This window comes from Onychomys torridus, chromosome 7 (genome assembly GCF_903995425.1).
Source record: "Onychomys torridus chromosome 7, mOncTor1.1, whole genome shotgun sequence".
Classification (NCBI taxonomy): Eukaryota; Metazoa; Chordata; class Mammalia; order Rodentia; family Cricetidae; genus Onychomys; species Onychomys torridus.
The window spans coordinates 54620702-54764880 of NC_050449.1; positions in this window are offsets into that span (position 1 = coordinate 54620702).

Below are 144179 nucleotides of genomic sequence, written 5' to 3' on the forward strand. Positions count from 1 at the left end.
TAGATGTTAAATGGAATAAAGGGAGTGGTGACCTCAGGGCAAGATCCCACCCAGCTAAGGTTTCAAATTGTGACAAGGGATTAAAGATCAGAACCAAGTGTGGTGGTACACACCTGTAATCTCAACACTCCAGAGGCAGAGGCAGGAGGATCTCTGAGTTCAAGGCCAGCTTGGTCTATAGATAGAATTCTAGGACATACAAGCTTAGTGAAGGAAATCATTGAAAACAGAAAGCTGGTCAAGATGTAATAGCAAAGGGGGACATGTTCCAGATTCCATTAAGCAGCAGAACTTGGCAGCTTCAGCCACGTTGTTCTGGCTTTAGAGTCAAGGATAGAAGAAAGGGGTGATAGAATCTTTCTCTGTGACTAAGGAAAGCCACTGAAGCCAGGCATGGGTCAAGGGTGTCCCTGCATAGAGGCCTAGAGAGGCCATTGCATGAAGCTGTGAAGTTGAAGCCTGGATTGCCTTGGAGATCCCAAAATGTAGGAGATGCCAGGGCTATGGGATATCTGCTGAGGAGAGCTGCTAAAACAGAGTGGAACCAGCTCGAGAGAAAGAAGTGTGTTGCAGTCAACAAAGCTGAAAGGAGCTGGAGATCTGAAGAGGATCAGACACAGAGATGCAGTTTGGAGTTTGTCCAGCTGGTTTTCAGTCTTGCTTTGGTCCAGTATTTTCTCACTATGCTCCCTTCCCTATGTTTAGGAATGGTAATATATATCCTGTGCCATTATATATTGGAAGCATGTGATCTGTTTTTTTATTTTGATTTTACAGGGGATTACAGTTAAGAGATTACATGAATCTCAGAAGAAACCTTGAACTCTAGACTTTTAAACATTGTTAAGACTGTGATAGAGTATGAGGACTTTTAAAGTTGGACTTAAAAGCATTTTGCATTATGTTATGGCTACAAGCCTATGGGGGCCAGGGAGTGGAATGTGGTGGTTTGAATAGGTATGGCCTCCACAGAGTCATGTGTTTGAATGTTTGTTCCATAGAGAGTGTCAGTTTTAGGAAGTGTAGCCTTGTTGAAGTATGTCACTATGGGGGCAGGTTTGGGGGTTTCATATATGTTCAAACCATGCCCAGTGTGGGACACAGTCTTCTTCTGCTTCCTGTGATCAAGATGTAGAACTCTCAGCTCCTTCCCCAGCACCATGTCTGCCTGCACACTGCCATGAAGATAATGGACGAAACCTCTAAAACTATAAGCCAGCCCCAATTAAATGTTTTCCTTTATAAGAGTTGCCCTGGTTATGGTGTCTCTTCACAGCAGTAGAAACCCTAAGACGTCAACTATACATGAAACTCTAAGACACCAGCTATGCTCAGGAGTGCAATTTTTTATCCTGTTCATGCCCACATATACTAGTATACCCCAACATGTGCTCTTTCGCTCCCACACTCTTGTTGAGCACAAATGTGCTCATCTCTGGGCTCTTTAATCTTGCACCAGTCTCTGGTTGCTCCCTGTGATGGCCTACTCTACAGCTGCCAGGGACTAGGGAATGGAAGCAGCTCCTATGCCTCTTGCTTTCTTCCCTGGATTTGAATTCCCACAATTCCCAGGGAGAACACTGCCATCTCTACCACCTGTCTGCAGACATTTTCCTCTTACCTTTAGGTTTTTATTGGATTTGGAGGCCAGCCATAGGGAGCAAAGACCGGGGGAGGGTGGAGGGGAACTGTGGAGGTGGACCCTGGTATTTGGGGCTGTTCAGCAGGCTGTGTCTCCCACACTGGCTCTGATTCCAGCTCTGCCCAGAAGCATTCTGGTTGGAGACAGACTATTGGTATTGATTATGGCAAGATAGTGTGTGGTTGGGAGCTTCTCAGAGCCAACCCATCTGTTGTTGTTTTGAGACAGGGGACTTACTATGTAGCTCTGACCGGGCTGGAATTTGATAGGTAGAGCAGGCCGGCATTGAACTCACAAAGATCTGTCTGCCTCTGCCTCTTTAGTGCTGGGATTAAAGGCGTGCGCCACCACGCCCAGCCCCCAACTGGCCTATTAAGCAATCATTTCTAGAGCCGATGACATAAGTCCCCGGGCATCGGTTTGTCCTAATGGGCTTGGTATTACTCATGTGCTAATTGATTGGGCACGCAGGGAAGAAAAACTAAATTCACTTGCGAGGCGATTTTATGGCAGAACTCATCACAGGGGTAATTTGCTGAAAATGTTCGGTCTGCTCTGGTTATGTAAGATGGCCCCTGCTCCTGGGTTTTATCTCAGGCTGGCTGAGCAGGCTTGCTGGAGGTAGACTCCCTGAGGACCTCAGAGGCCCTGCCTCATCCTGCCTGCCTCCTGCCTTGCCTGCCAGGCAGTTGCCCTTGGGAGTGCTGACAATTAGTGCCTTATGCACAACTTTCTCGCCTCAGGGGCGGCTTTCAAAATATCTCAGCTTCTCCTGTGAAAAAACCGCCTCTGTCTAAGGGCAAAACAGTTATTTTCGGATCAGCCATCTAGTGTTACAAAGCTCTTGCTCAGAGAGGAAAAGGAGAAAAGCGGAGGGTGTGTGTGTGTGTGTGTGTGTGTGTGTGTGTGTGTGTGTGTGTGTGTACATGTGGTGTGCATGTGTGTATGTATGTGTGTATGTGTGCACATGTGCATGCACCCACGTGTGTGTGTGTGTGTGTGTGTGTGTGTGTGTGTGTGTGTGTGTGTGTGTGTGTTTAAGACACAGAATATTTTGCTTGGAATAGGGAGAGGTGGGGAGGCTGAAAGAGGCTGGAGAGCTTCCTTCCTTCCTTCCCACTCTTCTCTCTTACTCCCTCCTCCATCCTATCCTCCTCCCTCCTCCCTCTTCTCTCCTCCATCCTATCTTCATCCCTCCTCCCTCCTTTCTCTTTCCCTCCTCCCTCCACCCCACCTCCTCTTCCCCTCCCACTCCACTCCCCACCCCATCTCTCCCCCTTCTCCTGCTCCTCCTCCTCCTTTCCATCTTTCCCCTCCCTTCTCTCCTTCCTCCCTCTCTGATCTGATTCCTTCCCTTCTCTCTTGTCTCCTTTTCTCCCTTCTCCCTGCCACCCCCTGCACCCCCCTCTAGGCTCCCTGTCTTACTGGTGACTCTAGAAGAGTCTGAAGCCTCAGTTGGCCTTTGTTCTCTGCATTGGCAATGCCATTCTATGCCCCACTGTCACCCAGGGGAACTGGATGAGTCTCATCAACCATCAAGGACCCCAAGTCCCCAGGACTCTTTTCAGATGAGTGTATCTGGGTGGGCTCCCCAGGCCCTGACTGCTGCTGGCCTGGTTTAACCATCTCTTAGGATGGTCATCTCTCAGGGCTCCATCTCCTGAGGCCCTTGGTCACGGACAGGCCTCTTCAGCCCTGGGGGATGGTGTGAGGATGGGTGTCCTGTGTTTTCTGCAGCTAGATGGGGAGGTGGGAGGTGAGAAGCAGCCGCAGCTTTGGGAGTGAGGACCAGGTTGGGCCTATGCGGGACTGTAGGAAGGGATCTGTGGGGACCGCTGCCTGACTGGCAATTGGTAGCCTCAGTGAGCAAGACCCAACCTGCTTCTGGGGTTGGGCACTGTCCTGGAGGCTCTGCTGGGAGCAAGAGGAGATGACAGGGGACAAGGCACACCCTAGGGACCAGGAAGGGAATATGGGGGCAGGAGCAGAGGATACTATATTGTACCCAAGTGTTCCCATCCCTGCTTATCCTGCGCTGATGAATAGGACCTGGAGATTTACATGGGAGGCAAGAAGAGGAGAAAACAAGGAATGGGCTTCACTGGGCAGCAGAAGGGGGCCTCTTGCAGGGGTGCCCATGAGGACTCGAGGAAGCCTCTGTGCCCCTAGGAAAATCCTTTGCTCTCCCCCACCAGCCTGAAATTCTCCCTCTCCAATAAACCACATGGGTCTAGAAGGTGAGCACTCCTAGGAATGGATAGAACCTGAACCTTAGTTCTATCCATTGACACATTCAGGGATTTTCTAAGCAGCAACAGAAGACAGGTGCTCCCAAGGAGGGCAGGTTGGGAAGCAGAGATGGGGCAAAAGCTTGAGCCTAGAGGCTAGACTGGGCCGTTCTTAGCATCTTAGCTATGCTGTGTCCCCTTTGGGGAAAATGAGTTATAAAAACACCTACTTAAACTGAGGTTTCTGGGGACTTAGCCCCGAGTCCCAAGGGTGGCTGGGAAGAAGTGCTGAACAGATGCAAGTTGTTAAAAGCTGGGGACCAGGGAGACAGGATGCTGTCTAGCGACACAAGTCAACCACTGGGTTAATTTCAATGGCAACCTGGCTTCAGGGAGCCCAGCCACACAGCTAGATAAGCAGACAAGCGAACAGGCATTAGCTTCCCGGAGTCAGTTCAGCTCCTGCAGGAGGGGAGGCAATGGGTCATGTCAGGGTAGGGCAGAGAGCAGAGCAGGAGAAAGAAGAAAGGAGAAGCTAATGTTGGGGGTGGGGAGAGAGTCCTGGGGCTTCTCGACTGCTGCTCAGCCTTTAAGGCTCCAGCAGGCACATCCCATCTGTAGCCTGCAGGCTGGATGTACCCCAGGGAAGTCTGTGAATGCTGCCCAACACAAAGTAGTGAAGTCACTTAACACACCATGTTTGCAATTTGCTTTTGTAACTTGATGGCCTGGTCCTCAAGCATGGGCTTTGTGCTTGGTGCTCAGAAGTTGGACACCACCTCCCACCCCCAGGAAGGGTCTGCCAGCGGATCTAGGCAGAAAGAACAATAGAGGAAAGCCTGTGGGACTGAATTCAGTTAGTGGGCTGTGTGTGGTCAGACGGTCTTCTCTCTTAAACGTTTAAGAAGCGGTAACTGTGTGTTTGGAGACAGGGGTCTAATGCAGCCCAGGCTGACTTTGAACTTCTGGTTCTCCTCTACCTCCAGGGGGCTGGGACAGCAAGTGTGTGCCAGCTTGCTTTCCAGTGGAAACTCCCTCTGCCCAGACACAAGTCCTGCGAGCATGGGGATTTTCTTCTTTCCATCACTATAGACCCAAATAAACACTTTGTGAACGAACATGTCAATACAGTAAGTGTGAGACCCACAGGGTGGTCTCAGTGGTTCTGTGGCTGCTGTAGAGGGTCTGCCAAGGGTACCTTCTACTTGTAGGAACCTGGTCCCTGCCTGGGGGGTGAGGCCCAGCACTCACTCAGGTGATGGGCAGGCAGGTGCCCCAGCTGGACTTCCCTCCTCTCCTCTGGCTATAGGTGAAGAGCTCACTTATGTCACCCATGGTGCCTGTCTTGGGTCCCTTGCCCACCCAGCTCTCTGAAAGCCAAACTCCTCTCTAGCAGAAAGGTCTCCTTTCCAACCTGCCCTTGGGAGTAGAAGGTGTGATTTCCGAGGGGCGCCTGTCTGCAGCTCACCTTGGGCACTTCACCTTCCTAAGAGGAGGACTCCCTACCTCTCCCTCACTACCAGGTGATGGAATACCCCTTACACAGCAGCTCACGCCCCCTGGGCTGTTTTCTGGGGTGAGAGGCCTCACGCAGGGCTGCGGGCCACCTGATTTAGAGCTCCAGCAGAGCACTGTGTAAACTGTTTATTCAATCTCTCTGTTTGCGTGCTTTCCTGGTGCCCCTTCAGGACCTCCCTGCTTCAGGGAGAGTTTCTGGGGCTAGTAGGTCAGTCCTGCTGCAGTCACTGGGCTGTTCCCACCGTGGGCATTTCAAGGATTAAAACCTGGATTGGAATCTGCCTTGAAGCCTGGATCACCACAATAACTCAGGGGAAGCTGGCCAAGGGACCTAGGAGCTGTGTGTGTGTGTGTGTGTGTGTGTGTGTGTGTGTGTGTGTGTGTGTGTCTGCATGTGTGTGTGTATAAGTACAGGCGTGGAGGTCAGGAGGCCAATATCAGGTATCTTTCTTAATTGCCCTGTCTCTCATTTTTAAACATGGTCTCCTAGTAAACCCAGAGTCCACTGACTGGATAGACTGTCTGGCCAGGGAAGTTCTGGAATTCGACTGTCTCCATTCCCCCTCCACATCCCAGTACTTGGTTTATAGGATGTGCTCTGCCATGCCTAGCCTTTATGTGGGTGCTGGTGATCTGAACTCTGGCCCTCCTCTGTGGCGGAAACTTTACCGACTAAGCCATCCTGTCCCCGAGTCCTAGCCTGTGCTCAGATTCCAACAGCTACATCCACCCTGCTTGGGACCCTCTGTACCTGTTAGGTCCCCGCCTTCCTGCCACTTTCTGCCATTCAAACTATCCTGGCATTCGGTCCCTCTTCTAAGGGCATCCACTTGTGGTGGACTTTGTAAACAGTCATCTCTATGGCAATGTGGAGAGCATTAATGGCCCTGCAGGCAGGAGCTGGCAAGCTCCATGATCACCACACAAGCAGCCCCAGCCCTCTGGTCTCGATTTCAAGAAGAGCCTACCTCTGACCTGGAGGACGGGAGGGGAGCCCTGCTTAGGAGCTCAGGATTGAGCCACAGACCTGATCTATTCTCCGTAGCTGTATGGCCTTGGACAGGTCTCCTTCCCTCTCAGGCCTTGAGTCGCTAAGAGATACCTGGCTGGGGAAGGCAGCCCTTGGCCCCTCTGGGCAGCTTCTCATTCACAGGAGGTGGGTCCATCCCTTCTGCCCTGATGGATTAAGACCCCAAGTCTTAACGGATTGACCAACTTCCCAAACATCCTTTACCTCAAAGGGGGCGATGCTGAGACTGTGGCTGCCTGTGGGTGAGGCCGATGGCCTAAGTGTGCAGAGAGGGCCCTGTGGGCCCCAGCGTGAGCTCAGGGGATGGAGGGAGGCCAAAGGAGACACAAATCTGGGGCAAGCCAGGACTTGGCAGCTCTGGGGGTGGCACCCAGAAGGGTCTTGGAACCCTGCCCAGGGAGTGGGCACAACTGCTCAGGCCCATTCCATCCCAGCCCCCTGAGAACCTGCTAGGATATTTTTTCTCACTCTTGCTGCCAATCTGAGCCGCTGCGCTCTGTTCCTCATAGGCAACATGCTCCGCCATGCCTCTGTAGGCTGGGACACTGCCCTCTCTCACCAGCTGTGAGAACTCTTGCAGAGCCTCCTACAGAAGGAAGGAAGGAAGGAACGTAACTCTCTGTGTCCTGGTGTGGCTGGACTTGTCTGCCTGGGAGCTCCCAGGCCAAGTGGTCTCTCTGCTCACATCTATCTCTAACTGTCTCTGATGAGTGTTTTACCACCCAACACTGGAATTTAGCTGATATGATGCTTAAAGATGCTGAGGGTGGCCTATCTGCAGTTGCAGGAACCCCGAAGCTTTACTGGGCATCTCAGAGGCTCTGGCATGCAAAGCAGGGACAGTGGCCTACAAGGTAGTCTGGGTGGCTGTTACAGGTGGTGATGACTGGCAGGTCGAAGATCCTTTTGCCATCACAACAGGACTGGGGCAGGAGCCTTCAGCCTTCTGCCGGGTAACAATAAGAAACAACCACACTGTGGTGGGGCAAAGGGTCATTCGATGTTCCTGCAATCAGGTCTGTTCTACCAAGGCCTCTTCCCAGGTGGGACTTTTGTTGCAGGTTAATTAAATACAAACTACAACAACAACCAAACCAGAAAGCTGGATCTGGGGCTGGGGAGATAGCTCTGTGGGTGAAAACACTCGCCTCTCAGGTGTAAAGACCTGAGTTTAGGTCCCCAGAGCCCACATAAAGCTGGATGCCATAGCACATGAGTGTCTGCAGTCCTAGCTCCCATGGTGAGGTGGGGAGCAGAAAGAGGAAAATCCCCATAAGCTCTGTGGGCCGGCTACATTGGTGTATGCAAGAGCAAACACAGAAGTGTCTAGTACAAGCTGGAAGGTGAGGACCAATTTGGATGTTGTCCTCTGACCTCAACATGCGTGCTGTGATGTACACACACCAAAGTGGATGACACCTGAGGAACCACACTTGACATTGACCTCTGACCTCCACACTCAAGCTGTAGGTGGGTGCAGCAGAACTCACATGAATATGTACATGCAACACACACACTAACGCACAAAGCTGGATCTGGTGGTGCCTACCTGAAGCTCCAGCACCTAAGAAAGGATGGCGCCAGCTTGGGGCACATGTTGAGATCCCATCTCAAAATAAAAAAAAAAAAAAAAAAAAGAGGAAAGGAAAGAAAGATGAGCTTCTTCAGAGAGTTCCAGGGTTTTTTGTTTGTTTGTTTGTTTGTGTGTGTGTGTGTGTGTGTGTGTGTGTGTTTAAGATAATGTGTTTATGTTGAAATGGTGTATAGTAGGATGTGTTCACCCTCCTCGGTGACTTCAGTCACCTTTTTTGTTAGTTTGTTTTCTTCCTGAGGTGAAAAGAAAACTCTTAAAGTATATACCACCATGGTGGCATTCTGAAGAAGCATGCTGTATTGCATGCATTTTGGTGGTTAGACAGGGCCACACAACACCATACACAGGGTGAAACATTACATTCCTCAGACATCTGTTTGCGGTTCTGGGTATTTGCTTAATCCTCTGTCCATATCCCAGCATTCCAAGCTGCCTCTTTTGTCAATGGCTGCCTGGTAGTACCTTGTGTGTGTGTGTGTGTGTGTGTGTGTGTGTGTGTGTGTGTGTGTGTGTGCACATGGGCATGCACATGTGATGTGTATGTGTTCGGGGCTGACAGTGAATGTCTCAATAACTTTCCATTGTATATATATTTTTTTGCTTGTTTATTTTACATTCCACCTTGTGTGAGACAGTCTCTGATTTGCCAGGATAGCTGGCCTCTGTACTCCCTGGCAGTACTGGCATTATAGACCAAGGCAGGATATGCCCAGATATTTTTATGTGGATTCTGGGGATTTGAACTTAGGTCCTCACAATTGTACAGCAAGTGCTTTTACCAGCAAACCTCTCCCCAACCTTGAAATATTTTTAAATGGACTTTGTAATGGTCACAAGATTCCTTGAATATCCCTTGAATTATACTCCTTGAAAGGTTGGTTGTACAATATATAAACTGTATTTAATAGATAAAAACAAAATGGGCAGCAGAATGTGATGGCACATTGGTAATCCTAGCTACTCAGGAGGCAGATGCAGGAGTTCAGGCCAGCCCATCCTATAGAGTAAAACTATGTCTTTTCAAAATGTTTTCAATTTTTGTTTGTGTGTTTGTTTGGTTGTTTTCATACATACAGGGTTTCTCTACATACCCCTGGTTGTTCTGGAACTCACTCTGTAGACCACGCTGGCTTCAGATTCACAGCGATGGGCCTGCCTCTCCCTCCCAAGTGCTGGAATTAAAGGTACGAGCCATATCTTAAAAACAAGACATAAACAAGCAAGAATTGCCCCGGGGCTGCGGCGACCTCTAGCCAGGCCTCTGACAGCTGGCTCCTTCCTTCTGCTCAAAGGCGGCCCTGGAGCCGGCCCTTTCACGCAGGTCCATACTCTATTACTCTTTTGTCACTCACCTGGCTACCCAGCTTCCTTGGGTGCAACTGCTTCTATCCAGAGCTTCTCCCCATTTGTCTGGCTTGCCTAGTCTCCATTGTTCATTCAACAGCTACCTCCTCCCTCTATCCGGGCTAGAGCAGGAGGCACGGCTGTTCAGGGCCAAGAGCAGGCTGCTAGGCAGGTAGCCTCTGCCTGGGCTGTGGGCACTCACACCACCTGTCTCCATTCTTAGCTGTAGCTGGGTGGTGGTGGCACACGCCTTTAATCTCAGCACTCGGGAGGCAGAGGCAGGCGGATCTCTGTGAGTTCAAGGCCAGCCTGGGCTACAGAGAGAGATCCAGGACAGGCACCAAAACTACACAGAGAAACCCTGTCTCGAAACAAACAAACAAACAAACCAAACAACAGCAAAACCCAGCTGCACCCATTCTTGGCTGTACAAACTTCACCAAGTACTTATCTAGAATATGGCTCTGAGATACAGGTTCCAAGACTTGATTCTACTACTTCCTTGTTGGGTGGGCTGAATGACTACCTTTTCTTGTCCCTAGCTCATGTACTAAGTCCTAGCCCCACTATGTGGGAATGTGACTGTATTTGGAGATGTGAGTTGGTTCTTGTGTCCCACCTTGTTGAGGCAGAGTCTCTCTTGTAGTTTCTGCTCTGTATACTCCAGGACAGAGCTGCTGGGATTGCAGAAGCAAGTCACTGCATCTGGCATTCATTCATTTACCCATTCACTCATTCTTTTTGTTTGTTTTCTTGGGCACAGATTCTCTCTGTAGCCCTGGCTGTCCTGGAACTCACCATGTAGACCAGGCTGGCCTCAAGCTTACCAAGATCTGCCTACCTCTGCCTCCTGAGTGCTGGGGTTAAAGGCTGCCTTGCATCACGTTTTTACATGGACTCTGGGTACAGAACTCAGTGTTTTTTTACCCATGTTGTTGGCCTTGTCCAGACAATCCTGATAGAGTTACTGACAGTCTTCTTAGTGGGAAAGACAGAGATCAAGGGCCAAGGGGAGACATGATGTGTATGAGGTCAGGATTTTCCAAGAATAACCTTGCCAGTGTAACGCCTTGACAGGTAGCTTCACGCCAATGAAAGGCCTCTTGTTAATTAAAAGAGGCAAGAAAAGGTCAAATACCAGGCAGGCTGCCATAATGTGGGAGTTGCCTACTCCTGGTGTTTCCCCACTAGGCCCTCACCATGGGAACCCTTCACCTCAGGCTCCATCTGGCTCTGAGTAGACCCGATGATAGCTCTACAGGGAGTGAGTGATACAGGGGGAGCAAGGCGGTGATGATAGGGATCCCTGGTCCTTAAAAATCCTTTACAGGCCTCTGCACTGCCATTTCCAACACTCTTAAGTTCTAATTAGAGGCCAGGCTTGCCGTGCACATGCCAAGGAGAGAGACCCACCCACCAGGTCATGGGGGAGCATCAGGGCCTTGGGTGGGGGAGATGGAAGAGGCTGAAAACACTGACCTCCTCTTGGGCTACCGTAAAGTGGGCAGGGCTCTGGAGTAAGCTCCGCAAGGAAAGGAATCTGCCCTAGATGCCCTGTGCCTGTCCAGCCCCTCTGCACTGGCTGGATCTAGCCGCCACAGCAGTGCCCTCCATCTCCTCCAAGTTCGGCTAAGTTCTCATTATTTAAAAACCAATGGAAATAAGCACATTCCTCCCCAAAACACAGACAAAACAAAAACCATAATAACCAAGCAAACAACCCTTGTTCAGTGGCCCTCTGCTCACCCCTCCTCAGCCCAGCATCTGCCAACAGCGACACAGCAAGTATGTACTGACATCCTGCAGATCTGACACCAAGCCTCGTTGTTTTGTCCCTGTCAAGCTGTGCCCATGGGAGACTGAATCGCCTTTTCTGAGTCTCGTACTGTGCCTTTGACAGAAGGCATCCCTACCATGACCTGCCTGGGTGTTTTCTTAGAGGAGGCATGGCAGCCCACCAACGAGCTACCTGGGTGATGTCCGGCCCCCACCACACATGGCAATTATTCTCACCCACTCCCGTCTCTCCTTTCTCTCTTTGTTCTTCCTCTCTGCCTTGGCCCTGCCCCACCCCTTACTGTCCAGCCATCTTGGACACACAGGATACTTGCTAGATGATTGGCACATGATTGCCAACACCAGGGCAGGGGAGCATGGGGGTGGGGGGCATGTAGACACATCTCCTGTCTAGTTCACTGTGGTTCAATTCTTCTTCCTGGGAAAAATCAGTGATAGTCTTCCTCTGACTCCGACTGGAATCCAGTAGGGAAAACCCTGTTCTCTCCTCCATGATGCTCACTGGCAGGCAGAGGGCCTCTCAGACACTCCCGCTCCTCTCCCACATGCTCGCTCGCTCTCCTACTGAATAATGAAGATGCCCTCAGATCCTAGCTAGCTCCCTCCCTCCTGGCTCCCGGCCTCTGATATATTTGATCCCAGATAGCATAATTTTTCACTTAAATGTGAATGTATTTGTGAATTGATAGAAAATAGTTCTCACTCGGGTGATATAATACAGGGCTGCCCCCATCCTGGCTGCTATTTTGATTGTGACTTAAATGGATGAGGCCATCAATAATTATTTTATTGAACAGGCACATAAAAAATGATGCTGGGCTGAAGTAATTTCCCAGGCGAAGACAAGCTAATGCATTGGGGCGTAGGCTACCTTTGCAGCCCTGAGCCTGCTGCAGAGTGCTGGTGTGTGTGTGGGGAGGATCCCTCCTTACCCACCGCTCCCTTCCCTAGGGGAGGACTGCCCTGCAGAGTGGCTGTGGGTGACCTGAACGCTGCTGTGAGCTCTTCCTGGGTCATTTTGCTTTTTGCCCTGTAACCTGGGGACTCTGCAGGAGGAGAGGACCTCTCAGACAGGCTGAGGGCTGCATGGATGCTCCAGCTCCTCCAGCTAGCGCCTGGTGGGGTGGGGGGAAGCTTGTAGCGAGTTCCTAACAGCCTGGTAGCAGAGCCATCTCAGAAGCCTTTGCAGTCATACCCCTGTGCCCCCAAGTTGTGGTTTTGGGGGGAATAACGCTGTGGTACTCAGTCACTCTTGGTCCTTAGGAGTCTGGCACCCCCAAACATATCCTCTGAAGGGGCAAGCACAGAGTAGAGCTGTCCAAGGGGACACTAAAAGCACTCCCAACCCCCCAAATAAGGCCCTTGAACAGCGGCTTGACGGTAAGTTTGTGCTCACTGTCAATTGGTAAGCATCTGCCCACCGGAGCCTGGTTAGAGTGCTAGGCAGGGCAGGGCACGACCTATCAACCACAGTCCAGCTGCGGAGACACACCGCGGTCTGGTTCACAGTTCCCCAAACTCTAGCCTTTTATGTCTCACCATGCTTTCAAGCTTACTGACATGCCATGTTTTAGTTCCTTGGGCCAGCATGTTAATGTTGTCCTATCTGTGGCAATAAATTCACTAAACGGTCATCTGATACATTCTCTCTGTCTCTGTGGGTCTGTTTCTCTCTGTCTCTCTGTCTCTTTTTTAGATGGAGCCTCATGTAGCATAAACTAGCCTCAAATTCCCTATGTAACCAAGGACAGCCTGAGCTTCTCATCTTCCTGCCTCCATCTGCTAAGTGCTGGGATCACAAGAGGCTCCCTACCTGGTCTATGCAGTGCTGGGGCTCAAACCCAGGGCTTTGTGAACACTAGACAAGCATTCGACCGACTGAGCTGGATCCACACTCCCTCCCCTACCCCATCTTTGTCAATGTATAGTCCAAGTCTGGCTCCAGAAACCTAATCCCCTTTGCCTGGGTCAGCTCAGGGCTAGGATTATAAGCATAGACCACCACCATGCTTGCCTGCCTCACTTTACTTTCCTAATGCTCATCAAAAATAAAAGCCTGACTGAAGTAAAACATCTGCACCTAGATAACAAGAGGCATCTGGCAAGCACGGTGGAGGGGGCACCCAGAGAGGCTTATCTCCAGGGGGGGCAGAGGGGGGCCAGGAGGGGATGGATCATCTCATCTTGACCATCACCCATTCCCCTGCTAGCTTGGACTGCGTCAGCAGAGTAGGGTCACAAAGGTCTGCAGGAGTCTGTGTATCCCAGGGCAGGGGCATCTGGAGATCCTCTGCACACAACCTCCTTTTTCCTTGGGGCTTCAGCTGGCTTTTCTTAAACTACTACTACCTGAAGCCACCCACTGCCACCCCATACAGAAGGCACCCATGTCCTGCTTCAGGTCAGATTCTAGAAGCCAAGCATACAGGCTTTCCTTCGTGTTTGGAGCTTAGATGGCTCATCTTTTTAGGGAAATGGCCGGAGGATCATGACCTGGAAAGAAGGAATCCAAGGGTCACAGATCCCTGGAAAGCCCATGCCCTGGACTCTGAGTCCCTGCCCCCTCGAAGTGTTTATTTCGAATGGAGAGCTGGGCAGGCTTCCTTGGACTTCCTCTGTGTCAGAGGCCACCCCTGAGGAAGCAGGGTAGTCTATTCTTGGACCCCAAAGCTGAGCTCAAGAGCTGTCCTGGCCAAGAGACTGTCCATCTGCTTGAGGGTTGTCAGACTCACATGCCCTCCGCAATGTCCCCAGAGACCAAGTGTACTGGTTATTCTTATGTCAATTTGACACAAGGTGGAGTCCTTAGAGAGGAGGAAGCCTCCACTAAGAAAATACCCCCATTAGATCTGGCTGTAGGCAAGCCTGTGGGGCATTTTCTTAATTAATGATTGATGGGGGATGGCCCAGCCCATGGTGAGTGGTGCCATTCCTGGGCTGGTGGTCCTGGGTTCTATAATAAAGCAGGCTGAAGGTTGGGGATTTAGCCCAGTAGTAGAGCACTTGCCTAGCAAGCACAAGGCCCTGGGTTCGATCCTCAGCTCCAAAAACAAAAACAGCAGGCTGAGCAATCCATGAGAAGTAAGCCAGTAAGCAGTACCAGGGAGACTTGAACTAAGAGACTAAGGGATCTGCCTGAAGCCATTTGGTCTTTCCTGGATATGAATCAGACTCCAGGACCTGTGGGGTTAGGTGGGCAAGACAGAAGGAGGGGGCCAAGTTTGCACCCACAGAAAGGCAGGATCCCTTCTAAAGGGATGGCCTGGATGAAAGGGAGAACTGACTGAGCTACAGATCTCACTTCTTGGGGGGCAGACTCAGCCAGCTTGTGGCCCTGGCCTGGACAGACCATGCAGACATTTCATAGGTTGCTTTCTTGTCAGCTGCAGTGTAGGTCCCTGTCCCTGGGCATTTGACATCTTCTTTCTTCTCAAATACAAACCCTTGTCAATAGAGGAGGTAGCCTTCCACCTGTGTTGTCTGAATTTGTTCACTGGTTCTAGCAAATCTCCAGAAACCCGAGGTTGACCTCTATCTGAACTGATTGACAGAACACACAGCTGGACCTCTACAGAGTCTTAGAAGAGCAAGCAGAGGGGCAGGGGAGAATTTGCACATGGAACCCACTCCCCAGCCGTGCTGGCACTTGCTGAGGACCACACCTGGAGCACTGCTGCCTGCAGTGAATGAGGAGGACTGTGGACTGACTGGAGGATGGCTCAGTCCATAAAGAGCTCACCTTGCAAGCACTAAGCTAATCCTCAGAGCCTGTGTCTAAATCGAAGCACAGTGGCTTGGTGGCTTATGCTTGCAATCCCAATGCTGGGAAGCAGAGATGGGAGAATTCCCCAAGGCTCCCAGGCCAGCCAGCCTCCCCTAATGGGTGAGCTCCAGACCAAGGAGAGACCTCGTCATGAAACAGAAGGCAGGTGGTTCCTAAGGAACAATACTCGATGTCCTGTGGCCTCCACATGTTCAGATATGTGCAGGCATGTGTGTGCATGTGGAAGCAGGCTTTGATTCCTCACTGGAGACCTCAGGCAGACGGGGAAGGTGATCCCTGCAGGCACGCACACACGTGCACACCCCTTGTGCATAGGGCTGGGATGCCTGTGCCCTGGTGTGATGAATAACATTCATTTAGGCGGTGTGGAAAGCACAGCTCTACAGATCTAGTGGGGGTTTTATTAACTGTTTTGCTGTCACACTTTCAAAATCAATCACACCATGCTGCCCTCTGGAGACTCACTGGGGTTTCAGGCCTGGCTTCCTGGTCTAAATGTGGCCCAGGCTTGGCCGGGCCAGCAAGGCTGGGGGTCTGGCATGGGGGCGGTGGAAGCACAAGGGTGACTGGGTTCTTTTTTGCCCCCCTCATGAACAGCCTGCTCTGTGTACTCCTCCGCCCCACACCCACCCCTAAGCCTCAAACTCTCAAACTGCACACTCCACGCCAGAGCTCACTACGTGTTTCTTGATTCTTGAGCCAGGCTCCAGTGTGAATGTCTCTTGGGACTCACTTACCAACCAATAAAGCAGGTGGGGCCAGGGAAAGACCCTCAGCAGGCTGGTGTGAAGCGGAAGGGCGTTTATAATTTCCAAAACCTTTAAGGGAAAACAAGCTGTCCAAAGCTTTCAAGCTGACGCAGGTCAATATTTCAGTTGGTCAGGCTCCTGGTCTGACACAGACAGGCCCAGGTGTGGGGAGCTGGCTCCAGAGTCCAGGGAAACAGGGGGGTCTCTGTGTTGAGTGGACCACCCCGCGGAGCCCTGTTCTGGGTAACAGCAGGCTGTGGGTCCTCAAACTGCCCTGGCATGGTTGCAGGAGACAATCTGGCTGTTGGCCTCCTAGATCCCACAGGAGTGGGCCTGGAATTCCTGGCTCTTCAGAGAACAGAGCTCTGTGACTTTCTGGAGGGCCCCCATGGTGACGCTGACTTGAAGGGAGCCCTCAGCAGAGGGTTAGAGAAGGATCTTGCCAAAAACAGTGAGTGAATAAGAAAATCAGGATGAAAACCCAGGGTTTCTGAGGCTTCCTGTCCTTCTGTGGGTCTAACCCAGGTGTCTGCTGCTTTGTGTCTCTGAATGTGTCATGGCAAGAGCCCTGCTGGTTTGGAAGCCACATCTACTCCAGCCCCAGAACTTGGATTCACCCTTGTTCTTATGCAGGCTCTGTGCTAGCCAATTTATGTCAACTTGACATAAGCTAGACTCAGCGGAGAGGTGGGACCCTCAACTGAGAAAATGCCTCTGTAAGATCTGGCTGTAGGCAAACATATAAGACATTTTCTTAATGACAGAAATGTTTGCACAATGTCCTATTATGGGTGGGGCCACGTCCCAGGCTGGTGGTCCTGGGCTCTATAAGAAAGCAGGCTGAGCAAGTCACAGGGATCAAGCCAGTAAGCAGCACCCCTTCATGGCCTCTGAGTCAGCTCCTGCCTCCAGGTTCCTGTTCCGTCTTCCTTCAGTGATGAATGGTAATATCGGAGTGTAAGCTGAATAAACTCTTTGCTCCCTAGGTTATTTTGGGTCATGGTGTTTTATCACAGCAATAGTAATGCTAACTAAGATTGGTCTTCCCTTCCCTGATCCTCCTACACCCCAGCCTCACACTCAGACCTCCCCCCCCCTTCCGAGGACTGGACAGCTCACCTTCTGCTCAAACATAAACACGTGTCACTATAGGCTGAGGATTTCTGCCTGTTTCCGGATTTGCCCCACAGCTCTGGTGGAAGTGGAGCTATGGCGAGGTCTTCCTAATGCAGGGCTCACTCTCAACGCCATCAGAATCAATCTCCCTCCCCCATTCCCTTTTCTCTCCCCCTTCCCTCTTTGAACTCCATCCGCATTTGCCTCTACTTACCTACCTGGCCATAGGGAAGCCCTTGACCAAAAGTAGAATGGTCCCAATCTTCTTTTTTAATGATTCCTTTTATGTTTGAGATTAAATATAATTACATCACTTCCCTCTTCCCTCTCCTCCCTCCTTCTCATATACCCTCCCGGCTCTTTCAAATTCGAGGCCTCTTTTTTCATTAGTTGTATGCATATGTGTTATTAGTTGTTGTTATATGTGTATATGTATATACATATGTATTCCTAAATCCATAAATGTATGTTTTCAGGGCTGAACTTTTGGTATTGGATAACAAGTTGGTGTGTTTTTACCTAGGTAAGACTATTTCTTCCAATTTTCTTTTTTAATTGAAGAGGGGCTGAGTGGAATATTAGTCAGCTGTAAAAGGGAATAAAATACCAGTCCATGTTGCAACATGTATGAATCTCAAAAATGTGAGTGCATGAAAGAAGCCATGCACCAGAGGTCACATGCTACACAGCATTCCATCTGAATGAAAGGTCCGAGTTAGGAAACTTCATCAAGACATAGAGCAATGCTGGTAGCAGGGCCGAGGGGACAGAGAATGGGGAGGATTGGGTGTGAAGAGAATTTTCTGGAACTAGATGGAAATGGTTGCACAATATCCCGAACATTCTCAATGGCATGGGAGGCTGAGTTTAAAACCTGATCATTTTATAAGATGTGAATTGCACCTCCAGCATACAGTACTGATGCCCCTGCACCTTGGATGCCATTGAGGCCTGGAAATACCAAAGTTCTAGTAGTTCATATGCTCCGGGGTGAAGCCAGCAGTGCTGGCCCTGGCCTCAGAAGGCTCTGGCCAATGTGCTTGTGACTTGGGGCTTGAGACCTTCTCTGGTCCTTGTGGTCACATGTTCAGACAGCTGACTGAGGGGGACAGAGCAGGGGGAGGGGTCAAGGATGGGGAGGGACCAGGAGCAGGGCAAGGACTGAGGCCATCTGGGCTCATTGGGCTCTGGTCTGCACAAGAATACAACAGCTCCATGCCCCATCGTGGCCTCACAGCTCTGCAGAGGCCAGAAGGATAATGGGGCAAGCGGACAGCCCGTGGCCACTCAGTAAGAATGAACTTGTCTGCTGGAGGGCTATGCTTTCAGCCCCACAGGGACAGGCAGGGTCACAGTGGCCTGAGAAGGGCAGGGGTGTGCCTGCCTCTGATTCCCTCGTGCTGGGAAGCCTTGCAGCAGGGTGCTACTGAGCAGAGCAGTAATGGCACATGCCTAACGGGTGACAAAAATGATGTCCGCAGCTCTGTGGAGAGAGCCTCATGGAAGCCAGGAAGAAGAGACAAGGTGACACAGCCTTGGGTCCTGTTGTGTCTGCTGCCTCTGAGGCTGTGAAGGTGAGGTATGGGTGGTGATTTGAGGCATTGATGGATGGCTGGGGAACAAGCCCTGCTCTACCACTTACTTGCTGTGGGACAGCCAGCAAGTCACTTGACCTCTCTGTGACCCTGCTTCCTCCTCTATGAGTTTGAGGAAGTAGGCGTCACTCCTTGGGAAGACGGTCAATCTCAGACCTGTCAGGACAGTGGCAGGACACTGTAAGTACTTAATGTGTGTTGGCCGTTGTTACCACTCTGTGGTCATTTCCTGTAGGGTAGGTGGGCTAAGGAAGGGTTCTGGGCCTGGAGTCCTCCCCAGTAGAATGAAGATCTGCCAGCAGCTCCTGATAATCCCTCCAGCTTAACCCACAGAGGGCCAGATCACGAGAGGAAAGCAAAGGACGAACCCCTAGATGTGCCCAGAGGGACCCCAGGGGCGGCTGCTGTCAGTCTCTCCCATCCCCCGGCAGGAGGACACTGTCCGTTTCACAGATTGGGACCACCGTTTCTGCCTTTTGCTTTAGTCTATTATTCTTTTTAACTTATTGGATAAATACACTGGAGGGTAAATTAATATTTTGTAAAAATTTTAATTTGGGAGCTGACAAGATGGTACAGTAGGTAAAGGCATTTGATGAGCAAGGTTGGTGACTTAGTGGAAGTCCTTGGAACCCACATTAAGGTAGCTAGGGAGAATGACAAGGTTGTCCTCTGTCCTCCACACATGTACCATGGTCCACCTGCCACCCATCCATCTCTCTCTCTCTCTCTCTCTCTCTCTCTCTCTCTCTCTCTCACACACACACACACACACACACACACACACACACGTTTATGTATATATACATGTACATTTGTATAATATAAATTTCAAATATTTAATCTGGCCGGCTGAGGGGATGCTGCGGTCATTAAAGAATGAATACAGCACAAGAACTTGAGTTTGAACCCCCAAACCCGTGAACGTAATCTGGGCAACTTACAGTTCCAACTGGGGGAAACAGGGCGGGGGGGGGGGGGGCGAGCAGATCCATCCAAAGGGTCCTCTGACTGGCCAACCCAGGCTATTTGGTAAGTTCCAGGCCAATGAGAGAGAGAGACTGTCTTTAAAACCAACGTGGATAACACCCAAGGAATGACAGCCAAGGTGGGCGTCTAGCTTGCACATGCTCGTGTACACATGTGCACCTGCACACACGTGTATGAAGGCCTATGCGCAGACATGTTACTGTTTTCAATGTCATGTACATTTCTTTTCTTTCTTTTCCTTGATCTCTGTTGCATGTACTTTTGGAAGCAGAGCTTCCTGAGTTGCTTTCAAATATAAGTGGGCTTTGGAAATAGTGAAATAAAAACCAGGTCCGAGACAAGGCAGTGCCAGTGAAACGTTGTCCTTCCTTGGTCCACAATCAATGGCACTGATACAGAGTTTTCTGGGGTTGCTCGCTGGGAACCAGCAGCTGACCTCTTGGTCTGTCCTTCACGGTCAGTTGAAGAAGCAATGTTGTCACATGCTGTGGGGTCATACATGTACACAGGTGTGTGCGAGAGAGCAGATGACCGGGCAGGAGCACGAGGAGTTCAAGGCCAGCTGTCCTGGCTGGTTCTATTTGTCAACTTGACATCAGCTAGAGTCTCCTGGGAAGAGGGATGCTCAACTGAGACAATGTCTACAACAGACTGGCCTGTAGGCAAAGCTATAGGGCATTATTATTATTGTTATTATTATTATTCATGTGGGATGCCTCAACTCACTGTGTGTGGTGTCACTCCTGGGAAGGTGGTCTTGGGTTCTGTAAAAAAGCAGGCTAAGCGAGCCATGGGTACCAAGCCGATAAGCAGCATCCCTCCATGGTCTCTGCTTCAGCTCCTGTCTCTAGTTTCAAATCTTGACTCCCTGCATGATTACTTATAAGCCATAGATTAAATAAACCCTTTCCTCTCCATGCTGTTTTTAGTCAGGGTGTTTATCATAGTAATAGAAAGCAAACTCAGATACCAACCTTGGCTACACAAGAAGTTGGAAGCCAGCCAGGCTACATGAATCTTTATCTCAAAAATGTCAGGTGGAGAGTGATTGAGCCTTTGTCAACTTTTGCCCTACTCATGCTCAAGTGTGTGCATGCACACACGTGCACGCGTGCATGCACGCACGCATAAACACACACACACACACACACACACAAAGAGAGAGACAGAGAGAGAGAGAGAGAGAGAGAGAGAGAGAGAGAGAACAGGATGAATACGAAAATGAAGACAAAGAAGGACAATATAAAATGAGGCCCATAGTCCCAGCAGGGCTGAAATCAACATACCTTGCTTAGACTTCAGCCCACCATTCTGGGTGTACTCCCAAATCTGAACCAGTTAGGGCAAAAGACAGAAGGGTAAGCAGAGGATAGACTCCCATGGAAGCTGTTCCATGAACATTTGGTACTTGCATAGCTCAGTGGCCCAACCAGGACAAAGTAAGGGCTAGGCCAACTTCAACCTAAAGCTCATTGGCCATGTCTCCTTGCCCCTGAGCACATGTGTCTTTGTGGGCCAGCTGCTCCTTCTGGTAAGTGCAAATGTAGTGTGTGTGTGTGTGTGTGTGTGTGTGTGTGTGTGTGTTTGAGGGAGAGGGAGAGGGAGAGGGAGAGGGAGAGGGAGAGGGAGAGAGAGAGAGAGAGAGAGAGAGAGAGAGAGAGGAGGTAGCAACAAGTGTTCCAATGTCAGGCGCTACCTCCCCTTACCTTACAAAGACCTTGTCCTGTCTCATTGGTCTGTGGCAGAGCCAGCACAGGACCAAAGTTCTCCACCACCCTCCTAGAATGGAGACTTCCATAACCCTGGCTGGCCTGCACTAGAGTGATGTCCAAAAAGGAGATAGAGGGACCTGGATGGAAAGGGAGTTGGCTCTGGTTTAGGTTCAAAGACTTGACAGCCCAAGTACAGGATAAGGGAGGCTGGCACACAGGTGGGCTGTTTAAGAAGTGTGTGTGTGTGTGTGTGTGTGTGTGTGTGTGTGTGTGTGTGTTAGCAGCAAGATCAACAGAGGCCATATGACCCAGCTGCTAAACCAAAACGGCCCGTGTTTCAGTGGCTTAGCCAGAGCTGGCGCCTCCAGAGTCAGCGAGTGACAGCCTTGTTTAGGCCTGTGCTGTTTGGCCGCTATCCAGCATTTTCGTTTATTTCTAGGTGTCACAGATTAAAAAGCACATCAAGGTTTGAAGTGTGTAGGGAGGAGAACAGCAGAACTGCAGAAAGCCTGGGGGAGCCTGCCGGAGACCCTGTTAGAGTGGTAAAGACCTTTGCCTGGAAAAAGAGGGCAAGTGTAGGAGACGTGAACGGCATCTTGGGTTTATATGGGGGTGCTGTCGTGAGATAAAGGCTTATTCAGTGGCCACAGTGGGTAAGGCTGAGACTCAGCACTGAGGGGTGGAGCTTCTTAGAACAGGGGTCAGAATCATACAAGAACAGAGGTGTGTGTGTGTGTGGTATGCCCTAATGTCTCCCAGAGATTCAGAGCTATATCCTAGTGCATGTCGGATGTACATGCACATGATTTATAGATATAGGTATCGATAGATACACTCCATGGACAAATCTAAAACCACAAAAGGGCTTGTCTTTGCCCAAGTCCCTTGATGAAGAGTGCTGAGCTGGTTACAGTGAAGTGTAGCTGATGACCAGGGCACCAGTCCCCAAGAAGCCTGACTAACAGCCTTTTCCAGAATCACCGGTACAGTGGACAACCAGTCAGGCCTGCCCTTTCAACAGTGGACTAGAAATGGTCTATGTGTGGGCAGGGCACACCGTGCTCAGAGTGTCCTCTGGGATGCTGGGAGGAAGCAAAGTGGTACCTCTGTGAAACAGACTTGAGCACACAAAACCTGTTAGTGCTTGAAGATGGCCTGTGACAGGCAGACTAGGACCAGAAAGGCTCTGCCATCTGCTGTCCACCTCCCAGGGCCAATCAGAGATATCATTTTTTTCTTTTTTGTAAAGTCTTCAAGAGCAATTCTGTAGAGGGTGAACTTGTGTACCTATCAACATATGATGTGCAATTTATATATACCACAGGATTATTTTCATAGACATGAAAGTCTTCTGTGCCACAGGCCCTGTTTAACACAATGTGTCTCCATACACAAAGTGCTGGAGTGTGTTTGAATGGCTTCATGGTGCTCTGTCCTTTTGATGCCTGTAATTTGTTAAAGTGTCCTCTTAATGGACATTAGGATGTCTCTAGTCTCCTGGAACTGTAATAATGGTGGCAGTGAATATTCTTATGCATAAGTCATTTTGCAGCCCCAGGAGTTGATCAGCTAGGCTAAATAACATGGGACAGAGAGCTGGGCAGAAGGGGCTGTGCACTTCTGTGTGTTATGATGAGGGTTGCCATGCTGTCTTCCAGGGCTTCTGGCCCACACTTCTCCTCACAGGGATGCCAGAGCTGCCTGCCTCCTCTGTCCTCACCAGCATAGCACTGGCACCTTTCTGATGTTTGCTAATGCAAAAGTGGAGTATGATATTTCTGCTTGTTTAAATGTCATTTTATGTGTATGTGTGGGTGTACTCAGCCTTCATAAGCAATGTGATTCAAAGCCTTGCTCAGCCATTATATGATGTCTCACGGGACTTGTTTATACCCCCCAAAATGCCCAGGCCCCAACTTCTCAGAAAGCTAGGCACTGGCTTTGTTTTTCCCCATTTTTCCCATTGTGGTTGGCTGTAATGATGATAGATGGGGTTGGGCATCTCTCTCTCTCTCTCTCTCTCTCTCTCTCTCTCTCTCTCTCTCTCTCTCTCACACACACACACACACACACACACACACACACACACACACACACACACTTCCTCTTCAGGTTCCCATCATTGTTCAGAGCCTGAAGTAAAATTGTTGTCAGTATGAATGCCCAGGTCAAAGCTGATGATGACAACGAAGTTGGTCTGAGTTCTAAGTATGGGCAACTCTGTGCAAAGGACCCTGGGAAGACGACCCTGTGTCACTGTCCATTACAGACAATGTCATGGAGGTGTGTTACCATCACCTCTAGTAAAGCAGCATGTGCTTGTGTACAGTGGTTGTGTGCATGTGTACAATGGTGTTCGTGTGTATACATGGTGTGCATGCATGTGTGTGCACATGTGAGTGGAGGCCTGAGGTTAATGGCAGGTGTCCTCCTTGGTTGCTCTTCTCCTTATGTTCAAAGCAGTGTCTTTCATTGAACAGAGAGCTCAGGGACTCAGCCAGTCCAGCCAGCCACCTTGTGCTGGGATCTTCTGTCTCTGCCTCCTCAGAGTTAGAATTACAAGCAGCCACCATGTTCACAAGGCTTTCACATGAGTGCTGAGGATCTGAGCTTTCCCAGGAAGCCCTATATCTAAGGAGTACCCCCAACCCGACCCATCACCTCTATTTTCCAAAAGAAACTGCCGCAGAGAGAAACCCAATCCTTTGAGGCCTTTTGCCACTGAGTGGTGGAGGCTTGAACTCTGGTGTTAGAGCTCACACTGGATCATCCCACATACCTGACCAGATGGATGAGCCAGGTGCCCCATCTAGCAGATGTCACACATATACTAGTGCGCTGGAATTGCCAGGTGGTGGACAGTGACAGTGACACCAGCCCAGAGGCTTTCATCCAGCACTGCAGAGTGGCCCCTGGGGCTTAGTAGCCAAGAACTAGGGACCTTGGGTCTTGTCTTCTGGCCCTTCCCTTGCTCACTTAAAGCTGAGGCCAGAGAGCATCCCAGTTTGCGGAGTTGACAGTTGCTTTGGGCAAGCTGCAAGCAAACAGCTGTGACGCCAGTCCCCAAAGCTCCCCCTTACTTCTTACCTGTGTCAACATTTTTATTTTTTTAAAGCAATACAGCCAAGGTGGGGGCTGGGAGTGGGCAATGGGGAGGGAGGGAGCCAGGGCCCTTATCAGCTCTGGGGTCCTTGCATATGTAACACTGTCGTATAATTAACAGTGAAGATCATTTACATTGTCGCTTAGCTAATTTTCATAATGTTTTCTTTATTATCAGAGGAAGAAATTAACCCAAGAATTTATTTACATAGCAGCCTCAAACAGTAACAGCTTGCTAATTGCCTGTTAGGTGATTAATAAGCTTACAGCAGATGCTAATGCGTCGTGGGCTCCCGTTTCAAAGGTGCTCTTCCTGCACGCCTGTGTTTTTGGCAGCTTAATTAGTGCAATAATTATGTACTTGTTGCTCCTTCTTTCGAGCAAATACTGTCAAATGCTTAAAAGATTAAAGTGAATTATATCCTGAGAACTCACATGCTGGAGGATGCCCATCCGTACTAACTTCTCTGCTAGTGCAAAAAGAGACAAGAATAAATAAGAGTGGTGGGTGTCTGACGCGGTGCAATGAACTGTAGACCCAGCGGGGGCCTGGTCCTGACTTTTTCCCTTGCTAATGGGAAGAACTAGAATCCTGTCTCAGTTCCCCATCCATGTAAGTGCTGACAACCTATCGGCATGAAATGAGGGAGGGGAAATGGGAATCTGAGAGGTTCAAATAATTCATCATTCACTGTAATGGAGATCTCATTTGGTTGTTTCTTTAAAAGAGTTTTTAAAATTTGTATATGTGTATGTGCATGCATGTGTATGTGAGTGTGTTCACACATGTGTGTGCAGGTGCCGGCAGAGGCCAGAAGAGGGCTTTGGGTCCTGTGGGGCTGCAATTACAGGCATTGTGGGCCACCGAGGATGGATCTGAACTCGGATCATGATTGAGAAGCAAGCACTCTTAACTGCTGAGTGATCTCTCCAGCCCCCTCACTTCACACTTGATTAGAAGAAATCAATTGTCAAGAGATGTAACTGAGATGGCCAGAGAAATTTAATCCTGGGTTGAGTAGCAGATGATACTCAGAAGTCATGATTTTGTGAGGTGTGATGGTGATGTAATGGTTATGGGGAAGGAAATGCTTTCTGCTGGACATAAACACTGAAGAGTTCAGGCCTGATGCTGAAGCTGAGGCTAAGGCTGATGGCTGCCATTGACCCTAAAATTTCTAGCCTTCTCCTATAATTGGATGATCCACAGGTTGAAAACTAGAAAGAGTAGATGCCTTGAAGCTGGATGAAGGGGCTGGGAATGTGGTGCTCTGTAGAAGATTACTTGCCTGGCATGCAAGGAGCCCTAGTTCAATCCCTGGCTGTGATGGTTAACTAATAGGCCTCAGCTATGAGGCAAGGTGTTGTAGATTATGCTCATTATTAATAATAAAACTGATTGGCCAATAGCTGGGCAGGAAGAGATTGGGTGTGAGAGCCAGACTAGAAGAATTCTGGGAAGAGGAAGGGCGGAGTCAGAGAGTATCCAGCAAATTCAGAGGAGCAAGGTGAGAATTCTGTACTAAACATAGATAAGAATTATGGGTTAATTTAAATGTAAGAATTAGCTAGTAACAAGCCTGAACTATTGACTGCGCATTTATAAGTAATATTAAGCCTCTGAGTAGGTTATTTGAAATGTCGAGACAAAAAAAAATCCATTTAAAGCAAGGCTCTAGCACGCCCATGAGAGATTTTTCTTAATTATGTTAATTTAGGTGGGAAGACACAGGCTAAACATGGGCAACACCTCTACCTGAAGCCCAGATATAAGGAGGTCTGAAGGAAAATCTTTTGTCTGCTTGCTCTGATTTCTTGTTCATAGGGCCATAGACCAGTGGTTCTCTCTTTCCCTCCCTCCTTCCCTCCTTCCTTCTCTCCCTCCTTCTCTCTTTCTGGTGTAAGATGGATACATGACTGTGTACAAGCATACATGTGTACATGTTTTTACACTGATTAAACTGATTCTCCAATGAGCCCCAGGGATCCTCCTGTGTCCACTTCCCCATTGCTAGAATTACAGATGTGCATTAGAACATCTGATTTTTTTTTTCTTTTATGTCAGTGCTGGGATTGAACACACCCTGTGTGAGGTCAGCCAGCACTTTAGTGACTAAGTTGTCTCCCCAGCACCTCCATAACAGTTAATTTTTATAGAAAGCCTACCACAGGCCAGTAGATGAGGGAAGGCAGCCTATTTGGTTATAGCAGGAGCAGGTCCCTGTTGTAGGCGCTCACAGGAATGCACAGCAGTAAAGGCTGGTCCTCATAAGAGCAGCACAGGACACCTTCCGAGCCTTCCTTTCTCTGCTCATGACATGGGATGAGCATTGAGTGTGGACACCAAGGGGAGCATGAGCATGTGTATAGCAGTTCTTGCCCTACAACAGCGGTCCTCAAACTTCTGGCCAACAGACGTGCCTGGAAGGTGTGTTAAAATGCTGATATCCTCCAAGCTTCCATTGGAGGAGGGGGACTGAGAGTATGATCTTCCAACAAGTTTTCTCAAGATGAGGATTGGACAGAGCCACTCTTCAGGATCTGACATGGGCAGGTACAGCAGAGGCCAGGTGCAAGCTTGTGAGACTTTGGCTTCTTGGTGTCTACTTTCCTTTCATACTCTGGTGTCTTTAAAAAACAAACAAACAAACAAAAAGTAACCTTTTTTTCTGGTTCATTGGGAATTTCCCATCATGCACCCCAATCCCACTCATTTCCCAGTCCTTCCATGTCCACCCTCACCCTTGTAACCTCCTCCTCAAAATAAAATAAGAAAATAAAAATTAAGATAAAAAAAAAAAAAAAAGCTGGGTGGTGGTGGCACACGCCTTTAATCCCAGCACTTGGGAGGCAGAGGCAGGTGGATCTCTGTGAGGTCTACAAAGCGAGATTCAGAACATCCAGGGCTACACAGAGAAACCGTCTCAAAATCCAAACCAAATCAACCAACTAACCAAACAACCAAACAAACCAAGGACAAAACCCACCCCACCCCCCAACTCAGCATTCTCTCACATGAGTCACAGTTGTCTCTGTTCTTATACTGCCCCACTCCTCCATCTTCCCTGACTCTCCATCACTGATGTATTTGTCATTGTGGCACTGGGTACTACAGTGTGTCACGCAGTATATCCTTTTGCTCAACCAGCTTTCATTGTGGTGAGTTGTTGTTTGGTCTGGTTCAGAGCTTCTGGCTTCTGCTACACTGTTGATACACTGTGCCCTTGCCGAGAATCCTCGCAAATATCCTGCTGTTGTCCAGAGTCATAGAAATCCTGTGGCCATGATTCCATAGGACTGTGCCCACAACGCCATCAGGGCCAGCTCTCCCATACCACCCCAGCGAGAGGTGGGACCAGCTTACCCGCACCCACACCACCACCTACACCCCTGTGCAACAGCTGGTGAGGGGCTGGACTACCTCTCCCACATGTGGTGGCTGCCGAGGGGTACAGCTAGCATTCCAGCAGCTGGAAAGGTTCAGGGCCAACTCTCCATGCGCAGGTCACTGCTGGCGCCACTATCCAGTAAGGAGTGGGATCAGCAAGGGCATGTCCAGCTCAGCATGGTGCTTGGACATCAACATATCCTCATGAGGCAGCCCAGACCATGGACAACCACATGGCTTTTTGTTGAAACACAGGCCTTAGATGTCAACACAGACCCTGGCTGCAATAGGACTGTAGACCCAGACATGTCCCAGCAGCAGTATTAGCCTAGATGTCACCATGGTCTCAAGTGGCAGCCCAGACCATGGACATCCACTTGGCTTTTGGTGGTATCTTGGGCCATGAACATCAACACAAACCTCTTGGTGGCAGCCCGAGCCCAGACATCACAACAGCCTCAGCTGATTGCTCCAGCTTCTAGTATCTGCCTGTTCCTTATCACCTCTCTCCACAGGGCACAAACCACTCCACTTCACTTTCCCATCTCTCCACTATGTACTCCATCTTTCCCATCTGTCCATCACATGTTCACTCATCATAGTGGCTCCCACTGCAGGGCCTCAGGGGTGGACACTGGGTGTCTTCCGGCCATGCCCCAGGCTGTGGGACCCCGGGGTGGGTGCTTGGGTCTCTGGTGTCCTTTTGAGGCACTACTTCTCCATCACTCTCGGCCTCAGCTCCCATCTGGTTGTGGTGTAATGTGGTCGTGTGTCCTAAAGGCATCTGTGATGGTTTAAATAAGAATTGTCCCCATAGGCTCAGATATTTGAACACTTGGTCCCCAAGTGTTGGTGGTGCCATTTGGAGATATTATGGAACCTTGAAGACATAGAGCCTTGCCGGAGGAAGTACCTCACTGAGGGGCAGACTTTGAGTGTTTCTAGGCTGCCTTGCTTCCTGCTTGCTCTCTCTGGGCTTCCTGCATGTGGTTTATATATGATACCTCAGATTTCTGCTTCTGCTCACATGCTATCAACAGACTCTATTACTCTGGAACGGTAAGCCAAAATAAACTCTTCCCTCTGTAAGTCATTTTCCCCAGTGGCATTTCAGCATGTACAACAGGAAATTAGCCAATGCATCATCCAATCAGGAATGCTTTTAGGCATCCATCTAATCACATGGCTTTCACTATCCAATCATGTTAAATCCTAGGACCTTAAAAGGAATAAGTAGGAAGCCACATGACTTCATGAGTTCTGGTTCGCATCATCTCACCTCAGTCAGTGTTTATGGAGCCTCTGATTCTGAAGCTAGTAGGAGAAAAGTGGAAGAGAAGGCACTCTTCAAGGCTCCTGGATGTAGCCATGTCTGAGCCCAACACCGTCCTTATTGAAAGTTCCGTGTACCAATACTTTACCTCTTTCTGCCTTGGCCACAGTTTGGAGGAGGATCTTCTCATACATGACAGCGAGTTTCCTACAACACTCATTGCTCCAGGAAATGTGAGGTGGTGGTACCTTGTAGGTCAGGGAGCTTAACAGATAGATGTCTGTGAGGATGTTATTAGCAAAGCCACATTGACAAGAAAGAGGGAAGGACAGAGGTCACAGCACAGATGAGAAAGCCTGGTTCCTGGTACCCTAGAGAAGCCTCCAGAAGTGATGAGTCCAATAGGAAGAAGGACATCTCACCATTCCAAGCAGAAAGCCCTTTGCCTTTCATGGTCCCCTTTCCCAGAAGAGGTTACCCCAGTGCTAGAGGTCCCGAGAGTCTGCTGGCCCCATGAATGCAGACTTCCTGCCCAGACGGTGCTGCCGGGATGAGGTCATGACTAGGGAGAGTCTTCCACACTGCTTCTAAGCGCTGCTTTCAGTAGCAATTGCTGTGTTGCTTAATCTCAGAATTATCTGATTGTCACAGTTGAGTTTTCCACATTAGGCAGAGAGCCAGCAAGTCACTTAACCTATAATTGCCCTTTAATGAAGCCCATCTTCAAAACTGAATTGTCAAAGGGAAACTTGTAAACATACAGTGAGGTCCAAGACCAAGCTGGCCCCAGACGTCGCAGCCAGGCCCTTGACTCCTCTCTGGCGTCGGCCACATTTGTCTGAGTTATTGAGGCTTTAGCTCTAGCTGCCACCCACAGTAAAGAGGAGCCTGGTGTGCATAGCTTTCCCAGAAGCAGGTCAAGCCTTTTAAAAGCAAGCTAAGGGTGCTTGGCTTGGGTACACACAGTTCCCTTTGCCAAGTGTCCTCTCCTTCCCTGCCGTGGGCTACAAGGTAAAGCCAGCTTCATGACTTGCACTTGGTGAAACCTATGTGACCTCTATCTTCAGTGAGGTCCTGTGGTGGTGGGTGGTCCACAATATATAAAGAGTAGGCGATGGAGGCTGGTGTTGAGGAAGATGGATTCACGATAACAGCTTTGTGCTGAGTGTTTATGGAGCAGTGTGCCTGTGTTCTGTAACATTCCCTCTGTATGAGTATGTTTGTGTGCATGTGTGTATACATATATGCAGAAACCTGTACATGTGTATGCCCATGTGTGTGAAGGTCAGAGGTCAGTTTTAGGGATCGTTTCTCAGGAATCATCTACCTTGCTTTTTGAGGCATTGGCTTGGAATTCACCATTAGGCTAGTCTAGCTGGCCAATGAGTCTCAGGAATCCACCGGTCTGAGCTTCTGCAGGGCTGAGATTACGAGCAACATCTCCACACCCAGCTTTTAAAAAGGGATTTGTTATTTTTAGTTTGTGTACATGAATGTGTACCTGCACATATGTTTGAGCACCACATGAGTGCTTGGTGCCCATGGAGGCCAGAAGGGGGTATTAGCTTCCCTGGAAACTGGAGTTACAGATGATTATGAACTGCCATGTGAAGGCTGGGAATGGAATCCGGTCCTCTGCAAGAACAGGTGCTCTTAACACAGACAGCTCTGCAGATCTTCTTTCTTTCTTTCCTTCCTTCCTTCCTTCCTTCGTTCCTTTCTTTTTTCTTTTAATATGGCTTCTGGGGATTGAACTCAGGACATTATGCTTGAAAGGCAAGCACTTTACTGGCTGGGCCATCTCTCCAGCCCCATCTCATTACATCTTACTTAGCATGCTGGAGTTAAAGTGTGGCAGTCACCATGAGGCTGTTTTGCAGGACCTTTAGGTCCATCCAGAACACATCAGGACCACTCACTTGGTACCAGGAATCTTGTTAGGCACTTTGCAAACTCTCACATAGCCATGAGAACAGCTCCAAGAGTTCAGTCCTGCCTGGCCTTACTTTGACTGTGAGGGATGCCAGGCTCAGAGAGGTTGAGTGACTAGCCTGTTGCTCTGCAGCTTGTGATGTGGAAAAGCAAGATTTGAACTTTGATTGATCAGACATTCAGGCCACTCCGTGCCTCTGAGACTTCCTGGTAGCTTCCATCTCAGCATCATGCCGGCCCCTAGCCAATGAAAAGTGCAGACAAAGAAGTTGTGGCATCATGATCTTGGATTTGTTTCCAACCAACAGCAGAATGTAGTGGTAAGTAGGAAAGACCAGGGAAGAAACTGCTCAGGAAACAGCAGGTGTCTCGGCTGGGGGATGGGCTTGCACAAGGTCATTATATGGTTTTGTCTAATTCTATATATATTTGGAAGATTTTTTTTTTTACCAAAAGTTTTTTAAAAAGTAAGACTTTCTAGAGAAGTAGTGACCTTTTTTAGTACCCCAGGCCACCCATACCCATCTTACACTGCCCTCAACACCTTTCCAGTTGTCTGCATCCCTTCAAAATGTCAGGCTCCATGAGTATAAAAACAGTGTCTCTCTGGTTCACCTAATGAATGTTTCCATGAACACATGGAAAACAGTCTAGTATACAATGGGCACTTAATAAATGCTTGTTGAATGAATGAAAAATCTAAACACGCAGGCCCTAAAGGCTGATCCAGTTTGGATAAGCACAGAGGTTATAGATTGGGCAAGCTTGGCTGGAGACCGGCTTGGCCAGAGGCCTGAGCAGCAAGAAGCCAAGGTCAGAGTTATAAGGAGAGAAAGGCACAGCCAAGGCTGAAACCACAGCCGGCCATGCCTAATGTACAGCTTGGGCAAGCTGATGTGGCCATTTTTCAATAACTCCTGGTTTGCAGACACAGCCCTGACAACACATATTTTTATTACCATGGCGGGGTCACTCTCATGCTGTAGCTGTGGAGAGCAAGGCTTCTGTCTCTGCTTCTGTCTCAGCTCATTAACTGGAGAGTTGGCCAGTTGCACCCTGCAGACGTGGCTAGAAGATGTCGACACATTTTTGAAGACTTGAAACAAACAAGTAAGCAAAAAAAAAGTCTATTGAGGGGACAGCCTGGAGTTCCAGTTGGGAACATAGATGCTAATACGGAAGGGAGGGAGGGAGGGAGGGAGGGAGGGAGGGAGGGAGGGAGGGTCCCTGCCTGTGTCCTAAGGGCTTGCAGGCTGTGTGGTGTCTGGTCTCCCACCAGCTTTCTGATCAAAAGCAACTGTGGTGCTAGCTAAGAGTGAGGCTAATGGAGGCATACAAGCCCGAGGATGCCTTCGAAGGCCTTTCTGCACAATAGGACCCTTTCCATTAAAGCTCAGGAAACCCAGGCATGACAGCAGCTACCATGATCTAAACCTTTGATTTGAAGCCTTTAAGAGTTAAAAAAAAGGGGGGGGGGGCTTCCCATTAGCTTCCAACAGCAACTGGAGAGAGGGGTGGAGCCTCAGACCCAAGCTGAGGGAAGTGATGTTAATGTGCCCAACACTATGGAGTAGGGCAAGAGGGTCCCCTCTCATCTGGGAGTGTGGTCCTTCCCAGAGTCCCTGGGCTTAGACCAAGTCTGGTACATGACTTTACTCACTCCCCAGCTCCTGTGGCCTGCCTTGGCACCTGTCACCAGGGTCCCTCAAATCCAGGTGCTGGGAACAGCCATGACTACCATTATCTGCTGGAAACATCAAGGACTCCCTCCTTCCCAGGTTCCTGCTCTCTCTTGATGAATTCTTCTGGAATATTAATCAGCCCGCAAGGGCTGGAGCAACAGATTTCTCTTCGGAGAGAAGGCAAAATGAACATAAATATGTCTGGGCTAATGATTCCCTTTGTCATAACACTCCTCATTTCTCCAAGGGCTTCCGCTTCCGCCAGCTTGTTTGAAACAAGCCTTGACCTTGAGAGCTGCCTGCTGTGATTAAGATCACCCTTCTTTCTAACAGGAAGAAAGGTGTGGCCTTCTGCATCTGGCCGAAATTCTTGCTTCCTACCCTTTCCCCTTCCTTGGGATTGAGTGTCTTGGAAATGGTGTTTTGGGGGAACTCTTGCCCCAATTTTTAAGAGATGGATCCATTACAGGGTAGTAAATGCCCTGCATGCTTACACAGCCTCTGCCTTCTTTTGCTCTTCATTCTGGGTCTGAAAATGTAACTAGTCCCCCTCCCCGACTTCTTGTTTACAGGATCCTGTCTCTGTGGTGAAACACTCCACCAAAAGCCTCTCAGGAGAGGAATGCGTTTGTGTCCTCTCACAGGTTGAAGTCCACCAGTGAGTGACGTCAGGGCAGAACTGTGAAGCCAAAACCATGGAGGAACACTGCTTCCTGGCCCCCTCAGGGGAATAGGTGTGAACCAACAATCATATTTTACATTTGCCTGTGGATGCACATGCACGGGTGTTCACATGGATATGTGCGCATGCAGGTGCACGTGTATGTCCGCCCATGTGGAGGCCAGGGGACAACACTGGGTGTTGTTCCTCAGATGCCACCCCCACCTTTAGTGAGAGAGTGTCTCTCACTGGAACTTTCCCAGTGTGCTATGGTGGCTGCCAGGAAGCTTGGGGATCCTTTATCTCTCCCTCCCAGTGCTGACTTTATAAGACATCGCAAGACTGTTAACCCATCCAGCCTTTTCTCTCCCATCTTTCACTAGTTATTTGAGAATTCTGTATGATGTGTTTTGAACACCTCTCTCCCTTCCCCTTCTTCCAGTCTCATCCCTCCTTCCCTACCCACCCAACTTTGTTTTGCTTTTTTTAAAACCCATCAATTAGAGTTTCTGCTGCCCATATATTCTTAGACATGTGGCCTTCAGTGGAATGTGGTTAACCCAACCAGGGACTGCACCCTTAAAGAAAACCGACTTTCTGTATCCCAGCAGCTGTCAGTTGTCAAGAGCTCTGTGGACAGGGGTGGCCCTTCATGGCCACCTCCCCTCTCTGTGCTCGAATTTGGTCTGGCTTAAGCTTGTGCAGGTTTTGTGCGTACTGTCGCGACTTGTGATTTTCTGGCCTGCTGTGTCCGGAGAAACTTGAGGTCGTCGACTGCCTCTGGCTCTTCCATTCACTGCATCTTCTTGTGTGGGGGAGGAGAGGTGGGGCATAGATGTTCAGGGCAGAGCATTCTGCGGTGTCCTACTCTCTGTGCCTTGACTAGTGGCGGCTCTCTGTGTCGCTCACCATCTCCTGCACAAGAAGTGTCTTTGCTTAGGTTGACAGCTTCTCTAAATGTGAGCTCTGAGGATCACACTAGAAAGTGAGCCATCTCTCTAGCACCCTGAGTTTCTTGGAAATGGAAACATTTGCCTGTTTACAATCTAGCAACTCCATTGGCTGCTATGTACCCGGGACGTGAAAATCAATGTCCGTGCAGGCAACTCACAGACGGCCATGGTGGCTTTACTTACAATTGTCAATACTTGGGAACAACCACAGTGCTGGTGAACAGAGGGGCTCTCGATAGGTAAGGTCACAGGCTGGTGCAGCACTCCTCTGTGGAGTGTCGAGAACAGCGTACACAGAACAGATGAGCCTCACAGGTGTGTCGAGTAGAAAGAGCAGTACAGAAAACAAACACAATATGCTTCCTTCCGTGTGTACGGGATTCAGGGCGAGTCTAGTGAGAGAAATCACAAGGACGGTTGTTTCTGGATAGGAATGACCAGAAGCCGTATATGCATAGTACACACACACACACACACACACACACACACACACACACACACACACCCCTTTTCTGGGGCACCGGGAAGGGCCTGTGTGTTGGTTGAGGTTGCGTGGCTATACTGCCTATCAGAAGAAAGATGTACAATTTTCTTGTGTGTAAATTTTGTCTCAATTAAAACAAAACAAAAACAACAACAACAAGCCAGGCGGTGGTGGCGCATGCCTTTAATCCCAGCACTCGGGAAACAGAGGCAGGCAGATCTCTGTGAGTTCGAGGCCAGCCTGGTCTCCAAAGCCAGTTCCAGGAAAGGCGCAAAGCTACACAGAGAAACCCTGTCTTGAAAAACAACAACAACAACAACAACAACAACAACAACAACAAAACAAAACAGAGGCTGGGCATGGCAGCACACAGTTTTAATCTTAGCACTTGGAAGGCAAAGGCAGGTGGGTCTCTATGAGTTCCAGGCCAGCCAGGTCTATATAGTGAGATCTTGTCTTAAAAAGAGAAGAAGAGGAGGAGGAAAAGAGGAAGAAGAAGAAATTAAAAGCAGGGAGCTGGTACTGGCAAGATGGTAAAGACTGCAACTTATCCTCTGACGTTTACATGGGTGCTGTGGCACACATGGGTCCATGTGTGTACACACACAGAAATAATTAATTAATTAATTAATCAATTAATTAAAAGAGAACATTAAGGAAGTAAAAAGAAATCCCAAGGAGCTTGTCATTGCAGGGCATGGAGCAAGGTCTATGTCACATGGGGCTGTGTCCAGTCCTCGCCTTTCTCTGCCTCAGCGACTACAGAGTACATGAAGGCCTGCAGAGCCTGAAGGCCTGGCCTTCCTAACTGCTTCAGCAAATAGCTTCCACGTAAGGAGCATCTATAAATTACCCTCGAAGTCTTGTGAGCCCTGTTGCACTCTGCTCTTCTCTGAGTCTCTGTGTTTTATTTTAAGTCTCCCTTTCCATGGCTGTGGCCATCAGGAAAAATAAGCGTTCCCCTAGGTGACGTGTGACCCAAGTCAGAGGGTAAGCTGTCTGGCCAACTTGGGCAGTTGACAGAGGAAGGTGTCCTAGAGGTCTGCACCACCAGCTGGATCTGAAAGGACCAAGGCTTTCCTGCAGTTTCCTGGCCAAGGCAGGGAGACCAGACAACCTGGAAAAGATCAGTTTCCCAGAGACATTCCTCCAGAGTCCAGGTCAGTCCTTCAGGGAACCCATGCTCTTCCCCAGTGCCAGCATCACATTTGTGCTGACTCCCTTGGAATTTCCAGCTATTGGGAGCCAGATGGATGAGGTACCCACAGGGCAAAGAGGAGAAGGACCAAGGAGATGGATCAAGACAGAAGAAGTGAAATGGAAGGGGAGAGGTGGGGTGGTGGTGCTGAGGAGGACGAGGAAAAGAAAGGGCAGACTGGTAAATTAACAATCTGATGGAATAGCAATTTCATCCCCTTGCAGAGGGTCTGAAGCTGTTCACACTGCCTACATTGGACACTGTGGGTAAACTGGCTGGGGGATCAGTGTTGGAGGCATGAATCTGGGTCAGGAGAGCACCAGATGGGGTTTGTAGCTTCTGGCACAGAGAGTGACAGAGACAGTTTATTAGGAAAGAAAGCACTTCTGTGCGAAGTTAGAACTCAACAGCAGGCATCACGGTCCTTTATGGGTCATTCCCATAGTACCCACCTTCTCCCACATTAGTTTATCTCGGGTTTTTCTTGCTCATGTGCTGTCCTTTACACATAGGCCTGGCTGGGAGGGGTTCCAGACTTTCTGCCAGCCTGCTTCTTTCATGTGCTGCTGGTCTGCCCTCTCTGTCTACTCTACTGCTGTATCAAGACCCTCTTTAATAGAGGACGGAGCAGAGACTAGGGATTGGGCACTCGCTCAAGTTCACTTAGCTAGTCAAAGAACAGAGTGGGACCCCGCCCACCTTCCAGCCTGCCACCGAGTGTTTACGTGGGACATCATTCAGCACAGCCCCAGAGCCCCAGGGAATGCTGTCTGTGGGGCATCCTAAAACCCACTGGTGAGGAAGCTGGGCTTCCCACCCCTACCTTTTTAGGAAATGTAGATCTGCAGGAAACACTTGGCTTTGATGGGAAGGCGAAAAGCTGGTCTACTAATTAGAGGTCATTCTTACTTTTTTATTTTTATTTAGCTTTAAAAACAGAGTAGACGTATCTAATTCCATTTGACCACAGTTGCCGGGCATTTGCATGAAGTTCAAGGCACTGAGAGCTGAGTCTGTTGGACACTGAGCCATCCTTGGATTTTCTCGGCATTGTTTTCTTTCTCTCTGGTTTTGTTTTGATCTTGCTGCTGTTCTTGTTGCTTTAAAAATACACACACTCTGGAGTCAGATACTTTGACTTCTTTGATGCTTGGGAAGCCAACCATGTGCTCCTAAAGTTAGACAGAATGGAGTTGACCTTGGCAGGAACCAGACCACAGTCTCAGCAGTCTTTGGCCATCGGCCTGGCCCGAGGCCTGTGCGGTCAACAGCATGTCATTAAGTTCTCCAGAGAAAAGGAGAGCCCAGAGACCTGCTGCTTCTGCCGCTGTTGGCATCCTGCCTCCGTGCAGTTAGGACCAAGTAAGTGCTCAAGGGAGCTGAGGCTGTCCTGCTGTGGCTTGCTGTTAGGGCCCCCAGAAGGCCTCCCAAGTTTCCAAGAGATGCCTCCCCTCTAGCAACTACACTGTAAAGACCCCTGCCAGTGAATTCCACCAGCTACCTTAGGGAGGCAGAGAGGCAGGAGGATCCCTGAGGCTCACTGGCCTGGCCTAATTAGTGAGTTCCAGGCCAATGAAAGACCCTGCATCAAGGGAGTTGGCTAGCATCCCTGAGATGATGTCTGAAGTTGCCCTTCAGCATCCAAGTGCATGCACACAGGTGTACCCACTCATACTCACACATGTGTGCATTAAATTGAAAAAAGACTCCTGACCTAAGTCCATCCAGTCACAATGCCCCATTTTACCCAACCTTGGTGATTGGGGCTATCAGGGACACATGACCATAGCCAGGCCAATCACAAGCATTCTTTCCTTTGGCTCTGAGTTTTTAAATTGTTAATTGATGCCTGACAGGACTTCCATTCTGTCTGTGAAATGGAAGCAATCTAAAGAGTTAGGCAGTGTTCAAACTCTTGTGCTACAACTTGAGTTCCTAGATACAGCAGTGCTTGAAGGCAGCTTACTTCTATTGGCTACAGTGGTGATGGTATAACCATTTTGGATTGTATTACTGTGAGATGTAACCAACAGATAGATGCAAGCCAAGAGTGTGTCTCACTCAACCTTGAGTTTCAAGCACCTGCAACAAGGCAGGCTCATTAAATGGATGTTTAGACCTCCTTAGAAAGGAGAAATGGAGTCAGGGTAGATGAGGAACGGGACATGTTGAATACCTGCCAGGCCCAACAAAGCTAGACATTACTTATTCAGTGAAATATTCCATCCCAACATTGTGGTATCTGGACAATTACCTTGATTGGGAAGATGGGTAAAGGGAGGTACCAGGGAAGCTGATGGGGTGAGCCTGCAGGCTCTGACACTTTAGAATTTGGACATATGTATCTCCTCCCCAAGGTGACCTGCTTCCTAGTGCCAGGTCATCTGGGGAAAGCCTGTACCAGTTATCAGAGGAAAGAGGTCTACCGCCATACTTCTCAGACTCCATAGTCCCTGGCTACTCCACACAGCTTTCCCCAAATTCCACCCGACATTTCAGTCGCTCGGTGAAGGTCAGGCCGAAGTGAACCTTTTCTGGGCAGAACTGTGGACTCTGGAAACCAGGAGTGGCATGATGTCTTGTGCAGATGAAGGAAGAAGAGACAGCCCTAGGTGGCCCAAAGGTTGATATGAGCCGAGGGTCTGCATCTTCACTGGACCTTAAATGACCCTGAGTGACAGAAGGGGAGAGGCTCAGAAATCATTTGCCAGATGGAACAAATAGCTGGTATGCGTGCAACCATGACCCACCTTGCTAACCAATCACGACTGCCTTTCCTGCAGTCCAGGTCATCATCCATTCCTTCCCACATGTCGCTGAGGCAGCCTCTGTAGCAGCGGGGTGATGGGTACAAAGCAAACTCACTTGCCCTAACGCCTGGTCCAAGACCCTTAATTTTGCAGCTGTGAAAATGGTGGTCTAGAGACATAAAAGGACTCATCTAAGGTCACACAGCCTCGCTGGGAATTGAACCAGAGCTCTTGATATCACTGAGTCTGCCACCCTTTCTTCCATATGTACCGACTGGGTCATGTTAGTACATGGCAAGATGCCAGCTGAGTTCAAGAGTTCAAGCCATCTGTGTACTTAACTGGAAAACAAATCAGTCATAGTGATAGAGCTTCATGCTGTGGAAAGAACACTGAGATAGAATGTTATATAATAAGCTGTGTGATCTCAGGCATATCGATTAACCTCTCTGGGTTTGTTTCCTTATCTGCCAGTTGTGCATGCTGGTTGCTGGTGTGTGTGTGTGTGTGTGTGTGTGTGTGTGTGTGTGTGTGTGTCCATGTTGGGTACCTTTCACTGATCTCTCTGCACCTTTCTGTTTGAAACAGGTTCTCTCTCTCACTGAGCCTGAATCTCATTGCTTTGACTAGGCTGCTGGCCAGTGAACTTGTGGGCTCTGCATGTCAGCCCCTCTGGCAACCAGATTACAGACACATACTGCCAAGCCTGGTACTTTACATGGGTTCTGAGGATCCAAACGCAAGCCCTCACCCTTTCACCAACTAAGCTGTCTCTCCAGGCCCCTCTAAGACACCTTTGAATGCTAATAACTCGTGAGTTTATGTACCCAGTATTGTATCCCCAAAAATTCAAAGCTATAAAGAAATAGAAGAAACAACCATTTAATACAAGGAGCAACAAAAATATTCGGTACAGTCCTTAATTTATATAATTATAGGCCAGGTATGCTTCTGATCAGGCTCTCCTGCTGGGCACAAGTTCTGAATGGGAGAGAGGACGCCTCCTGGGAAACAACACTGAATCTGTCTTGAAGGAGGCAGGTGGGAGAGGGTGCCACTGGACTACAAGCAACAGAAGGCAAGGAAGAAAAGGTGAGGGGCAGGGGCATGTTAGGAACAGGCCAGCCTGACTGGAGCAGAGTCCCAGGTGAGCTACAGAGGAGCCAGAGATCAGCTGGGGGGCTGACCTGGCCCTCAGATGGAATCAGTGGGAGGCCTTGCTCTGGGGAGGAGTGCAGAAGAACCTCTTGCTCCCGGCAACTCTCCACACTCAAGATTTCCGAGAGGCAGAGAGTGGTAAACAGATGCAGAAGCTTTGGAATGCTCTCATGTTTCTTCAGTCCAATCAGTGCTTCTTGGAGAGTCTCCGTGTTTGGGGAAAAGGAGAGAGTCAAGTCCCACCGACTTCATTGAGTCAGTGAATATATTCACTGACACAACCCGAAAGCTGAGGATTGCCTCAAACTACAGTGGCATGCAAGGGGCTCAAAATGGCCTGGTGGAGAGTTTGGCCCCTCTCTGTTCTCACTTCAGTGCAGCCCCCTTCCCAAACTTCCTTTCCCCAATCAGGACTGGGATGGGATGCTGCCCAAGCAGCTCCTAACTAGACTCGCTACTTAAGGCCAAGGGAATGAGAGCTCTGTACTGTGTGCTCCAGCAGCGGGCCGGGGAGACGCTCTGCTCATTGGCTCAGATCGATCACGTTCTCATCTCTGAACCATCACCAAGGCCTGACCTACATAAGATACTCTGGTTGGCCAGGCCTGGACTATGTGCCCATCTTTAAAACCAGAAAATGGGTCCTACCCTGAAAGGAACCACGGAAACAGACACAGGACAGGGACGATGGTTACCAGTTGCTTAGTTACCCCATCCCCCCCCCCCCCCCCCCCACACCCCCTCATGAGCAGATAAGGAAACAGGTTCACACCGGTTGACATCTTTTCTAAGATTTCACCAGAATGGAAATAGGAAATGTCTTCTAGGCAGGTGCAGTGGGCGATCTCAATCATCACTGAGATGGAATTTAGAATCACCATGGAAACAAACCTCTGAGGATAGCTGTCGGGGAGTTTCTCAGTTCAAGGAGGAAGACACACTCTGAATGTAGTTGGCACCATCCCTGTGGGCTAGGACCCTGGACTGAATGAGAAGGAGAAAAGGGAGCTAAGCGTTCATCTTCCTCTGGCTGCTGACTGGGGATGCTATGTGGCCCGCTGCCTCAAGCTCCGCGCAGTGCCTTCCCATCCACGACAGACTGTGAGCCGCAGCGAACTTTCCCTTCCTTACATGGCTTTTTCAGGTATCCTGTCACGGACAGCCACATGGAGAGTAAGAAGCAAGCACAGGGCTTCCTCATCTTGTGCTGGACATTGTGAAACCCTGACGCAAAGCCACCGAATCCCCCCACGCCCCTCCCAAGAGCTCTGAAGCCTGGGGTGCAGGGGACTGGACAGACAGCCTCAGGGAAGTTCTCATCTTTCTTCAATTAATACTTCTTGGAGAGTCTCAGCAGCAGGGCAGGAATTTGTTAAATTACATAAACATCATTGTGACCCGTAAAATTCAATGAATCTCGGCCTGTTTACCCGCGGCTGGCTTTAATGTTTGCACAGTGTAATTTAATGTGTCAATTTGCTCTCAAATAAAAAACATCTGGCCCTCTGACATGCCAAAGAAACTGGAGAGCTGATGTTCAAAATCAGTGCAGAGCTCCAATCAGAGACGCTGCTATGGAGGGAAAGGAAGGCAGGAGGGTGGGGAAGGGAAGCCTGTGTCATCCCCATCCACTCCTGGCCTCCTGACAAGCCCCTGTTTGCAAGTCTGGAAGATGCAGTAGATTTCATCCTAATTAGAATTAAGAAAAGCCAGGAAGAACACATACCATCTTTAACTGGCACCCGTTGTGCAATTAAATTTCCTGCGGCTGTCCCTGCCAATATTGACGTTCATATGATTGGATTTTTAACAATCTTATTATTTTGTAATTGAGAGGAGCAGGAAGAAATGACACTTTTTCTGAAGTGATGAGCTTTGCAGCTGAAGCACCGATCCCAGCAGCAGCAGCAGCAGCAGCAGCAGCAGCAGTGTCTGCCCGGCCTGAACTCTTCCTCTCTTCCCTGTAGTTCCCAGGTTGGAGCCTGAGGAGGGGATGAGGAGGGGCCTCTGAGCCGGGGCTTTCCTGGTGAGGTCATACCTTCCACACAACTTGGTTCTGCTCCTCCAGATCCCACACTGCTCATGCTACAGGCAGAGACAGGCTTGCCAAGGTAGGGTTGAACTGGAAGCCTGACCTACATAGACCAGCACAGGGAACTAAGTCTTCTGAGAGACAGGTGTGGCGCAAGACCTTGGAAGGCGCTCCTCCAGGAGCTGAGGACTGCTGGATTCTGCCCATGAGCCCTTCCCTGGGAAATGACATTCGAGGGACATCCCCTCCACTTCCATCTTCTACAGTGCCCCTTTTTCCCCCAGTATCTCAGGGAAACTGGGAGGGATGATTTCCACTCCCCTATTTCTCACCCCTATAAACACTTGAGACATCCTGAAAAAAAAAAAAAGGCCCGGCATGGAGCCCTGGCAGACACCCTACTGGAAAGAGCCCGAGTCTGCTTTCCTGGCTGTGGAAGGACGAGGTCACCGTGAGTTCAGCCCTGTCTGAACTGAGCAGAAGGCAAGTCTTCCTTAAGGGAGCCCTCAAGGACTGCTTGGTCTAAGCAGCAGGCCGACTTCCCTGTCAGAAGGGATTAGGCAGGCTGCTCTGTAAACACTGAAGATCCTCCTGCCCCCTCTAGGACAGCCAAGCCTCTTCCTTCAGATCCTCAGAGACTGGACTCAGTCAAGTTCCCGACATTTCAGCAAGGCTGGAGGAGTCGCATGTTTTCCGTGATTGAACCCTCAGTAATTACACGTTTTCCTAAGTGATTGCTGTTTTCCAAACCCAAACCCAAACCTTTTGGGGGGAGGGGAGTAGGAAAATGAATTGTCTGTCCAACATGTGTGGAAGGGAAGGGAAGGCAAGGCAGACCTTTGGAGAGGCTGAGAGCAGGGAGTTGTCTGTGTTTGTGCATTGTGGAGGCAAGAGGTTGAGATCAGCTGTTTGTCTCAGTCCTTTACACTGTATTTTTAATTATTTTATTATCATTCTGGTGTTCTTTTTGTTGTTTGTTTGGTTTTTTTTTGTTTTGTTTTTTATATAGGGTCTCGTTCTGCAGACTAGGCTGGCTTTGAACTTGTAGAGACCCATCTGCCTCTGCCTCTGCCTCCTGAGTGCCGGGATCAAAAATGTGTACCATCACATCACACCTGGCCTCCAGCTTAGTTTTTGAGGCAGGGTCTCTCTGAACCTGGAAATCACTGGCTTGGCTAGACTGGCTGATCAGCCAGCCCTAGGGATCCTCCTACTCTGTGTCTCTGTGGCTGGGATAATCGGTGCATCACTGTGCCTGGCTTGTTATGTGGACGCTGGGGATCTGAACTCAGGTCCTTATGTCTGCATGGTAAGCATTTGCCCACTTGAGTCATTAGCTGTTGCTCTGGAGGTGGAGAAAAGCCCACCCTAGTCAGAGCTTTAGGTTGGCCTCCTGAGACTGCTAGAGAGCCATTCTGAGTAACCCATTTCTCCATTCAACAGTTTCTGGAGCTTTCGCCGGGGGCCAGACACTGGGCTAGCCACTAAGGGCAGAACTGAGAAACGCACGAATCTAGTTGGAAGTTACCATCATGCAGGCTGCTGCTTGTAACAGAACATACTGAAAAACTGTCACTCCATCCTAAAGGTAGAGAGGGAAACAAGAAAATAACCGGAAGCTTTGGAGAGGACAAGGCAAGCTTCATAGAGGTATCTTGGGGTCTCAAGGGATGAAGAGGAGTTAGCTAGCCTCACAGACTCACAACAGAAACCCTGGCATGCTGCCAAGGGCCCCACACCAGTTCAGTGTCTGAAAGTTACCATATCCCTGTGAGGTAACATTTGTCTTCAAGCAACGGAGCTAGAATGCAAATAGAACGTTCTGGCCTGAGAAAGAGCATGTGGGAAAAAGACATATATCACTGAGGACACAGAAAGAGTTCTCTAGGGAGAGGTGTCAGGGGAGTGGGTGAGGAGCTAGTATGGAACAAACCAGAGATACTTCACTAAAAGAAGCCTGTAGAGCCAGAAGCAATGACTCAGACTTCCGGAGGACCCAAGGTCAGTTCCCAGCACCCTTATCAGGTAACTCATAACTCCAGCTCCAGGGAACTCTGGTGCCTCTGTGATCTGCACTCATGCTCATATGCATATACCCCTATACACACAAATTAAAATGGAAATATTTTCTTTTTCTTTCTTTCTTTTTTGGTTTTTTTGAGACAGGGTTTCTCTGTGCAGCTCTGGCTTTCCTGGATCTCACTCTGTAGCCCAGGCTGGCTTCAAACTCATAGAGATCTGCCTGCCTCTGCCTCTCAAGTGCTGGGATTAAAGGCGTGCACTACCAAAGCCCGACAAAAATAATTTTTTAGAAACTAAATTAAAGCATGATGTACTCTTCAGAGAATGTAAAGAGTCCCCTCCCATTTCCCACCCCACCCTGTATTATCATCTCCCCATGCTACCCTACAACAGGTCACGGGTCACCCACATGATTCACCTGTAGGACCTCCTGATCCCTAGGTAGAGAACTAGCCAGACTAAGGGTGTCACCTTCCTGCAGGAAGCAGAGTTTTCCCTGCAATTCCCATCCCCTCTCTTCACTGCCAAAACCCCTGGAGAGAATACTGAAGCTCCTACAGCTGGACCTTCTCCTTGTGGGGGAGGGGCTCTGCTCTGACATCTGTGGCCACAGAGAGGAAGTGAGGAAGTGTCCTGGACTTGCCTGCTTGGCTTCTGCTTTCTCAAATGACTATTTGTATCTCTTCCTCCTCCTCAACAGTCCTTACACACACACACACACACACACACACACAGAGAGAGAGAGAGAGAGAGAACAGCTTGTGTCCACCCCAAACACAGATGACAAGGAGTCTTGGAAAGGCAGCCTAAGGAAACACTGAACCAGCTCTTTCCTGAACAGGCCTGTCATTGTGACCCTTGTAAGCCAAGAGCTCACTTTATAACTTGGGAATGTACAAATATTTACAGTTGTGGGGAAGGGAGCCAACATCTGTTAGAGGGTCCCAGAATTGGCAGGGAACTGAGGTCTGCCTAGCCAGCCTCACCCGCACCATTAGAATGCCCTCACAGAATCCACTGTACATGGTCACCCGCCCCTAGGTTTGGGTCTCTAGGACCTCACATAAGGTACCTCCTTCCCCACAATAACCTTGGAAAGGCTTGGCCTCACCCTTCTTTCCCTCTGCCTCCTATCATTCTTGGGCTCCTTCCCTCAGGGTCATCTTCCCTTGACATGCCTAGTTGGCCAGTGTCCATCTCAAACTATGACTTGCAAATCTGTCCCCATGGTACAGCTGATCGACTTCTGCTCTGACCCCTGTGCCCATAATCCCTTGTCTCTGAGACCCGGCTTGCTCTCCATGCAGAGTAAAGAGGTAAGAGGGAGGAATAGAGTTGTCTTGAGTGCCTACCACACTCAGCACTATTCTAGCTAGTTCTCTCTGAAAACAATGGGGTTCAGAACAGCCCCAGAGAGAGGCCACTCTTCTTACTTCATTGTGGGAACTTGGTCTTCTGACATAGAACTGAGAATAAGGAAATCAAAGGAGTCTTCAGAGCATCTGGGCAGAAGGTAGAGGGTCTTGGTTCCAATGACTCCGTGGTCTGTCTCTACTGACTTGATGTCAGGGGAACTGATTTCAAAGCCAGTTCCTGTGTAATTAACTTCTCTAAGCCTAAGATGACTAGCCTGTCCCAGTTTGCCTAGTCTTAAACTGTGTGTATGTGTGGTATGTGGTGTGTGTGTGTGTGTGTGTGTGTGTGTGTGTGTGTGTGTGTGGTGTGGTGTAGGTAGAGGACATCCTCAGATGTCATTTCTCAGGTGCCATTCACCTTGCTTTTTGAGTCAGGGTCTTTTGCTGGCCTGGAACTAACCAAGTAGGCTAGGCTGGCTGCCCAGCAGGCCTAAGGGATCTTCTGGCCTCCACTTCCCCAGTGCCAGGGTTACAGGCACGTGTGGTTATGGCACACAGGGAACTGAACTCGGATCCCACTTGTGTAGTAAGCACTTCAGGATTGAGTCAGCTCCTCAACCCCCACACCATCTTTTTATTTTGTTTTATTTTTTGTTTTACTCAACGGTAAGTCCTGTATCTTCAGAGACAACTTGGTTCTGGACAAATGGATCTAGTTGGTCACCTTTTAAAACTAGTTTCCTCATTATGAAATGAGGATAATAGTGGAGTTTCTGTGAAGTTTCACTGAGACGGTATCTGTTCAGAACCTTCCATGATCCTGGCATATACATACATACACATGTACATACATATGTCTACATATGTCTGAGGCACCTGGCTTACTTTTTATTGAATTGAAAACCTAGTTAATTGTAGCATGTTAGAAAGATGCAGGGGGCTGGGAAGTGGGCTTGAGCGGTTTAAGTGGGTAATAATTTTAAAGACTTCTAAAACATTGACAGATACCCAACAGAGGGTCTCTAGGGTGAGTGCCCATTGAAGTTCAGTTAGGCATGGTAACTGCACTCCTGGGCGTGAGACTTCCTGTGGCACAGGAAGTGCTCATCCTATGCACCCTTACAACTGAGGAAATGGGGCAGGAGAAATCCCTCTCTGAGCAGAGCCAGTAGAAATGACTTAGAACCCTGGTCTTAGAGTTAGCATCTGACCACCCTGTGGCATTGGCTTTTGCCCAGGAGACAGGACAAAGGCACACAGATGAGAGGGTCCCATGAGAACCCGAGTCTGCAGTTCACCCGCTGTGACTGCAGACACATTGTTTTCACAGTTCCGGTCCAGTCTCTGCATCAGTAAAATGGGGAAGAGAAAGCAGACAAGGTGTCTAACGGAAAGACAGCAAGGAGGTCAAGAGCATGGCTCCAGCACCCGCTAGACCAGTGACCTCAGGGGCTGTTGCATGACCTTGTAGGGTGATGATGGTGTGAACTAAGGTGCTTCTTGGTGCGTGCTAAATTCTTAGTGAACGTTGCTCATATTGTTGTTCCCCTACCCTCTGGGCCTGACATGGTGGTAAACCATGCCATCCCTCTCTTTCTGCGTCACCAAGGGATGGTGCATTATCAGCATTTATTGGGGTATTTGGTCGGGTTTCTCTTCCCTCCCCAGCCTGCCCTATCACTCAGCTGGCTCATGTTGAACTTGAGGCAGACTTTAAACCCTCTTGATCTTTTTTATGTGAGCTGTAGGAGAGCCAGGCCTCCCTTGTACTGCCCTTGTGCAATTTCGTTTTGGAAACCGTGTTCAAGACGTTAGATTTATTGATGCCGAGTTTCATCTGCTTGCTTTTGACCCAGCATTCTCCACTGTCGAGATCATCTCGGACTCTAAATCTGTCAGCTTCTCCAGCTTTGAGTCATCTGCAAATTTGATGCATATGTGCCCCACATCTTCATCCAAACTCTCAGCTTGAAACGACTATTTTATAGATAAAAATAGACAGAGATACAGACCATTCTTCAGATCAGAGGGACCTGTGTGCAAGGCTGGGAATGGCGGTCTTACCATAAGGGAAGCACTTGTGACCCAAGATCAGATTTAAGCCTTTTCCATACATATGCCACTTACACACGCTTATATTTTCTCCCCTGATTCCAGAAGGTTCTAAGTGATGACAAGGAGAGTTCACTTCAAGGCCACCTGTGACCATTTCCAACTTCTAACCCTGAGTCCACCATCACGGTTGGAGTCTGTTGGCAGCAGAGGCAACCCCCAAGGCCAGGGCCTGTCCTTCTATGATCCTATTGGTTTTCTAGCCAAAGATACCTGCTACTTGTCCAAGAACTGAGTCTTTACTGGCCCAGGAAAGCACAAGCTGAGATGATTTAACTTGCTGCCTATTCAGGGGCCCAGGGAGTCTGAGCCACACTAGGACAGAACTGTGTTGGATCTTCTGCCTGGAGCTGCCCACGGTTGGAAGCACAGCCAGTCCAGGTCCTAAGGGCATCTTGTGGTAAGGTACAGGATGGTCAGCATGACTCACTGACAAGAATGCAAGTCAGCATATGGAAAAGAGTTCTGGCAATATGGTGGGGGGAAGGCTAAGGGGGAAAAGATTCTATATGGAATTTCTACAGAAAATGGTTTTAAAAATGCATTAATAGGAACAAAGTTCTATGTCTCCAGACAATGTGGCAACTCTCTCTGGCTCAGTAGACCCTGAATATGGGCTTTTCAAAGCCTTATGCTTACCCTCAGCCTCCATACAGTGGCAGACAGCTTATCAGATGTCCCCTATCCAAGGACATCCTTGTGGCCCTTGGTGGCATGAATTGCTTTTCTTTCTTGTGAGTAGGTGTGTAGACTATGTTCGAGGATATATGCGTTCACATGTGTGGGGGCTGTGTGGGGGCTGTGTTTGTGGAGGTTAGAGGTTGGTCTCTCCAGTCTTCTGCATGTTGCTCTGCTCCTTATTCGTTGATAAGGGCTACCAATACAGCTAGTCACGCTAGACAGTGTGTCCCAGGGCTCCCGTGTCTGCCTTCCAAACACTGGAATTACAAGAGTCCACCATGCCCATCCAGCATTTACATGGGTTCCAGGGACATGAACTCTGGTCCTCACACTGGCACGTGCTCTAACTGCTGAGCGATCTCCCTGGCCTATGGACCTCCTCCTCCCTTCGTGCGGAGGATGATGATGACGGAGAGGATGGTGGCGTTGGTGAGCACAGTTACCCATGACTGATTGCTTTGAGTCAGGCTTGTGCTGGACCTTCTCAACAAACTCTCTCCCATCCCTTGAGAAGCAGGTGTTTTGTTATTCCCATGTTACTGAGGAGTAAACTGAAGCCCACCGAGATTAAAGATCTTGCCTGTGACCCTGAGAAGACAGACCTAGAATTGGAATCCCCATCTCTGTCCATGACAGCACAGCTCTACCTCTTCAGTTACCTCCTGGTTACTTTCTCTGGACTCAAGCAGCCTCTTAGGGGAAGATGGGAAGCTGACATCCACAAGACCCCATGTGTCACTGAGCCATGTGCTATGTGAGCCAGAAGTCCAGGCTCACTGGGCATGGGGCAGAGTAGATCTGGTGACCTAGCCTTTTGGTGCATATGGTAGAGGTAGCACTCTCCTTTGCCCTGGATAATGGTCCTCTAATTAGGAGCAAGCCCTGGTAGGAAGAAGAAGTGGGTGGTGGTACTAAGGAGAGGCCCCAGTCACATGTGCTCTGTACAGAGAGAGCTGGGTCCCCAGGACTCCCAGTTTCTTAGTTCTATGCATTTGGGCAGCCAGTTCCCTATTTATGAATGAGGATTGTTCAGCATGCTGTATGTGTGTGGGTACATGTACCTACCTGAATAAGGAGGCCGGACATTGATGTCAGGTACCGTCTACAATCGCTCTCCACCTTCATTTTTGGGATAGAGTCTCTCACTATGTCTAGAGCACACTGATTTGGCTTGAATGGCTGGCCAGAGAGCCCAGGGATCCTCCTGCCTCTGCTGGGATTCCGGGTGTATGCTGACAAACCTTGCCTTTTTAATGTGGATTCTGGGGGATCAAGCTCTAGTCCTCATACTTGTGTGGTAAGTGTTTTATCAACCAAGCCATTTCCATGGACTCAGTATGGTTCTTTAAAAAAAAATAGATGTATTCATTTTATCTTATGTACAAGTGCATTGTCCGAGTGTGTGTCTGTGCACTGTGTTTGTGTCTGGTGCACAGTGAGTTCTGAAGAGATGCTGGATCCCATGGAACTGGAGTTACAGGTGGTTGTGAGCTACCATGTAGGTGCTGGAAACTGAACCTGGGTCCTCTACAAAAGCAGTAAATGCTCTTAATTGCTGGGACATCTCTCAAGGGCCCAGCTCAGCTCGAGTATGTATCTTTTTTTTTCCAGAGCTGAGGACCGAACCCAGGGCCTTGACGCTTGCTAGGCAAGCGCTCTGCCACTGAGCTAAATCCCCAACCCCGAATATGTATCTTATATGTCACCCCAAAGCTCATGTGGTAAAGGCTTAGGCCCCATGCCATAGCATTTGGAGGTGACTGGATCACAAGGGCTTTGAACTGTTAATGGGTTCTTAGCTTAGTGGATTTTAGGGAAGGAGCTTTGCTATGTAAATGTAAGCATGTTTTCTGCTGTATGGCTGCTACAGGTTGGCAGCTTTCCTTCACCCCTGGAAACCCGTCATGATGCTCTGTTTTACCACAGACCCACAACTACATTACCAAGTGAACAAGAGCTGAGCCCTGTGAGATTGAGAGCCCAAATCTTTCCTCTTCTTCATCGATTTCTTGGAGGTGTTTTGTCTCAGTAACGGAAACATGACCAACACACAGAGGGACAACTGTGCCTCACTGAAACACCCGGAGTTAAGGACGAAACTCCACTAAGCCATTGTAGGCACTAACTGGCTTCTGCTCTTTCCAGAGTTACCGGTCTCACCCCATCACTTGATGCCTGCCACTCATCCCCTGTCCCAGGAACTGCCCCTCCTATGTGGAGACATGACTGTCCTGCTTCTAGCCTAGAAAAATGATTTGTCCAGGAGGTATTGAACTGACTCAGGCCTTGGGTATCCAATGCCACAGTGTCTCCCTGGCCCTGCACATTGCCACTGTGGGTCTCACCAGATGTACGTCACCATCAAGCCCCTTGACAACCTTCAGGCTCTGGCTGAATAGGGGGCTGAGGAGGGTATGGCTCTTCATCTGTAGCAATCGTCCAGATATCTAAGTTGCTGGTTTATCCTAGTGAGCTATGATTGTCACCTTGACACAGCCTAGACTCTGGACCCCAGAGTCATCTGAGAGGAAAGCCTAGACTGAGGAACTGCCGAGATCAGATTGTCCTTTGGACATGCCTGTGGGGGATGGTCTTGCATATTAATTTTTGTACAAGGGCCCAGACTACTGTGGACAGCACCGTTCCTGGGCATGTGGTCCTGGGCTATATGAGAAAGCTAGCTATGTATGAGCCTGTGGGCAAGCTGGAAAGCAGGTCTCCTCCACAGTTTATGCTTCATTTTCCTGCCTTGAGTTCCTGCTCTGACTTCCCTCAGTGCATAAATAAAGAAATCCCTTCTTCCCTAAGTGGCTTTTAGTCACCTATTTGTCCCAGTAAAGCAAGAAATCTACAATATTATTCTGAAGTCCTCACTTTGGTCAAAGGTTGCCCTTTGGCTCACCAGGGACCCCTGAGATGGTTTAGAAAAACAAACAGCCAACCCTGGGGTTCCCAGGACTGGAAACACCAGAAGCCCTTCAAATAGGCTTAGAAGGATCTCTGCATTGGAGGGTCTATGGTCCCCATGTCTCCTTCAGGAGCATTCTTAAGGGAGATGGGATTGTGGGCTTCCTCCCAGCAGGATGTCTAGGCCAGGACCACCTTTTCCTTGTGTTCTTCCTTGCTTCCTTCTGGCTGCATCTGTCAGAGCCTGACAGCTAGACTAAGCATTACTGTTCCCTACACCCAGCCTGTGCTATGCTCGGGGCAACTCACGGACAGCCTGTGGAGAGAGAGCTGACATTTGTCTTAATTGGAGTTACCCATGTAAGTCCCGCTGTCCCCTCCCTGAGCTCTCAGCCTTTGATGGGTGAGGGGCTGAGAGCAGAGGGAGGCCCCTCATCTCTCCGGAGATGTGTATTATTAGTGCAAGTGCTGGAAGGGGATGTTCTGACTCATCAGCAGGGAGAGTGAGCTGGAGGCGGATTTGAAAAAGAAGAGAAAGAAAAAGAGCCGATACGGTGACTATTGGGGAAGCAGAGCTCTTGGGGCTGCTCCTCCAACCTCAGGGCAAATGCTGTCCCGGTCTTGCCCATGAGTCTTTCTACCCCACAGGTCTTCAAACTCAGCTGTCAATGGAGTCGTCCAGAGAAGTATTTTTAAATGACTGATATCTAGTCCCTACCACTAGAGACCTTTATTTCATTGGCTCAGGGAGTAGCCTATGGACAGTGAAGTGGTAGAGTCTCCCAGTGGGTCTCAAGTTCAGCAGGACTAGAGAACTGCTGCTTCAGGCCTGCCAACACCAGGACTCTGTGATTGACACAGGACCATCCACCGACCCGTGGGACACCCTCTGCAGCCTCAGGGTAACTCGGCAACTTTTATAGTTCTACCAGCCCTGGTGTACCTGCACCAATGGAGGAAAGCAAGCAGCACCCCCACCAACACACACACACACACACACACACACACACACACACACACACACACACACACCATCCCAGCCAGTGATTGTGGGTTGGTTAGAGAAGACACACACATGGAGTCCATTCTCATTTCTTTACACTTTAGTCTCAAGTGAGCAAGAATGTGGGGGTGCTAAACAGCCACTAGCTGGTCCACTCAGTCACTCAAGCAGCATTTATGGGCACCTGTTATGGGCAGAGCTGTGGGAGACTCGATGGGTCTGTGAGATGGCCTCTGCTCTTCTCTTAGCAGTACCTGGGAGGACAGAGTTCGTGAGACCAGAAACAGCGAAACCTGTGCAGTAGGGAAATTAAAGGTCACAGAAGTGTGTCCCATAATAGGGAGGTGTCAGGCAGTGTCCCAGTCTACTTAGGAATGTCCTGTCACCAGATGTTGACAACAGCCCTACAGAAGATGAGGTATCATTCCCAATCTGCATGTGAGAAAACCCAGACCTCCAAGCAAGCACTGTTAGGGTGTTGAAAGCCTGCCTCCAAAAGTGGAGTAAGAACAGCTGAGCATGGGGCAGGGGGTCCTGTTAGAGGAGTCTGCGAGACACTTTGGAGGTCCTAGGAGATCACTACATAAGCCCACCACCACTGGATATGTCACCTCCTTGGCTTTCTATTGCTGTGACAAAACACTCAGATGAGCAAGGGCTTATTTTATGTTACACGTTCTAGTCCATGTGGAGGGACGTCAGGATGGAAACTCGGCAGGACAGGAATCTGAAGCAGGAATCGTGGAGGTTCACTGCCTACTGGCTCACTCCCTGGCTCATGTTCAGCTAGCTTTCTTCAAGTTTTAGTTGTGAGCTTTACCCTCAATTACTGGGCTGTCTCTCCATCCCATTGGTGGCCTTTTTTATACAGCCTAAGTCTACCTGCCCAGGCTGGACCTACCCACACTAGGTTGGACCTCCAACGTCAATTAGCAATCAAGAAAATGCCTCGCAGAGAAGCCAACAAGCAACCCAATGGAGACAGTTCTTCAACCAAGGATCTTTCTTTCCAGCTTGGGGACAAGTTGACATCCAAGATTAACCATTAGCACATGACTCTCAGAGGAGGAAACCCAGTAGGGAGCATGTTTCAGGAAAGGTTGGGGTGTGTGAAGCATAAACAGAGGTCCTGATGATTCTGAAGCCAGAGAGCTGGAATGCCGGGAAAGGCTTGGCAGGAAAGTTGAAAGGGGCTTTTCAAGGATGTGAAGTTCAAAGTATGTAGGGCATGGACAGTGCCGTGGCAACTTGTCCTTCAGCGCTATTAGGCCCAAGAACTCCTGCCTTGAGTGGGTAGGTCCTAGCTGAGGTGATGGCTGACTGCAGACTCTGTTGACATATGGCTTGATTGAAGGCCAACATACAAACCACTCAGATGCTCCCTTGGGCAGGCAGGTGAAATGAGTGAGGGCCTGCAGCTCTTTCTGATGTTCACTTTTTACTAGTGGTATATAGTAGTCCTAGTTTGCACACCTGCCATTGGTGGAGAACAAGGGCCCAGGTATTTTTTGCTCTGTCTTGAAAGAGATATGAATGTCTACACTCGGGGAAATATGATCTTAAGAAATCTGAATATCGGTTGGTATGGGGCAGCAGTAATGGTGGTAAGGGAGAAGATGGTGGTAATTATGATAGTGCTGGTAGAGGAGTTGATAGAAGTGGCAATGGTTGTCATGATGTGGAGATGGGGTGAGGGTGATAATGGTGATGATAATTTAATGGCATTAATGACACCAGTGAGGGTGGTCATGGTTGTGGTGTCAATGATAGCATTGAAGATGATTGTGGTATTGTTGGTGATGATGTTGGTGGTGATGATTGTGGTGATGATGGCATTGATGTAGTGATGGGTGGTAATGATGATAATTATGATGGAAATGAAGGTGTTGATGGTGGTGGTGATGACTATAATAATGATGATGGGGCTGATGGTGATTGTTATGGTAGAGGTTGTACATGAATGACTGATAATTGAATGACTGCTATCACTTTTCTTGCCTCTGATTAACATTTTTATCTCCTCATGGCCATCCTCTCCCTATCCTTCAGGCCTATCACACTATACATTCCCACACCAAAACCTACTTTTCTGGCTGCCAAGCCATGCTTCTTCCTGTATTTCCTAGTCTGGGGAATAACTCCATTAGCTAGCCAGCCCTCAGGCTATATACCCAAAGGGAGTCTAGACATCTTAGCCTTTCTCAGTACCACACTCACTTTATTGCCAAGCTCAAACACATGTTGAAGCTCACAGGCTCATCCTCACCAACCCTTCTCTGACCTGACTGGGGACCCCATCACTTTTCCCTGGGACAGAGAGAATGGCATCCTGATGGACAACTCAAGGTTTCATTGGCCTTTGACCAGGTCACCCTTCATCTTACCACAGAAGCAACCTTTCCATAGGCATATCCTGCCTCGCCATACCCACATTACACCCCATTGGTAGATAAGAGTCAAAGTGCATGGCTGGCGGGTGCTGGCGGGTGCAAACAGGTGCAGGCAGGTGCAGGCGGGTGCAGGCTTGCCCTAGGCAGCTTCCAAGCTCCAGCCCTGGAGCTTCAGCTCCATCAGCTTCAGGCAACTGCTGCTTTTCCTTCTTCATCCTTGATCCTCTCTGTCTTAAACACCCTCCTCCCCTCTTCTGGCTGCCGCCATCCTATCCAGCTCCCACAAAGCCTTCCTGTCCTTCCAGCCTGCTGGACCAGATTGATGTCTCTCCCAAGCTCTTGGGTGCTGTCTTCGGTTTTTATCTGTCTCATCTGCTGTGACATGAACTTTTCCTGAGGAAGAGACATGCCTTTTCCACCTCTGAATCTTGTGGACCTAGCCCAGTCTTTGGTGCTCCCTGAGCTGCAGACTAGTGATGGTGATCCCAGACACCTCATGGTGCCTCAAACTATGCAGAAGGCTGCATCTCCCTGCCATGACCTTCGATCCTCCTTACTCTCTGCAAGGTGCAGCCAACACTTGCATTTTTTTTTTCTGGTGCAAATATTTTGATCCCACAAACAAGGTGAAATTCCAAGGTCTTGTTCCAAAATGCTCCAGAGGATCCTGGCCAAGTCAGTCTAAGTTTCAAGTGTGGTGAGTTCATTGCGGGAACCATATATTGCTTTTGAAACAGGACTTATCTCCTCTGCCTTATCTGAGAGCTGCTGAGGCTGAGAAGTGACTCCTGCCAGCTGTTAGCACAGGATGCTTGCATCTGGGGAGGGATCAAGGGCTTTGTGTTTCTAGGTGAAGACAAAGAGTGAAGACAAGTATCTAGAAGGTACAAAGCCACAAGGATCAGGAATACGAGAGAAAATGTGTCACAGCATTGGAGATAGCAAACAGATGAGTGGCTATCAACTCAGTGGGAGAAATAAGAAGGACCCTTAAGTTGGCATCAGGAAACTCTGAAAGACAACTTGAAGGAAACTGTAGAATCCTCCAAAGCTTCAGGAGCTGACAGCAGCATGTGCTTGCGGAAGGAGGTGAAGAGATAGGTCAAAAACAAGGGTAACTAAGTAAGAGCAGTTCACTGAGAGGCAATTAAAACTCTAGCTGCCTGCCTTCCCTTCCTACTGCAGGCAAGCACTCACCTCCACATGGCCGGAACCTGAAGAGGAAATGCAATCCATGTTCTGAGATGAGGTGCATAAGGCAGAGCTGAGGGTGGAGGTCAGCACCGACAGCAGAGGAAACAAAGGATGATACGTACTTCCGGCTGAGATCCTCTAGCCCTCTTCAAGCTTATTCCTGGCTGTACACTGGATACCTGTTCTCTGGGGGAAATCGGCAGTAACATCTACCATGCTCAAGTGTTTACTCCTGCACGTTTTTGTCTGAAAGTGTCTGAAGAATATATATATCAATGACAATGAGAGAGAGGATTAAGAAAAATAAAGGCATAGAGCAACCCCACCTGGCTCAATCCCAGGACTAAGGATTGAGGGGAGGATTGGATGGCTGTGAGTGTGAGGCCAGCCTGGGCTACGAAGTGAGTTCTAGGCTAGCCAGAACTACATAGTATGACCCTGCCTCAAAAAAAAAAAAAAAGAAGAAGAAGAAGAAAAGGGAGGAAGAGAGGAAAGAAGAGGGAGGGAGGCAAAGAGGGAGGGTGGAAGAAAGAAAGAAAAAAGGAAAAAGAAAGAAGTAAAGCAGATACAATAGGAGTCTCCAAATCTGTGAAATAATAATTACAGGAGAACCCAGTATGGCAGTCAGGACGGAGGCAGACACTGCCATCAGTCTCAAGGACAGAAAAATCCCAAAGTTCCACGAGGCACAAGTGCGTATAAATGAAACCTACGTACAGCATGCTGGGTGCGCACTGATAGGGCTGAGAGCAGTCAGGTAACAGCCAGCCGTTCTCAATGGAGAATTAATGACGTAATAGAACACTAGGAAACAACAAGGAAAAGAGAAGGGAAGATCCACTCCCAAAACAGCAGGGTATGCAGGAAAGGGATCAGGAATTCAAGATCCCTCTGAATCGGCTGTGATGATCACGACCGAGGGTTACTACTGCCTCTCGGTTAAGCAAATGATCTACTGTATGTTCGTCTTGGGAGGGTGGAGGCTGGGGCATGCATGTGTGAACTAAATATGTTGGAGTGAGAGAGAGGGAGCTAAAATCCACTTCCCTGCTGTAGAATGTCAACAAGCATTGTCTCTGATAGAAGCACAGAGACTCTCGCCCCATTATGTGAACATGTATTCAACAAATCCATTTAAGAAGTTACAAGTGAGTGTTGATGAAGAAGGAAAGCAAGTGAAGGCTACTTTCTCAAATACTGCAAAATGTAGTCTTCTACATCTTTGTACCTCTTTAACTTTCTAGAAGTTCAGAGTAAATACCTAACAAGACAGCAGCAACGTGGTGCTGGAATCTGGCACTACCATTTCTCAACTGCAGCTGCAAACCAGCTGAGTAATCTCTGGGCTTCTGTTTCGTCATTGGAAAATAGGGATAGAAGGGGGTTGAATGATGGATGACAGTGGTTAAGAACAGTGGCTGCTCTTCCAGAGCCCTGGGTTCCATCCCCGGCATGCATATGATGGCACACAATCATCTGTAACTCCAGTTCCAGAGGATCTGATGCCCTCTTATGACATCCAAGGGCACTGCACACATGCAGTGCACAGACAGACATGCAGCCAAAACACCCCCACACACCAAGTAATGCAATACAATGATTTTTATAAAGAGGGATAGAAGTATTTATGGCCCATGATGGCCTTTAAGGTAAATGTCTAAGTATCCGGGTGTTAAACCCTGGTGTGCCTCAGTGTGTACTTGCCTCCTCGCTGTCGGTCAAGGCAGGACAATGGTTGGCTTGCTTTTCTCTTCCTGATGAACATCTCCTCTCGAGTTACCTGGTAGAGGTGGCTTTCTCTTTTGTGTCCCTTTTCTGATTCTTGCTTTGCTGTTAGGAGTCCCCCACTCACTTCCCCAAGAGACACAGGGTCCTGTGTCCACCCCGAGCAGTGGGAAGGAGGCTAACTCAGACTTCCTCTCCACGCCTGGCAGATGGAAGGGTTTCTTCTGTCTTGGCCTCCAGCTCCTTGCAACACTACTGCGTGTCCACTTTTCCCTTCTAGCCTTCTCTGTCCCCACTGGCCCACTCTCTTCCCCGACTCCTTCCCTCTCTCCCTCCCATCACTTAGATATGTTTGTTTTATTTTATGTGTGTGGGTGCTTTGCCTGTATATATGTGTGGGTACCACTCATATGAGTGCCTGGTGACTGACTTCAGAGGTCAGAAGAGGGTGTCAGATCCCTGGAGTTGAGGTCAATTCTGAGCCTCCATGTGAGTGTTGGGAACCACCAGCTCACAAGGGGAGACAGCAATCTACAGCAGCTTGGATGAAGAACTGACTTTGCCATTGTGCCTTTGGGGTTGCCTTTGCTGTACAGGAACCTTGGCAAAAACCATGTCCTCTGTCCGTATACCCCCCTAGACTCTAGCCAAGGTTCCCCAGGCCCTACATAGATTCCAAACTCAGGGCTTGCTTCTCTGCACCTCTCCTGTACCCTACCTCACCTATCCCTAGCAACTAGACAAGCGAGCGACATAGCATGCAATCTGGAAACTGATTTGTCAGGTGAGTGGATGGTGGTTTTGTCTTGAAGGTAAATGAGGAGTTCGAGTGAGGGAAATACTTGCCAACCATGTGGTCAAATAAGGACTTGTATCTATAAATGTTTAATTTTATTTACTTTGCATGCACGTGTGTGGGCACATGTGCCATGGCACACACATGGAGTTCAGAGGACAATTTGTGGGAGTTGGCTCTCTCCTTTCAGCGTGTGTGTCCCAGGGTTTGAACTCAGACCATCAGGCTTGGCGGCAGGCACTTTTACCCACTGAGCTATCTTGCTGGTCCCAAGGATATATACTTTTTAGAACTTTCAAAAATTACATGGAGGCACACTGTAACATGTAAAAAAGAGAACAAGAAGGGTAAATATTAAGGATGAGGAAGAACTGAATATGGGTGGGTGATAGGCATGAGTTAGGAAAAGGATCTAAAGCTGATTTGTTTTTCCAGTCCTAACTCTGTCATGGGCATTTTTCTTTTTGGTGGTGGGTAAGTGCATAAAAATATGCTTGATAGTGTAAAATCCACTGTGATGTCCCACTGCTTCAGAATGGCTATTCTTACTGTATAGACGTTCACTGAGATATGGAGACTTTGAGTCTGATTAATTTTGGTGTGTGATGTTTTCCACACTTGTTTATGATAGATAGATAGATAGATAGATAGATAGATAGATAGATAGATAGTAGATGATAGACAGATAGATGGACAGACAGACAGATAGATAATATGATTTAAAAGCTTTTGAGAACTCAGTAATCCAGTTTGGAAGTGAGCAAAAACTGGAGCTGCTTCAGGAAAGAGGATAAAGGACGGGAAATGGGCAGGTGAAGAGATGCTCAGCTTTGTAGACAATGAAATGCAAACTGAAGCTGTGATAAGGAACTGTTATACATCCCTGAGAATAGTCCAAATGACACTAAGTGTAGGCTGAGTGAGAGGCTGCTGTTCCCTTGGCGACTGCTGATGGAATGTGAGGGCTGGAGAGATGGCTCAGTGGTTAAGAACTCTTGCAGCTCTTCCGGAGGACCTGAGTTCAATTCCCAGCACTCAGATCAGGGTGCTCACAAATGCCTTTCAACATTATCTCTAGAGACTCTGTCGCCCTCTCCTGGCCTCTGCAGGCACACACACACACGTAGTGTGAGTGAACATGCAAACACACACACACACACACACACACACACACACACACACACACACACACAAATATTTTTTAAATTTTTGTAGAAAAAAATTTAAAGGAAAGGCGTAACGACTTTGCAGTAGTTTGGTAGGTTCTGAAGTGTCTAAACACAAGCCATGTGACTCAGCAAGCTCAGGAATCACACGTGAATTCATACCATGACTGTTCTTAGCAGTTCCACTTATGGCACCCCAAACTAGAAACAACCAAAACATCTCAGAGCGAGTGAACCATCAGATGAATTTGGCACCTCTGTGGGTGGACTGTGACTCAGCCTTATTGCTGAATGTTTACTTTCTCAGAGGATGAAATGCCAACACAAGGAACTGGATGACCCTTAAGGACATGCTGAATGAAAACCAGAACCCTGGCTCACAAGGCCACGCACTCTCTAAGTCCACTTATGGATAATTACACCTTGAGGGGGCAACACAAAAGAGGTGGTGGGCAAATAGATTCCTGTCAGGACTGGGAGAGAAGGGTCAGTGGCACCTGGGAGCTCTTGGGGTCCAGAGATAGTTCTGGGTCTCAGTGCAATGCCCCCATGAATTCACCCAGGTGATAAATAGCAGACCATGGGCAGGTAGGATGGCTCGGTGGTAAAGGCACTTGCTGCCAAGCCTGACAACCTGAATTTGATCCCCAGGACCCTCAAGGTGGAAGTAGAGAATTGACTTCTGCAAAATGTCCCCTGACCATATGTGTTGCCATGCACAGGCACTCCCCTACCACACACGCAGAATAAATAAGTGTGATTAAGATTTGTGAATAGCAGAGCTGTGCGCAAGAGTGTCCCAGTGTCATTGCCCTGCTTTTGATATACAGGAAAACTTGGTGTAGAACCACGGGGGAAACAAGAGAATGTGAGCCCCTTGCTGACATCTTTGAAGCTTTCTGAGAACCTATAGTTCTCTCAAGGAAGGGTTAAAAAGATGACTCAGTAATGTTATCACTTGTGGTAAAAGAACAAGCCTCACGTCGGGGCTGGCAGGAGTGAAGGACGAGAAGGGCACAGTGGTGTACAGACGGGCTCCTCCCAGTACATGCAGCAGGCAGCTGGGATCAGAACACCTGCTTTGTTAACCCCAAGTCAGTCTCTAGGAATAATCAATATGTGGTAACATCAGGGACCAAGTGTTAGGAGTCTCAAATGTCTTCTCGCAAGATAGTTGTGTTTTGTGTTTATGCGTGTGTGTGCCTGTGTGTTTACACATGTGGGGGTGCATTCGCTCCTATGTGGATGGCAGAGGCCAGGGGTTGACATCAGGTGATCTCTATTGTTCTCCTGGGTCTCTCGTTGAACCTGGAGCTCATCATTTGGCCAGACTGCCAGGCCAACACCTTACACCAAGCCCTCTCTCCAGCCCCAATGATGCCTGACAAAGGGATGGAGAGACTTTACCGTGAAGGAACTTGGCCACTGCCCCTGCCCCAGCTAAGCCATCAAGTCACCATCCCTACAAAGGGACACGTCACTGTTGGGTCCTTGCCCATAGGTTGCTCCAAGAAAGGGCAGCTGGCCAAACTTGTGTGACCTGAATCTAACCTAGAGACAGTGGCAGCCGACGAACTCCAGATGAGAGATCCCTACAGAGTAAGGGGCGGCCTCTCTTCAAACAGGAATAACGAAGACTGTTTCCCACCAGAGACAAAACACGCTGAAGTGCTCAGAGGCAGAAAGGCAAAAGTTCGCATGCAACTCCAGAAAACTAATACACACCTGTGTATATGTGTGTATCATGTAAACATATGTGTATCTATCTAGAACGCATATGTGTAAAAAGAGGGAGAAATACAAAGCAAATATGTCAGCATATTAACGTTTGGGAATCTCTTGTGTGTTTTTGTAATACTTTTTAAAACCTGAGAGTATTTTAATACAGTTTTAAACACAAAAAGCAATAGGGAAAATGTCAATGAAACTCTCCACATATCCGCCACCTCCACTCCTGGCTACGTGGTGGTTTGCAGCCGCCTTTGCGCTCATTTTCTCACGGAAGGCCGTGTGGCTGGGGTGACAGTGTGACCTGGTGTCGCCACTCATCTTCTGGGGCAGAGGAGAACAGCAGTGTGTAAACACACATGAACACACATGCACACACATATAAACACAAAACACAACAGTGTGTCCCTCTTGCCCCCCTCAGTGCACTGTGGAAAGGCAGGGCCAGCTTTAGCCAGCCTGGGTGGAAGAAGAGATTTCTGGGTGGCCCAATCTTGCTTCAGAGAACTTTCTTTCTCAGAGGAACTGAAGGGCCCAGGAGGCCTGCTTGTAAAGCCAGAGTTCTCTTCCTGTGAGTCACAACATACACACAGCCAAGGTAGAGAGTGTCGTCAGAGATTCACACTGAAGCTGGGATAGGTATGTGGGGCCAGCATGGCCCCTGCTGCTTCTCAGAGGAAGCGGTTGAAGGCTGTGATGGACAAGGGCCTCTACTGGCCCTGCTTGGCTCACTACATATTACACAACCCAGAACAAGGAGTCAAGAGGAGAGAGTCTGAGTTCCACTCCATTTTGAATTAGCTGGATGGCCATAAGCAAAAACCCCAACACTTCCAGAGTTCAGTTTTTTCATGCAACAAGTATGATTAATAACTCATTCATTCATTATTTAAAGATAAGATCTCACTGCATAGCCAAGGCAACTCTCTTGTCTCAGCTACTTGAGTGCTAGAATCATGGGTGTCTGTCAGTGTGCTTGGATTCCCTTAAAGGTAGCTTGGAAGGACAAGTGTAGTAGAAAAAGGGTTTCTCTGAAAATGTAGTACATCAGTATTTGTCTTAGTTAGAGTTACTATTACTGTGATGAAACACCATGACCAAAGAAACTTGGGGAGGAAAGGGTTTGTTTGGCTTATGCTTCCACATTGCTGTTCATCACTGACAGAAGTCAGGAAAGGAAGCAATTCAAGCAGGGCAGGAATTTGGGGGCAGGAACTGATGCAGAGCCCTCTGCGGGGTGCTGCTTACTGGCTTGCTCCTCGTGGCTTGCTCAGCCTGCTTTCTTACAGGACCACCACCCACCATGGCCTGGGCCCTCCCCTATCAATCGCTAATTAAGTAAGTGCCTTACAGCCAGATCTTATAGAAGCCTTTCTCAACTGAGGCCCTCCTCTCTGATGACTCTAGTTGTGTCACGTACGGTACGGTATTGCTCTCCCTTTCGTTCATTCACCTGACATCTAGCCACCTGCACATCCATCCGTTTCTCTTACTCTGTCATCCTTGCATCCATCCATCCATCAACATCCACTCACCTATCCAACATCCAACCACCCATCCATCCATCCATTCAGCCCTCTCTTTCTGTTATCCCTGAATCCATCATCCGTCCATTCAACCCATGCATCCATTTTTCCAACATCTAGCTGCAATCATCCATTTAACCATCTCACTCTGTCTTCCCTATACCCATCCAGCCACCAACCAACCATCTAACGCCTATTCGTCCCTCTGTCCACCTTCTCATTCACCCAACAGTTGCCTAAGCAGTGGTTGGTGGCAGATGGTGGGATAGGTTCCCGGGGTCAATGATAAACAACACCACGTGTCAGCTCAAGTCTGAGATGAATGAGTGGAGAAGCAAGAGTGATTCTCCAAGAACTCTGAAGAAAGAGCAGGTGCCATTGGAAGCAGAGGGGGGAAGTGACACCATTGAACACAGCGATCCAAAGGGAAGGCCACAGGGGAGGAAAAGGCTAGTGACTGGCTGCTGGGGGCCGCATGCTAAAAGGAACACTGTAGTGGGGTGGGCTGAGTGGGGCAGTGGGGAGGAGACTTTGAAGGGAGCAGAGAGGCAGGAGAGGCAACCAGCAGTACAATAGCAGGGCCTTGGGAGACGCTGTAGGCAGGGAATTGTCTCAGCATTACCACTCCAGGCAGTTTCTGACACTAGACAGAACAGAGTTTGGCTCTAACCACCCCTAACTGTCCCACCAACTCCCACCCCCACACCCAAACAAGCCAGAACTCAATTGCTCTGTGCTTGTCAGCTCTGGAGCGAGTGGAGGCCTAGGCTGCCCAAGTCCAAGTTAAAAAGTAGCGTTGGCAGAGAAGCCACCATGCTGCCTGCTGGGTCAAGCTAGGGTGGGGTTGGTCATCGAGGGTGGTACCCAAGAATGTGGGTGGCCCATTAGAATCTTGGAGTGCTCTGCCTTGGGAAAACGACGCTTGCTCCTTTGCTAGCTACAGCAGGGCCAGGCTGGGCCCACATCCCAGGAAAGTGGGAGCTGGCACGCTCTCTCTGTGGCTTCCTAACCCTGCCTATAACTCCCTCTGGCTTTGAGTCCCTCCGCTGTGGAAGGAAAGGGAAGGGAGCAAGCCCCTAGGCAGTTCTTGCTCTGGTGTTCTCTAGGGGACCCACACTTTTGTGCGAGCGTGTTTTGTGTTCCAGATCTTTCTCCCACACAGATGCCTGAGTGCCAGGCATCCTACCACTCAGGGATTTGGGCTCCTGTCTCCTCACATGCTTCCCTTTGAGCTTTAGACCTCTGAGGGAATGGTAACAGCTCCAGCCACCAACCTTGATTGGTCCATGCTGTGCACCTGTGCAGCTTTGGGAGGACTTTGCTGATCTGACCTAAAGCAGCAGCTGGGAGCAGAGCCCAGGGAGGCTGAGGTGAGGAGGTCTCAGAGCTGCAGGGGAGGGAAAGATGGCTTCTGAGGGGGCATCAGAGGAGTCACAGACACACTTTGTGGGTGCCACAGCTGTGCTGGGAGCCTGCCTGGGTCCTAGGATGCTGGCTCGGGGATTTGGGCTTTATCTCCTGGATTTATTTTAAACCTTGCTACCTGCTGAGGCAGCAAATGAAAGTCACACAAGTCTCAGTCAGCAGCTAAGGAAACCATCACCTCAGCCACCCACCTGCCCATCTGCCGCACACAAACCTTCTGTCTGACACCTCTAACCACTTCACTTCCGGCTACCAGCTCTCACCACTGAGCCTTGCGGCCTAGTCCCTGAAAGGGGCCCCTAGCAGGCCCTGTCTAGTTAGAGCCGGTTTCTATCTGCTATGCTGGGCTCCTGCTGGGTCCTGGAGCCTCAGACTCCTTCCCTCTTTTTTCTCTCTCTACTGTGTCAGGACAGAGTCTCCGGTGGCCCTACAGCACTCCTGGCACCTAGGGCAAACTTTGGTCATGTTAGAACAGTCGTGTGTGTCATATTAGTTCCTTTTCTTGTTGCTGCAACAAAATACCTGAGCAAAGCAACTGGAGGGCCAGCAAGCCTCAGTCAGGTAGAGGTGCTTGCTGCCAAGCCTGACGATGGGAGTTTGATCCTGGGACTCACATGGTAGATGGAGAGATCTGATTCACACAAGTTGTCATTTGACCCACATATGCATGGTGTGGAGTACACACATGCGTGTATGTACGTGTACACACACACACACACACACACACACACACACACACACACACACACACAATTTGGGCATGCAGTCCATCACGGTGCAAGTGTTGCAGGGCAGGAGCTGGGGGCAGCTGACCACATTGCAGCTGCACTCAGGAAACAGAGGGAGGTGGATGCTGGTGCTCAGCTGGCTTTTTATTTTGTATTCAGTCTGAGACCACAGCTGGTGAATGGATGTTGCCCACACTTTTGGTGGGGCTTCACACCCCAGTTAACATAATCCTTTGTAGAGCTGCCCAGAGGCTTGTTTCTCTGGTGATTCTAAATCACACCAAACTTACAATCAATATTACCCACCAGGGGGATTGCCAACCCCAGCCCTGTCCCTTAAGAACGCCTTGAGGGATCTGCCTCCATTATCCCTACCTTTGATGGTCAGCACTCTGCAGCACCACAGCCAGCCTGGGAACTCCACTTGAACCCTAGCCTGCTCACTACTATGGATGTCAGGTAACATCTGAGACCACTGGACTGCCAGTAAAGAGGTGTATCCCCTGTACGGGGTGGGGTGGGGGGGTGGGCCTCGTCTAATCAACAGAAAGACTTGGAAACAAAATGGGTGCTTTCTCTGAAGGGGAAAAAGTACCATCTGCAACACGAGCTGCTGTCTGTGGGCCCTGCGAACAGTGGTTGGTCTGACCTTCGTCAATTAGTCATTTCTTTTACATCATCCCTTCCAGGCCCTCCTGAGTCATTGGCTATTCCACCTTAGCAGCTCCTGTGCCAATGCGCCAGGGAGGGCAGTCCACTGCTAAGCACAACTTCTTAGACCAGGGCGACTTCAAGTTTTTTCACACAGGACCTCTGTTCACTCAAGAAATGTTTGTGCAACCCCAGGAGTGTGTATATTAGACAGGTAGGCAAATCCGATACTAACTGGTAACCAATCATGAAGAAATTTATTTTCAAACAATTCTTCCACGTGCAGGTAATTTTATCATTTATTAAAGACTAGCAAACTGGTCTGCTTAATGAGGTGGGTGTGTCTATTTACATCAATAGTTAAATCCCGACTGAATGTTTGATGCCACTGGACACAGAGCACCCTCCACATTGTTCAGAGTTGATCAATATTTTGATTATAGTCATCGATGGTGAGAATGTCACTTTACGTAAATATATACTTACAAAATGGCAGAAGTATGTTTAGGGCCATTTCAGAAATCTTTGGAAATTCTGTCTTAATTTGATGCCAAAATTCATTCAGTTGTTTTTTTTGTTGTTGTTGTGTTTTGTTTTGTTTTTAATGAAACTGAAGCCAGCAATGCAAACAGCAGTTTTAAAAACCAACACCACCAAAAGATGTGCTAGTTTGATACTTACAAGCTGAGGAAGCACGGTAGGAAAATAGTAAAGGTGCTCATTTTCTGTAATTAATCCATCAGGTTTCTAGAAGAGCAGGAAGCTACCGTGTGCGGTAGAATAGGGCACCGCACGGTGCACAGTCGTCTGGATCTGGAGCTGAGGTTCAGACAGGGCTTCTTTGTGGGCATCCCATGGCATGGCGGCATGTTCGGTGCAAAGTGAATACTATGTGCTCAGAATGAGGCTGCGGTGAAGTATCCCAGTATGACGCAAGGAAGTGCTGCCGGAAACACATCAGATTCATTTTGAATTAGTTGGGGGTTCATTTTGGGCTGTTGAGTGTTTGGAAACTTTTTATTGTTGCCAAATTTCATGCTAACCCCACATCCAGTCATGGGACTCCATGGAGAGATGGCTCAGTCAACAGTGCTTACTGTGCAAGTCTGAGGACCTGAGCTTGACCCCCACCCCGAACCCATGTTTGCCTTTGTGTCAGGTGTGCCTGAAACCTCAGGCCAGGAGAGGTGGACACAGGAGGAGCTCTGGAGCTCACTGGTCAGCTGGTCTAGCCAAATTGGTAAGCTCCAGGTTCGGTGAGAGACCCTGTCTCAAAAAAATAAGGGTGGTGGATGGGAGGACAGCTTGATAAATAAAGCACATGCTGGACAAGGAAGGGAACTGGAGTCTTGACTCCAGAGCCAGGTAAAGGCTGGGTGGGCACAGCAGCTCATCTGTAACTCCAACCCCAGGAGACAGAGGTGGATCCCCTGAGCAACCAGCTAGCGAGACTAGCCATACCAGTGAATCCAAGGTTTGGCCGAAAGACCCTGCCTCAGAAGAATAAGGTAGAAGAGTGACTGAGGAAGATTCCCCAAATCAGCCTTGGGCCTCCATATGCACGCTACCACAGTGCATAAACATACATGTGCAAACATACATGTGCATGCATATCTGCACACACACATGCATATACACACCAACACACACACACACACACACACACACACACACACACACACACAGAGAGAGAGAGAGTCCAGGGCCACCTCTGTTGTGAGGTCCTCCCTTCTGTGAGGGCCTGTGGTATGCACATTGCCATTTTCAGTCATGGCTCTTGAGTGCTGGGACCATAAGCCATTGCTCACTCATCATTGTAACACCCACAGCACCCAGTTCACAGGGCTCGAGAAGGGTCTCCTGGTGGAATGCACGGGACTGGGGTTTCCCATGTTTTTAGAGCAGAAGAAACTGCAGAGCTGATGCCAAAGTTAACTCAAAAGGCTGATGGTACGGCTCAGTGGGCAGAGTCCTAAAGGAACAAGGTACCATGAGAGAGGAGTCACCAGTAACTAAGAGAACCTCTAAGGACTTAAATTTTCACTGATAGAAATACATTGACAATTTGAGGTCTGGAGGCAAGAAAATCCTCCTTTCCAAGGGGTTCAGCATCTGAAATAGCAGGAGTACCAGAAGATAAAAATGAAGAAGATGGAGGAGAGAGAGTTAGCATAGAAATATTCATATTTTAGCATCTCTAGAGCCAACAATGAATGCTGAATCTTTACAATACAGAGATAAGACACCAAGAATACAGAGAAATGGGAGATTTCAAAACATACGTGGAGCTCCACCTGGGGCCTGGCCATGGATCTCTGCATCCACTTCCATCAGTTATTGGATGAGAGTTCTAGCATGACAGTTAGGGTGTTTGGCCATCCAATTACCAGAGTAGGTCAGTTCAGGCTTTCTCTCGACCATTGCCAATAGTCTACTGTGGAGGCATCTTTGTGGATTTCTGGGGACTTCTCTAGCACTTTGCTTCTTCTTATTCCCATGGGGTCTTCATTTATCATGGTCTCTTTTTCCTTGTTCTCCCTCTCTGTTCTTGATCCAGCTGGTATCTCCCACTCGCCTAAGCTCTCTTTCCCTCAATCCTTGCCCTTCATTACGACCCCCCCACACACCGCTCATGTCCAGTTTGTTCATGTAGATCTCATCCATTTCTCTGTCATTGGGGGATCCCTTTGTCTTTCCTTTCTGAGTCTGGGTTACCTCACTCAGGATGATTTTTTTTCTAGATCTATCCATTTGCCTGCAAACCTCATAATGTCATTGTTTTTCTCTGCTGAGTAGTACTCCATTGTGTATATATACCACATTTTATTTATACATTCTTCAGTTGAAGGACATCTAGGTTGTTTCCAGGTTCTGGCTATTACAAACAATGCTGCTATGAACATAGCTGAGCATGTGCCCTTGTGGTATGATTGAGCATTCCTTGGGTATATGCCCAAGAGTGGTATAGCTGGGTCTTGGGGGAGATTGATTCCCAATTTTCTAAGAAAGCACCATATTGATTTCCAAAGTGGCTGTACAAGCTTGCATTCCCACCAACAGTGGAGGAGAGTTCCCCTTGCTCCACATCCTGGAGTCCAATCCACGAGAAAGAGGAGGGATTGTATGATTGTGAATTGTTGAGACCAGGATTGGAAAAAGCACAGGGACAAATAGCCAAACTAGTGGAAACACGTGAACTATGAACCAATAGCTGAGGAGCCCCCAACTGGATCAGGCCCTCTGGATATGTGAGACAGTTGATTAGCTTGAACTGCTTGGGAGATACCCAGGCAATGGGACTGGGACCTGTCCTTAGTGCATGAGCTGGCTGTGTGGAACCTGGGACTTATGCAGGGCACTTTGCTCAGTCTGGGAGGAGGGGACTGGACCTGCCTTGACTGAATCTACCAGGTTGAGCTGAATCCCCAGGGGAGTCCTTGCCCTGGAGGAGATGGGAATAGGGGGTAGACTGGGGTGGAGGGTGTGGGAGGAGGGAGGACAGGTGAATCCATGGCTGATATGTAAAATTAAATTAAATTATAAAATTAAAAAAAAAATCTTTTTAAAAAGATTATGAAAAGCTTTATGGAAGCCTACTAGTTAGTAAGGCAATTTCAGTAATTAAAAAAAAATACTTGGAAGAAGTCCCTATACATGTGTGTGTGTGTGTGTGTGTGTGTGTGTGTGTGTGTGTGTGTGTGCAGGAGAGCATATCTTTGCATGCACCCATGCATACATGTATACTGGCCAGAGGTTGACATCATGTATATTTTTCAATTGCTTTCCACCTTATTTTTGGGGGACAGAGTCTCTCACTGAACCTGGAACTCACTGACTGGTTAGACTGGCTGGCCCCTGAGCTCCAGGGATCCTTCTGTCTGTCCATTGCCCAGCACTGAGATTGCATGCCCATAATGCCATGCTCAGCTTTCCCACGTGAGTTCTGAGGATGCACTTAGAGCCTCTGGCTTACACAGCCAGCACTCTACCTATGGAGCCCTCTTAGCATCCCACCATAACTTCTTTGACTAACCAACTTGCAGATGGCACAAGTGGGTCATAGTGCTCCACAGAAGCAATGGAGGCCAGATAACAACAGCCAACATTTACAAGGTGCCGACTGTGAATTAACTGATGCTAATTAATGCACACTGTCAACACGGATACTGCTTGATGAATCGTCATCACAACTCCATGAGCTAGGCACTACTGTTCTCACAGCTTAAAGATGAGAAAATGGAGGGACAGATCAGAGTCTTGATGGGTTGAATAAGTGCAAAATGAAAAGTTGAACTTTGGGCTGTGAAGATGCCATAGTCAGTAAAGTACTTGCCTTTAAAGCCAAAGGACCAGAGTTCAATCCTCAGAACCTGCCTAAAAAGGTGAGCACAGTGGTACACACTTGTAATCCTAGCTATGGTAAGAGTGTAAGTGGAGACGGGTGAACCCCCAAAGCTCATCATCCAAATAGCCCTGCCTACTTGGTGAAGTTCCAAGTCAGTGGAAGACCCTGTATCACCCCCAAACGTAGAAGGCACCTGAGGGACAACCGTAAGGTTGTCCTATGTCATACTTAGTTGTCAATATGACACACCCAGGGAAGGAAACCTCCACTGAGGAACTGCCCTCCATCGGATTGGCCTATGGCCATGTCTGGGTTTATATTTTTTATTGCTAATTGCTGTAGAAAGGCCCAGTCTACTGTGGGTTGTGCCACCCCTGGGATGCTGAGTCTGGGCTGTCAAGAAAGCAGGCTGAGCAAGCCAGGGGAACCAACCCCATGAGCAATGTTCCTCCATGGCCTCTGCCTCTGTTCCTGCCTTAAGTTCTGGCCTGACTCTCCTCAGTGATGAACTATTACCTAGAAATGTTAGATGAAGCAAACACTCTCCTCTGCCGAGGTGCTTCTGGTCAGTGTTTTATTATCACAGCAACAGAAAAGCAAACCAGGAAATCCTGTGATACTCCATATGCATCACACACACACACACACACACACACACACACACACACACACACACACGCTGAACCCTGGCAGTCTCATGCCAGAGATGGGGCTTTGAATTTCTTCACTGCACTCCATCCCTACCAGATAATTTCAAATAGTTTTAAACCTGCAATTCTATATCCAGCCAAACTGTCCATCAAGAGTGAAGGAAAAGAGAAATCACATTTAGACAAAGACTGAGACATTTATTTCCTGTGCCTCTTCTTTAAGAAGTTATTTGAATATATATTTCAGCAAAACTGACTTGCAAATCACAAAGGATATATATATATATATATATATATATATATATATATATATATATATACATAGTCAGGAGATTTTAAAGAAATTAATTAGGGTACTAATGTGAGGAAGCCCAGAACTCTTTGTGAGGCCAGCCTAGGAAAGCCTATGGACAAACGAGAAGGGAGAATCAGAGACCCAAGTAGAACGACACGGGGCAGAAGAAAGATTGATTCCAAGGAATATCTGAAAGGGGGCTGGAAGACGTTAGGAGTGATGAAGAGCTATGTGTCTGCCACAGGGAGAGTGGTGTAGCCCATCAGTGGGAGTCACAACTGATAAGAGCCCAAGCCCCTGATGTTCAAACAGTGGGATGGCCATAAGTAAAGTACCAGCTGTTTCAAAGAGCCAGAAGAAAGGGGTTTTGATAGTTTTTCAACATAAAGAAATGTCAAATGTTTGAGGAAACAGGATTAACCTAATTTAGACGTTAGTACATGGAAACCATGTGGTACTCATGAACATGCACAACTGTTTTTGCTTTTGTGCACCAATTAAAAACAACATCCATGTGTCCATATGAATAACTGAATACATATGAATAATATTTGTATATATAATCTGTATTTTATGTTTGCATGCACGTACACACCAGCAACAGCAATTCAGTTTTTCTTTTGCTTTCATTTACCTGGAAAGGCTCTCTGCTTTTAAGGACCTATGAGATTAGGTTTGATTATTAGGATACACATGAATAATCTGGGCTATCAGAATGGCTCAGTGGGGAAAGGTGCTTGCCACTAAGCCTGATGACCAAGGTTAGATCTCCAAACTCATATGATAGGAGAGAACCTATTTTTGCAGGTTGTTCTCTGACTCCACCTACACTACACCACACACAGACACAGACACACAGACACACAGACACACACACACACACACACACACATACACACACACACACTCACACCGTACCATACACACACCACACACACCCACACACCACACCCACACAACATACCATAATACACACACACACACACACACACACACACACAACACACCACACACACCACACACACCACACACACACACTCACACTGTACCATATACACAACACACACCCACAACATACCATACCCCCTCACACACACAACACCACACACACCACACACCACAAAGACACACATACCACACCACACCAAACACACATCACACCCCACACACATGCAACACACACACACACACACACACACACACACACACACACACACACACACCACACCACACCACACCATACCACACTACACAATGTAAAAATGATTCTAAGAATAACCTGCTCACATCCACAAAGTTCCTCCACATTCTAGGCATTTGGGTGTAAGGTGGGAATTGAGGCCACATTAGCTCTTCGGGCTTCAACTTAGGGTTCTCTTTGGCTCAGGCTCAATCACTTCCAGCATCAGGGATAGTGAACTCACTCCTCTTAGGAAACTCTTCCTCTCTGAGGCCACAGAGACGGGGGAAGAGGTTTCCTAGGAACTACCCCGTGGTCTGTGCTCTGAGTCCTGCAGACAGACTTGAATTCCAGCCATGGGCCTTGCATGGGAAGCTTGCTCAGACACCCTTCAGGGTAGTGGGCTCTGCTGGACATCAGTGGCCTTGGCAACTGGGGCAGCAGCTCTGGACCCTTCCAGGCTCTGGGTCTCCAGGCTCATGAGTCCTTCCAGAAGGTATCAAACTAGGGTCCCCTTGGCCTGTATTCAGGGTAGAAGGATTAGTATATAGGGAGAAATATGGGCTTCCCAGTGCTTAGGTGAGACATTTTCTCTCTGCATGCCTCAGTTTCTTCACCAATGTAATGGGGATAACAACATTCAGAGCCTGGGGTTGTGACAAGACAAGGACTGGATACAGATGAGCTTTCTGGCAGAGTTCCCACGTTGTATGAAAGGCACTGTTATGATGCAGCTGGCCACGTCTAGGAGTCACCTTCCCAGCCTGACCCAGCAGCTCCCTCATGCGCAGCCCGGTTCTCCTTGTTCCTAGTCCCCATTGCCCAAATTCCTCCTGATGCTCTGTTTTCATGGAATTCTGCCTACCTTCCTGAGGGCAGCAACCTTTCTCTTTTCTAGACATGTGCCCGCTTCTGGATGTGTGCTGGGCACAAAGGTGTTTAGGAACCCTTCCCGCATCTGGAACACCTTCCTGAGACACCTGTCACCTTCACACCCACCTGTCCTGGTTTCATTGCTATTGCTATGATTTAAAAAAAAAAAATCCCCAACAAAAAGCAACTTAGGGGAGAAAGGGTTTGTTCCAGCTTAGAAGTCCAGGATACATTCCATCACAGTTGAGAAATCCAGACTAGAACTTCAATCGCACCCACAGCCAAGAGCAGAGGGGAATGAGTGTGTACACGCTCCATGGATGGTTTGCTTGCTTATGCTCAGCTTGCCCTCTCATCTCGTCATAGCGCAGGTCACCCAGCCAAGGAAATGTCGCTGCACAAAGTGGGTTGGTTGGGCTTTCTCACATCGATTAACTTAAACAAGATGACCCCTAGCACACACGCCCACAGGCCAGCCTGAAATAGGCAATCCCTAGTTAGGATTCTCTTCCCTTTGGTGATTCTGGCTTGCATTAACAATTAAAGCTAACTTTTACATCACCCCATCAAGTTCACCTTGGCACCCCTCCCTTTGGGTCCCTTCTTTGCTCTTCAAAGCAGCTCTGGTCGTGCCCATTTCATGGATGAACAAACCGAGGATGTGGGAACCACTGAAATAAGGAAATCTGGAGGCACTTGAGACCCCGGTTTCACTCCTCTAAGTCTCCCTCCCTGGACAAAAGGGAAGCATCACACTCTGATGCCAGAAGTGACTCCAAAGAATGTGGCCCCTTTACCTGCTAGTGCTCTCCTGGACCCTGGACCTCTGGCCCTGACTTGGATGAGTTCATATTTTCTGAATCATGAGTGGGGCTCACCCTTGGTTCTACTCACAGGGAGCAGAATCCTTCCAGTAGGGGAAAACCAAACACTCCTTTATGTTACAGAGTTGGGGGTAGGAGAGGGAAGAGGTGTAAGGGAAGATATTCACGGACTGCTTTGGCCTCATCTGCTGCACACATTCCTGTCTGGTCACTCAGTAAAGGACAGAGTAGACACCGCCACCTCCCTAGGGGATACGCATGCTGGCATGAGTGCTCTCCAGGTTCTTCTCTTGTTCGGGTCTCCTCCTTTGCCTCCTCCCACTCTGTGAAAAGCTGAGAACTTCGTTTTCTAACAACCCATCCTTTTTTTTTTCTTATCCCTCTTCTTCTGCACAGTCTGTCCTGCACCAACCTTATCCTTAAGAATCCGCTGGCACCCAGTTGGGAATCCCTCTCCAGCCTTTCCAGTAGGTCTTTCAGCTTTTCAGGGTAGTGCGTACCATGGAGGAATTACAGAATGTGTTGATAGTGGTGGAATTCTGGGCATCTGATGGCCAGGCTTGTCGATGGCATCTGGCCTCCCAGTCTCCAGCAGACTGAGGACTTGGCATGTTTAGAAGGCTGTAGATTATTCTCAGAACTTGGAGGTTGGTGTCAGCACGCATACCTACCCTCTTCTTAGCTCATGGAAAACTACCGGGACCAGAATTGACAGGACAGGGCAGGACCTTAGTAGAGTGGGCAGAGTACAACAACTCCTGTGTTCCAAGAGTCAGACCTCGTCTGTTCTGCAGCCAGCCCCTTGGATGCTGGCAGTGGACAGAGGAGCAGGCACTTTGGTCACTAATGTTTGGTAGCAGGGGCGAAAGTTGCTGCCTTTGGAGGTGAGGGACATAGGGGAAAGTGAACAGGTTGGAAGAGCAATGGGTAGAGGTGGGCATTGGGGCCAATGTAATTCAAAGGAACATCAATACCACGGACCGCTTGTGGAGTGTTCACCCACCTCTGCCAATGCCTAACGGGTCCCAAAGCCCTTTCTCGGGACTCCATTGAGCTGACCTTTCCTTCCCAAGAGCAGTGACCTCACTTGACAGATGAAGAAAACAGAACTTCACAGGCTTAAGAAATCTCCCAGTGGCATTTCCAGCAGTGACTTCCATGAGGTGGCTTGTAGATGCCTTGGCCTAGAGAGAGGTCTCTGTCTGTAGTCTTCACTTGTTATAGAATGTGTCACAGCCAGCCATCAGAACTGTGCCCAGGATCCTCATTCAAACTGTGCCACCCCAACCCTGCATATCCATGACTCACCCTCCATGAGAGAGGGCTTCTGTGTATCACGCATGATAAAAGGTAATGTGGTCACTTGTGAGGAGAAGGGGTCCAAACAGCTCTGATCATGTGACAGCCTTCCCAATCTGTTCCAGGAGCAGTCACAGAAAAGGCAGTCACTTGCCTCAGGGTCTGCACCTCAGCCTGGCGACCTCAAGCCTCCGAAGCCCCAGCTAGCTTCTCTACCCCAGTGCACAACTGTGTAAATAACTGCGGACATCTAACTGGCTTCTCCATGCTGCGAGGCTGGCTGTTAACGTGTTCAGTGCTCACTGTGCACTCCTAGGAAGTAGGTGCGCTCAGCCAGCATTCCCCTTTGAAGGCCAAGGACACTGAGCACAGCCTGACTTCCACAGAATTCGGAAGCTAAACAGATCCGAGCCAAAAAAAAAAAAAAAAAAAAAAAAAAATGGAGCCAGGAAGGTGGCTCAGTGGGTAAAGGGCTTCTGTGTGAGCATGAGGACACAAGTGCTCTCCCCGGACATCCGTGTGAAAACAGCAGTACCAGGCATAGTGGGGTGCACTTGTAATCCCAGTGCAAGGGAGTTGAGACAGGTGGATCCCTGGGCTTGCTGGCAGCCAGCCTAGCCTAATCAGCCATCTCCAGATCAGCGAAGAGGCCCTGTCTCAACAAACAAACAAACAAACAAACACAAAAACTAAAACAAATCAAGACGAATGGTACCTGAAGAATGATCCCCGAGGTTAACGTCTGGCCTCCACACAATTAGTCACTCATATCCACAAGAACATGTACATGCACATGCGTGTGTGTGCACACACACACGTATAATATATATGCATATAAATATGTAAGTATATGATGCATAGGTTTATATCTCTTGTTTTTACATGCTTATATCACATTGCACAGTTAAAAAGGAGTTGCGCTGTATTTAACGAGCCCTGTTGATTGACCTCTTCTCTTTTCCAGCCATTGTTCTTTCAGTAAGTGTTGGGACAATAATCTCAGACCCATGTAACCCTCCATGTGGAAATACAGTCACAGGGAAAAGTTGCTAAAAGTGGAATTGTAAACCCAGTATAATGGCACATGCTTTTAATCCCAGCACTAAGGAGGCAGAAGCAGGCAGAGTTTGAAGACAGCCTGGTCTACAGAGGGAGTTCTAGGACAGCCAGAGCTACATAGTGAGACCCTGTCTTGAAAACAACCAACCAACCAACCAAACAAACAAACAACAACTATTTTAAGGTAGAATTGTAAAGTCAAAGGGTGTATGTGGTTTTATTGCATTTATAAATTTTTAAAGCTTTTTAATGCATTCATTTTTTATGTGTGTGTATCAGCCTATGTGTGTCTTAGTGTGTGTGTGTGCTGTTAGGAGCCCATGGACATCAGAAGACAACTTCCAGGCACAGGTTTGTTTCTTCCACCATGTGGGTTCCAGGGATCAAGCCCAGGCCATCAGGCTTGGCAGCAAAACCTTCCAGGCTGAGCCATCTCTGCAGGTTTTTCATGATTACCTTTTACTTCTTTATCTTGTGCCTGTATTTTGAGGGCAAGCGTCCACGCACCGTGACACTCGGTGGAAACTGAAGGACAACTTGAGGACTTAGTTCCCTTCTTCTACTGCATGGGGCCTGGAGATCAAAGTCAGGCCTTGTGCAAGCACATGCACCCAGCGAGCCGGCGATGGTACACCTCAGTACGTTCTGCACATGCGTGTGCTCCTGTGACCCTCGCTCAGGTAAGGTGTGCTCTCCTCCCATGGCCCGGCCCTCTGCCTACCTGCTTGCCTCAGCCACACAGATGCCTACCTGCTGAGGTAATTTACTAATCTGACCTCCACCCCACGGGCTGGTTTTTCCTTTTTCTCTGTATGAATAGAATCATGAAGAACGTGAGTACTCTGTGTGTGGCTTCCGCGGCTGCTTCTGTGCAGCTCACCTGGGCCACTGTAATCAACTGCTCCTCTCTCATTTGCATTGCAGGTGTGTGCAGCATTGGAAGACTACACCACAACTCACTTCCCTGTTCGGGTGTTGATGGATATCTGTATCCTTCCTAGTCTTTGACTAGTGTTAATTATCTTCTTGCATACAGTCATTGGGGAAGGGGGGGGCATCAAACTCACTTCTATCAGCTGTATGTATGTCTAGGGCTATACTATTGGCATATATGTCTCCTCTGTTATGTGGATATTGTCAAACTGTTCTCCATGAAGGTGGGTCACTGCAAGGAAGGGCCCACCACATTTGCTCTGTATGCAAAGTGCCAGGCTTAGAATGGTGCCTGGGATAAAGCCCAGTCCAACCACATAGTCTCAGCTCCAGTAGTGATAAAGGTTACTTTGTGACCCTCCAGCCCCATTCCCAGCAGTACCCTGTGACGTTGCCAACATCTCTCCCCACATGATCAGATGGTGATGACGGCAAGAACAAGTGAATCCTTCTACCTCAGAGAAGCATCTTTAGTGGGTAAAGAGAAGCCCTTCTGTTGACCTTGCTCTAGGGCCCTTCTAAAGCACTTAGACATAAATCCATGGTTCTCAAGCCCAGGCTCACATTCAGAGGCTCTGGGGGAACTTTCCAGAACTACCAGCTTCAGAGCTCTACCCTGAAGTCTCTTACTGAATTAGGGATAGGGTGGAGTCTGGGTATGGGTGTCTTAGGAGTGTCCCAGGAAGCTCCAGGGGCACGCTAGGCCAGGATGCACTGAAGACACCATTGTGTGCCACATTCAGAGTAACCCTGCATGGGAGAGGACGGAATGAGACTGGCCTGGGTTTTTTTAGTGTTTGCAGAATAGTGACGGGTGTTTAGTCTCTGCCAGGAGCTATGGGAGAGCCTCGTGGGGGAGCATTAGGACCACCCAGTGCAACCAGAGGCATAGCTGAGGGAGGTGCCTGGCCAACCCTAGTCTGTGATGACCCGAAATGCAGCAAGCTCAGTGCAGCGAAGGCCCACAGATGCCTCCACATCTTGGCTCCATCAGGCTGAGAAAGAAGAATAGGAGGAAATTGAAGGCAATGTTAGCAGCAGACATGTTTGGTGTGTGTGCTGGTGAGCGATGTCCCTAGACCTTGCAGCATTTTTCAAGTTTTCCCCACTGAATTAAACACTTGCAAACACATCAAGTAACATCCTTTCGAGTTGTTGAAGTCAGCAGCGCCACCATTTGCTGGAGAAGCCAACTGAGTCGCAGAGAATCTAAGGAGGGTGAATGACAGAATCAGAACCACTTCTGTCTCCCAAGTTCCATGAACTACTTGAGGCCTCTCAGGAGATACGATGGTCTTGGCTTCTGCCTAGGAGACAGAGCTAGGGAAGGGCAGAAAATGTCCCAGAGGAATAAGGATCGCTGCATTGTTTCAGTTGGGTTGTCTGTCCTCGCATAGGGTGACCAGGATATAAAAACAAATGAAAGTAAAATAACCCCCAATCTCACCCCCCAGATGTAAACAGCAGGGATATAAGGGGTTGTTCTTATAGCATCACCTTTGTCCATCACCATTCATACAGGTCCAGGGAAGTGTAACTTTCCATCTATATGCATCATGCTGCTTGGCCGTCTTCCTTTTTACTTAATAATGTGTTGCAGAGAAACCCCCGCCCCAGGCGGCCCATAACAGTCAGCCAGTCTTTTGTTGTCGTTGCTTTTTTTTTTTTAAAGTTTAATTAATTAGTTAGTAATTAAGTAGTTAATTTGTGTGTGCAGATGTCCTCAGAGGCCAGAAGAGGGTGTCAGATCTTCTGGAACCAGAGTTCTAGCAGATTGTGAGCTGCTAGACATGGGTGCTAGGAACTGAACTCTGATCCTTTGAAAGGACAGTGTGGTGGCTTGAAAGAAAATGGCCCACATAGGGAGTGGCACTATCAGGAAATGTGGCCTTGTTGGAGGAAGTGTGTCACTGTGGGGTTTGACTTTCAAGTTTCCTATGCTCAAGCTATGCCCAGTGTCATGATTGCTTCTTCTCCCTGCAGATCAAGATGTAGAACTCTCAGCTCCTTCTCCAGCACCACGTCTGCCTGCATGCCTCCATGTTTCCCACCAAGATGATAATGGACTAAAACTTCTGAAACTGTAAGCAAGCCACCCAATTAAATCTCTTTAAGAGTTGCCATGATCACAATGTCTCTTCACAGCAATAGAAACCCTAACTAAGACAGAAAGTATAGGCTCTTAACTGATGAGCCATCCCTCTGGCCTCCTAACCAATGAGTGGAGAATGATTTCAATACAGCCCTGTGAGAAGCTTACAAGTAAATATGAGGGGGTTATAAACAGTGGTTAATTTGGATGTGTGCTTGTATGAATGTGTGTGTGAGTGTGGGTCTCCATAGCCTGACTTTGACATAGTTTTGTTTAACACCAGAGATCTCAAGTCTCTCTCCTACTCTTGGTCTCTATTTCAATCTCTCTGTGTCTCTGATTCTTTGTAAATCTCTCTCTCTCTCTCTCTCTCTCTCTCTCTCTCTCTCTCTCTCTCTCTCCTTCCCTCCTTCTCTCCCTCCCTCCTTCCCTGCCTCCCCATCCTCACTCTTTCAAACGTACACACCATTTGCAAATGAGTATTGTAAACCCCCTTGAGCAGAACTCGTCACAACTGACAGGCGAGGTCACACAGCCAATAGCCAAGGTCCGACGCTGTCTTGAGAGTCTCAGCTGAGTGCCCGGTTTGCTCGTAACATACACCTCCTGTGAGCAACGACTATATACACACACTCCAGCGTACACACACACTGGCCAATTTCACTCTCCCTCACCCTGCTCCCAGGGTGCTGGGGCGGGAATGGAAGCTGCATGTCCAGAGGTAGGCATAATTGAATAGCGGAAGGCATCACCTCCTTGATTAAACTGGTTGTTCACTTGAAGGGCCAATTAACCCAGCTAATACTCCAGGCCAGCCCAGCAGGTCCAGCACATCAAAGGATATATTAAGCCAATAATGAAGTGGCTGCATTACCCTTACTGAGGAGAATGGAGCTCTGTCTTATCCCAGAGACTGCCCAGGTCAGGCTGGGGTCATGGACACTTTCAGGCAATGAGGCTCCAGTCTACTCAGCTGGTGTAAACTTCTCTGAGCTCGATTTTAAGGATGAATGTGGTACTGCTGCTTCCTAGGAAGATCTCTCTCGGGGATGACAAGGCTTCCTCCTGTGATCATTTCTACATCTGTATAAGCCTCTTGCAACACCACAGCCACCTTGTGACATGTGACAGCGGAGGGCTGTTGCTGGCTCCGCTTTTGCTCTGGGCCTTTCACTTTCTCCCAGAATCCTTCCTTATGGTTTGAATCAGTTGGGTTGATTCCAAAGCACACTTGGGTAGAGGCTGGGGCCACACTCTGGCTGAGGGGGCTCGCTCTGCTCATGCCACCCAGGGAGGATTTCTAAGGCTATCCTCTGGAGTCTGAACTCCTTTGGAATGTTCTGGGTCAAGAAAGCACATCCCCAGGCTGAGTTTGAGTTCAGCTCCATATGCTGGTTGTGTGGCTTTGAAGCAAAGAAAACATCCCTCCTCGAGGGCCTCATTGATTTCTCTATAGAGCGGAGATTAAAAGGCCCTGTGCGTTCTCCACAAGGGTGGTAGGAGCAGGAAAATAAACACTTTTCCTCAAAAGCTCTGTAAACACCAGTGTTCTAGGCACTGTAACCCACTTTCCCCATCGCTGAGCAAGTGGGCTTCTTTTGATGTGAACAGCAAGTCTCAGATAAGGGCCATCTTCAAAGACTTACTTGTTACATGTTGTAGATCCCTTGGAGAAACCCTCAGGAGCTTCATGCATGCCTGTGTGACAGGCCTCTCTGGGGAGGAAGGGAAGCCAGGCTGAGCTAGCAGGCTGAGGTCACACAGCTCCGGTTCAGATTCATGCCTGACACCAATGGCTGCCAGCTGTGCTGCGGTGTTGGGCCAGATCTTCTCTGGGTTTTTAGTGCTGGTCTGTTCAGTAGAAGAACACCAGACAGGGGTGGTAACTTCTTCCATGTGTGAGTCTCCAGTGGCCCTGACTGGAACAGCTTTTGAGGGTCAGAGAGGAGCTGAGTTCCCCCCAATGACTCATGGCAGAGGACCACAAAGTCTTTGTTCTGCATTTCCCATGGCTTGCTTTCCTGTTCCGGTTCTGTTCCACAAGGCTTGCTTTCCAGAGGCAGTCCCAGGAGACTGCTGAGCCCTCTGCTGCAGACTAGCTCTTGGCCTTGAAGATGTTCACAGTGGGCTCCCCAGAAGACAAAACAGTGTGAGCCTTCTGATGGCTTTAACTTTAAAAGATCTCTCTTCCTCTCTCTCTCTCTCTCTCTCTCTCTCTCTCTCTCTCTCTCTCTCTCTCTCTCTCTCCTCCTCCCCCCCCCCTTAGATTTTAATTCTGTGTATATGGATCTATACATAGGTGCTCTCTAAAAGTCCAGAAGGGTGTCAGATCCCCTGGAGCTGGAGTTACAGGCAGTTGTGAGCTGCCAGATGTACATGCTGGGAACTGAACTCAGATCTTCTCCAAGAGCTATATAGGCTCTTAAAGACTGAGCAGGCTCTCTAGCCCTTGGCTTTGACTTCTAACCCTGATCTGTCTACAAACTCCAGCATTTGCTTTAACTTTTAGGTCCCTGGTGGTCCTTTTCTCATGGAAAATGAAGGGAGCCTCTGTGCCTTGCCACTGTCACCTGCTGATGTCACCCAGGTACCAAACACCTTACCTGCTGGTCTCCCAGGAAATAAAGCATGGAGCCACAGGGGTGGTGAGGGAAAACAGAAAGTAAAAAATAGGTTGTTTAATTAAACCTTGGATGCCAAAGTTAAAAATAGACAGCCCCAAATAATTGTTCCCCACCCCTCAACAAAATTAAAAGTCTTCATCTCTGGCATCTTATGTAGACAGAAAGACAGACAGACAGACAGACAGACAGACAGACACACACACACACACACACACACACACACACACACACTCACACACAGAGCAATATGTGTGTGGCTTATAGGAGCCTAAAAGTATATGTATAGGCAAGTTCTGTATGCGCTGGAAGAAGTATGAGCATGTCTTAGCATACATGTCCATGTGGACATATGCACATCTCTGTCTGCTGGTGTGGATAGGGCAAGTTCACAGAGATGTGTGTCTCTGAGGATATGGGTGGATCCCCATGGAAAGGGGCTAGTGCCTATGCTGTTCCATCAGCTGGATGGAAAAGGAGCTCTCCGGGGTGGGAGCTAGAGTGCTGGGCTGTTGAAGCAGGTTCCTGGGAGAAATGCTCACCTCAGACACGAGGCGGAAGTAGCACTGATGTAGAAGGGAGCTAGCTTCCTGTTGCCACAGAGTCTATAGACTGACTGACAACGCTTGTTTTCAAGGGGCAAGGATGGCCATTTTATAATGAGGTGAAAGCTGGTTTTCATTTATCTCTATTAAAGGCTTTATAAATGATGTATTGATTATAATGAATAGAAAGGAAAATCACCCTACCATCTCATGTCACTGTGATTCATCTGATATTAAGGATTAGGATATCCTGAGCAAGGACTGTGGTTTAAAAAATGCAGAAATAAATTTTTCAATACTGAAGAATCAATAAACTACACTCAGGTTGAGATGTGAAGCTGTATATAAAAGGAGACTGGGGTCACAGATGCCTACAGACCTGTATCCATTCGTGTGTGTGTGTGTGTGTGTGTGTGTGTGTGTGTGTGTGTCTGTGTGTTCACTATTCTATGTGTCAGTAAGATAGTATTTGTATCTACATACCATCTCTGTGTGTATATATATACATGTGCATGCTAAATTGTCATTGTGTTTGTTAAAGTGTATGTCTATGTCTCTGTGTGAATGTGCATGTGTATGTGTATCTATGTTATCTAACTATGTGCATGAGAGTGTTTGGGTAACCCTGGACACCAACCCCCCACCCCCAGATCTGGGCCTCACTGTGACATCTGGTGTCCTCTTCCTCTCCTTCCCTCCCTCCTCCCCACCTCTTCTCCTTTTTCTTCTCCTCCCCCTTTCCCCCAAAAGTTCACACACTAACATCTCAGATCCCCTCCCCTAAGCCTCCCCCAAATTCAGTCCTCCCTGCTGTCCACAAAGTGTTCCAGACTCATGAGCAAATCTAGGACATTCATCTCTGTCATGTCCCCAGCCATCTCTGGCCCTTATGACTGTGTGTGTGTGTCCCTTCTCCTGGACCCCGGGCAGAAACATTAGGCAATGAGAGCTTAATTATCCTCCACCTGAAGGTACCCTGCTCCTGGTGAGCTGGTGGGCTGGTGAGCCAGCTGGAGCTGGAAAGGAGTCTGTGAGCCTAGAGATGCACCAACAAACTCCTCCATACTAAACACCTGAGGGACAAGCACAGCGGTGTCTCTGGTTCTGGGTGGCTGGGGCTGGGCTTGGAAGTCACATAGAAAACCGGTGATACCCAGGTCCTGGCTCTGGTGCAGCTGGTGCTTGGCCAGGAGGCTGCCACAGCAGCATTGCCTAGGAGTGATGGAATCCCCAAGACTGGGTTAAAATAACCGGCATCCATATGAGGAATCTCCAGCTTCCCCCATGACGTCCTCTCAACTCTCAGGCTGACTTTAGGAGCCAATCGAGAAGTCAGACCTAATGGTATGGGCCTGTAATCCCAGCTAACTTCAGAAGGTCGAGGCAGAAGAATCCTGAGTTTAAGGTCTTCCGGGGCTTCAGAGAAAGTTCAAGACCAGTCAAGTCAACTTTGACACTGTCTCAAAATAAACGTAAGAATAAGAACTTGGGATGTAACTCTGTGGTAGAATAGGATAAGTAAGGACTCTTCAGTCTCTGGTACTAAAGAAAAGGGAGGGAGGGAGAGAGGAAGGGAAGAAGGAATAGAAGAAGAGGAGGGAGGGAGGGAGGAAGGAGGGAAGGAAGGAAGGAAGGAAGGAAGGAAAGGAAGAAGAGGAGGGAGAAGAAGGAAGGAAGGAAGGAAGGAAGGAAAGGAAGAAGAGGGTGGAGGGAGAAGAAGGAAGGAAGGACCTGATTCTGCCCTTTCTTCCCCCAAAGCTTCTTGTTGCCTTACATACAGCTCCCCAGTGCTGCACGGGAGACCTGCAGGTCAGGCCAGGCCACCACTCCTGCCCGAAGCCCACCATCTCCCTCACTGTCAACCTCTGCAGACAAGTCCCTTCTGCTCCACTCTTACTGCTCCCATCTACTCCCTTCCCCTGGCCAAGCTGAACAGGTCACGGTTCTGACCTCTCATGAGTCCAGGTCCACCGCCATTTCCCTCCTCCAGGAGTGCAGCAGCTGAGTTGGTCTAGCTTGCCCTTCAGCGCTGTAACCTGCATGTCTACCTGGGCCTGGCCATGTAATAGGTGCTCAATAAATATTTGCAGAGTAAATGAGACAACACACGCTTTCCCAGCCTGGGTGATTCTCTTTAAGGCTTTGCATGGTCACTGAGCAAGCAGGCTGGGTCGAGGGAGTGGGGGATTTGTGATTGAGAATGTACAGGAAGGGCAAGGCAGTCCTTGCATGCCTAGAGCATGTGTGCAACACCTGTGTAGCATATGCATGTCTATTCAGTGCTAGCACTGTGGGCAAGTCAGAGGTTGCCTTGATTTTGAACTTGGAGCCATCTTGGCCTGTAGCTCTTATTAGCATCTTGGTATAGCGCCTAAGAATCTGGTTCTTCTCCTACTAAGGCCCCCTGCACCAGGTCCCCTCAAGATGTGACAGGCTGGGAGCTTGAGTGGGCATAGAAAATGGGAAGAAAGACCCTCTGTTGTTGGGGTCTGACTAGAAGATGGTCATAAAGAGCCTGGCTTCTCAATCTAACCATGATGTCCAATTCTTGAGCTGGCCCTCACCAGCTGGTGACCTTTGGCCAGCTCTTTCTTGTCCTTGGTGTAAGAGAACAATGTTGATGAGCCTAGGGGTAGAGGGAGCCCTGATTTGCAGAACTGGCTGGTGACACAATGTTCTCTGACCTCTCTTCCTAGAGGAGACTTTCTTTAAGTTCCCATCTCTTTTCCCTGGATTCCTACAAGCACCCAGCACAGGACAGGTATATGGTGCTTCATGACATCAGGTGGTCCATCATGAGCCCAGCAATGGGCACTGAGGAGGTATGCCATGGCTCCATTTCCGCCCAAGAATCTGTGCTGGTCCGAGACACAGAATGCTGGAGTCTGCCTCTAGCAGGGGTGTATGTGTGTCCCCAGTCCTACAAGCAAGTATGCTGCAGAGGGGCTGGAATCAGTGCTGTTCACCCTCCTGGGTTACATGTGAGAAGAGTGTGCCAGGAAGTGCTGGTGCTGATGGGGGTGGAGGCTGGCAGCATGCAGCAGGCGTTCCTTCCCAGAGAAGGGGAACAAGCTGTACTACCTACCTTAACAGCCGCTCCTTCAATTGAGCTGTTCCCAGTCTTTTGCCCTAAGCTACGAGGAGTAGATTGGATGAAAATTATCAAGCCTCCTTGTCTAGAATAAATATTCTTGAAATGGAGCAAGTTATAAATAAGCAAGCAGCAATATCCTGTGTTATGAATATATAATTTCCATCTTTAATAGCTGACTAGGCCTCAGGGACCGTCTGAAAATGGCCTGTCTGGCCCTGATATTTTATATTTTAAAAAGGCTCCCTAAGTTTTGTTTCTTAGCCCTTGGACAAAGACATCTCTAGGGAAATGATGAGAGTTCCAAGTCTCTGTGAGGCTGTGTGCAGGGGCAGGTGCTTTTTTGCTTTACTTTCTGCAAATTCCAGAAGCTGTAGAGGTTCATGTGGAATTGGAGTCAGGGCTTGGAGAGGCTCAGCTCCTCTTGTCCAATGCTTCCTTCCATAGATTATGCACCAGAAACCAGAGAGGCAGCATGACCATGGCGTGCCCCTGGCTTGCATAAGCCCAGAGACAACATGCTTGTTCATCTCATCTTCCAAAGACAGTGAATCTTTCCCAGCCTCCAAGGATGTCCAGTGGGGGACCAGCCAGCCCGAGGTGCTTGTTCCAATGCCTACCAAGTATTAAGCAGTGTGTGACATTTAGAAAAATGCTATGCACCCTATGCACCGACTGAGCTGAGAGGAATTGCATATTGCTCTAGTCCTATCATTCAAGAGGCAAAGGTATGAGGTCAAGAGTCTGAAGCTAGCCTGGGCTACACAGGGTGATTCTGTCTATTAAAAAAAAATGGTGGGGGTGGAGAAAGGCAGTCTAGAGATGTAGCTCAGGTGGTAGAGCGCTTGTTTAGATGCACAAGCCTCCCTGGGTTCCATCACCGGTGCCTCATAAACCTGGCATTCCGAGGCTCACCTGGATTCTCAGCCCTTGGGAAGTGGAAGCTGCAGGATCAGAAAATCAAGGTCATCTTTGGCTTTGAGTAAATTCCAGGCTGTGAGATCCCATCTCAGGAAGGAAGGAAGGTGGGGGAGGGAGGGAGAGAGATGGGGGGGGGGGGGACTCTGTCTCAGAAGCCGTAGCACAGCCCTAGAAGACGGCTCTGCCCCCTATTTTAAAGATGAGAACAGTGATTTTTGCTGAGGTCCACATAGGGAAGCCTCTTTTTGGGCTTCCTTGTTGCTTTCTTGAAGGATGACCCCCTTTCCCAGGATCAGAGTAAGTTGGCGAACAAATGAATTCAGCCTCAGGTCTGGGGATGATGGGTGTGGGGGTGTTATTGCCTGTGCAGTGTGCATGTTAAAATGCAAATGTCCTCTCCTGTGATTCCCAGGATACACTCGTAATTATGAACCAGCGTCTAAGGTTCTGATTTTGATGGCATTAGCTTTAATGGCCTTTTTTTTTGAAGCCGTTTAATTACTAATCAGTGCTGCCTTGCAAACTAATGTGGTCCGTGTGCTTTTCTTCTGGGAAGAGGACTCCCCAGGCAGGGCAGCTGACGAGCCTACCAGGGCCGTATGCTGGGCCAGCTGCTCGCCCACAGTGGGAGTCTCCCACCTCTAGCCTCCAGTCCTCTCTGCCACTTCACACTTATCTCTGAAAGTATGGAGTCATCTTTGGAAGGCTCTTTAGCCATTGGAGAGCTCGACCTTACAAAAAGGAGAAACTGAGGCTCCAAGAGGGCACACGGATTTCTAGGATGAGAATATGTGGGGCTTTTTTTTTTTCTTCTCACTAATTTCTATCACATAAACTCAATTAAATTTCCAATTTCCATAGTTTAAAACTTTCCAATGTTAAAAACCCCATTTTCAGAAAGTAATTTAGGTCTCATTCTCATTAATAGCCTTGGCAACAGTCATGCAGTGCAGATCTCTCCCAGGTTGAAGAAGGAGCCTTGGCTGGGAAATTGGGATGTCTGTGAGCCCCTGCTTTGTGTCTCTGGACAAATGCAGTCACCTCGTCACCTTGCTGGTTTGTGGTTGGTTTCCCTCTACAAGCTAATGAAAGGGACTGAGTCAGCTGGCTATTGCTCCAAACACTATTCCACAAACCACTCTGTAGGGCACAGGGTGTGGCTAGGTGAGAATGATTGCTATTTGGGGAAAGGGTTTTTTTCAAAAGGTCACATGGTCAAATGTGGTGGTTTGGATGAGCATAAACCCCATAGGTGCCTATGTGTGAATGCTTAGTCTCAAACTGGTGGAACTGTTTGGGAAGGATTTAGGAGGTATGTGGACTTGTTTGAGGAGTTGTGGCCCTTTTGTAAAAGGTGTGTCACTGGTGATGGAATTTGAGGTTGCAAAGATTCGCCATTCCCAGTCTCTGACTCCTGCTTGCAGATCAAGATGTGGGCTCTGCTATTCCTACAGCCACGCCTTTGCTCTGCTATTATGGACTCCAGCGCACTGAAACCGTAAGCCTAATTAAATGCTTTCTTTTAGAAGTTGCTTTGGTCGTGGTATTTTGTCACAACAACAGAGAAATAACTAAGGTATCAGGTCATTCAGTTTTATTCTTGCTGTTTGTTCGTTGGCCAACATGTGAGTTGGGGTCTTTAGTACATCCTGCACCTGTGAGCCTCTAGGAAGAAGCCATTCTTTATTTCATGCCATTCTTACCAATGTGCATTGCAGCACAAGAATTCCTAATAAACAAATGGCTTAGGTGGCCCTCGGTGCCCTCTGCATCACCCTTTGGTACTTCAAAAGGCTGAAGCTACAGCTCTGTTGATAGAATGCTTATCCAGCATGCAGGAAGCCCTGGATTCCACTCCAACACCCCCACAAACTGGGCTGATGGTGCACACCTGTGACTCCAGGACTTGGAAAACAGAGGCAAAACGTTCAAATTAGTCAACCTTGAATATTTAGGGAGTTCAAGGTCAGCTTGAGCTATAGGAGACTCTGTCTCAAAAAAAAATTTTTTTTTTAATTAAGGGATAACAATGACAGTTTCTGAGACACCTAGTGCTTTTACTTTAAAAAAAAATAGCATGTGTTATGTGTAAGTGGGGCAGGGGTGCATGCAAATGCCACAGTGCATATGTGGAGGTCAGTGGACAACTTGAGAGTCCGTTTTCTCTTCCATTGTGTGGTCCTGGGAACTAAATTAGGTCATCCGGCTTGATAGCAAGCAGCTTTATCCACTGACCCATCTTGCCAGCCATGTCCCCATGCTTTTGTTGAAGCCAGCCTCAGACCTTGATTTTACTATCCCTATCCAGAAAACCAGTGCCTACCACATCAAAACTCAGTGTCCCATTCTGTTCCCAACCAAACTTTGCTCTTGGCAGGCCATCAGACATTCCCAGGTAAGCCATGCCCTCCTCACTCTTCATAGCCCTGCCTTACAGCCCTGCCTTGCTCTAGGCAGAGCCTCCAGGCCTATGACCAAGCCTGGGCTGGGATCAGAGCCATCTGCCAGCACTGTCTTCACACCAGCCATGCTGTGTGATTGGATGGAGCGCTGAGCTTCCTCCAGACTCTCTGAATGCAGACACATAAGTCTAATCATGAAGTATTGCTGAGATCCAGTGAAGATAAAAGGGGCCTTGCATCTTACCTTAGCCCAAGTGCCCTAGAAAGCAAGGGACATTTAAGGAGCTGGGAGGGAAATCAGAGTGAAGCTGGGGACAGGGAAAGAAAGCTGAGGACAAGAATCTACCAGCCACTGGCTGTCAGAAAAGACACTGAGCTGACAATGTCTCTCAGGGGTCTGTGGACCTGGCTTGGTTGATAAGGTGCTTGCTTTGAGAGCATGAAGGTCTGAGCGAGTTCAGACCCCACAACCATGCTCACATGAAATTGCTAGGCACAGCAGTGTGCACTTCCTTTAATCCAAGCATGGGGAAGGCAGAGACAGGAGGAACCCTTGCTAGCCAAATTGATGAGCTACAGGTTCAGTGAGAGACCTTTTCTAAAACGTTCGTTGGAGACTTATTGGTTGTAGTAGTAAGGCAACTCCATGTAGTTAAAAGGGAGGTTTATTTTGTGGGGTAACTTACAAGTAAAGGGATAGGTAACAGGGTCTAGGAAAGGTGTAGCACAGTCCATCATTGTTCTCAGAAAACTCTGCTCAATCAACCTCCAGCATTTAGGATCCAGGAACCAAGAAAACTGGCACATCCGGATCTCAAGTCTTAAGGGCTCCTGTCTTGGCCCCGCCTTGTAGGTGTGACAGTTACTGAAGCCTCAATGGGGTTAGTTCTTCCAGGTCAAAGCTGGAACAGCTACTCACTACAAAGACTCTTTGAGGAAGATATCCCCGGCTTCCACAGCACATACAACAGGTCCACACACCTGAAGACACATGCCTGCACATGCACACACATGCGCCATACAATGGCTACTTCTCGGGTGAGAGAAATAACTTATCCCTGGACCCCAGGACTATCTACTGGAGGATGCCCCACAGGCATATTTTCCATCCACATCTCATGCTTGCATAGATGGGTCCTGAGTAAGTCTGACCATCAGCAGAAAAGTCCCAATCCAGGAGGGATATGCCAGCAGCACAGGCAAGAAAGTAAATGTCCTAGGCTCACACACACAACCCTAAAATTGGTGGCACACAATTGGCCTTGCAGTGGAGTGCAGGGCAGGAAAACAACAAACATCTAAGATCCAGGAGATAGAGCAGGTCAAGATCTGCAGTGAGGTGCAGGAATGTCTCCATCACTCCTCACGTGCTGGCTTTGACTTCTTGACTCCTGCCTGCTCTAGCTTTGTATTACAGTTTAGGGACTCACTCATGTTGTGGTCATGGAAATATCCCAATACAATATTTTTATTAATATTTTATTAATCTATTACATACAATAGATCGTGGTAATACACACACACTATCCTACTTATAACTCCTTCAGGATATACCTCCATCCCACACCTGCCTCCCAACTTCATGGCCTTTTTTTTTAAGACCGCTGAGTCCAAATTGTGCTGTTCATATAGCCAAATGATGCTCATATGGCCATCACTGGAGCGTGGTTGACTCACCAGGGCCACACCCTTAAAGAAAATGATTCTCCTTCCTAGCAGCCATTGACTATCTTAGCTCCTCAGCTAGGGATTGGGAAGTCATGAGTCCCTTCCTGATCCAGATTGGAAAGTTGACTGGTTTGACCTTGTGACCTTGTGTAGGCAGCCACAGCAGCTGTGAGTTCATCACTCCTACCATAGGGCCTCATTTTTTGTTTAAAAGAAAGGGAATTGTCTTCCTTTTCCCACAAAGACCAATAATTGCTGAGTCTCCCCCAAATCTCCGAGAAGACCTAAGGTGAATGGTGGAAATTCTTCACTGGTTCCAACTCTCCAGAACAGCCACCAAGAGGCACCTCTGTCTTCATGTTCCTCATCCCTAACAGCCACCTGGCTGCTTTGTTTTGCTCACCAGGCTCAGAGAACTGGGCCACCATCCCAATGAGATCCGAGCCCTTGATTTAAACTGTGCTTGAGAGCTGTACTTCCTGCAATCATCCATTTCTTGATATTGGACAGAGGAATGCCTGTGTTCCCAGAGAACCCCTGTCCCTGTTGGGAGAGGGACCCTAGACAAGCAGCTCAAACTGCAGTATGGATGGATGGCAGTGACTTCTCCTGAGCACAGGATGTCACTCTTCATTGGATAACTGCAACTTACAACATATAGCATGATGTTAACCTTTGTCTTGAGACTCACTTAAAGCAAAATTTGAATGCATAAAGCGATAAATAGTTCTCAAATTAAAAGTAAAGACCAGGCTCCCTACTCCTAATGCCCTGTCCTGTAGAAAGATGGGTGGTTTCTTATGAATTCTTATAGAGACATTGTGTGCTCTTACGGGAAAGTGTGTGAGTGTGCTTGTGCATGGTGTGTGTGTGTTTCTTCTATTTCCCAGAACTTTAATTCTTCCAAAGATTTATTCATTTTTATTTTATGTCTATGCATTTCCTTGTATGTGCATGATTGTGTGCCAGGTGTGTGTCTGGTGCCCACAGAGCCAGAAGGGGGCCTCCAATCCCCTGGAACTGGATGATTATAAGGACCTTCATAGGCTGTCACGTGGGTGCTGGTAACTGAACCTGTGTCCTCTGCAAGAGCAGCAAGTGCTTTTAACTGCTGAGCCATCTCTCCTGCCTCCCTCCCAGCACTTTTTAACACAAATGGAGTTTATGATTCTTTCTCTCTTGTTTTTAGCTTGGCACTGTATTCTACTCATCCATCTTCACATAGCATCTAAGAGGTCCCCCCCTTGCATTTCATAGCTACCCGGGCTTCTGCTGGATAGATGCACCATGCCTGGCCTTTCTCCTATGGGAGGATATTTAGGTTGTTTCAACTTTGAAGTTACAGAGAGTACCCAAAATGAGTACATGAGGCTCAGCTTTTTAGGAGCACTTTTGCCATTTTAAGGGATGTTCCATTTGGAATCTGTACCAATTCACACTTCCATCAGTGATCTGGAAGTCTGCTCAGTTCTTTTCACACTACCACTCTCAGTATATGTTTAAATCTTTCGCAATCTGCTTGGTGGAGGATGCTATTTCAATGTGGCTTAATTTACTTATAGGTTACTTCATCAAGCTTGGGTGTGTTTATGCCTCTGTTACCAACCAGAGATAAAGCTACTGGGGCTTTTGCAGGTTGTGGGTCTTGAATCTTGATGTGTGATTACAGAAGTGAGGAGGGAGGTGAGAACCACGGCTATCTTGCTTATTCGTGCCTCCTTAGTTCTGAGAGCAGTGAGTGCACCTCAGAGATGCTCAATAAACACTCCTTTCCTTTTTATCTTTCTTGTTCCTTTTTTTGTAGGGTATAGCATCTTACTATGGCACCCAAACTGCCTGGAACATAATTAGTTTAGTCTGACCTTGAATTCCAGCAATCCTTATGTCTCCTGAATGCCAGGATTATAGCCCAAATCAAGAAGTATTTCTTTTTTAAAAAAATGTGGGGAAGGGGACACCCATGTGCCACGGTGCGTATATGGAGGTCAGAGCACCTCCCCAGGAGTTAGTCTTATCTTCTATCATGCTGAGTGAAGGGTCTTTTGCTCTTTTCTTCTGTGTACCCTTTTTGTAACTGACTTGTGAGTTTCCAGGATTGTCTTGTCTTTACCTCCTATATCATTGTAGGAGAGCTGGAATTACAGATGTGTGTGTGCTGCTCTCCCAACTTTAAATGGATACTGAGGACCTGAACTCAGGTCCTCACACCCAAGTTTGATGCAGTAAAGTACAGCAAGTACTTTACCTACCAAGCCATCTCTCAGTCCAAGAAGTAGGTAGATAGTTGGATGGATAGATGCATGGATGGGTGGATGGATGGATGGATGGATGGATGGATGGATGGATGGATATATGGGTCATACTACTGATCTCATCTGTGTATCAATTTGTAGACCACAGAATACTTTTCCATATTCCATAAAATCCCTCCTCCCCACAGTCTAAAGAAAAGAGTACTAAGGGGCTGATGGTTGCATGCCCATCACAAATCCTTGTTGAGGGATAGTGCCTCCCATGGAGTTCCTGCATCCTGACAAGAGCCTAAGGTTATATTTCAACCTATGGAGTTCCCTGTGCTCCTGGATTCCCATAACTATCAGGTGATTGGGCCAAAAGATAGGTACCTGGCACAAAAGTATTTTAGTTATAGGCTGACTAGCAACCCAAGATCTGAGAGGAATGGCTGGAGAATATGGGCCGAGCCCATTAGAACTGAGTATTGAGCCTCTGAGAGTTGACTTAGGGCTAAAGAGTCAAAAGGTTGAATTTGGGTTCTAACAGCCTTATGGGTTATGAGGAAGTCATGAGCTGGGCATCAGGATTAGGGAGGCTTTAAATGAGCAAAGGAATATGGGTAGCAGAAAAAGACACCTCAAGAGACATGTGAGCCGTCTAGGGAGTAGTTTGAGTTACTTGTTGTCCAGGAGAATCTCAAGATTCCTGAAACAGATTTAGGAATCCATTGTTGAATTCTACTGGATCCTTGAGTGTCCTAAAAATGGCTATAACCCCCAGACATACATACATAACTCAAAACAATAAAAATACATCTTGTTTAAAAGATCCCCAACTGAATCCCATCTTACAGACATGGAAACTGGCTCTAAGCTTGGAGAGATTAAAATAGGAGACATCCTGTCTCTTAGCTCAAGGCCTTGTATCATAGAAGGTCATTAGCACATATTTGGCAATTGTTTGAGTAGATGATTGATTTCTCAGTAGCTTAATTAAAACAACAGCTCTTGTAACAGGATATGATTTCCAAGATGGTGGTGACAGGAACTCCCACCCCATGCGCTTCTCTGAAATATGACCTTGCTCCTTCCCACCAAGAGATGGAGTCTAACTTGTCTATTGAATGGGGGCTGGCTTCAGTCACTAGTTTATAACCAACAGAAACAATTCTGCATGAGTGACTTCCAAGGTTAGGTAAGGGGGAACCTTGGAACCCCTCCTTCAACTCTTGAAACACTGGCTTTGTGGAGTCCCCTCTCTTGTCCTCCCTTGCTAAGATCCCAGCCCCTATACTGCAAAGAAATCTCACATGTATGGGGATGTGTATAGGATAATCTGATCAATGGGTCGACTGTACATAATAGTCTTTGAAATATCTCAGCCCAAGCACCAAACGGGTGAAGAAGGCTCTGGATAACTCCAGCACCCAACACTTCAATCTTGCACCAAATGCATGAATCTTTGAGGCTGGGACTCCAGGCCCAGTGTGGTGGAGACCAAACATTACCACCTGGCTTTATCAAAATTCCTGATGCCAAGGACCTATGACTGTAGTAATCCAGTTTCATTTACATCACTGTGTTTTAGGATGATTGGTTATTATGATGTCTTGGTTGTCAACTTGACTGCATTTGGATCAGCTAAAGTTCAAGCAGCTGAGCACTCCTGTGTGGGATTTTCTTAATCAGATTATTTAAAGCAGGAAGATCCAGTCCTAAATCTGGCCACGCTTTCTGGTAGCAGCCCACAGAAAAGGACATGGAAGACAGAAACTGCGCTTACTTGCCCTCACTCTCACTGGCAAGAGCATCTATCCTGTTGCTGTGGTACTCCTTCACTGCTGTTAGAACCAACTTCTTCAGGACTCCAGTGGAGACGGAAGACCCGCAGCTCTCCAGGAATCCTCCAGGACTCCAGTGCCAGTGTGGGATTGCTGAGACATCCAGCCTCATGGACTGAACAAGTACCGGCTTCTTGGCCTTTCTTTCATGGAACAGCCATTATTGGACTACTCCATCTCAGGCTGTAAGCCATTCCAATAAATCTCACATATGTTCATTCCATTGCCTCTGTTACTCTAGAGATCCCCGACTAATACACTTAGACAACAGATGGCTACAGCGATATCTGGAATGGACATCTTTGACTTAGAATCTTGACTTCCTACCCACAGTACAGGGTTACTTACAGATGGCTTCTAATTCCAATAGATGGTCCTCCAACTGAAGTTGGTAAACAAAGCCAGAGCTTTTCTGGCACCAAGGCCATCTATAAAAAGAAAGCCTTTGATTTACACCCAAGGGAGCTGTGTTCCTTAAAAACTGTAGAAACTTCCTGATACATGAAGAACTACATCTGGGCTTTTGGTCACACACACACACACACACACACACACACACACACACACACACACACACACACTCACACACACACACACACACAAACTGGCTTCCTATGCAGACAATGTGGGCTCAGTTTTCCGGAAAATAGTTCTGCAGTCAGGAAACTCTGCAGTGGAGAAAGTCCAGGCTCTGGGGAGGACACTCTGAGCACAGAGTGTACTAAAGGAGAAAGTCGGGCTGGGGACCACTGTGCATGCCAGCTCCTCCTTCATGCTTCCACATGCAGAACTGGAGACCAGCTGGGAGCCCTCCATGGCACCATGCTGCCTCCTTAAGCAAGCCACACGCCTTGTACGATGTTTTGGAAGTTGTAAAGGTCTTATTAAGCACACAGCTCTTAGCCCAGAGCCTGGACTCTGGTGAATAGACTTGGGAAGAGAAGGTTCTGGTGACATTATGAGGAAGCAGGTGTCCCCTGCATCCTGCCCAGCTGAGATAATGACCCACACAGAGCTTCATGCATGTGCCTTCAAGTCTCTCTCATCACAAAAGGCCTTCTTATTTCTCAATGGTTAGTGTAAACCTGAATCATTGAATTTGAAGGACATGGCCTCTGAAGGAGACCCAGGGACTCCCCCCCCCCAAAAAAAAACCCTGATTGCCTTTATTTCTTGCCCAGGAGCCTTTGTGCTGGTCTCCTGGTCATTCTCTTCTCAGTTACAAAACATGTCAGTGTTGGCCAGATGACTTTATGTGCCATGGTATCTATAGAGTCAGCCAGCCCCATGCTGCACCCATGTTTTGTAGGTAAGGACCTGTGCCTGTGGAGAATTGCTGGACATCCACAGAGGAGCAAGGGACAAGCCAAGTTCAGAACCAGGTTTCATGGCACCAGAGTCTGGGCCCTTCTGCCTCTCATCACATGGTAACAAAGCTGAGACATTTTCAGAGGTCACTATCATTTTTCCCCAAGGCTCCATAAACAAGTGTGATACTGGAAGGAGAGGACACTGGCAGCAGCCTTTTGATGGTGATATTCCTGAGATTATTCAACACAACTGTGAACTGAACCACTGCCCACCCCATTGCTACTGCCTCTGACTCACGTGATCCTTACTAGCCGATGGCCGTGACTAGGGTGCCAAAGGACCATGCACACCAGCACCAAGCCTTCACAGTGCCCACCGCCCTTTCCCAGGCTCAGGAATACCCTGAGCCTCACCCCCACATTGGAAGGTCATGACCTTCTCTTTCAGGTGTATCCCACCACCCCACAGGAAAAGAGAAGCCCTCAGGGCTGAGGCGTGATTAAATTCTCTGCGGTGAGAAAGTGATACTGTGAGCTGATTCGTACCAGTAAATATGTGATTTACATTTAATTCCGAGTAACCTTTCTGGGCTCACCGAGGTGTGAAGGAATCTGATGGGACCAGCTCTGTGGAGGAGGAAGCAGCCATTCATATTCATTAAGACCTCCACATTAGCCTGCTGAAGGGTGACAGCTCTGCCCGCCCTCCTCCTCCTGCCTGCCAGGGTCACAGCTCTGGGCAAGCCAACAGTCCCCATGCCTGGCTAGCACTTGGAGAGGAGTTCAGGGTAAGAATGAGAGCTGGAAGCCCAGAGAGAAAGGGACTAGAGGAACCTGTGGGCCCAGAGAGAGCATGCGGCAGACAGCAGGTTCTCTAGATCATGTCTTCATAGATCATCAGTGATGGCAGGACAGGGGTATGGACTGGAGAAATGGCAGCTCTCGGGGGCCCTCCAATCTCCTCTGTGCATATTTATAAAGCACCGTGAAGCCATCTCTGGTCCCTGTAGTCTGAGATGCATATGAAACAGCCAGGGAAGCTGGGCTGGGGTCTCAGGGTGGGTCAGGATAATTTTCTCAGGCCCCTTGGGGTATTGGTTAATTTTGATTGACAGAGCTGTGGTCCCAGCAGGTGCCCATGACCCACTGACCTGAGGACATCAAAGAAATGAACTAAAGTAGAGCACATCAAGTTTCTCCCATGCATGGTATCTCAATTCCATTTCTGTTGCTGTGATAAAATATCCTGGAAAAGAGAAGTGTAGGGTACAGTCCTTTACTGTGGGAGAGATCACAGAGGCAGGAGCTGGAGACAGCTGGTCACATCACGTCCAAAGTCAAGAGCAGAGAAAGAATGGATGCTTGCTTGCATGCTCAATAAGCAGCATGCTTTCTCTGCTAATATAGTCTCGGGCCCCAATCCAGGGACCCTACCCATTTCCAGGATGGGTCTTCTCACATCAGTTAAGGCAATGAAGACATACTCATAAGGCAGCCTTATGTGGCTAATTCCTCCTTGAGAATCTCTTCCCGTAACACACAGGCAGCTCAGATGCCTGCAGCCCCTTATGATGAGACTATCTGTGAAACTGAGCAGCAGCAGCAGCGTCAGAGCTGATGGTGGCGCCACACTGACCAGGTGCCTGGCTCACGGCAGGCAGTTCTTCAGCTTCTTCCTGTGAGTCCTTATACCAGGTCCAGTAGGTCCTTCCTGGGTCAACACCAGCCCGTGTACAGGTAAGGCTCCTGAGGACACGTCTGGGGAGTGGCCACCCAGGCCATGAAGGTGACAGTGTCGTGGCCTTCACTGGACCACATCTAGCTGACTCTGGAGCCTTCCCTCAACTCCACTACTATCAGAGTCTCATTCATTCGGTCAGTCATTGGTCCATCCAAAACGAATTCACAGAGAACAGATGATACTTTACTTGTAGATTTCCTCAGCTGAAGGATTTGGCTCTGAGGGAAAGTGAGACACGACAAGGGCCCAAGGCTTTACAAGGCCAAGAGGGAACAATGCGGGAAGACTGGAGAGACTTGTAATGCCAGGAGGGAGGCAGGGGACGGCGGATAAGGGTCCCATGGAGCAAGTGGGTCCCTGAGGAGGTGTGGATCCCATAGGGGATGGGATGCTGCCGGGGGAAGTAAAAAGAGCAAAGAGAACATGCGTGGAGGTACTCATGAGCATGATGATGGGATGGTAAGGCCATGGGAGTTCTGGGGCAAGTTGAATCTGGATGGAAGACTGAGCCCGAGTGGGAGGCCCCAAGTATGCCTCCATCATCCTCCATTTCCTCTTCCTTTTCTTAGACCAACTCCTTCCTCAGCTTTCCAACCCCACCCTATATCCCAAGGAGAAAGGAAATAGGAAAGGATGTCACCTTGTGGTCCAGGTCCCCACCATGCTGGCAAGACTGGCAGAGATGGAGAGAGAAGCAAAGGAGCCCAAAAGAAGACTAGAACTTGAGAGGAAGAAATTAGAACTGAGACAGAAGCTGTGAGTGGAATGAGTCCCTGGCCCTGGAGTCAGGGTGGAATCAGGTATGGTGAGGCCCGGGAACCTACAATCACATCCCAAGTTTGTGTGCACACATCTGTTCAGATGGGCTGAAGGGAAGAGAGAGAGCCCAAGATGGAGGCAATTGCCTCTGCAGAGAACATCTAACTAGCAGTTGAGTAAGTAGACACAGCAATCTCAGGGCAGATTGGCTTTTAATCTGTGCTCACGTCTGCCCCGTCACAGAACCAGTACTGGCCATTAGTACACCAATAGGCCTCACTACATCACCCTGGCCTACACCACCCTCTTCCTTCTGCCTGTCTCTCAGCCTCCATGTTTGAATGGGATCTCTTTCCTTCTTCAGATGCCTCCAAGGCATACAGAGAGATAAAACAAACAGCCATGTGGAGAGGTTGGGGTGCAAGTTTGGTTTAGTGTACTTCTGCCAAGGTAGACTTCTCCTCCACCCGCTGAGTGCCTTGTCCCCAAGTCCCATCAGCTCCAGAAAGAGCTGCTGCAATCCACGCAACACACTCCAATTTATTTCTGTCTTTTTCCTTTCACAACATATGCTGGAGAGAGGGGCTGGGGCTTAGGGGGATGGGAAAGGGGGAGCCTCATTTAATTTTCATGAGCATTCTGCTCTCGGAGAGACACAAGACAGAGGCAGGAAGGACCTCTGGAGAAATTTGTGGAGTGTACTTACTGCTCTAAGACAATTGGGAAGGGGCCGGCAAGATGGCTCAGTGGGTAAAGGCACTTGCTACCAAGCCTAAGGACCTGAGTTCAGTCCCCAGACCTCAAGTGGTAGAAGGAGAGAAAATAATGATACTTGGGCCAGGCATGGTACACACCTTTAATTTCAATACTCAGGGAACAGAGGCAAGTGGATCTCTGTGAGTTCAAGGCCAACCTGGTTTACATAGCAAGTTTTAGGCCAGCCAGGGCTACATAGAAAGATCCTGTCCAATTAAAAAAAAAAACCCAAAGCACTTGGAGGGGGTGGAGGAGGCTGAAAGCCTGCCTGACCAAGCCCATGCTGCTTCCCAGGCTCTGTGTGAGAAATTCTATAACTCGTTCCCAGTCAAATGGGTCAGGGTGACCTCCAAAGACAGAGACGGACATGTGACAAGACCTTCATGTTTTTTTCAGGGGCTCAAGCAGGGCTGGAATTACAGGATTGTTTTTATCGCCAGGGCTCTTGGAGGGAGCAGCGAACAGAATGGCATGGAGTCAGAGGTAGGAGACAGCACAGGTGAGAGCCGGAGGGTCAGATCCACGGCCACATAGCAGAAGCTGAGCATGGAGGTCACACATAGCCCGGCCTGAGGGCCCTGGGGACTGTCTTCTAGCTCTCTCACATAAGACTGCTGGTGAGTTCATTTCTGTCCTTGTGCCTCAGTTTCCTCATCTGACAAGTCGAAGGCAAGTGGGGAGGCTATAGATTTAGAGGGATTCTTCCGCCTGCCACTCACGGGGTCTACAACTTTGGGGTACCTTAAGCCTCTTGGGCCCTGCTCCTGGCCTGGTCGCTTGCCCCCCTTCTCTGTCCGATGTCCCTGCTTCATTCAAGCAAGCCCCGGCTTCTTCTCCAGTGTTAAGGCGAGCAGGGAAGTTCGATATCAGCATGGAAATTATAACCCGAGGCGTCTGATTCACCAGGGAGGGCACCTCGCTCCTCCTCTTTTATTTTTAGTCCCTGTTATGTTGGCAAGGAGGTCTGAATTCGTTAACCTGTATCACCAGAGCAGAGCCACTGAGGCCACTGGGGAGTAAGCCCGGCCCCAGCCTGGCCCTCCCCTCCCAGCGGGTTATTTATAGCCTTCCTTCCCTCTGGCGAATTAATTAACTAGTACTGGTGACCTCCACACTGTTGTCTTTAGCTGGGTGTCCCCATTGAAACAGCGTGGGAGTCAGCAGGGGGATGGGGAAAGCAGGAAGGCCAGCTGCTAACTGCTTGGCTTCAGCTCCGGGCAGCCCATATCAAACCATCCCAATTCTTCAGCGCAATACTCCATTTTACTTCTTAGATGCTTGTATGATTTAGACTCTGTGCATAAAGCGCTCGCCAATCAAGTGTGAGCACTGGAGTTCAGATTCCCAGCACCCACATTAAAACCAGTAGGCATGGAGGCCCACCCATAATTCCAGCTCTCAGGATCCCCCAGGCTAACTACACTAGCCTTTCAGCAAGCTCGGGGTTCATCGAGAGATCTTGTCTCAGTAAATAAAGTAGAAAGCCACAGAAAATACCTGACATCATCCCCTGGCTTCCAGGCCATCATTCACATACATGTACACAAACACACACACACAGTTTTGAGAGTTTGATCAGCTACTAGTTCAGAAGCAAAAAAAATTAGTCCAAAATCTATCCCCTTTCCCTTGGTAAGGAAGCAAAAGCCAGACAGAAGCCTGAGGGCTTCTCTGGCTAGCTGAGTGTCCAGGCACAGGGAGTAGACACCTTGCAGGACTGGAGAGATTCAGTGGATGGCACGGGTGCCCTGCCAGTAGAGGCAGGAAGACAAGCTACCCAGAGGATCATAAAAGGCCCTATCAGCACAGACTTCCCATCTGCAAGGTTAGCAAAGGACTTCAAAGCCAGCCTCCTCCATTCCCAGATGGAGAAACTGAGGCTCAGAGTAAGTAACATCCTGTACATTAAGCCTTTGAACACAATGCCTGATCTCCCCAGTGGAGGCTGAATCCTGACCTGGACTGGTTGCCCTCTGTCACAGTACCTCCGCTATCTGACTCTGTCCCTGGGCACTAAAACACACAATGTCCTCTGATTTGTCCATTCTCTATCCTCAGCAGTGCCTCCATTTACCTTGTGGGGACTCCTTTGTGCCAGGTCCTTGGAAGACTACTTGGTGGGGGTTGGGGAGACAGAGGTGTTTACAACCAGTCCAGCAATCACCTCCCTGAACTCTCCATCTGTTCCCCTGGGGCTCCCCCAGACATGCCCAAATTATATAAAAATGTTCCCAGCCTCACCAATACAGCTCTAACGCAAATCCCTCAGGAAATCCCACACCTGTCCCCCAGATGAACTGCGTTCCAACCTCTCCCCCCCCCCCCCCCCCCGCCCGCGCCCCATCCTGGATAGAATCCAAGTTCCTGACCCAAGGGCAGTCTTCTGGACAACCGCACACAGGGGTCATCCCTCACCACCACTCACAAACCTCCAAAGCCAAAGGCCCCATGCACCCACCATCTACATCTTCAACCACTCACCCTCAAGACAGATATCTGGTCAGGCACTGGTCACGTGGGAGACCAGCTCTTCAGACCACAGGTTTCCCTGGGAAACTACAGCATTGACTCACAGGAAGAGGCTTGGAGAAGGATGAGAAACCTTGGGCCCTGTATTAGTGACTTGTCGCTTTGGTTCAACAAACTAGCTGACAAAGTCCATTCAAGGGTTGATTCTGGCTCCCAGTTCAGGGTTCAGTCCATCGTGGTTGGGAAGTCACAATGGCAGAAACTTAAAGCATCTGGTCACACTGTACCCACAGTCAAGAAGAGAAGCCGATGTGGGAGCTCAGTTCAGTCTCTCTTTCTCATTCTGTCTGGGATCCCCCCTACACCCCCAACTGTGAATGGTGCTGCCCGAAGTTAAGGTGGATCTTCCGCTTTAGTTAACCCAGTCTAGAAAATCCCTCACTGGCATGCCCAGAAGCTAGTCTCCTAGTGATCCTATCCACTTGACAGTGTTAGCTCTCACAGGCCCACTAAGGAAGCCCAGGACGTTCATCCTCCAGGCTACACTACGCCACTGCTCACATAGTGCCAGCCTCAGGCCTAATGGGGGTTCTACTCTGTGGCCTCCATCAGACGAGGTGTGGGCTCCAGCTTACCATGGCAGCCCAGGAAGTGTGTGGGTTGGGTCCCTGCCCTCTGAGCACCTGAGCGACCTTGCTGAGCACCCATAGGTGATTAGCTCTCATCAGCGATAGCTCTAATATGAAAATCACTACAATTAAAGCTGCCAGCTTGGCCTGCTTCTGTGCTGAGAAAACTCCCCAGACCGCCACCCACCCCACCTGGTAGAAGAACATCGTGTCCCACATACACTCTCACCATCTCTGGCCTCTCCCTCTCTGGAGTTGGGGGTGCTGAGGCCAAGATCTCTGGGCACAGTTGAGTGGGGTTATTTTTGGTGCTGCTGGTGGTGGTGGTAGTGGGATTTTGTTTTTTGTTTTTGGGGTGTGTGTGTGTGTGTGTGTGTGTGTGTGAGAGAGAGAGAGAGAGAGAGAGAGAGAGCAATTTGCTATTTGCACCTTCAAAATAGAGTGCAACTGGCTAATTGCCATGGCAATTAGGTAATTGCAGGTGTAATTAGCATCTCTCTAGCAAGGCAGAAAGAGGAAAGGAGAGAACAAGGAAAGGCATAGAAGGTGTCGGAGGGAGGCGGCAGGAAGGAGCCTGCAGAACAGGCAAATGGAGGAGAGGACAAAAGTCCCCAGCAGAAGAACCAGGGCAACCAGAAAGAAGAAAGAGATGTCCACACAGCAGAAATGAACCAGTTGGCCTAGCCCCTTCCTGGAGGAGACAAAGAGACCCACAGCATAGCAGGGTGAAGCAGGGAAGGCTGTGGGCTTCCTGGGAGAAGGAGGGACTTCCAGGCTGAGCCTGGAGAAGGCTTCCACAGCAGATGCACGGAGTCCAGTATCCTGTGGGTTTTTAGAGCATCAGCTAAGGTCAGAGAGGTGTGAGAGGCAGGTACCCATAGAGGTACCTGCTATGATGGGACCATTCCCAATCCACAGAGTTTTACCACAGGAACCACCAGTCACACACATGGGATGTCTATCCCAATTAAGAAACTGGAGGTTTTAATGTTATTGTGTTAGATGGCTTTGAAAACTTAACACCAACTAGAACCTCCTAAGAGAGTCTCAAGGAGAGATTGATTATCTAGATCAAGTTGGTCTTTGAGCACATCTGTGCATGATTGTCTTAAATTAACTGATGTAGGAAGAACCAGCCCACTAAGGGTGGCACCATCCTGTAGGCAGAGTTCTTGAACTGTTAAAGAACAAACAAACTGGGGACAGGAGAGATGGCTCAGTGGTTAGGAGCACTGACTGCTCTTCCAGAGGACCTGGGTTCAATTCCCAGCACCCACATGGCAGTTCACAACTGTCTGTAACTCCAAGATCCAACACCCTCCCACATACATACATGCAGGCAAAGCACCAATGCATGCGAGATAAAAATAAATGACATATATCATACTGAGTTGAGCACAGGCAAGCAAGAAGCGTACACACATTAATTTCTCTCCGATCTTGACTGCCGATGTGATGTAGCCAGCTTTCTCAAACTGTGACTTTCCTGCAATGCTAGGCTGTAATCTGGATTGTAACTTGGAATTGTAAGCAAAAGTCCACCCCTCTCCTTGAAGTTTCTAGTTGTCAGAGTATTTTATCACAACAACAGAAACAAAACTAAAACAATTATTATTGAAGTTAAATTTTCAAGCAGTACCTAGACTACTATAATAGAGCCACACAGGCCTCTGGGGCAAGGAGATGAGGCTCAGATGACAGGAGAGGCCTCCATGACAGCTGTTCTTCTCCTAGCATGAGGAAATGGGGTGTCCTTGACTGTGACAGCAGGATGGATGTGATGGGCCAGCAGAGGCAACAGCAGGCTTTGTGGGTGATGAAGGGTGACAGCCCTCTAGCAGGCATGTCCAACCCATGGTCCAGGTGCCAAATGTGGCACACGGTAAGTATGAGTACAGTCCAATACCAAATCATAAGCTTAAAACATTATGGGATTTTTTTTTTTACCTCAATGGTGCAGTTCTCAGGCATAGCCTTTGTTGATGATGTTATACAGTGATGTTCAAAGACTCTGGAACAGGCCATTGGTGCAGCAGGTGAAGGCACTTGCTGCCTCACAATGCAAGGATGATGACCTGAGTCTGGTTCCTGGAACCCACATGAAGGTAGAAGGTGAGGACCAACTGTACTTGCTCTCTGACTTCTACATGCATACTGTGGCATGTGCCTCCACCTCACATACACACTAATAAATAAAGTAAAATTTCTTTAAAAGGTTGGACACCATGATGTGAGTACTCCATATACACTACACATACATGTGAGTGAGTGTGTGTGTGTGTGTGTGTGTGTGTGTGTGTTATGTGTACACTTACACAAATGTCTGTGCTTTCTAGCCTGGGGACCAGACTGTGGCTGTGAGATTGTCATCTCCCCCTCTCAACTGCAGGTGTCCTTCACTGTCTGCTTCCAGTGTGGAGAAGCATGGGGAGGTGCTCAGAGCAGCTGGGCTTCAGTTGGGCTACCCACAGTCTTACTGAGGGGCAGGGTACTGTGGCTAACCACAAGGCATGGGCAGATGTCCCTTCCTTCCCTGGAATCCTGTAAGGCCACAAGTCCTCCAGGGCCTTCTTCTGTGCTTCCCCCACAGGGCTTGATACAGATGTGGGCACAAAGGGCTGAGTCCCACAGAAAAGGTCTGGAGATGGCCTCAAGGTCTGTCCATCTGACTACCCGCTATGGTTGGTCTGTGCAAGTCCAGGCACATGGGTGTCACCTGAGACTTACACAGGACAGGGAGGGGGAGAGAGTGCGCAGGAGACAGGAAGAACATGCTGTCACACATTCAACCCCAAATGCACCTGCCTCTGGGACTGCCCCCACCTTTCACACCCCAGTCTTAAGGGGAACAGCCTCATTTTGCCCTCCGCCCCAACACAGAGGAAACTAATTCACTCCTATAAGAAGAGGATTTTGTAAAGGACCAGTTGATCTCCTAATCAGCCTCTGTGTGGATAAGAAACTCAAGCCTGGAGGGTCCATAGCCAGAACCCAGTTCTAAAAGTACCTTACATGACCGGCCAAGGGTACCCATGGCCCTCTAAGCTGGCACACCTCACAACATGGACTCTTGGACAGGGGGAGCCCCATCCACAGCTGCCCTTGGAGAGGGGCCCAGTAGCTGCCCTCCTACCCAACAGAACCACAGCACCTGCTTTTCCACCAGCCTGACTGCATATCCCATGGGGAAAAAAATAGTTATAGGCCAGAGCCCAGGTCACACCACAGTGCCCTGACTGCAGGGGAAACAAAAAACAGTGACAGCACCCAGGGGCTCGGGTGGGAAATTCCCAGGCAGGGGCAAGGCTATGCACCAGTAACCAGGAGAGCAGCCTAACGGCGGGTTCTCCATCCAGACTGACCAAAAGCCTGCCCTAGCCACTCACCTCTCCTGACCTTCACTAAGGAACCAGGTGGGCTGCTGGGCTGGGCTCTCATGGTGGCAAGGTGGGGCATCAACAGACCACAGGCTGTGCCTTTCTGGTGACATTTGGCTCAGGCTCTGGGGCTGAATTGCAACTACTATGGCACTTCAGACTCAGAAGCACAGCCCCCCCAACAAGCTCCCTGTGGGGAAATGCTGAGAGGGTCCCCTAGAACAGGCATGAGAGTCCAGGCCAGCAGGGAATGGTCAACCCCAGACCTCACCACCCTGCTCATTCCAGCAGTAGCAGTGGTGATGTTTGCTGAGTACTTGCTGAATGTCAGGTGCTATTCTAAGCACCTAGCCCTGACGGTCCTTGAAAGGACATTATGAATCAGGAGCTGTAGAACAGTTAGTTGACTAACTCACCTTGGATTACCTGGCAGAGCCAGGACTGGGGTACAGAGCTGGAGGCCTGAACGGCTTTCTAACATGTTCTCACAGGTAGTTTATTTTTCTCCCCCCTAGAAGATGAGCCCCAGGTAGACAAGGGAAGCAGGTTTGCGGTCAGTGGCTGAGTCTGCCACTCTGTTTGGCTTCCTGTTAGCTGGGGAACCCTGGGCTGTTTGTCAGCTTCTCTTAGCTTCAGTTTTCCCACCTGTGAGAAGGCCATGAGGTCAATCTGCAGGAAGTTTGTGGGAACAATGAAGTCAGGGCGGCTGGCGGGGGGGGGGGGGGGGGGGGGGGGGGGGGGGGGCTGGCAGGTGTTTAGGAAGTGCAGCTCTAGATTGAAGTCAAGCTTGGGTCCTTCCAGTAGCCCCTGGGACAAGGGAGCTGTGTGACTCTCCCCACTTCCACCGGAAAACCTGTGGATCTTAGAAGCTCCGTGGTATGGGGATGAGAGTGCGGCTTCCTCTTCTGTGGGGAAGTCCTTGCTAGCATCATTATAGATCACCTTTCTCTGGGTCCCCCTGAAACCAACTCCTGATGTATCCTCCAAGGACCCTCACCACAAAAAGGCAGCCTGGGTCTCTCAAAGGGGACTAAAGATATTTAGCCTGGGAGGAGGGTACATTTTGAAAAGAAAAGTCACTGGAGTCAGAGGAAAGGATCTTACTCCTTAGAAGGTAATTACTCCTACTAAGCTGTAGCAGCTGCGTGGAACACTCCGGACACATGGGGTAAAAGTATGGTGGTGGAACTCTGTGGTGTCTGCCCCAGGCATGGGATAGGGACACTGGATATATTTGCCAGTCTGAATACGAATATCTTTTCATGAGTTCCCAACTCCACTCTCTCTTTTCCAAACTTCTCTCCTCTGAACCCCCACCCCCAGTTCCCTAGAACAAAGGATCTAAAACCTTGTCCAAACAGAACCCCCACATGGCCCCGTGTAGTGGTTGGCTGTTCCATTTTCCCAAATGATGAGCATGTGAGCCAGGGATGTTCAGTCAGGCCAGTACAGCCACTTGAGAGGCATTTGGCAATGGAGATGGTTTTGGCTGTTAGGACTGGAAAGGGAGAGACATGTTCTCTAGGCATCTGCTGAAACGTTGTTGCAGATGCTGCAAGGCAGAGGGGCCCCATACAACAAGGAATTACCTTGTTTGGACTGCACAGAGACTGAGAAACCCAGATCTCAAGAACATACAGCTTTCTCACCTTCTCTAGAATAATTTGTTGGACTCTGCTCCTACACCCCTGATCTCCTCTGGTAGAATCAACACAGCCTCTTCTGCCTCTGAGGTAACTGTGTCCTGTGGTGTTTTGGGCCTTCCCTTCATGTCAGGCTTCCTCCCACCCCAGCCTTCCACTTGCAGAATCTCCTTCCAGGACACAGACAGTAGCTGCTATTCCTGCTTGAAGCTGGGATTAGAGCTCAGTGTGGTGGTTCAGGCCTGAAATCCCAGCACTAGGGTGGCTGAAGCCGGAAGACGGCCCCATGACGCAAACCTGGTCTACAGAGTGAGTTCGAGGCCAGCTTGGACCAAAGAGCTGCTGCACTGTGTATCAGACTAGCTAAAACAGGGTGGAGATGGAGAGAAGGCTCAGTGGCTAAGAGCCTTGTGAACTGTTCTTCCAGAGGACCCGAGTGTAGTTCCCAACACCCTGTGGGGCCTTGTGTCAAATGATCCAGGCTTCCTGCATTATGTATGCCCTCCTCTCCCGTCTCCAGTTTCTTATGTGGGGTTTTTATCTTTGTGTGTACACTTGTATGTGCAGATGTGTGCATCATGGCACGGGTAGAAGTCAGAGGACATTGGTTATTCTGCTCTATCAATCTCTATCTTATTCCATTGAAATGGAGTCTCTCACTGGACCTGAAGGTAGGTTTACCCAGTGATTATCCTGTCTCCTCCAATTCACAGTGCTGGGACTTACAGCCCCACTAGATTTTTTATGTGATGCTGGGGATTCGAACTCAAGTCATCCATCCTGCTTGCAAAGCAAGCATTCTTCTCACTGAGACATCTGCTCAGTCCCTATCCCTGCCCTTCCTGACCAGTTTCTGTCCCTTTTCTCTCCTATGAGCCTAGGCTCCTCTGTGCTCTGTGTGGTCAGAGCCCTGTAGAAGCCCTGTAGTGCCTAGCAAAGAGCCAGGGCTCGCAGGTTTACTGTGATGTCCTCAGTAGGTTTGCTGATGAGTGATGACATCTGTCAAGTGGGAGCCCAGGTCTGCAGGGAGGTGAGGAGGAGAGGGGCTCTCACTGCCACCGCCAGGCTGGCTGAGTGGTCTTGACAAGCTGGAGGGACCGCTGAGAAGACCCGTCGTCCTCTGCACTTTAAAAGGCCAGCGCCCCTCCCAGAATCTCTCCTTGGAGACCTGCTAAAATAATACATTTAGACCTGCCAGCCCCAATCGCTTCCGTCTGTCAGACTCCCTGTAAATAGCACTTCTTAGCCGAGCCAGGGAAAATACGATTCCAAGCAGCATGGGGGCAATCATACATCAATCGAAGAAAAACATTTTCCCCTTCCTTTCCACCAGCCCCCATAATTGCATTTTAAAACCATTCCTGTGTTTCTGGGAGACACCACGGTACCTGTTGCTTTTTAACTCGGAGCCGAGAGGCGCGGCAGAATGAGGCTAAACACAGCAAAGTTATTTTGATTTATTTTCCAACGTTGGAATCGGGAGCTTGCTGCGGGATTCAGCTGCGGGAAGACGAGCTGATGAAAATGTATTTCTTCCCATCGTTACTCTTTTAAATAGATGGGAGTTTTATTCTGGCTTTTTTTTTTTTTTTTTTTTTTTTGCCACTTTGCTGTGCTAGACTGAGCTTTATGACACCCTGGTTTGCTGGCATCAGCTTCTGGATAGTGGAATCAGCTGCCCTGTCCTTCGGTTTGCTGCCTGACCCGTGCAGCATGCCCTGTGGTGTTCCCGTGCACACAGGGACAGATGAAGCTGGAAGGGTTAAGAAGCACCCGTTTGCTCAGAAATTGGGTAGATGAGCCACTTCTCAGGCTTGGGACTCTCCATACATCTACATGGGCCGGCCATGCTCCCAACAGAGCTACTTGGCAGCCCAGGCTCAGGGGTTGCCATGGAGACATTGTTATTAACAAGTCTGCTCTAGTTTGCTTTCTGTTGCTGTGGTGAAATACTACACTGACCAAAAGCAACTTGGGGGAGGAAAGGATTTATTTGGCTTCCACTTCCAGGTCACAGTCCATCACTGAGGGAAGGGAGGGCAGGAATCCAGAGTAGAAACCATGGAGGAATGCTGCTTGCTGGCTTGTTCTCTGCCTTGTTAGCTTTCTTATATAGCCCAGGTCCACCTGCTTAGGGATGGTGCCACCCACAGTGGGCTGCCCCCATGACATCAAATCATCATTTAAGATAACCTCTCACAGACATGGACTCAGGCCAATTTGACCCAAGCCTTCTATTGAGGTTCCTTCCTCCCAGGTGATACTGGGTTGTGTCAAATTGACAATAACAACTAACCAGGACAGAAGCCAATGGCAGGTTTGTGCCCCCAAGCTGTCCCACCACAGCCCAGGTACTCTGAGATCCTAAAGTTAGAAGTCTAAAGTAGCAAGGCAGCGTGTCAGGCCAGCCCTGTAAGTACATTCACAATCTCCTTTCTAAAAACCATATAATCCCAGCAAGCCACTCAGCCCCCCTGAGGCTGGAGTCCCAGGTGCTTGCAACACTTCCTGCAGGAGGTGACGAGGATTAAACCAAATAACCCAGGGAATGGCTTAGAACTGCGCTCAGATCTGAGGGCATGGAAAAGGTAACTGAGATCTCTCCACTTATTCTCTCAGAGTCATAAAAAGGGCATGATCTCTAGGGAAGAACCATGGGGTCCTGACTGCCACTTAAGGCCCCTTTCATCTGTAGCATGTAATTAAACAAATTCTTGAAGCAACCTTCCTCTCTGGTCTTCAAAAGAAGATGCTCTAACCCCCAAGCCTGGCTTATACAGCACACAGGAGGTGTCTGAGCACCTGGGCTCACCTGGGCCTGCTCTCTAACATTGGCTGCTACCACGGAGTACCACAGATCTGACTACTTCTTTGTTTCTATGCATCTATTAATTTAGTATGTGTGGCATATGTTCTTGTTAGTATAGTTGTGTGTGTGTCTGTGTGTGTGTGTCTGTGTCTGTGTTGGTTGGTGGGTGGTCAGGTAGATGCCTGAGGGCCACACTGGGTATCTTTCTTGATTGCCCTTTGATAGATAATTACATGTAATCTACGCGCATGCGTGGAGTACACACAGGAGTCCCTGTACGCATGCGCAGCCCAACCTTTAAAAAGCCGGTGCCACCTTGCATGACTCTCTCAGGCTCTCAGTCTCTCTCCTCCTCCTCCTCCCCCCTCTTCTCCCCCCCTTCTCTCCTCACCCACGTGTGTTTCACCCAGGCCTGTCACCTCTATCCACTTTAATAAAACTCTTCCGTGTCTTGTTGTGTTCGGGACGTGTTTCTAGCGCAAAATAACTAACACCCTTCACCTTAAATTTTGAGACAAGGGCTCCCATTGGACCTGGAGCTCGTTGCCTGAGAGAGGCTGTCCAGTGAGCCCCAGGGACCATCTTGTGACTGCTCCCCAGTGCTGGGATCACAGATTTGCACTACCACACTGTGATGGGCTTTTTACCTGGGGGATGCAGAGGGTCCAAACTTGGGTCTTCCTTCTTCCATGGCAAGTACTTCACCTGTAGTTCCTGGTTTCTTGATCTCTGCCTGGTCTCTTCTCAGGTCTGTTTCTACATTAGACAACAGAGTGGGGGAGACCACTCTGGGACAGCAGCAGGAAAGCTGCTTCCCAAGGAGGCAGATGCTGTGAACACACACACACACACACACACACACACACACACACACACTCACGCATGCACGCACTCACGCCATGCTAGGCCCAAGCAGGTGGATGACAATCCATTTGGCATGGGTATGAGAGGCTTTGGGAATTCAATCTCAGATTTGGAAGTATGAATATGGCACCAGGGATGTGGTGCCCCCAAATCTCCTGGCGCTGGTACGGTGATCCTCTCCCAGTGACACTGTTTCCAGTCTCTCTGTTTCCTTATCTGCCAAGTGCAGAAAATAATCCCACTGTGACAAGGTCCCAGGAGGACCATGCAAGATCCAGCACACAAGAACATTCAATTACAGCCCGGCAAACACACGGGGGCCGCCCACACAGCAGAATGAGTCTGGCCTCGGAAAAGAGACCAGGGTTTGTCCCTGTAAAGAAGGATGTGTCAACGGGGATTGTGTCAGCCACCTGGTTTTCAGAACACAGTAGGAGGCCAGAATGTGCTAATGTTCTTAAAAGCCCTCCTGTGATTGTTAATCTTGATTGTCAATTTGACTGGATCCAAGCTCTTCTAAGAGACACACCTCCGGTCAGAAACCTGCTCACGTTGGGGTATTTCCTGGAAAGATTAGCTGAGTGGAGAAAGACCTCTCAGTGAGTGAGCAGTGAGGGGAGAAGCTGCTGCTTGTTGTTGCCTGCCTTCCTCCTTGGTGTCGGGTACCTCTACCATAGTGACGCCGCGGCCACTGCCCCTCTTTGCTGACATCACTCCAGTGCTGGCTGAAGAACCATGGCTCTCCAGGAGTCCCCCAGGCCTTCAGTGCCTGACTGGGACAGATGAGGCATTCAGTGTTCTAGATTCTCTGCCTCTCTAGCGTGGGATCACCTGTGCTGGACTACCTAACCCACACTGTGTGAGCCAGTTTAATGTACCCTCGTTTATAGGTTCATGCTATTAATCCTTTTGACATAGAGAACCTGAGTAAGTCACATCCTTCTCCAGATGAGTCTCAGGGACCCAGGGAGGGTAAAGGACCAGCTGGTAGTCAGTCACATAGCTGGGTACAAATGAAAGAACAGGCTCTTTCAGGGGTCACCACTCACGTGACTTCAAGGCTCCCAGGCATATATAAATCAAGAAAGAAACTGGCAGACATGAATCCTTAAGACTCAGGGCGACACCTTAAGAAGTCCCTGGCCTGCTGAGACTAAGTCCTACCTACCATCGTGGCCGTCTCATGGGACTATAGGGAAAATAGCTCTGTCTTCAAACCAGGTCTACAAGCACACACTGTAGTCACACTTGTTGCAACGAGTTGATCACAAGTAGTTCAAACCTGTGATGAAACACCCTTGTAATCACAACACTCAGAGGCTGAGGCAGAGGGATGGAAGTTTTGAGGATCAGGCTACAGAATTAGACTGTTTGTTTGGGTGTGTTTGTTTGAAGTAGTATAAGGGTGATTTCAATGCAGGGTTACATCTTGACCTGCCCAGGGCATGGGGACCCCTGGAGGCTATATCAGAATCTCAGGATGACCCTGCTGGGAGACCATTTCAGCCTCCTTCCCTCCTGCAGGGACGGAGACTCTCTTCCATTGCTTCTCAGACTCTGTGACTGAGGCTTCACAGCTTGAACCTGCTCCATCCAATGGGGAACTCTTCGAATCTGCTTCAGCCCCCCCTCCCCTCTCCGTGTTGCCTGGTGAGGGAGCATGGCGCAAGCGGGAGAAGACCCTAGGTAGCGGAGGAAAATTGAGGTTGAAGCCCCTGCCACCCTCTGAGGAGAGTGAGGTTATGCTTAGATGAACAGGATCCGGGGAGAGATGGAAAAACGGATGAAGACCGAAGTGATGGTTGGAGAACGTCTGACATGAAGCAAGAGGGAGTGAGTTTGGCCTAAAGGATGCCTGGTGAAGTGGGTGTGAAAGATCCGGAAGCCTCGACCATGAGGCGCTACCTGCAGACACTTGAACAGGCAGAAAGGGGGCAGGTGGCCGGGCTCCTTCCTGCCCCAGGCCCAGCGTTGCTGTTCTAGAAGGGAGGGACTGGAGGTCAGGCAGGTTCTCTCCACGGAGGTGACCCTATGACCTTAAGCCCCCTCAGAAGAACTCCTGGATGTGGCTTCTGCGGTCTGCCTTTCAGCAGCAGGTGGAGCCAGCCACATGCAGCCCTTCCTGAGGTCACTGCCGCAATGGCCCAGAGGAAGAGCAACCACAGAGCTGTAGAGCTGAGAAGACCTATGTAAATGAACCCAGGAAAAGTACACCTGGGTGACAAGGCTCCCTTGTCTGGGTCCTGAGGCAGGGAGGGGTCATCAGGGGTTGGGCAAAGGCTTGGGGCAATTCTAGACACAGCGGAATGCAGTCCACTCACCAGGACAGAGCAAAGGTCTATCCTGAGAGCCTGAATCTCCTTGTGGCCTGGCCTCAATGTCAGGTGACCGGGCAAGTGACTTCCTTCTGAGGCTGGATTTGCTCCCCCAAGAAAGAGTGCACAGGGCCTGCCTCATAGGACTTCCTCCTCCAGACCGGAAGCCTGACACTCAACATGGGGGTCAGGGTCACTGGTGCCTACAGGCCCTGGAGGACGACACAGAACGGACACTGGCAAGAGGCCACACGATGCAGAAACCATGCCCAACCTACCCAGTTCCTCAGGCCATTTTGTGTTTTTAAACAGTCTCCTGTAGACCAGTTTGATATTGAACTTGATATGGAGCTAAGAATGACCTTGAGCTTCTGATCCTCCTGCCTCTGTCACGTGAATGAGCGCTGACTGGTTCCTTTACTAAGACCCCACTGATTGCTATCATTGCCTTCCTGAGTGCTAGGATTTCGGGCTGCACCGCCAGCGCATCCCGCACAGGCAAGCAACTCTGCTGTTTGAGGTGGGGCACCAGCCCCTCCTCCTCCTTGGCAAATCCCTCTGGGCCAAAGATGCAGAACACAGGCAGGCCCACACCAGGCTCAGGCTGCTGACTCAGGCTGTTCACCCTTGAGAGGTTCCAGGGAGTTCTGACAGCTTTGGGGAGAGAATAGACCCTGGTCTGCCCCCTCCCCATCCGGCTGACAGAGATGAGAGGTGGTAGATGAGAGAATATAGGGGGCCCTGGGCAGTGGCCCCCCACCTAGTCCCCACGCTCCTCCAGCTGACTGAGCCAGGCTGCCTGCTTCCACATCCAGCCCCTGTGATTCCAGCTGTGCCATCTCTATGCCTCAGCTTCCATATCTACAAGATGGAGCTAATGAGCCTTTCCCCCAGAAGATGAGGAACAATCATTGTTGCCAAGGAAAGCTCCCACTGGGTGTCTGATCAGGTGGTAAGCAAATTACTTTTATGTACACAAACTGAACCCTAAGTCCCCTTTAGTCCCCCAGAAGCCCCTCTGCACATTAGGTTTGGCCCATCCAGCCGCTATGAAGGGGTTGGCTCTGCATCCAAATGACACGGAGAAACCAAAGACACTACTATCAGAGATGCTTTCTATAGGTCTTTACCAGGGAAGTGTCTCTTGAATTCATAGAGCATCAGAAACCACAGGTTGAGCGCAGCGGTCCCTCCTGAGCCCCAAACCATCTCTAGGTGCTTCGGGGCTGAGGCTATGACTGTATACTGTCTCCATAAACCCCTCTCGGCTCTTCTGAAGAGAAAGAGTCAGGGTGGCAGCCAAGTGGCAAAAATAAGTGAAAAAGGAGCTAGACGAACCCAGGGTTGGTTCTGTGTGGCCTGAGGGATGTCTCTCACCTGCTCCTCTTTCTGCTGGGTCTGAGCAGCCCTCCACACCCATCTCTGGCCACAGGCCGGTCCTCTGGAAGTCTACCCATCTAGGAGTAGGTGCGTCTGAGTTTACAAATCTGCCACACAGACCCTTTTCACCTAAGGCCTTTGAGGCACATGGAGTTAGGAACAAGATACCATTCTCCCCACTTCACAGACAAAAACACTGATGCTCAGAGTTGAGGTATGACTTGCCTGATGTCACCCAGATGAAGAACAGTTTTAGGATGGCAAGTCTGTTTGGCATTCTCCAACTCCACCCACCAAACTGAGTGCCTATCTTCAAACCAGGCCCTGCCACCTAGCCACACCTAGCCACACCCAGGCAGTGCAACAGGGAAGGGTAGGCAATCTGGTCAAATCTAGACCTACAGCTGTGTGCTGGGAGTGGGGATGGGGTAATTGGAGAACTTTTCTAAGCCTTTACTCTATGACCCCAAAGAGAGGGCTCTCACCCTGGTGTGTCTCTGTACCAAGAGACCAATTGACTAACTAGTGTGAATATGTGTGTTTAGCATGGAACGTGCAGAAAGCTGCACAAAAAGTGAGAAGACACAGAAAGACAGACAGTAAGAACCAAGCCTGCGGATGTGGCTCAGTAGGTAGACCACTTGTCTGGAGTACGTGAAGCCTTGTTTTTTGCCCAGCAAAACATAAACTGTGGAGAGATAGTGCACACCTTTAATCCTGTCCCTCAGAAGGTAGAGACAGGTAGATAAATAGTTCAAGGTCATCCCTGACTAAATAACAAGTTTGAGGTTAGTCTGGACCACATGAGACCCTATCTGAATCAATCAGCCAGTCAATCAGTCGATCAACCAGTCCATCAATCGATCAGTCAATAAAAGCAAGCCTCTTTTCCCTGTCCTCCTCACTGTCCTGATCCTGGGCACGCAGAGCACTTTTTGGGGACATCACTCTTACCAGACGTTATGCTGTCTTTCTCATTTACAAATCATGGCGAGGTTGTATGTGTCCACATATGTGTGAGAGGATTCTTTTCCTCTCTCTTCACACAAATGGTAATGTGTCAAAATACAGTTACACACCAGACAACGATGTCACCGTGGTCCATGTCTCTGACAGTCATCTCGGGAAATAATGATAGAGCTGAAAATTCCCTGTCACCTGGAATCATCAAAGCCATCCTAAGGTTGAAACATGGTGGGTTCCTCACAGGTGTGTGGCAACTCTAGTGGGAATCAATCCTCACACCACCTATCCTGTTTAATCATGGCACCCACGACTGTTCTATTATTAATTCTCAAAGAATTAATAATAATAGCAACCAGTCATGTTACTAACTTACGTACTTAATATGCAATGTTTTATCTTAATTTTAATTTTTAATTATTTTTGGGGGGTGGGGAGCACGTACCATGGTGTAGGTATGGAGGACAACTTCTGAGAGTCGGTTTCCTCCTTTGGCCGAGTGTGTTCCAGGGACAGAACTCAGGTCATCTGGCTTAGCAGCAGACACCTTCACTGGCTGAGCCAGCTTGCCAGCTTTTTTGAAATCATTTTGGAATATCTTCCTACTTAAAAAAAAAAGAGCTTTTACAAAATAGTAAGCCACACTCTGCCAGCAGCAGCCTCACACATCTTGTGTTTTCCAGCATCTCTTGATTGATTTGTGTGAGCACATTCTATGATGTTTATACAATAGCTGTCTTGTGACGAAGTTCTCAGAACACATCCCCGTCACTAAGCAACGTGTGGCTGCCGAACCTGCAGCCTTATGGGATTAGATTGAGACTACTTTTCTTTTTTAAAAAAGAAACTGGCTTTTATTTTTTCTATTAATTTGTGTATGTGCACATGTATTTGTGTGGGGAAACAGATAGATAGATGCACGTGCACATATCCAGATCTGTGTGTGGAAACCAGGGGGCAAACTTGGTGTCATTCCTCAAGCACCATCAACCTTTTTTGTTCTTTATTTCTTTTTCCAGACAAGGGCTTTCAGTGGCCTAGAACTTACCAAGTAGACTAGCGGCCCTTGAGTTCCAGGGACCTGCCTTGGGCCATCTCACCAGCACTGGAATCTCAAGCAGAAACCACCAGTCTCAGGGGTTTGATTTTTGTTTTGTTTTGTTTTGTTTTGTTTTGTTTTTTACATGGGGATTCTGGGAATTGAACTCAACTCCTCCCACTTGAAAGGCAAGCACTCTACACTCAGCTATCTCCCCAGCCCTTAAACTGGTTTGAAACAACAATTGGTGTTCAGGATGGTCCTGTGAGTTCAGTTAGGCACCATTGGGAAAGCTTCTACTCTGTGTGATGTCAGTGAGGTCCTCTGTGCAGCCCTTTCCTCACAGTTGTGGAGAACCTGATCGCAGGCACCGCACTGGTGATTTACTTAGCTCCTTGTTGATAACCTCTGCGATGAATGCCAAGCTCTCGCTCGCTTTTATAAATAATGCTGCGGTGAGCGGTGTCGTGCACACTTTCCACTTTGGGGTGTGCTGGGCCTCGGGGAAGGACACATGCAGCCAGAGCAGATGTTGCCCAATGGTTCTCCCCAGAGGTGCCCCTGCCTCCCACTCCTGCCCACCTCCTGCCAGCCAGTGCCTGTGCCCCTCACCCTCAGCCCCAGAGTGCTGCTGTGCCTTTGATCTTCCTCAATCTGATGGTTGAAAGAGGGTCTCTTATTGAAGTTTTAATTTGCATTTCTTTTATGAGTAAGGCTGAGTAACTTTTCATAGGTTTGAGGGCCATTTATATACTCTTTCGAAAGCTGTCTCCTTATATCGGGCCTATTTTTTAATTGGCTTGTTGGCTTTTTCTTGTTGCTAGGCAAGAAAGCCCGTGCACTAAAGGAATGAGTCCTGTTTCTGTGACAGCGACAGCAGGTTTACTTCTCCTCTGTCATTTATCGTTATTTGGGTCACACATTCCCTTTGCAGCCTTCTTTAAACTTCAAAGGCTCAGAGCAAGAGAGAGGGCTCAGCAGGGTAAGGGCTCGTGCTGTGCAAGCCTGAGGACCTGGGTTTGAATCTTCTGCACCCACATAAAAAACCAGGGGTGACCGTATGTGCCTATAATCCCAGTGTTGGGGTGGGGTGGGAGAGCAGAGGCCGAAGGATGGCTGGGTCTTGCTGGCTGCCAGTCTAGCTCCAGGTTCAGCAAGAGATGGTGTCTCAAGAGAAGAGGGTGGGGACTGTTAGAGAAGGACATTGGACATCCTCCTCTGGTCTCAGGTCACCAGCACAAATTCAAAAACTCCGGGGAGAAAAATAAGTTCAATTCAGAATCCCCAGTGTGACTCCAGGCTGGGAGCCTGGAGGTCTTCCCGGGTGTTTCCTTCGCTCTAAATTAGATAGAGGCTCTGTGGAGCTCAGAAACCCCTGCAGTTCCCTCATCTGAGATTGTGGTCTCATTTCTACCAGAGATGAGACCCCAGTGCTCTGGAGCACCTAGAGAATGCAGGGAGAGTGAGCTAAGACAAGAACAGGGGGCCAGCGAGAGGAAGTGGGAGCTAAGGACAAACAGTCAAAGCCAAAGCTGTACTGTGGCCATCAAGCATTGCTCATGCATGGCAGCTCAGAGTGCCTACTACTCTGTACAGAGTACAGAGGTCCGAAGGGGGCCAAACATCCACGCTGTGGCAAAGGAGAGCTATGCCCCATCTCAGGTAGAGTCTGGTGGGGATGGTAGCTCTGGCTTCCAGCAACCCCTGATCCTGGCAGGTGGCTTAGGGAGACTTCCTAGGGTCTGGCCAGCACACTCATAGACCCAGACATCATCCTGCAGGTAACTAGGCAGAGGTCACAGGCAAGAAAGAGGTGGCAGAAACAGGAAAGCCCAGAAAGGCCAAGGAGACAGGGAGTGGGCTAGTCCATAACAAGAGCTCATGTTCACAAATCTCCAGTGCCTATAACTCTCCACACACACTTGTCCACCACCCTGCCCACATACTCAGTCCTCTCTCTCCAGAAACACCATGGCTGAGCGCTAGCGCCCAGGAGAAAACAGCATCACTCAGCAGAAACACCCAGTCCAAGACCGGAGTGGGAACCTCAGCAGGGGATCCCTGTCTCCATGGTGCTGCATGGCTGAGCCTCCCTTACCAGGCTGGTCCTTTCTGCATCCTCACCGCACCTCTAGGCTCAGAGCTGGTCCCTAGTCTCCACTTGATTGTTTATCACAGGAACCCAAGAAAAGCTTGCTGGTTGGGAAGCCCTGAAGTTGGAGGCACAGCACATCTCCAGCCTAGGGGCAGGAAGCCTTGCTCCTAACTCACAGAGGCCAAGGAAGGAATGGGACCACAGAGCATTGTGTCACTCAGAGACACTCCGTGCTCTAAGAGTGATGTCTCTTCCCAGAGCATCTGATGGACTTCCATTGTACCCCTCCCTGGGCACTTCATGTGACTTCAATGTGAGATCTAAGACAGCAGCCACTGGGCAGGTCCCAGTTAACTGTGACTCAGTCACCTAATAGACATTAAAAACTATTTGTTGAATGAATGAATGAAGAATGTGATAACAAGAACTTGAGTGCTTGGATACAGGCCACATCTGAACCACCAATATGCAATGTGGCAGGGTTTACTGATGTCCTTTTATTTTATAAAGCAAAATAGTCCCCATGGCAGATGCATCAGGGTGACACCCTCAACAAGATATTTGGACTGCATGCCCAAGAAAGGGGGCTTGGCTTTGGGAGCACTGAGCCTGTAGGGCAGGTGGTTGTGCAGCTCTGGCTCAGCTCTATGCTCTGTTCACAGCCTTTCTGTGGCTAGAAAAAACAGTTACCTTGCATCTGCAGAGCTGGTGGCTGGTGGCTTATGCCCCAGGGTCTCCTCTCAGTTTGATTTCCTTCAGATGCCCAGTGGGAGAAGGTCCGGTGGGCAGAGCAGACGTGTTGCAAGCCAGGTGAGAGGAAGAGGAACCTCCTGTAGAGTGTCGTCAGCAAGGAAGAGGTTTGAGCAACACACTGTCTTACCTGAACCTGAGTGTGCACACCCGGCTGGCTCACCTTCTGCATCTCCATGACGCAACCTCCCCCTCCTGTTCCAGTGACTCACCCACCTAGCCAACAGGATACAAGGATCATCTTTTCTGGAAGCTAGCGCTGGGAAATGCCAGCCTTGACCTGTTCTCTTCTTGGCACAGAAGACTTGCCATCTGCCACCCAGTGTCTCTCCCTAGATACCAGTCACGTCAGTTGCCGATGACCTGTCCCCTACCCTGCTCAGCACAGGAGGCTCTCCTTAATTTCATGGATTAATTTGAATTGACTGCACTGAATTGAATTGACGTGACCCTAATGGAAGTGAATAGAATTGAGTGGCAGATTCCAGGCTCCATCAGAGCCTACAGACACAGTTTTGAGTGTCGGACCACAAAACTGAAAGATGATGTTGAGCCGTGGTTTCTTTTTTCTCCTTGAAGGAGTGAGTGCATGGGAGGGGAACGGGTAGGGACTGAGAAGAGAGACAAGGGGGTTCAAAGGTGACTCACCCTGGAAAGCATCCCTTTCCAGTACCCCTTCCTCCTGCCTGTTCTTTCGACTTGAGTGTCCAAACTCCACAGTTTGGACAAACGCCTCCTCCTGGAGGCTCCACAGGAGCCTGTGAGGGCCTTCCCTCAGCCTGGATGCAATGTCCATGTGAGCACTGGTAAAGGATGGCTGGGTGCTAGGTCAGGACGCGCAGACCCAGGGAGACAGGCACAAAGTGACATGTCAGCATCCTGGAGTAAGTAAGAAATTCCAGGCTGGGGATGCTACCAGGTGGAGCCAGCTATATTAGTCAGGGTTCTCTGGAGGAACAGAGCTGATAGAATGAACATATAACTGTCTACCTATGGAAAGTCCAAGAATCCAGTAGTTGTTCATGAGGCTGGATGTCTTAGCTGGTCTTCAGCATACACCAGAATCCCGAAGAAATAGGTTCTAATGCCAGTGAAGGAGTGGACTGGTCAGCAAGAGCAAGAGCAAGCAGGCACAGAGTGAAAGCTTCCTTCTTCCATGTCCTTTATACAGGCTGCCAGCAGGCAGTGTGGCCCAGATTAAAAGTGGATCTTCCCACCTCAAAAGATCTTGCTTAAAGGTGGCTCTTCCTATTTCAAATGATTTAATTAGAAAAAAATCCCTCACAGGTGAACACAGCTGCTTGGGTTTTAGTTAATTCTAGATGTAGGCAAGCTGACAGCAAAAAATTGTCGCCACAGCTGCCGACCCCAGTGTCCAGGCTCTTGTCCAGGAAGAGCTATCAGAGATGATGCTTCCCTTCTGGAAAGCCACACACCTCCTTCTGGGCCTTTATGTTTTTATTTCAATGGCTGGGCTTGCTCCCTCCAAGGTGGGGCCTCTATTTCTCTCCACTTCACTACCTCTCCTGGGTGCTCCCATCCCTTTGACACCTCATTAGTTACTTCCCCCGCCTTGGCTTAGTCAACCCTGGTTCAGATACCTCTGGGCTGCATAGACATCCTGAGACTCAGCCTCCCTCCTTCCTGTGGGCCTTGGGCTGCTTTCGGCTCTCCTGGTAAGGCCCTCCTCTGTCCTTCTCTGGCTCTGGAGAAGTTAACAGTGTCTACTCAGTTGTGGGATCCCAGAGCAGAGTGGGCTCAGCCTCCCCTTTGCCCTCCATGACCACTGCGCCCCAACCCCCGTTGACTTGACACACACATCCTTGTCAGCTTCTTTGGCTCAGTTCCATGTCTGCCACCTGAGCCTGTCCCTTCCTAGATAACTGTGGTGGCCTTCTAACTTCCCTTCCCACACTCCCTGAGGCCCCTTGTGGTTTGTTCTCCACCTGCTGCCTGAACCATGGTGCTAGAATAAGGCAGGTCAAATCATATTAGCAGCCGTGGCCTTACAAGCTAACAGTCATTTCTCATTATTTTGGAGTCGAAGGCCCAGGTCCCCAGTGCCAGATAAGCTTCTTTCTGACACGGCCAGAACATTTCCATATGCCAGCTCCTAAATCTAGAATGATCTTCCCTTTCCCCTTCCTATAGTTAACTCCTATTCTCCCTCCAGCCCATGCTTTGAATGTCAAGGAAGCCTACCTTGACCTCCCTAACTAGGTCAGCCTCCTCCCTCGCCCCAGAGTACCTGCCATTCATGATACCAATCCCAGCTAAAACTATACATTTACTGGTGTGTTCATATGACTAGCTTTTGTCTTCCCGTCTAGGCTGGAGAGCAGGAAGGGGTTCTGAGCTAGTCCACTATCCTATTGTCAGGGGTCAGCCCTGCGTCTAACGCAGCAGGGGCTCCACAAGAAATCACTGGAGAATGCAGAGATGAGAAATGAAGGAGTGGATAAACGGATGGTGAAGGCAAGCAAGAGAGAGGGCCTAGATCCCATTGCCCATGTCCTGTCAGTGTCCTCTTTGCCACCTCTGGGTCCCCTAGCCTATACCTCACTGCTCTACTCCCCACATCCAGTTAAATGTCACCCCTTGGAAAGCTCAGCTCGTGTTAAGTTCCAAGAAACAGCCACCAAGAGGAAGGCTGGATGGCAAGGTCAAAGCTCCTCTTCGCTCAGAATGGGGACCTGCTCAATTCCACGTGGCCCGGAAGTTTCTGGTAGATGGCAACCAAGCAATAAAGGTTATATTTCCAGAAACAGAACCTAGCCCACTCACAGTGTGTGGAGGAGTTGAGGTGGGGAGCTTGGGGGGAGCCCAGAGGCTCCCAGTTGATGTCAGACCTATTGAACTCACACACCATGAAATTCCCAGGGAATCAGCCGGGAAATTCACCAAACACACACAGCGGGGCTGATCCCCAGCTGCCCACAGCCAGAGCATGGATTGGGTGACATCCCCAGCCTGGACACTGTCACTCTAGGAGGGTCCATCACCCTTGTTTACAAAGGTGACTTTAAGAAAGAGGGAAGGGGAAAGGGAAGTCAGACTGGAACAGGCTTAGCAGACAGTACCTCTGCGGCTGATAGCCTGGTGTAACACCAAGGTCACCATCAGGGCAGGTGTGAGGAGAGACATGAGTCTCTTGTTTAACCATAAGTTCATGAGTCCCTGGAGTCCCACAACAGTGCCCGGGGGCACACTGGCACATGCCCTAATCAGAGACACCAGAGCCAGGCCACACAGAACTTTCAAACTCCTCTAGTCTGCCCCACAATAAGCAGAGAAACTGAGGCCAAAAAGGGCAACAGACTTGCTCTGGCAAATGAAGAACCAATTGGGGGCCAGCCAGACCAAATGGTGAGCGTCAGACCAGCGAGAGACCCTGCCTCAAAAAACAAACTAGGTGGTATCCTGAGGAATGATACTCAAGGTTTCCCTCTATCCTACACACACACACACACACACACACACACACACACACACACGGTCTGTGGACAATACCCACACATGCATGCACACACACAGATATGCACAGTCCTGGTAATTGTTATCGTTTACATGGAACAAATGAACCTTTTAAATGTTCCTGCCCCCAGCATGCCATGTCTTTTCTGACCACTGGAGATACCAACAGGGTCTCAGGGTGAGGTCAAGGTGACAGTCCTCCTGCTGTGACTCAGAAGAGAATAGGAGTTGGGAGAAGCCTGCTGCACCTGCTGTGGGGTGAATCCATTTGGCTACCTTCAGGATGAGGCCTAGCCAAGCTCAAGGCCAATGCTATCATGGTCTTGGATCTTGGGAGCGATGGCCAGCTCCTTTAGGCCCAGTGAAACGCCTGGTTTGCAGTGGAATTGGCAGTGACTAACGCCGCATAACGGCTACAGTAAAACAGATCATGGGAAATGTAATGGTCCGTGGTCAGCAATCACTGAATTATTTATGTCATTCTTGCCTCTTCAGAATTCTCTCCCACTCTTCCCCCAGCACTGCAGCCCTGGTCTGGCTGTCTGCAGACTGCTGAAGAGCAGGACTGCAAAGCCAAGAGCACAGAGGCTGGAGGTTTCTCGGTAACCATGGGAGGAAGTGGGGCTGGCTTCCTTGTATTGACTGCTGAAGTAAAGGTTCTCTTCCTTGAGCTGACAGCAACCTAAGTTTGCGTTGCTCTTTTGGTTCATCGATGATCTCCACAACCTTCTTGCTGTGCAGTAGGAACAAGGTGACCCTCCCTCCCAGGTTCCAGAAAATACACTGGGAGTCAAAATTGTGAATAACTGGAGTCAAAGTGGAAGTTAAAAAAAAAAAAAAGCACACGCATGAGAACAACTTGCTAAATGAAACAGGGAGTCCAGCAGGCGTTTCTGCAGGGTGGCCCTTGCCGATATCCCCAACAGCATTGGGGAGAAAGAGAAGGACTCCACAGAGGAATGGTACTTGGTCTGCCCTGCGGTATACAGTTCTATTATTCATATTTCTCAGATGCATTTGCTACCCAGGAGTGTGCTGTTCCAGAACATGTTAAGTGCTGTTGGCTGATACTTGAGTTTCCCCTCACACAATTTTGCATGGCTATGTAATGGTAAAGTCAGACCTAGAGACGCTCACAGGACTGGGAGACACTCCCATGCATCTTTGTGCCTGCTTGGAGACTGTTGCATTGTCTTAGAAGGGCTCATTACATAGTGCTCAGTCTCTGCAAACTTGGGCCTCGTTTCATAATTCAGAACCCTACATCCTCCTTATGATTCCTTTCACTTAGCTACTTTCACTTCTTAAAAAGTAATTTCCTGTGTTTACCGTAATTTTGTTATTACTTATTAGAAATTTTAACATGTTCTTAAATACCATTATTACAATTGTTCTTATTTTTGTGAATTAATTGCTTTAATTTTCTGGGGATGTGTGCCTGAGCATATGTGTGTGCATCACCTGCCTGCAGGTGTCTGTGGAGGCCAGAAGAGGGCACCAGATTCCCTGGAACCAGAATCAAGGGTGGTTGTGAGGCACTGATAGGTGCTGGGAACCAAACCTAGGTCTTCTGAGAGAACAGAAATACTCTTTATCCACAGAGCGGTCTTCCCAGCCCTTCATTTTTACTTTAGTCACAGTGATTATAATATTGCCTGAGGCCAGGCATGGCATTACACACCTTTAATTCCAGCACTAGTGAGGCAGAGGCAGATGGATCTCTGTGAGTTCAAAGCCAGCCTGGACTACAGAGCGAGATCCAGAACAGCCAGGGCTATTACACAGAGAAGCCCTGTCTTGAAAAACCGAAAAACAGACGAACAAGAACAAAAACAGCAATAATATTTCTAACTCTGTATCTCCATTTAATACACACACACACACACACACACACACAAATTTTCAATCCTCCTGCCTCAGCTTCCTAAGTGCTATGCCTATAGGCATATGCTACCATGCCTGATTAGTCCAAGTATTTTTAATATGCAGTTAGAGAAATTTAAAGATTTGGAAGAGGTTATAGACCAAATACATATTCATATTCATACATATATATATATATATATATATATATATATATATATATATATATAAATGAATAAAAAAATTTTTAAAAGAGAGGGTACTATACCCATGAAACTGAAAGCAGCTCACCATAGCAGGAAAGAGGAAACAGTGGGAAATAAGAGATTTTTAGAGAGCCGGGCAGTCGTGGCACACATCTTTAATCCCAGCACTCAGGAGACAGAGGCAGGTAGATTGCTGAGTTCTAGTCCAGCCTTGTCTATAGGGAGAGTTTCAGGATAACCAGGGCTACACAGAGAAACCCTGTTTCTGAAGAAAAAAAAAAGTAAGAGAGATTTTTAGAAATTAAAATTTTGTTGGCTAAAATGAAGCTCATCATAAAAGACCTGGAAGGGAAGAAAGAGTCAATAAAGTCAATATCTCAGAATATGGATTGAAACGTCAGAGTACTTTTAAAGGAACAAGATAAAAGGACGAAGTGGATCCCAGAAATCCAGTCCCAGGCTGACGGGAGTTTCCAGGGAGCACTGAAGCCTTTGAAGAGGAGTCATCAGATAATAAAGAAAATTCCCCTGTGCCGTGTGAAGAGGAGGAATTTTCCAGTTAAAGGTGACCACTGCATTGTTGAAACGCTTAAGGTTTCATCTGATCAACCCAATTTCAAGGGCTCAAAGAAAGAAATGAATACACTGGTTAATCCAACTTTGGTCCAGAGACCAAAAGTGGAAATCCCCTCCCTCCTCCCTCCCTCCCTCCCTCCCTCCCTCCCTCCCTCCAACCTTCCTTTCACTTTCTTTACCCCCTCCTTCCCCCTCCCTCTCTCCCTCCATCCTACCATCCCTCCCTCTCCCCCTCTCTATCTCTCCACTCTCCTCCCCCCCACTGCCCTGTCCTGTCTCTCTGGCTTGGCTCCCCAGGCTGGCTGTCCGCTGTGGTTCTTTAAGACTCTGCTCTTCCAGCTACCCTCATCCTCACATCTAGCCTCTCTAACCCCAAAAGGGAAAGAGTATAGTCTTGTTTCTCAGCATTGCGTCAGTGTTCAAAAACATTCTCTAATTGGCCCAGCTCTGGTCACATGCTCCCACCCTGCACCTTCTCAGGCTGTTGAGATGCGTGTTCTGATGCCTGCCCTGATGCAGGGAATCAAACTCTCTCCTACCAGCAACTCTGAGCTCTCACCCCGTGAGCATGCTAGTGACAGCTCCCAGGGGAAGGGAAGCCAGCTAGTGCAAAAAGCAATAGCTGCCTCCTGTTTCCTCTGAGTTGAACAGGTGTAAAGCAAAAAAGACACACACTTAACGGACCAGTAAGATTCTTGGACTTTACCAATCAAGAGGAAGTCTTAAAACTTCTCAAGGAAAAAAATTAGGATAGCTAAAAAGAAACTACAATCAAAGTAGTCTCTGGGGCCTAGGGAGATGTCTCAGTGCGTAAGGTGCTTACTGGACAAATATTTGATCCCCAGAACCCACATTTAAAAAGCCATGCATGGTGATGCATGCCTGTAAATCCAGTCCTGGAGAGGAAGAGATGTGTGGATCACTGGGGCTTACTAGCCAGCCAGTCTTCTCACATCAGCAAGCACATGGCTTATAAGAAATCCTTTTTCAAAAAATCAGGTGGACAGGTGGACAGTGACTGTGGAAGACACATGACATTGAATTCTGGCCTCCACATGCATGCCAACATATGTCCAGGTACACCAGTGTGAGCATCACTCTTCACACACACACACACACACACACACACACACACACACACACACACAAGTAGGGGAGACTAGCCATTGATGTCTACAGTATTTGGCAGAGAGATCACTTAGAGTCTTATATTCAAGTATGAGGGCCTGTTCTCTTCACTGTGACTGGTTGTTGGTTTCTGTATTAATCACTATCTATTGCAAATAGAAGCTTTTCTGATGAGAGTTGAGATGTGTTGATCTATGAGTAAAATGACAAGTCATTAGGAGTTGGTTTAATATAGAAATATAGCACAGGGTTTCCCATAGGGCCTCTGACCTGTCTTGGTCTGATCATGGTGCCAGGTATGGGTTGCGTCTTGTGAAGTAGGACTTAAGTCTGATCCTAAAGTGATTTGTTACTTCCATAATGGCCATGCCACTATTGTGCTAGTGGGCATTTCTTACAGGTCAGTTACTATTGTAGCTTGAGGTTCACAGCCAAGGAAGACTGAGGATTGCTTTTCTCCTCTGGTAGTGTGCATAGCATCCTCCAACACTATGGAAGCTAGCCAGGAGGGATGAGAGTTTCAGATGAATGAATACCGTGGTAAGGGATGGGGGGCACAAATCTGAGGAGAGTTGGGGAAGGGGTGAATACTATCAAAACACACATGAAATACTCAAATAATTAATTCTAAGGAGGAAATAATAAGTACAAGGGTCTTGTGTAGATGTTTTTAGACATCCAGGAGCTTGGACTTACTGGCTTCATGTCCCTACTACGATGGATACATTTCCTGAAAGGAATCCTGAAGGACATGAGCCAGCAAGATGGAAACCATCTCCAGAGAGGATGAAGACTCGAAATCATTTACAATGAACCCAAGAGAAGGCTGAGAAGGAAATTCTAGTGGCACAAGTACACAGATGGCCCATGAGACATTTAGCTTCAATTAGAGCAGAGGACCGCATGAAGGGGTCCCGGAGGAGAACATAGGGACACCCAAATCTTGTAAAAGCTGGACTACTGAGGGCACCATAAAAGCAAAGCATGGAGAAAGGACACATCAGGGGATTGGACACTCAATGCAAAGGACACTTTGGGGGTGGTAAGCTGGTTCAGAGGATGAATGTACCCACCGCCAAACCTGACAACCTGAGTTTGATCCCCAGGACCCACACACATGGTAGAGGGACTCTCACAAGTTGTCCTCTGACCTCCACGTGTGCACTATGGTTGGAGTGTACATGCACACCCCCCCCCCACACACACATAATAAATACATATAATTTAAATATTTGTAAGAGGCACTGTCCACAGAGATATAAAGGATGTCACATTATGGCATGATTCCTACCCAAGCATTTCATTGATTAGGTTGTGGGAAGCCATATGCCTTCTCAGCCCTCGGAGCCAGCTCACCTGGCATCAGGTAAAGCAGGGGAAAACAAATAGTACTTTGAATTCCAACATCATGGTTGAGTTTTTATTGAGAACAGGTGGGAAGCACCTCCCCAGGCTAGGATGGCTCCTTTTGAAAGTGATTAATAGTTCAATATTGTTCCTGATGGATTATCCTCATAGTAGACTTAGTTTTCCATAGTATTCAGGATAGATACAGTCTATCCCTCTGGATTATGAGTTCTGTATCTGAGTATTCATCTAACCCCAAATCAACAATATTCAGAGAGGGGCTGGAGAGATGGCTCCACAGCTAAGAGCACTGGCTGCTCTTGCAGAGGACTGGAGTTAAGTTCCCAGCACCCATTTCTGGTAGTTCACAGCCACCCACAACTCCAGTTCCATGGGATCTGATGCCCTCTTCTGGTATACATCTTAGGTACTGCACAGATGTATGTATACACTCAGGCACACTCAAATCAACGTACTTTTTTTCCAAATTATTCAGAACAAAGAGATGAATCTCTACTCAGCACATGTGTATTTTTCTCCCCTCTCTAAGCAATGCAATGAGATAACTGTTGACATCTATTTTGTTGTATGTGCTAAGCAATGTAGAGATTGAAGATGTAAAGTAGATGGATGGCTAGGGACATAGCTCAGTTGGTAGAACACTTCCTAGTACTCCTGAGGCAGCTAGGTCCCATCCTCAGCTCCCCACATAATCCAGGTGTGGTAGTGCATACCTACAATCCCAGTATTCAGGAGCAGAAGGAAGAGAAGAACTTCAAGCCACCACTTGTACATAGAAAGATTGAGGCTAGCCTGGGCTATACATATAGGAGGATATATAAAGATTGTATGTACAAATGACATCATTTTCTATAAAGAACTTAAACATCCTTGGACTTTGGTGTCTAAGGGAGTCTCAGAGCCAACCCCTGCAGATAACAAGAAGGGGGGGCATGTAGATTAGTCTGTTTATTTTTTTAGGGATAAGTTATATTTTCATTTTTATGTGAAATTACTGAGCTCTCCCCTAACTAACAACTACTTCAAGACACACAACATAAAAATCATGGCTTTAATGTCTTACTTCCTTCAAAGTTAAAATAAATAAATAAAAGAAGAAAAAAAGCATACAAAGATTCTTATTTTGAAAAGAAAAATCCATGTCTGCCTGTTCTTCATCTCCAACCTCAGCTTCTGTTTGTTCTGATGCTGTCCAGGGAGAGCTGACCACAGCCCCTTGGTCCTTAATTATCTTCTCTAAACAATGAGATTTTAAGGACAGTGGCAGATGTGCCTCTTTGTAGTATCATTATGAATTTTCTACAATAAACTTCTATCATTCTTGTTGTAAGAATGGCACATGCCTTTAGTCCCAGTACTCAGGAGGCAGAGGCAGGAGGATCTCTATGTTCAAGGACAGCCTGGTCTACAGAGTGAGTTCCAGGACAGCCAGGGTTACACAGAGAAACCCTGTCTTGAAAAAACAAAATGAAGTTGGGCAGTGGTGGCGCACCCTTTAATCCCAGCACTAGAGAGACAGAGCCTCTGTGAGTTCGAGGCCAGCCTTGGCTACAGAGTGAGATGCAAGACAGGCACCAAAACTACACAGAGAAATCTTGTCTGGAAAAACCAAAACACAAAACAAAACAAAAGATGAGAACGGGAAAGAAGAAAATGAAAGTTTGGCTACGTACACTGATGTGAAGACCCATCTAGTATGTGTGTGTTTTTATTAAGTTAAAAGTTTATTTATTTCTATTTTATGTGCAAGAGTGTCTCACCTGTGTGTGTGTGTGTGTGTGTGTCTGTGCACCATGTGAGGATAGTGCCCTCAGAGGCCAGAAGATGGTCCCCTGGAACTGGAGTTACAGATGGTTGTGAGCTCCATGTAGGCACAAGAGCAAGTCTCTTAATCTCTCTCCAGCCCCTCTCTAGTATATATTTTATAATCAAAACATCAAAATCTGAGTATTATTCTTAGTGTGTGTGTGTGAACTGAAAAACAGTAATTATAATTAGGGAATGGAGAGCAGGAGCTGATGTTAGAAGGGCGAGGTGGGTATTGCATTCACTTGTTTTCATTCTGGATTGTGCTTATGCAATGGTCAAATAGTAGTTTATAATTTAAAATATTTGTGTGTGCTTACGTGCATGTGTGTTATGTGTGTGTGTGCGTGCTTGCGTGCGTGCGTGTGTGTGTGTGTGTGTGTGTGTGTGTGTGTGTGTGTGTGTGTGTGTGTTTAGGTCAGAATCAACATAAGTTGTCCTTCTCTATCATTCTCTAACTTATTTTATGAGATGGCCTATGCTGGATAGTTTTGTCAACTAGAACAAGCTAAAGTCACCTCAGAGGAGAGAACCTCAATTAAGAAAATGTCTCTATAAGAGTGGGAGGCAGGCCTGTAGGGTGTTTTCTTACTTAGTGATTGCCTAACCCATGGTGAGTGCTGCTATCCCTTGGATGGTGATCCTGGGCTCTATAAGAAAGCAGGCTGAGCAAGCCACGAGAAACAAGCCAGTAAGCAGTACTCCATGGCCTCTGCATCAGTTCCTGACTCCAGGTTCCTGCCCTGCTTGAGTTCCTGTCCTGGCTTCCTTTGCTGATGAGCAGTGGTGTGGAAGAGAAAACTGAATAAACCCTGTCCTCCCCAACTTGCTTTTGGGTCATGGTGTTCCATCTTGGCAATAGAAACCCTAAGACACAGGGTCACTCACTGGAACTGGAGCTCAGTGATTGAGCTAGACGACTGGCCAGTGAGCCCTGGGATCCTCCTGTCTCTGCCACACACATCTTCCAACTCACCAACAATGCTGGGATTACAGGCACACAATGCTGTGTCCAGTTTTTACATAGATACTAGAGATCAGAACTCAGATGCTCATGCCTGGTCAGCAAATACTTGACTAACAGCCATCTTCCCTAATCCCAAACATCCCTAAAACAGTGACAGAGAGGGTCTCCAACCCCAAGCCTCAGATTCAAATGGATGCATCCTCAGAGAAAATTCAAGGCTAGGCTTATATTCACTGTTATCTGATCCCAAGGCCTCCTTTATGGATCTCTGCCTACTGACACTGTTCATTAGAAAAAAAAAAAAAAAAAACATGTTTGGTAATACCATCTCCCTTTGTCCAAGCAAAAGAAACAACTGGAGGGAGTGGCTGAGCCATGATGGAGGGCATATCTAGGACCAGTGAACTTTGGCAGAGTGAAACAATGGGAAAAAGACCCCAGTGTGGCTGGGATGCACACCCATGTGCCTGACACAGAATGGAATCACTGTGGGCCTATGACAGGTGTAGAGGCTGAGGCAGTCAGACAGGCAGTCAGCATGGGAGCCAAGGAAGGCGGTGTCCACCCAGGTGGGGTGCTCATGGTACAGTGTCTTTTAGGAGCTTCTCAGTCTCCTCAGCTTTCTGGGATTTCTTGCTACTATAAGGTGTCTGTGGCCATTCCCGGTCCATAAGCCCAACATCTTTAGTGCTAGCCCTTGTCTGTCAAGATTAAGGTATTCAACTCTCTCCTGGACCACCTCATTGGAAAGCCCCACAAGTATCTAAAGCCTCTGTGTTCAAATCTGAGCCCACTGTCCCTCCTTCTCAGTGAGTGTGGCCTCTGTCCATCCACTCCACTGAATGGGCCAGAAACCAGCCCCACCTAGATACTCCCTTTCTCTGCTTCCAAGTCAAGTGCCAAGGACTACTCACTGCTCAGTGCCTCTTCCTGCAGCTCGGGAACCCCCCAACCCCATCACCACAGCAGCCAGATCTTCTTAACGGTCTCTGTACCATCCCAAACCCAGGCCTACCACTGGCCACATTCCCTTCTGTCTTCTCCCCACATGGAAGTCCAGTAGCTCTGATGTTCTCCTTATGGACACCCCACGGCTCAAGGGGCATGCTTCTCTCCTTACCGCATTAACTAAGGACAAGGCTCCAGGGATGAGGCAGGTCAGCTCTGCTGCCCTCGGCCCTTATCTCCATCATTTCCCAGCAGCTTGACCACAGCGAATGCCCATGAACTGTCCAGGCACTTACTCATCTCTAGTCTTGCTGAGGTATTGATCCCTCCTTCCAGAACAGTCTCTTACTCCTCTCTTTTCATGATTTACCCAGCAGAGCCTCGGCAAGTCTTTCTCAAGCACCAAGCCCCTCCCCTTTTGTAACTCCCCCCCCCCCCCCCCATTGAATCCTCTTCTCTGGGTTGCTTCTGTGTCCCTGCCCCACCCCTGACAGACCCATTTAATTACCACCAGAGAGACACATGCTCACTCAGGGAACTCAGCTGAGAAATTAGGGCCTGGGATTAGACTCTCTGTCACCTGATCCCAAGGCCTCTCCTCTGAATCCCTGCCCCAGTAACACCTTTGATTAGCAGAGTCGGCAAAACACTTATAGGTCTATCTCCAGGCCTTTTTCCAACAATGTGCCTGGAACTGTTTGAACCCTGACTGGCATCACCTCCTTTGCTATCTGGGCTGCATTGTACAGTGTCACACGTGTGTCAGTGTGTCACACGTGTGTCAGTGTGTCACCTTCCTTCAGCAGCTTGTTTCCCTGAGGCTCACGAATGGAAATGCCTTTGAGCTCCCGCTAGTCTGTCTTCTCACTGGCCTGTGATTCTGATTACACGTCTGTAAATTCCTGAAGCCCAACCCTAGGCCCACAGCTCAGGGGCACTCAGGAAATATGTATGGCATACATGAATGGATGAAGGAAGTAATGAACAAATGAATGACTAAAGGCTGCAAATTCAATGCCTCACCTCCGTATTCTTCCTAGTCACCAGGATCTGTACAAAACCATTCATCTCTGGAATTCAGCCTTGTGTGAGTGACTCTGCTAACTAGGTCCAGTCCATTTCCCAGGACTTTCTAGTTAGCTGCTTTGTACTGCTGATTAACCAAACTCTATAAGGGCCTGGCTAGTTTCTGTGTAGACTTTCACACCATCATTTATGTGGTAGCTTGAATGAAATTGGCCCCCATAATCTCGTAGGGAGTGGCACTATTAGGAGGTGTGGCTTCGTTGGAGTGGGTATGGCCTTGTTGGAGGAAGTGTGTCATTGTGGGGGTAGGCTTTGAATTTTCATATATGCTCAAGCCCATGTCCCATATCTTAGTTCACTTCCTGTTGCCTGCAAGATGTAGGACTCTCAGCCACTACTGTATCACCATGTCTGCCTGTGTGCCACCATACTCCCCATGATGATAATGGACTGAATCTCCAAAACTGTAAGTGAGCCTCATCAATTAAATGTTTTCCTTATATGAATTGCCATGGTGTCTTTTCACAGTAATGGAAAACCTAACTAAAACATTTATCTACCCACCTAATGTGGTCCATTCACCTATCCATCCATCCATTCACCCACCCATCCATCCATTCACCCACCCATCCATCCATTCACCCACCCATCCATCCATTCACCCACCCATCCATCCAAGCACACATGCACCTCATTCAACAGAACTTTCCAGTATGCCAGGCTCTCTGCCTCTTCCATCTCTGTGACCCCCAAAGCTCCTGAAGGATCCTCCCCAGCTGGCCAAAGAGTCATCCCACTACCTTCCATCACTCCCAGAGAGGAAATGAAATACAACTTTCAAAGTCTCTATCAAGGAGTATGGCATACAGCAAGAAGCCTAAGATGGTTATCATTGTGCAAGGCACTGAATTTTATACTGAGCAAGGTAGTGCATGCCTGCCATCCCAGTCCTCAGAGGTGGAGGCAGGAGGATTGTGAGCATGGGGCCAGCCTGGCCTATGAAGCAAGGTCTTAATAAATATATATTTTTAACCCCAAATCAAAACCAAGCAAAAGTGCTAAGTTTACCACCTGTTTTTTCAAACAGCAGGCACTTAACAGTGTTGGATCAGGCTGGGTGATGGGGAGGAAGATTGTAGTCTCTCAGAGCCACACAAAGGGGAAAGTCTGTCTCTTTATCTTGTGCAGCAAAATGATCAGAATTGTCAGAATAGAACTGGGGAGACATACACACGATTAATTGGGCCCCTGCTTCAGCGCCTGGTGTTCCTGCCTCACCTTCTCCTGTTTAGCTTCCTCCTATCTCTGTTAGCCGAGAAGTCGAGGCAGCAGGTTCTGAGATATTTTTTGCTAATGGCTGAAATATTATAGCCATAATTATAGCCCAGCTGAGTTTTTTTTCTCCTTTTGCTCATTTTGTTTAGCATGGCAAACAGTGTATCTGATTACAGCCATTCATGTCTTCTTTCTGAAATCGGGTTTATCACACCCGGCAGAGGGGATCAGCCTGCACTGGGGAATTTATCTAGGCTGAGAAACCCTCTGTGGGCCTCTCAAGGGAAGTGGTGGGTGGCAGGATACTGCCTCTTAGCATGGGGCAAGGCAGGGCCAAAGTATAGCCTGTTCCCTTTTCTCCACTGTCCCTGCTGGCACATGTCCTGTCCCCTCATGCCCTGTCCCCTCTGCCCCTTGCAAAATGTCCCCTTCTTTTTCTTCCACTTGGACCTTTATAATGCAACTGTGGTGTGCTGGCTGACCCCGTGTGGCTTTACAAGATATCAAATAAGCTGGACACGTTCTGTGCCCTCGTAGACTCTTTCTAGATATAAAGACAAGAAATTATAATTACAATAAAATTAAGATGATATGATTTCATATCATGATGTTGCCAAACTTGGAGTCACAGTCTGTACCCCAGGGAGCCAGGTCCTGCCACTTCTCCTAAAGAAGAAGTTAAATAAGTTAATAAAAAAAATGCAGAAAAAATGATATTTGTTCAAATGCACCTCCTTTGAGAGGAAAAACAAAAAGATCCAAGGATTCATGCCAAGCCCACCATGAGGGGCTTGAAATGAGGTCAAGAGAGAGAACTGGGATACATGTACATGCAGGCTGTCTAGGTCAAACTCTGGTGCACCCACCACTGACCCACCCTGGCTCCAATGTCGCCTCAAGATGGTCAACAAGTTGTCACAAGTGGGTAGCATCTCCTTCTGGGAGACAAGCTCCCGCTCTGGCTGCTATCAGATGCCAACCTTTTCCCTCTCCCAGCCTGAGATTCCTGGGGACCAGAAGATGGGAAAGGCAGGGAATTCCCTTCCCATGTGCTTCAGTAGTCCGATAGTCAGGTAGAGGAACCTGGGTGTCTCTTTAGAATACATTCATTTCTGTCAGATTGGTTACAGTGACCTGTGCATTAATAAATAATAATAAATAAACTGATAGTAGTAATAGCATTAAATATTAAATCACCTTTCCAACAAGGTTTATCCTGAACACCTACCTAAAATTATAACCCAGGCCTGGCATGGTGGCACACACTTTGTCATCTTGGAAGCAGAGGCAAGAGGGTCTAGAGTTTGACACCAGCCTGGGCTAGAGTGCGTTCTCCTTAGCAGAGAGCCATCCTTCTCAAAACACACTGACAAATAAAACAAGTGTACCCCTCCATCAGTGACGATTACCCTTACTCTGTCGTACAGAATCTCCTTCTACATATCACCTTTTAGAGTAATTATAATTTACTTAATATATTCATTGTCTGTCTGTCTCCTCACTCCCACGCCCAACCCCCTCCACCCCCGGCTCCAAGAGAGAGGAAAGGTGTCCTCAATGGGATTGGCTTTAGTCACTGATATATACAGTACTGGGAGGAGGTTGCTTGCAGCATCTGGTCACCCACAGTGCACTTCTCCCAACACAGAACCACCCTTCCCAAATGCCCAGAATGCCAAGACCAGAAGCCCCTGCAGGAGCGTGTGAGAGCATCTAGCAAGGGGTTCTCCTTCATGAAAGTGACCTCAGAAAGCCTCTGCTGAGAAGGGGGCATGCTGTCGGAACTGGGAGACGCTATGGAATGCCACAGAAGGCAGTCTGAATGTTATTTTAAGTGCAGTGGGAAGCCACAGGGTCAGATTTGAATGTGAACTTCTTTTTTGAAAGAGAAATCTGGTTCCCATTCAGGGGCAGCTTAGGGAACTAGAGTGGAAGCCGCATTCCCAGGCATGAGAGGAGACAGCCAGGAGCCCCTCCTGGAAATGTGGGGGCTGAGCTGGGGACTGGAAGAGCAAGGGGAGGCAGCTGGGGAGATGTCTGCAAGATAGAGCCTCATGATTTGCCAGTGGATTTGGGGTTGAAAGGGGATGACGCTTTGGTTTGGAAAAAGAAAAGAAGAAATGAAAGAAGGGAGGGGAAGGGAAGAAAGGAGAAATAGGAACAGAGCCCATCACACTGTGATGGTTAGTCTCAGACTCCGATTAGCTTGGAATTAGAATCACCATGGAAAGACAAACCATGAGAGTGTTTCCAGGAAGGTTAAATCAGTATCTCAGCTGCTTTTCTTCTGTCGTAAAGAGACATCACAGGCAGGCAACTTATAAAGGAGAGCATTTAATTGGGGGCTTGCTACAGTTTCTGAGGGTGAATACATGACCATTATGTCTGGGAGAATGACAGCAGGCAGGCACAGAGGTGGAGCAGCAGCTGAGAGCTTATATCTGATCCACAAGCATGAGGCAGAGAGACCTAAATGGAATGGTGTGGGAAGTGTGTGAGGAGCACAGTGAGGGTATCCTGGACTACAGTCTACTCTTGGGCTGGTGCTCTTTGTAGGTCAGAACAGACCCTTGCAGTCTAGCTGGAATTCCAGTACTTTTGTGCCTCAAGTGTGTGGAAGACATGAAAACATTCCATGTGGAGTCTCTCGGGGGTAGAGAAGAATCCTAACCCCACCTTCAGGAACTCACTCCCTAGGGCAGGAGACAAGCCTGTAAGCAACTTGGACAGAAGATGAACTATAAACGCCTCAAGCAACACTAAAATAACACGCTGTTAAAAAAACAAACAAACAAACAAACAAAACAGGAAGAAGGGGAGCTGATGCCACAGAAGAATGAGTTGTGTAATCTGACTGTGAAGGACTGATGGCCAGGAGGATCTTCCGTAGCCCCACAGTTCTGAGACAGGAACTTGCCTGATTCTGGAGATGGGGAAATTTCAGGTTCCCAGTGACCCTGGAAATGTCTCTAGTAACAGCAACGGGTTGATTTTTACGATGCCCATTTAACTGAAAAAGTAGATTTGTTGTTTGATTGTGTTGGTGAGCATATCTGTGATGGGAAACTGATGCTAAAGGAGATGTGAACCTCCTGTCAATGCTGTTGACAATATTGATGACTAATTTCCTTCTAGATGATAATGGCCATGACACATCTGAGGATTCTGCCATCTATGACAGTTCTAAGATTGTGATTGTCTTAGTGTCATCTCATGTGGCTATAATAAAATATCCTCACAAGAGGCTGGATGGGTGACTCAGTGGTTAAGAGCACTGACTGCTCTTACAGAACATCTGGGTTCTGTTCCCAGCACCTGTGTCAGTTCACAACAGACTGCAACTCCTGCTCCAGGAGGGTCTGGTGCCACCTCCTGGCATCCATGAGTACTGCAGACACATGGTACACATACAGGCAGGCAGGAACACACAAGTACATATAAAAGTAAATATTTTTTAAAAGGAATTTTTAAAAAACACCCTGACAAAAGCACCTTAGGGAGAAAGTCTTTATTTGGCTTACAATTCCAGGTTACAGTTCAACATTGTGGGGAAGTCAAGGCAGCAAAAACTTGAAGCAGCTGGCCAGTTCCATCCACAGTAAAGAACAGAAAGCAGCTGATTAATAATGCATGTGTTCTAGTGCTCAGCTCTCTTTCTCCTTTTCATTCAGGCCATGAAATGGCACTGCCCACATTCAGCATGGGTCTTCCCACCTCAACTAGACTAAAAAAAATCTCTAGTAGACATGTCCAGGGCCGACTTTCTCAGGTGATTCTAGATTATGTACATGGACAGTTAAAACCAACCATCACTGGGTTACTGGTGTGGATCAAGTATCATGCCTATAATTTTGCTGGTGATAATCATGGTGTCAGAATTAGCAGTTACTGTAAAGAAAATGCTTTTGATAGCATTGATCATTTGATATAAACTATTGCAGTAACAATGACCACACTGCTCATGATTAATGATGGTGTCTGTATTTAAATACTATTGGTAACTAATGTTGCTGATACTGATCCTGACATTAGTGATGCTCACATCAGCAATGAGGTTTATGTTGGTGGTGACATTGAGAGTGTTTCAAAGATGCTACATTGGACTAGGGAGATGAACCAGCTGATATCTGACAAGCACATGGACCTGCATTTATACCCCAGCATCCACATGAAAGCCAGTTGTAGAGGTAAGTGTCTCTAACTTCAGTGCCAAGGAGGCAGAGATAAGTAAATTTCAAACAGCTCATTGAATGGCCAACCTAGCTGAATCAATGCACTTTGGGTTCTGTGAGAGACACTGCCTCAAAAAAAATGAGTTAGAAAGCAATTGAGGACACCTGATGCCGATCTCTGGCCTCCTTGTGTGTGCACAAGTACACAAGCACCCACATACAAACATGCACATAAACACACACACACACACACACACACACACACACACACACAGAGAGAGACAGACAGACAGACAGACAGACAGAGACTCTACTGTGCATCTTGGTGATACCTATGGAGATGAAAGTGGTCCTGCTCACACTAACGAGAGTTATCATCCGGGCTACAACAGCGGTGATGGATAGCACTGTGGTTGAAGGCCTTCTCTGGAAGCAGATGTGAATGTGCATCCAAAGCCAGGCACTGACTATCACATGGCTTCCAAAAAGTTACTTAAGCACTTTGAACCTCAGTCACCTCATTTATTAAATATGAGTGATTGAAATGGTGCCAATCTGCTAGGATGGCAGAGAGGGTTAAATAACATCCAGGCCCAGAAACACTGGACTCTCTAGGACATAGCGTGAAATTGACAGGGAGGGTGAGATGCTCTTGGAGATAACAGAGCTGATGATTCTTTTGATGGTGCAATTAAAGATCATTTATTAGTGATACGGTCTCAGCGATTGTGATAAAGCTATTGATAGTGATGGGACTGAGAGCTGTGATTACACTTATGATCAATGACAACAGTGTGTTAACAGTGTGTTAAAAGTACATCAGAGAGCAAGAGCTCAGTCTTCAACCCCGCCTCCTCCATTCTCTGTAACCTTGGCCACATCACAGCACTGAAGGCCACATGGAACTTACCTAATCCACCTCCTCAGTTGACAGATGATGCAGTTCTGGTCCAGAGAGATGAGGTAAGTGGCCACAACCTCCCTAATCTGTCCCTTTTCCTCCTCTGCCTTTCAGATGGATTCCTGTGCTGTGCTATGTGTGTGTGTGTGTGTGTGTGTGTGTGTGTGTGTGTGTGTGTGTACAGTGTGTTGGGTGTATGTCTGAGCACATGTGTGTGTGTCCATGGGTGCACACTTCTCTTCTGAGCATTTTCCCCAACAGCAGAGCAACCAACCGGGCTGAACTGCAAAGAGCCATTTTGTAGGAAGTCAGGCCTTGGGTGTTCTTCAGCAATCTTTCTCTTCTCCTCAGACAAGCAGAGGCTGGGGCTTGCTACTGATTGGCTATGGCCAGACAAGGAGTTGAAATGGGTAATATTTGCCTAGTTTTTAATGTCTGGTGTCTACAGTCCGCACGTCCATCATCCTATTATATTGATGACAGGCAGGCCCAAGCCACAGAGAAGAAACAAATTACCTAATAAATCACGGCCCTGGGATCTAAAGTGGACAGTGTTATTAGACTAAGGGAGAGCGGGATGCTAAGCGATAGGTAGGGCTGCCCGTGGAAATGGTCCAAGCGGGGACTCATCTGTCTATTTCTCCATAAATAATTATACACCACTGATATGCATCTGAGACAGAACCATGATATGTTATTATTAACTAAACAGTGGGGGGAGAGTGTGGCAGGCAGGCAGGGGAGAGCACAGTGAAACGCAGCAGCGCGCATGATACCCAGCTTCAGCAGTGACAGGTGGGGACATGATGACCCAAGTCTCTGGAATTTGAAGGCCCTGGGACCTTCAGTCTGGGCAGGAGCAGGACAACAAATTTGGGAGGAAAGTAGTGAAGGGAGGGGTGAGCTAACACATGCTAAGTTCCTATTACATTCCAGGGCAATGGTTCAGCCCTGCTATCCCTTGATCTGTAAGGGTCTGGTGGGAGACCATATGCAGACAGAAACTCAAACTGGAGCTGTACTGCCTGCCTTTGAAATCCCAGTGCTACGACGTCATTCTGGACAAGTCACTAAAGGGCTCTGGGTCTATGCTTCCTCCTCTGCAGACTGGGTGAGATTGTGATGCACCTCCATCCAGCTGTGGCGAGGAGGGGCAGGCAGTGTTAACAACGCTCTTAGATGGGTGCCTGATGCCCAGGAATTGATAGGCACGGGACTCAACACAAGCAGTCCTCACTGAAAGTGGAAAGACTGAGGTGCCAGGGAAGGACCACGCCCAAAGGTATGAAGAAACAAAATAAAGGTGACATTTAAATCTACCAGAACAACTCTGAAATTCATGCTGTCTCCTACCTAAGGGTGGGCAAAACCTAAAGAACATGAGATGAGCTATTTTAGGCTCTGTGGACCAGTCTCTTTGCGTTACATAGTTTATAGCTCGAAAGTGGCCACAGAAGACATACGAAAGAGCCAAGCCACAGTGTCGATAAAACTTTATTTGTAGATGCAGACAGCAGGCAGGATTTGGTGGAAGTTCTCAAAGAGCTCTACCTAAACTCCTCTGTCAACTTGCCTAAACAACCTGATGATCCAAAAAGGCATTTTCAAATGCCTGCAAAGTGTCCCCCAGACCCCCCTGCAGGCACAGTTCACTAAGGGCACTGCCTCTCTGGGCTTGGAAACGCCAGCAGGTTAGAGGAGCTGGCGGGGGGGGGGGGGGGGGGGGAGGCTGGAGGAAGCTGTGTTCTCAGGGAGCAGAGCCAGAAAGCTGTCCCTGCCCCACTGATCCTCTGTGGGCTTTGCCTAGAAACCCCATGACAATCCTTCGTGGGCTATTAATAAGCAACTTGAACCCATAATCACCCACTGCTTAGCTTCCTGGCTTTAATTTCCGTGGAGACTAGAAAAACAGCTGCTAAGGAGTTTCCCTCCAGACAATGGTAGCAAACATCCCCTCAGCCCCTGCAGACATCTCCAAACAGGGGCTGACACTGCCCTATCTCCTTAAGTCTTTTAGTTCTCATGACTAGTCTATGCCTTTCGGAGATGCGAGGGATGGACACGGCTCTGAAACCAGCCTGCATGCTCCTGGACCAGGAACGGCAGCCCTGGATGGGCCCACAGCCTACTTAAGAGAGCTTTGGGGGGTTATGGGGGGGAAGTGGTCTCCTGGCTTCTCCCCACCCACAGCCCCTGTGACCTTCTGGGCCCTTCTTTCAGATAACAGGCAGCTCCCTCCCCACGTGACTTTACCCTGCCTCCACACTGTGGCCCTCCTCCAGGAGGATAATGAGTACTTACTAGGTTTCATCATCAGAGCCCATATTTGCCAGGCAGATAATTTAGAACTTCAATGGAGTGAAATTGCCTTTGGTTCAGCCTCAGTGACTGGAGGGCTCTGGCTGTTAGGAAACCTCATCCTGGTATGTGCCTTGCTGTGGGAATGGCATTGGAGTAGGGCTGGGAGACTTGCATATTCCATTCAGCCCATTAATTAAAAAGAAAACACAAACAAAAATAAAGAAACCTATCGTAGTTCAATGCTGGGTATCTGCCCTGGAATCAGTAGGCTGAGAAGTGAGTCCCACACTCATAGCTTGCTCCTGGTTTAGCTATGAACAAACCTTGGGCAGGTAACTAGTCCTGTCTGAACTACCCACCTGTCCCATGGGAGGACTTGGCTCTTCTCAGCCTGCCTACCTGCATAGCCCCAGGCCTAGAAGGACTGAAGATGGGCACTTGGACAATCAGACAATGTGAACAGAGATGAGCTCAGTTGGTAAAGTACTTGCCTTGTGTGTACAATGACCAGGGTCATGAAAAGGCTGGATATGGCAGTGAACACTTGTAATCCCAGTGCTGAGGAGGCAAAGACAACCAGAGTTCTCTGCCTGGCCAGCTAGCCCACAGGCTAGCCCCCCACCAGTAAAAGGTTTTTTTAAAAAAAGGTTGAGGGGCCAGGCCTGGTGGCGCACTCCTTTAATTCCAGCACTCAGGAGGCAGAGGCAGGCAGATCTCTGAGTGTGAGGCCAGCCTGGTCTACAGAGCAAATGCAAGGACAATCAGGGCTACACAGAGAAACTCTGTCTCAAAAAGGCAAAATAAAGTAAAATAAAAATAAAAGTTGATGAGTGAACATACATGAACATACATGCACACACAACATTCAACAGGGCAATCCATTGTTTGTGACTTAATAAATTGAATGTAGAGCTTGCTATCAACTGGGACTGGGTTGAAATCCTGTTTCCCGGAAAGTCCTTTTGCTATGTGCACTATGGTCAAACATGGGCCTTTGAGAATGTGGTGAGAAACTGAGAACAGGAAAAGCCTCCAGGTAGACCTTCAACTCCAGCATAGAAGCCAGCAAGCAACCAGCTTGCCAGAATCCAGAATCAGGAGCCCTGGACTGGGAGTCAAAGGCGTGATGTTACTGGGTGGCTTCTGTCCATTCCTCAATCTCCCTGAATCCCTCCATCTATCAACACTCCCCCGGCATCCATGACAAAACAGGTCCTTGACCGAGTGCCTGGGAAGCAGATCCAGCTCTGCCTTCTGCCCTTGGGCAGGCAGGAACCGAGTCGAGTCTAACCAGGGTTGCTGACACCAAGAAAATGTCTGTTCCGAGACAGTGGGGCCCAGAAGAAGAGGCTTGGGTAGGGATGGGAATGGAGAGAGGCCACTGTAGTAACAACACATGATGTCGGTGGCCTTGGGCACACCTCTTCTGCCCCCTGCACATGTGCCTCAGCATCCATGAGGTTCAACTCTTCCAGCAGCACAGCTGACTTCTTCAGTCAGTGATGTCAACTCATATAAGCAAAGGTGACCTAAGATGTTAACATGTAGACATAGATAAGAGGCATTCCAAGAGTGACAACCACCAGGCAGACTGGAGAAGCAGACCTCTGTGTGACCTGGGGACCTGCACCCTAGGTCCTTCATGGCCACTCCATATTGCCACCCCTCACCAGGCAGAGCCCAAGCTCTGGGCATCTCTTTTCCTAACCACCACAGTATTCAGATTCCACGAACACGACATTGAAATGAATTCTAGATCTAATTGAAACCTCACCCCAGCCCCTGCTGTGTGACTGCCCAGCTCCCAAGAATATCAAGAACTCACCCACTCAACATCCATCTGAGGAAGGAGATGAGAGTCTGGGTTTTCTGTCTCTAGTACACTGCTCCCAGGGCCCCCTCCACCCCAGGTCAGGCCCCTGTCTCTTGCCTGCAATGAATTGCGTCGTGTGTAATTGATAAATTATGCAAAAGGGTGCCTGGCAGTTTTCTGAAATGTTGGATAGCTCCGAGGCAGCCCCTGGGGACACAGCCTAATTTCATGGAAACCTCACACTCTGTCTGGCCTGTTTTGTGTAAGTCAGATTGATCTAACAAGACTCTGGAGAGTTGACGTGACTTCTAATTTCATTCTCTAGGTGAGCTGAATGAGATATCACCATGAAGAGAGTGTGTCTGGGGGAGACAGTTCCAGCGGTGGAAGTAATGTCGGCTGTCTGCCTGATACATCTTCCCCAGCCAGAGTCTCTGCTTCAGAATCCAGCCTTCTCCCCACTGGGGGAGGGGCAGCCTGTCTGATGGAGGGAAGAGTAGGCAAATAAACCAGAGCCCTCAGGAAGGAGGAAGTAGAGCTGGAAGGAGGGATGCTGGCTGTCTTTTCTGTGGGGACCACTCCAGCCTGCTCCTGGAGATGGCAGCTTTGATCTCAAAGGTTCAAGCTCAGCTGAGCCTTTCTCCTCAGCTCTCTCTGACTGAGTTGTGGGCCAGAACATCCACGGGGATTTGGCTATGTGTCACACACCAAAGGAAGAGTACGGATACGTCCAGGTTAGAAACAGGGATGGGATCCACTCAGCCTCTCAGAGTCAGCAGGGCTTGTTGCAACTCACTAGGGTTCCCAGGAGTTGTGGTCAGGACTTTCAGCTAAGCACCTACTGTATACTAGACTCCATAATGCTCACAACCACCCTGAGAGATATGCGTGACAATCTTGGGGAAAAATAAAAAGACAGATCCAAAGCCACACAGCTGTTCAGTGACCATGACTAGGACTCAAACTCGGGCTCTCTGATACCAAAGCTGGAACTTGACTGTCTGGGGGTATGTGAGAGGGAGGATGGTAGCCACTGCAGTTTGCCAGCATGTCCATCAGGCTTGGCCACACCTCTTACACACATGGAGGTGTACAGCTTCGTTCCTAAGGATTTACTGTAGTGTGGGAGCTGGGGAGGCAGTTTAGTCAGCAACAGGTTTGCCTTGCAAGCAAGAGGATAGGAATTCAATCCTCAGGACCCACCTAAAAACAGCCAAGCGTGGGAGCATGTACTTGTAATCCCCAGACTGGAGAGATAGAGACAGAGACACGTAGATCCTTGAGGATTACTGACTGGCCAGCTAGCCTAGACTGCTAGATGAACACCAGGTCAGTGAGAAACCCTGTTGAAAAAACAAAAACAAAGAGAAGAACAAAGAAAGAGAAAAGAGAAGGTGGATAGTGCCTGAGGAACAACCCCTGACATTGCCCTCTTAGCTCCACATCTCCATATGCACACACA